We start from the raw sequence: 144,179 nt of genomic DNA, 5'->3' as shown, positions 1-144,179 counted from the left end.
CGGGTTACAAACTAAAACTGAGGGAAACGCATCAAATATAAGAGGAGAACAACGACACAACAAAAACACAACATTAAAATGTAACACACACAGAAACGAACTATAATATAACAATGGCCATTTTCCTGACTTGGTACAGGACATTTTAAGAAAAAAATGGTGGGTTGAACCTGGTTTTGTGGCATGCCAAACCTCCCGCTTTAATGGCAACGTCAAACACAACACCAAAACGACAACATCACATGACAGGACCACAATACAAATAAATGGGAGACGATATAGGACAAAGAAACACACGAATAATAGCTTACAAAAGGTACTAGGCTTAAAATTCAATACGCCAGACGTGCGTCTCGTCCACACAAGACCATCCAGTGACGCTAAGATGAAAAAAGCTTGAAAAACCAAAACAAGTACAAAGCCGAAGAGCACTGAGGATCAAAACTTCCAAAAAGTTGTGCCTAACACGGCCAGGGTTTTCTGCCTGGGACAAGAACATCCTTAATATTTAGAATAATTTTTAATTTTGCAAACAGTAAATTTTATAAAATGACTATATAATAGATATACATGATAAAACCGAAGTGGGGACTAACTACAGAATAAAAACGGATACATTACATAAAACAACTTAATCCAACATATAAAAATACACAGCCGAGTTAGCCAAAGCATCAACGCACAAAGTGACGTCACATTTGAAATTCTAAAAAAACACACAAAGTGACGTCACATTTGAATTTGTAAAAATATTTGAAAGAGGTTATACAAGTTTGAAAACACGGCAAATCCTTTGTTTTTCTTGAAAGAGGGGATATTAGTGTTTTAATCAAATAGTTGATCAAGAAATAAATTAAGTAGTATCTAAAAGTCAATTTATGCAATTTATTTTAATAATATTTTGGTTTGAATAAGGAAAAAGTGAAATAACAAAAATACCGAACTCCAAGGAAAAAGTGAAATAACAAAAATACCGAACTCCAAGGAAAATTCAAAACAGAAAGTGCACAATCAAAAGCTCAAACACATAAAACGAATGGAAAACAACCGTCATATTCCTGACTTGGTAGAGGCATTTCTTTATGTAGAAAATTTAAACAGCAGCTTTTAGTAATTTTATGACTGTTTGAATCAGAATACTGTGCGTTTTAGGTAAGATTTAAGGACTTTTGAAAATGTTCCTGGTGCAAAATAAATTCATGATAAATCAATCTGGATACTTTTTGAAAATTGTTTTAGAAGATAAGTAATAACAAAGTTTATTTCAAATGGACATAGATATTTATTAAACTCATGATCCTTTATTATAAGAATTGAAAAATGTTTTTGTCTCAAAACAATTGGCCCTCGCCAACGAACAACATCCATGAAGGGTGAATGGGCGGTTCATTACAGATGGGACAAAAATGTGTTTGATAAATACGATTTGGAATTGTTGTTTTCGAAAGTAAATATTTTAATAACATATTCCATCTTTAACTGGATGATTAGAGTATTAAACAATTTGCCATTGAAGACTGCACCTGTGATTGACAATTTGCTTACTATATGAAAAAATACTAGTGCATAAACTCGACATATTATACTTTATATTTATCTCCCCCAGACATACGTTGTCCCACATCTTTTGGATTCTATAAATTCTGTCCTATTGGCATTTTTTGCACTTATGTTGTAATATATTTCATATTTCCTCCTTAGCCCTTTCTTCTCTCCTGATAAGTTCATGCGAATAGCCAAACATATAACAATTTGAGAGAATTATTTTCTTAGTTAAGTGAAGACTTCTGTAATTTTATACATACGACTTAAGAATTGTACTTTACTAAGAAAACTCTTTTAGAAATCTTCGTTTAAAAAACAATACATGTGTTTTATGAATACGAATTCTGGAGTATAGTTAATCAATAATTCACATTTCTATTTCGTAAAGATGTACGCATACACCAACATCACCAGGTCGTTTTCTTTGACTTATGTGATGTAATGGCATTGAAAAAATCAACAGAAAAAATTAGAATGTGGCAAATTTATTAAGTGATTAGGTTCATATTTGATGACATTATACAGTGGACTAGTAATGAAAACGTTCATATTAGCCTTCGTTTTCGTTTATTTATCTACAGCTGCAGGTAAAATATTCAGAACTAATTCATTTAATTTTATTTATGATTAAGGCAATATAAAGAAAAAATGCATATCACTGCTGAGTTGAAAGCTTTGTTTTTTTGTTTTTTGTTTTTTATTTTGCAACATTGTTATAAATATTATAATGTGTCTAGGATCATCCATAATTGAAATGATAACTTTTTAAAAACTGTTTTGAGGGCATAGTAGGGTTGTAAAGGTATTAATAGAGCGTCTTCCTTAGCAAAAGGTATTTTGGACAATTTTTGGCTATATGTAATGGTTTCCCTCCTAACAAATGTCAACGAAAGCTACCACACCCTACAGTTGTTGTCTTCTTCAAATTTTGACACTTTAGTAATCATCAAAATATTTTTGCATGGCAGTTCACGTGCAGGAATATAACACTTTCATACTTTCAAGTTAAATTATTTCACTCTGACTGTGAACGATAGTAACGTTATGTGTAGTAGTGTTTAGTATAGCGTTTTCGTTATGATTTGACTCAGTTTGTCATACCCGAACGATTGCCTTAGTTCTTTACAAATACGTATATATATGAAGTAAATAAGATGGCAGATTAAATGTTAAATATCAAACATTCACTTTCGACTTTGTTGTTATTTGAAATTAACACACGCAAAACATAATATTAAGAATTCACATGGTTCGGTTAAGTAGTTCAAATTTTGTCATGATTTTTAACACATTTGTTATGGTTTGGTTTGGAATTGATACACATTAGTCTCACAAAAGTATTATTAGTTTGTTCGGATGCGTCGGTAAACTATTTCACAATGTAATAATGACTAACAAGAGAAGTAGGTTTTTTAACCAATTTAATTGGTGTATAATCGATGAACCGTACATGAGAAAATCTTATTAAAAACTGGTATCCAATGACATCATAGATGTCAACTATATAATTGGTATAGGCCAAACTCGTTTGTGCTGCAATTTAATCTTTTTTTGGCCTAAAATTATCTTCGTATGTTGGTTACGAATTATGTTAGGTATGTAAAGATGAGCGACTTATAGCATTTTAAGTAACAACAGGCTAACATTTACCTTCAAATCCACAATTGACATGTCTTGGGTCTTTTTGGATTGTTGGAATTCACAAATGTTAGATTAATACATCATAATCGAAAATGAAATATAACCTACCTAACCACCGCCGTTTCAACGAGACTTTTATCCAAATCTGATCGTAAAAGTAAACAAATAACCTTCGGTTTGAAAGTCTTTATTTGTATGAAGTTATGTTTTGCCTTGATATTTATGAGCCAAAATTATTTAGGAAGTTTCACGAAATTCTATCTTATCATAAATTTCTACGTTTTTTCCAGCTCTAATGTACAATTTCTTTTTGTAAAGCATCCTCCGGGTACGGGATTTTCTCGATGCGTTGAAGACCCATTTGTGGCCTTGGACTGTTTTCTAGTCTTTGATCGGATTGTTGTCTCTTTGACACATTCCCAGTTTTCATTCTCAATTCTGTTATAGCAATAACAGTAGTGTCATCGCGAGTTATCGCCAATTGACAGCGACAACTACTGTACCTTAATTCCTTAAAATCATGTAAGCTTTCATCGGAATAGTACTTTACCAGTGAGTTTATAAACCACCAACTCCTATGCAAATATAAAGATTTGCCATATTTGATCCTCTTTGACGTTTTTACACAATACCAAACAATGTGCGCCTGGACGAATCATTGTTGGTAAATGTCACGGTGAGCTGTACGTAGCCATCGTCATTGCCGTTTCATTTTTTGTCAGTTCCGCCATATCTTTTTTTTTTCTTTTTGTTGTGTTGATTTATTTTCTTTTTTTTAAATTTTTGCGAGGGAGGGCTGGCGTCAATCGAAAAATATCCAAACAATCATCATATCAACCAGCTAACCAGGAAAAAGTCAACTCACAATATTAATAAACAGACCAATAAACTATATATTAGGTTGCACTTCTATAAATATAGACAATGCAATTTCCCAAAGGAACTCCCTTGGCGGCTTAAACTGTGCCACTATTACTATGAAGTTTCGTAAAAATTTATATCCTAGAACGGAAAGTTTATATGCACTACATTTTAATTCATAGGTCAAAACATATGGCTGTGCGGCATTTCAACATTTATATGCCCCGAACTTCTACGAGTTTAAACTTATACTAAAATTCTGTACTATCCCTACCTTCACTGTGGGTCTTCCTCTGGTTTCAATTTTCACCGCTACCACGTGTTTTTATACTGGTAACATTCCCAAGTTATGTCTCTATGAGATGAAACATAGAGATCATTTCAGGGAACCAGTACGTAAACAAAACAAAATATCTATGAATATTATATATCTCCCCAAAAGAGGCGTATCTTGAGAAACAGCTTTATTTACAAAGTGCAACCTATTAACACGCGAAACAGTTTAATGCAATTACAACACTTTTTTTTTGCATATTATACGTAAGCTATTCTTATTTCAAACCAGAAAACGGTAAAGAACACAATTCCACGTAGAAATTACATTTTGATGAATTTCTGTTGATTTTCTGAATAGTATGAATATTTCTTACAACAATGTAGATAAAGAGTACCGTTCTGGGCGAAAAGTTGAATACTGTATTGTTCATACCAAAAATTTTAGTGAGCGACGTCATTCGATGATTTTTTTTTTACAAAAACATGAAACAACTTCGATTTTGTACCAATATTCCTAGAACAGCATCTAGAACTTAATAGCATTTTGAAGAAAAAAACAATTATGGAAATATGTAAAGTTGTAAAACATGTCTCATACTATTTTGAAATTATAGAATACAAAAATTGCATTAATATATATAAAAGCTAATTATAGGTTAGACAATAATTGGTCATGTTTAATGAATATTTTAAGCCTTAATAAGTTCCCTTTAAGTTTGAATGCATATCAAGGGATCTAAATCATATATAACGGTCATTCCAACAGATGGAATGAAATAGCAATGAAATAGTTTTTTAGGACAAACAGGATAAATTGTTGAAAAATAGATTTTTTTTTCTGCTCCAGGTAAAATTCAATATTTATAATCTCAAATTCCTTTACTTCAAAAAGCACACAGTGTTATATAAATCAGAGTTTTCAAAAGTGTATAATAAAATGAAATACAAATAAAACTCAATCAATAAATATTAAAATTACGATCGTTCCAACATACATTTTTTTAATGATAAGGGTGTTGTTTTTTCCTCTCTCAAAAATTCCTTTGCTTTATATATCAACAGTCATTGTTTCTGAGAAGAAATGATTGAATATTATTTCACCTACACCTTTGCCCCCTCCCCATGTCAGTTTTTTTGTTTGTTTTGTAAGCATGATAAAGGTACTATTAAATAAATAAGAAAAAAACAGTACTCATGATTGTTTTTCTTATTATGGAAGTTGTGTTAGGGGATTGTACACTTCGTTAGTGCAGTTTCCGTGATTAATTTACAATGACAATTCATTCATGGATAGCATTTTATAGGAAATGAAAACCCATGTACTATGAAAAATAGAAGTGAAAATACGGATATAATATGGGACCAAAGAATTGTTTACATCTTATGATAAAAAAACAAACAAACCAAATTTCGTGAAAACAGAAATTCGAAAAATAAGAATTTGCTCATGAATCGTGCAAAATCCGTCGTGCCTTTTTGAGAATCCCCGGATATTTTCAAAAGCAGTATTGTAACAACGTTAACATTTTGACACAATATAAACTAATACTGTAAGTTTGTAAAATGTAGGCAGTTTTTTTTTAGATGCACGGTTTTTTTTTATAAACGACAATGTAATCTAAAAACAACGGGCCATAATTTATGGCCTCAAAATTCGAAATATTGTTTAAATTATTCAGTCGTGGAAATTGTATAACAAACCAAGATTTGCATCTTTGTTTGTGTTTTTAAAAAGACCAACATTAAACCAACTCTGCCGTTTTTTACAAAAATTGATTAATCTATATCCATAGCTATTTTGATGACCTTTATATTCATTACATCCAGACAGTGTTATATGAAACATTCACAGTTTATTAGTTACATGTTAACAATTTTGTAAATAGGAGTCATTTGTATTTGATATTGCTGATAATTATCATCTGATATGCCAATGGGTTTGATTCTACAAACTATGATTTTTAATTCATAATTTTTCGTAAACACTGTAACTTTGAGCGAAGTGTATGGTGATATAACAGATTTTTGTGGTAGAAATTGGCAATAATTGACCTACGCTCCTCATCTTCATTCGATTGTTGTCAATAAAGCAAGTGAATACCGATGTTGTCGTCAATTTTATCACTTCTTTAACAAAACGTTTATGCTGGTGGACTATCAGTCCCCGAGGGTATCATCAGCCAAGTAGTCAGTACTTCGATACAGACATGATTTATAACAAACCTTTCTAAAATTGTCCGTTAAAATATTTTGAAATTGCATATCTATACATGCTATGGATATCCCTGAGTTCAACTCATCGACAATAAATTTCTTAACATTAAAACCCTTATTTCACAGCAAACCCTAAACGTCCATTCATAGGGTATATGCCTGTTCCTATGATGATAAAAAAAACAGAGCATGGGCATTTCAAAAACGAATATTAATTCCTGGAATACGAAGGAAAATTGGCATAGCATATATTAGGTTATCAATTAATCTATCATTCAAATGTCATAAAAATATTGATTTGATATAGAGCAGTAATCTAGATTTTAATAAAATTGGATGATACATAAAAATTGTATCTGTAGCTAAAACAATATAAAGAAATTCTTGTATACAAAGGGAATAAACTGTTATTGTTCAAAATTGACGATCATGCATTTGTTTTTTCTGTCGGTTATTCAATCATTTCAATAATTGTTTTTTAAGTTGCAGCTGATATTCTGCAATTCATTTTGATTTGCTTTTTTCCGTTAAATGTTATATATTTCAAACAAGTTTAAGTTATATTCAAGTTTTGACGATGACTAATATTACTCAAAAACATCACGAACAATGGCCAAAAAGGGACATTTTTTTTTATTTCACAGGTGTGTAAAAAAGAGAGTTCATTAACTAAGTATTTTCTATGTTCATTTACTTCTAGTATCATCGCTATACCATATGTGTTCAATATATGACAGTTATTACCTAGATCTCTTAAGTTTACACATAAAGCGAACACGAATTGGAAACTCGATCGGTTTATATATCAGCCTAACAAAATGTAGTCTGCATTATGATCCGGGTTTACAATGACCTCACACAGGTCAATATTTTATGCCTCGAAGTTCTTTGCATTGAAACTTGGTATCGTCCGAGTTGTTTCTTCAAAAGAATTACCTATAGTTCCGAAAGGAAATAGCTCAATATAGGTATATAGATATTTAAAAAAAAATTTATTTCAAAATACAGCTAAAGGTATGTTAATTTATCAAAATATTATTATAGTTGGCGTATGTCCTTCAGACATTATCACAGTGCTTCAATTTGTAGTGAAGGAATCAAGTTTCTCAAGAACGTTTAAAAATGTAATCGCAATAATTTTATATGATACTTATTTTTTTTCTCAATAAAGAAATAAGGAGATGTGGCATGAATACTAATGAGACAACTATCTACCTAAGTTCATATGGATCCAAGTATATACTTGAATTTCCCTTCACAAAATTGTATAGTTCATACTTTTTTTTTGTAACTACATGGATGGCCACAATTATATTAGATTGTGTTGAAGTGTGATCAAGTTATACCTGTCCAATATTTTTTTTTTTTTAATTTTACAAGGCAGTATTTTGTCATTATAATTTTTTTTAAAGCAAATATTTGAATTGTAAGATATAGAAAACGATAATTGTGAAAACCAATTGCATACACTCGTTAAATTTGGGACACAAACTTTTAATCCAAAATAGTCGGTGGTGCTTATTGTTCTTTCAATATCTTGATTACATTATAATCAAATGAAAATCAACACCTATATTGAAATTTGGATAAACTAACAAACATTTAACTTTACTGTGCTAATCTAATAATAATTCTATTGATAGTTGACTTTTGAATGCTTATGACACTAGGCTATCTTTCGAATACACATAATAAGTTATGTTGATAAATCCATTAACATAGCTTCAATTTTACTGCCTTTTTTAAATACGGAATTTTCCTGTTTGATTGACATATAAATCGTCAAGATCTTATTCGTGTTTGCTGAATTTGTAAACTCAAGATTTGGTGAAATTAAGTTTCATATCGCTGTCACAAATTGAATAAATTTTAAAGCTATGATACTAATGAGTAGTTTTTACATAGTTCAAAATTTAGCTAATGGAATTTTTTAATGACGCCTCTTTACATACACCGGTGAAACAAGTAGTGAGCCAAAATAAACTATTTATAATATATAAATTATAAGATTACTCGAGCTGTGAATATGTGCAAAATTGGACATTCAACCGACAGGAATATACATTGAAAGTAGGTGCTCGGGGGAAAGAAAGCCCTCGCACTAAATTACATAGTAACTGTTACTTGTGCCCATGTAGCATATCCCAAATTTGTATCAGTTTGTCGGTTTAAGGTACAATACAGGGTAATCTTATATGACATTTACACGTTATATTTCTTAATACGCAAATAATATTATGCTACTTACTTTTGTTAAGTATCTTTACAAATATCTGTTTTCTTTTTTTTTTTTTTTTTATTTTGGACTAAGTATATCTACATTTTTCAGGTAGAAGAGTTCAATATTATATCAGAACTTTGGACTCCAGTCCTTTAGGTTTCTTTGATTTTAACGTCATAACTGATTATGTTACGGACCTGGCAAAGTATGGAAGGAACAAAACCGATGCATTGGTCTTTGAAGTAAAAATATGTTTACAAGCAAAGTTGTTCATGGCTAATTCAAAAATCATGGCCGATTCGAATTTAAGGTACGAGATACTAATTGGGGGATGGGGAAATGCAATAACTGCTATCCGACGATCGGATGGTAATACTACCAATAACATAAGCGAGAAGTTCAATACCAATGGACTTTTAGACTGCAACCAATACAGACTATTGTGGGCAAGCTGGGAAAACGGAATCATAGAATTAGGTACAGGAGGAATAATTGGTGAAAATGTGCAATGTAGTTGGACCGACCTGAACCCCTTTGAAGTTAAAACTGCAGGGATCTATTCGAGAAATAATGATGGAGAGTGGAAAATAGAGATCGATGGTAAGTAAACCAATTCACTCAACTTATAGTTGTAAGAAAATCTGGACAAAATATTAGTTTCATATCCTCCTCACCAAAAAAAGATATGTCACGGTGTTATCAATATACAGATATTTGAAAAGATAAACCAACACTTCGTTTAAATCACCAAAAGCACATTAAAAAGAGGAAAATAAATTGTATAAGAAAGACATATCAATACACAACAGTCATCTCCCAAAGCTCAATCCAAAAGACAATTCTACATTACACAAATTATGCACAATTAACGCAAATCGAACCAAGGTCAAGAAAAAAGCAAGTTTATTACACAGGTACAATTTTAAGGCGACACATATATATATAAATACTGAATACGTTAGTGTATTCATTATATATACATATATTTAAAACAATCTCGTCTTGTTCCTGTGGGGTATTATTTCCCACCAATCATATCTAGAGGTAGGTTATAACTCTACTCTATCTTTTTTTATTATATAGCTACTTGCGTTTGTCGATTTGGATTTTTTCCAAGGTTTTATTCAACACTATACCGTGTCAAGTATATCGAATTGTATTTAGTTTGTTATAATATATATATAGAGGGGCATTGGTTTATTGTAAACTGAGTGATATTGAAAAAAGCCATATAATATTCTCTACATATCGTATCGTTGGTTTGTTTTAGTACTAATACATCTGAGACCAAAGATGTCATGTGATAATCGGATTACATCAAATCTGTGGTACTGAGAAGACTTCATTGAAAAATAATATTATAGATAAAGAAATGAAGTCATTGGTTGGATTATATATACGAATATGTGTTTTTCTACTAAAGATCGTACTTCGTTTATTTTCTTTCAACAAAAATTTTAGACAAAATTTAAAAAAAGGATCATTACTTATTATTTTTTTTTAAATTCCATCCTAAATACATAAGAAGTTACGGTTACACTTATTTCAAATAGAAATGAAATGCCTTAATATGTTCTTGAATTAAATAGTTGCAGATGATTCAACTGGATTTTTTAGTAACTGCCATAAAAATGACACTAAAGCAAATTTGAAGAATCTCGATGTAGGCTTTATGGGGAAAATCCAATGTAGCGCTATTTGTGCGAAGATGAAAGATTGCGTAGGAATTAATTACAGCATTGAAATGTACAGGTAGTATAAAAATAGGACAATTCTAAACGTGAAATATAATTCGATTCGTTTGTCATTGAAGTGAGTGTATGAAATTCCTAAAATACTATATCATATATATATATATATATATATATTATATGTATTACAAAATAGCTGAAGTCGCCTTATTGAAACAATTTATCAATTTTAAATGAAGCCCGTTGAACGAAATTAACGACACCTTAATCTTTATTTCCTCGTTACCACGCAAACATCTTCTTCAGCAAATAATGTTTTTGATTATGTTAAACATTTGGTTGAAATCAGAATATTCCCAGGCGTGTATCAACTATAATATTACTCATACATAATTTAAAAAAAATGAAACTGGGCCTTCAAACAGGTGCGAGTAAAAGTTTACAATAATTTTGATACAAGTCTGAAAAGAAAAGTTTTTCCAATGAAAATCTATAAAAGCATATTTAAACCTTTAAATATTTACACTTTATATATGAATGACAATGCGACAACTATCTACTTAAGACCAAGGTTCCTCCAAACAACATCGCATGCATGAATTGTTCTAATTGGTTGATGAATTGCATATATGGAGCTGAACACGGTTTCATATACATTGTAAAACGGTTAAAGAGTAAAAAGGCTACGAAGGCTAATTGATTGCACTACACGTAAAACTCAAACGTATTAGTGTTGGTTAGCTATTTCGCATAAGTTATTTAGGTGGAACTCATATTTCATATTTTTTCTTCGACTGCTTCATGAAGTATGCGATATTTATGAGAACGAGAGCGTATGATTTAAAGTTGACTACCAATCAGGACATGATTGTTAAAACTAATGATTTGATTGAATCCGTGTAGCAAAAAGATAATGAAACCCTTATTAGCTCACCCGACCGAAATGCCAAGTGAGCTTTTCTCATAACTTGGCGTCCGTCGTCCGTTGTCCGTCGTCGTCGTCTGTCGTGCGTCGACGTCCTTCGTCGTTAACTTTTACAAAACATCTTCTCCTCTGAAACACGAAGCCCGTTGAACGAAATTATCGACACCTTAATCTTTATTTCCTCGCTACGACACCGACTGGTTCTGCAGCACAGAAGGTTTTTGATTATGTTAAACATTTGGTTGAGATCAGAATATTCCAAGACGTGTATCCACTATAATGTTATTACTCATACATAAATAAAAACATGAAATTTGGCCTTCAAACAGGTGCAAGTAAACGTTTACAATAATGTTTGATACAAGTCTCAAAAGAAAAGTTTTTTCCATAAACATCTATAAAAGCATATTTACACCTTATATATAAAAGACAATGCTACTTAAGACCTTATGACAAGTGGTCTGTTTACGATGTACATTAATGAGCATTACATATACTCATAAACTTTCAAATGGCCCGACAAGATCTAGAGAAATGAGAAAAAAAAATGATTGCTAGACGTATGCTTGACCCCCCCCCCCCCCCCCCCCCCAAAAAAAAAAAAACAAAAAGGAACATTGGTATCATTAACGATGCAACATCGGGTAAATTGTTAATAAACGTAGCTGTGGGTTATACGCCAGTAAAAAAAAGCAACGTTACAATAGAAACAACAAAATTTAAAGACATCTCAAGGTAAACCTAATATTTTTTTTTAATTTTCATTGACTTACAATGTACCTAAAACTCTATTTATACTATTTTTTTATTATTGTTTTCGTACGTGTTTTCTATGTTTCATCTATTATAAAAGCATTTTAAATGAACACAACTGAACTATAAGAGGTACATCTTAATACAATTTCTTTGCAGATGTGAACTGTTGTCGTTTGACCCTGGTCTTGTTACTGCAATCCCTCAGTCTTTAACACCTGGATGGTCTTACTACACTAAATGTTTTAGGCATAGGGAAGTATGCATTGGATGTTTCTTCTGAGACTTGATTCTTGAAAGATAGTGATAATAGGCAGACATTAAGGACTGATTGGAAAACATTTTCTTGTTGTTTATTGATAAAACGTAGAATTTTAAATATAAGGACTTCATGGAATGGCACATACAGTATTATTATTTAAAACAATGTGATGTTATCAAGGCTATCTTAAAAACGTGTGTGCGATAAGAATCACATACAGCGTACGTTTGTTCCTCAGTCCGTCTGTCCATCTGTTCATCCATGCGTCTGTCCCTCCATATGTTTGTCCGCACGGCATTGCCTAGCACACTGACGTATTTCAAAAAAGAACTACACTAAAAGCATGCCAGTATATAATTATTCAAAGGAAGAAATAAGAGGTAAGGTGGGAGAAAGTAAGTGAAAAAAAATGCTAGTCGAATTCAGGGAATAAACCTTATTTGACTTATAAGATTTATAAATTGTTCTAATTGGTTGATGGATTGCATATATGGAGCTGAACACGGTTTCATATACATTGTAAAACGGTTAAAGAGTAAAAAGGCTACGAAGGCTAATTGATTGCACTACACGTAAACTCAAAAGTGTTAGTGTTGGTTAGCTATTACGCATAAGTTGTTTAGGTAAAACTCATATTTCATATTTTTTCTTCGACTGCTTCATGAAGTATGCGATATTTATGAGAACGAGAGCGTATGATTTAAAGTTGTCTACCAAACAGAACATGATTGTTAAATTAATGATTTGATTGAATCCGTGTAGCAAAAAGAATATGTAACTTATTTTTAAAATCAAGTCGTCTCGACTATTTTCGATCTTCTCGACTATATTCGATTTTTTTTAAGTGATCCCCAAAAATCATCCAACGGAACAAGGCTGGTTTGTTTTTTCCTAGTAACTTGAGTTAAACGAATTATTCTTTGATGCATATCAATCGATTTCCTTGATATTTTTTCCTGAATTTCTCATTTCTTAGATTTTAAGTAGTAGTTATTGTTATAGTAGTAGTTGAATTAGTAGTAGTAATTGCTGTTTAACTACAGATTCAACTACAACAACAACAACAACAACAACAACAACTATTACTACTACTACAACTTCTTCTACTCCTACGTACTACTACTACTACTGAAAATCAATGGCACTAGTACAGAAGATAGAAGGGGATGAAGGACCAAATCAGTCGACTTCATAAGCAAAGATTTCTTTCAAAAAAGATTTAAAGAGCAGACTAATGAAACTTTTCAAGAGTTCCAAGTGGTGAAGTTTAAATCATCCCTTCGTAAGTTTTACGGACGCCATCACGAGTTGGTTGGCCGTTATGGAATATCCGTTTCACTGATGATAGCGGATATGTTCCTAATGTCGTATCTACAATCCCGTCCCCGCTTTTCCCGAATGTGACCTACCGAATTAGACTTATTAATGGGTTTGTACTTACATGAGCAACACAACGGGTGCCATATGTGGAGCAGAATCTGCTTACCCTTCCGGAGATCACCCCCAGTTTTTTGGTGGGGTTCGTGTTGCTCAGTCTTTAGTTTTCTATGTTGTGTTTTGTGTACTATTGTTTGTCTGTTGGTCTTTTTTTTTTTAGCCATGGCGTTGTCAGTTTATTTTTTAGACTTATGAGTTCGAATGTCCCTCTGGTATCTTTCGCCTCTCTTTTAATGAAGGACATGTCTAGTAGAGTAAGCAATAAGATAATGCACGTGGATGATAGTGGCTGATAATTTCGGCAAGAGAAAGATTCTTACAACGAAGGATCGACAAGGAAAACAATCTATAGTCTAATACTGTACCGAACTAAGAGACAAATTGAAGTAGTTTTTCGATACACCTGTAATTCAGAATCTGCTTCATTCATTTTGTACAGGAAACAGGGATATGCCTAAGAAAGCAATATTCTTGACATGCCTGTTAAGACCGAGAATACACAAAGTTCAAAGCGTTCCCATGAGTAAAAAATAATCTACCTGGTGTGACATATAGACCTTTACCGCAAATCCTCACAAACCGAACACTAGAGGTACGTCTTGTCCAAATACAAAAGCATTGTCAATGACTGCACTTCTTAATAAACTCAATTCTCTAACGCCCAAATCAGAAAGTATATCTGCTGACAACATGAGAAACGCAAAAACGCACTTTCGTTTTGCATGTTCTGCTTCATCTGTGTCATACTCTTTTGTTCCACTCTTTAGCAGATGGTCGATCTTTGTATACATCGCTGGGTACGTTGAGAACCCCGTGCACCTGAGATCACCCCCAGTTTTTGTAGGGGTTCGTGTTGCTCAGTCTTTGGTTTTCTTTGTTGTGGTTAGTGTACTGTTGTTTGTCTGTTTGCCTTTTTCTTTTTTAGTCATGGCGTTGTCAGTTTATTTTCGACTTATGAGTTTGAACATCCCTTTGGTATCCTTCGCCTCTCTTGTATATTTCTCGACAAACAAATGCTGATCGGACAACCGTTGTATTGCGTGTCGTAATTTGTGTATTTAACCTTTGAAAGTAAATTGATTTTATTTCGCGAAGTTAAATCCTAAGTTAAGGCCTAACCCTGAGTTCAATAAAATTTCCGTCTGAATCAGTCAGACAAGTGCACAATCGACCCAAAGTTACCAAAGTCACCTGTAAATATACAAATATGTCTTTAGGTTCTAAATGATCTTCATGCCCGATGAGAAGTTAGAGAAAAACTGAGAATGGTGGATCGTTGCGACCTGTTCACATAAATTACATTATTATGTCATATCAACATCATGCTGGTGATACTGATGACGTTCACAGTATTCTCGCCCTCTGTTTGTCTTGATGTGCCAGTATGTTCAAACCAAAGCGTTGATACTGTTGTTATTTTTTCACGTCAAATTCCATTTTATATTTAATGGCTAAGATAAGTGTTGCCCTCAGCGATTTGCACCGATGATATGATTTTAACATATTCTATTCATTTTGATATGAAAAGTTTTGAGCAACAAGCACAGCTATTAAAATCTCCACATAACACGACAAACAAATCTTTACTACTAAAATAGCGAGGTCCAATGTGTTAGCCGGCATGACGTAAGAACGACGAATCAAAGAATTCAACTTCAGATATAACTAATATAGGACAATGGTGGTGTTTAAAAAATAACAATATTCCAGGCCCTCTTGTTTTCCACATAATTAATAATACCAATAATTAACAAGTTCCAGGTCGAATCCGATGACGATAGTATATGTCACATGAAGTTTCCGGTTGTAATATGTTACCTTCTGTAAATCCCTCCAATATCAGGAGAAAACCAGGAATTCTTCCAATGGTTGTTTTATATCTATGTTACACTATGTAACACTATTTAACAAGTCTGTTTTCTTCCACATCAATACCACTGTTATTTTTGGTTAATTAGTTCACGTTAAAAAAACAAATTTGGGGATTATTTTATACTTATAGGGGAGGGGATGAAACTACTATAATTGATGCTAGTTCTAGCAAGTGGAGGTGAAAAGCATTATATTCTTTTTCTCAAATCATAAGGGGTTTGTCTGGGAAAATATGACTAGACTAACTCATATAAGTTTTCAGGTATTATCCCATTGATATTTTATACATTAATATAAGCTTATGTTAATTTCGTCTATAACCAAAAGTTTCTGAACCTTATTCAATGGAAATCGATGTTGCTATTGCTATAGTAGTTATTCCATTTTGTCGTTACGTTTTTTGAAACTGTAAGAAATCAGTTTTCAATGTAACGTTAAACCAATTCGCTTGAAAATCAGAAGCCGTTATTTCCGTACTGAATGTTCGAGAAAGAGTAAGTAGTATTTCAAAGATCACAAGAGCCGCCTCGTAGCTCTAGTCATATCATCAGTGAAGGGTTAACCGAGTCTCAATCCTGCTGTCATTTTCAGACACAATGTCGATAACCCGTTGTTTAGGGTTTGTATCGAAAGCATTTCTAGAAACAACTGTCATATAAGGAGGAGGTTTAGCTAGCTATAAAACCAGGCGTAACCCGCCATTTTTTTTGACCTTATATACTCAGTTTTTTTTTTTTAATTTTGTTTCGGCATAGGATTAAAAAAAATAGTTTACCTAGCAACATGATTTATATGTCTGTCTTGCGCAAATGGCATATAGTTCTATTCACCCCTGTTGTATATTTTACGTAAGCAAACTTTATATCAATGTCCTTGAAGCTAGTATCATTACATCCAACGTTCAGAACGACATTACAAATGGTTCAATGGTGTTCTTCAATATTTATACTAATATTTGAAAGACCATTCGCAGCTAAAAACATTGTTATATTATAGTTCGTTTCTGTGTGTTTTACATTTTAATGTTGTGTTTTTGTTGTGTCGTTGTTCTCCTCTTATATTTGATGCGTTTCCCTCAGTTTTAGTTTATAACCCGGATTTGTTTTTATCTCTATCGATTTATGAGTTTTCGAACAGCGGTATACTACTGTTGCCTTTATTTGGAACACACAGGGTCAAATACGATGACTCAATTCACATAGTGAGTCATTGTTAGGGAATCATAAATCCTGAGATCGCACTCCGTTTATCGTCTCGATAAAACGTTGAGACACTGAACAAAAATGTGTCCCTCAGACGTGAAATCGCGAAGAAGGGTATACCACTTTGAAGTTAACCTCGTAACCGTACAGTGACCTATAGTTGCTTAAATCCGTTTCATCTCGACTCTGTTGTTAGTCGTCTCATTGGCAATCATACCACATCTCCATATTTTATATATACCGTATCTCCGAGTTTAAAAGACAAACTTCAGGAAGTCAGATGTTGGGCTGATAACTAAGAAAGATGTATCAAGTTCAATCCTTGGACCGTTATTATTAATTATTTCTACATATGAACTACAGTTTTATTCTATAGAACATTGAATATAGAACTCCATATAACTATGCTGACGATACTAACGTATCATACACTGGTGATGATTTCGAAAATGTAAAATATACATGAAAAAGAAAGTTCAGTTTTACATTGATCTTGCAAAATAAGGTACATTAAACTATCTCACACATTTATTTTATCTGATACAATATTTTGTCCGTTGGTGTGGCATTTCTGTGCGAAAGTTCCATCACTTAGAATTGAACGTATTCGACAAGGCTACTGAATGTTTTAAAAATTTATATAAATTGTCACCCATTTGTCTACATGACTTGTTTCTTTTAAAGACTATAAGTAACATAATTATAGATATTCAAACTTTGTAGATACTGTTCGAACACAAATTTGGGATAAAAACTATTTTAAATGTTTACCAATTTAGATAATAGTCTTTTATTCTATGCTTTTTTATACCAGCTTTTAAATCATACATAACTTTATATTAAAAGTATCTTATATGTAATTACCTATATCGGCTTTTAGTTGCTTTTGATTTTATCACGTAGCTTATCGTGCTTATTAATTTTGCTTATGATTATCATGCAGAATTATAGTGCTTCATATGCGTTGTAACTTATTGCATGTTTGTTTTGTAAAATTATGTCTTATGAAAATGAGGAGATGTGGTGAGATTTATGATAAGACAACTATCGAATAAAAAAAAAGTTTTTTATGATATGTGCGTTTGTTTCATTAACCGTGTCGACTCTAAATAAATCTTTTTTCAGAATTTTACATGATAGCAAAACAAAATTGAAATCTCATGAACTACAACCAATCAATAGTGTTATCTCTGTTTTCTTGATATACATAAACATTCAAAAATAATATCAAAATAAGTTAGCCATCATAAAACCTATAATAGATTTTCAGTGAGTAAGTCTGTGTGTGTTGAGTTCCAATTGTTTTCGCGTTTGTTTTGCTTTTTAAAACAAATATTGCCAAAGAGCGCACCTCTAAATATAATTATACCGAAAAACACTCTGTTTTATTTGGCATAAAAGTGAACTTCAAAAGACATGTTCTTCCTCTTGTGTATCTAAAAGCTTTCCTTTCTGCACGTCCTAGTACTCATTCATTTTAGGAAACAATATCAGTCAATAATACTTAAATCAGCATCATTGCGATGTTTTATTATTTTGATAGAATTAAGAGTATGCCAGGCAGAAAATCAATGACTTAAACACTTAAATGATGTCTAAATTGGATAATAATGGTGATCGCTTGAGAGTGATAGACGTGAATGATAAAATACGTGAAAATTGGGAATTGCTTTGTCATTTATGTCAGGAAATGAAACCGAAATTGAATTTACTTAACCACAAAGATGGAATGTGATATGGGATCAGGGTAATGATTGCATCCCTAAATATAAAGGTTTGTGTTATAGTATAAAGTGATCATAGTTATTGCAACAGTAGTTTTGATTTCCGGAGAAAGATACAAGAAAGTAAAAGAAGTCATTTGAAATATACGTCAAATGTAAGCAAACGTCTATCACGTTGGATCTTAAAATATTTATCAAATAACGTGTTAAGTACCATTACCATGTACAGCAACGGCGGAAAATTAAAACAAAACGATGTATTTAATCGTTTAGTGTTTACCCAGATCCGTGACAATTACAATGATAATTAGACCTGGAAAATGGCAATGAAACTGAAGCGATTAACGTCGTCTAAAATGTCCTGATACTACAGAAATCGGATCATTAGTATTGTTTTTTTTTTATTGATTTAACTTCCTGACTAAAATTTCCATTTATATACAATTGTAAAAAAAAACATAAAAATCAGATTCAAAGATTTCGGATAAAATGGAAATTAATGATTTAAAAAGAAGTTTCTTGAAGTAGCAGGCTTAGCAATATCACGTGGTTTCTAAGAACACTGAAGTTTTTTTTTTGAGATTCCAGTTAGTGAATCCTTCGTTAAAATCCTTATGTAGTATAAGACAGACCTAAGTCAATATGTTCCCTTGAGTAATGGTGTTGGTAGTATGTGAGGTGCTTCCACATGAATTGACTATACCTAATTATCTTAATAAACAGGTTGTATAATGTGATTTACAAATAAAAACAAAATCATTTTGGGCTTTTTCTGCAAGTTAAACAACACATATCGTCATGGAGGTAAGAGAGGTGTTTAGCAACATTTGGATTTTAAAGAATTATTTTTGCATGAGTGTTCATAGATACATTATTGTTGTTTTACCTAATTTTGTATCAACGACCTCACAGTCAGAAAGAGTATACACGTCTTCCTTTAAACGTTTTGTCCATTGTATGGGAGATCTTCGACTGGACCCATTAGTATAGTTACATTACATGTATGTTTCATAAAATTCCACACTTTTTATTGGCTGACAAAAATCGCGGGGCATTCCGAAACTATATTTCATTTCTTAATAAAATGCAACATTTAAGATTTGTGAATGCACGTGCTTCCCCTGACAACGTCACAACATAAGAAAACATACGAAAAGTTAGATAGAACTCGTAATTTCATAGTTGTAGAATATAAATGTAATATAATTTTTAAATGCATTTGTTTGTAATTTTATAGGGTTCCACGCTTCATGCAAAATGTGCTTATTATACCATTATAAAATTACATAAAGTGGCATTCAATTCTAAATTGAAAGTTATGTTTTAATTTTGTCGATTAGGCTGTCGGTATATTTTGCCACTTCAGTTTTACGATATCCAGTACTAAGGTAGCGACTCGATAATATAGATCTTTTATAGTAACAATTATGGTGACTACAGTTTAATATTGAAGTTGAATTTTTTTTCGTAAGTGGTGCGGTATATGAATAAGCTATGATAGGAACATATTGGTATTTAAGATTTGACTGGTTTATAAAGAAAGATGTTTTTTCCTAAAAATAAAAACTGATGGCACAAATCCTTTGCTGGAAAAGGACAGTTTTAGAAAAAAAATCGCTACTCCGTTTCATCTTTTCAAATGTTAACCGGTTTGAGTTTTCGTCATTTATTTAGACACCAGGAAGAGTTGCATCGTTGTCAATATAATGGAATTTGATGCGACTTTTATACAAGTGAGAGGTTTAGCTAGCTATAAAACCAGGTTCAGTCCACTATTTTCTACATACGAAAATGCCTGTACTAAGTCAGGAATACGACAGTTGTTATCCATTCGTTTGATGTGTTTGGTTTTTTTTTATTTTGCCATTTGATTGGGGACTTTCCTTTTTGAATTTTCCTCGGAGTTCAGTATTTTTGTGATTTTACTTTTTATAGGACGTTAAACATGTCTGTACAATAGAGGCGAAAGATACCAAAGGGAGAGTCAAACAGCTTCAAACATGTCTAATCCGCCACATTCTTTAAGTGTCTGTCCTAAGTTAGGAACCTGTAGTTCAGTGGTTGTCGTTGGTTCATGTCTGTCATATTTGTTTTTCGTAAATTGTTTTGTTATAAATCAGACTGTTAGTTTTCTCAATTGTATTTTTTCATATTTTCATGTCGGGGCTTTTAATAGTATATACGGTATGGGTTTTTCTCATTGTTGAAGGACGTACGATTGCTTACATATGATTGCTTACATCCACTTCATTTTAACTTTGATGGATAGTTGTCTCATTGGCTATCATACCACATCGCCTTATTTATAATCATAATCATAAGTCGAAAACGAGCTGGTATTGCCATTGGAAAAAAAAGAAAAACGACCAAACAACAAACTACAGTAACCAAAACACAACATAGAAAAATTAAAGACTGAGCAACACGAACCCGGGCAAAAGCCATCGATTATCTCATGTGTCTGTATCTGCGCATAGTTGAATCTATTCATCACATTCAGCATGCTGTATGAGGTTTTAGATACAATAACAAATATACTTTTACTATCAATTTCGTTATTTCAACCATACGGTGTTGTAGATCCTAGTTTCCGAATCTACTTTTGTTTGTCTTCGGAGAGGTAACGTGATGATTGTCCTGTAGTATACTTTTCAAATGATGCAAACTTGTATAGACAGAAATTAAATGATCAGACTGATGTAAATGTTGATAAATAGTGTCAACTGCATTGTTGTTTATGTCTGCACACATTCGTTTGTTTAGCCCACCTTTCGTTTCAACGACATACAAAAACCAGCAAATGGTCCACACTTTACATAAGTAGTCAAGTAGATATTCTGCTATCAAAATTTTACAGATTTGGCAGTTTTGTTTAAACATTTCGAAACAATACAGTGCCGTTCAATCGTTAAATTCCAAAATAGTTTGAGCTGATTTGTACGAGGATCGCATGCAAATATAAATACAACACAGTATATATATAAAATATTGAATCATTTTTATACTTAGCAGCATTGTCCGCGGTGAATCATTTTTATACTTAGTAGCATTGTCCGCGGGATAATTATTAAAATGTGGAATATCTAAATTGTTTGTCGCATCTAGATTGTTGTCTTTAGACGGTTTTAGCTAATCTTTTTAGGGACTTGATATTTTCCAGTAAGTATTTGGAGACTTGTTCGTATTATCGACTTTTTTTTTGCCATGGTATTTCCTGTTTTTGCTCGATTTTATAGTTTTTTCCAGGTGCGCTTAGAACTAGTGTGGGAGAAAAAAATATTGTAAGAGTGTTGTATTTACACTATATTTCCGATATTTTTTTCTTTCAGTTCGTAGCAAGAGATGTGGGGAATATTAACTAAACACGAATAAATATTTCAAAGCATCCCTTAGAAGATATTTAAAGGAAAAGACAAAAATGAGTATAATGAATGACGTACCGTAAATTCTAGCATATATCTAGAAACAGTCGACATCAGCAGCTCACTAACCTGAAGCATACAGTTTGTGTTGTCTAGGCATGGATATAAATATATGTAACATGAACAGTTGTTACCGTGACGCCTATAATATATCTTGTTTAGATATGGTTGGAAATATATACGACATTAGCAGCTAGTATTTTTATCAACAGTCAACATGAGACGATTGCAAGAAGTCGTGATGAATGGTCTAGCAAGAAGTCATTTGTTTAGGTTTTTTTTTTTTATTAATTTACTGTATATGATTTAAATCGTTTATGAAATACGTTCTTTCTTAGAATATTTCTGGGTTATGCAATCGGAATCAAATGTTGTACCTACATAGTTTTCCTTTTCGTGCTGAATTTTTTCAAAAGGAGCAAACATTACACTATGATAAAATAAATGGACGATTAAGTAAAAACATGCGTCACTTTAGGTCGGAAAGGCTACACATTTACTAAAAATAGTGAAATCTTACTATGCATGTACTATGTATTGTAATAACATCATGACGGAAAACAAATATATACCGAATTTGATCCTCTGTGGCGGATTCAGAGGGGCGTAAAAGGCGTCCCTCTCTCGTTCACTAAATCTCTCTCTCTCGGACGCTCAATCTCACTCGTTCACTCACTGTCTCGTTCACGCCATTCGCTGTCTCGTTCAGTCACTCTTTTTCGTTTACTCACTCATTCACCTTCAATCACTCACTCTCTCGTTCACCCACCCTCCTTTGTTAGCTCAATCGTTCTCGTTCTTTCAATTACTGTCTAGTTCAGTACTTCTTTCTTATTCATCCACTTCTCCCGCCCTCGTTTGCTCACTCTTTCGTTTGCGCTCTTTCTCCAGTTTAATCAATGTATGGTTCACTCACTGACGTTATTTCACTCATTTACTTTGAATCACACTTTCGTTCACTCACTGAATATATCTTTCTGTCGCTCGTTCACTCACCCACTCACTGTCTCTTTCATTTGATTTTATTCGCCCAATTTCTCTGGTTCATTCACTCACACTCTCGTTGGTTCGCTCTCTCGTCCACTGATTCACACACAGTAGAATCCTAAATCGTCAACTCTTTATTTTCATCTTTTCGTATGTGCGTAGTCATCCTTTCCAGTTTTCATGGGGAGTAGCCGTGTTGTAACTTCAAATGGATAAAATAGTTTCAGTTGCATGTTTTGGAATCCTTTACAATTCACTTCCCAGAAACGAATAATTTGCACAAAATGCACCGTTTTTCTGATTACCAAAATGAATAACTAGTTCTACGGACTTCGTCTTTCACACGTTACATGTACCTGTATTGTAGTACAAATGTATAACTGAAAAGGTGCATGTTACCAATTCACCAAGTTAGTTTCTGTGAGTTCAAGCCACACGTTTTCAAAAAAAGACAAGAAATACTTTCATTTCAGACAGACACGGTGAATTCAGTAAAAAGCTACATGTATTATAGCACAGAGTGAACATAACAGTTAAGAAAATTAATTTCTGAAATATATAAAATAGAATTCTTCTGTATGATAAATATGTGACTTTTAACATTAATAATGGTAACTCTTCTTTATCATTTTTTTTTCATATATCCAAAGGGAATTAACTGTCATTTTTTTCAAAATTGGCAATCATGCATTTCCTTTCTGCGTGTTCATTCATTTATCTCTATAAGAAAGCGTCGTATTTGAGCTGATATTTTACAACATTTCAATATATTCTTATATTTTTTTCTTATCCATCAATGTTATATATTGTAAAATTATATATTTTATTTTCCAGTTTTGATGATGACTATTTGCTAAAATACAACACAAGCTATAACCAAGAGAAATAAATTATACGCATCGGTCGGCCAATTTTTTCTTATTATTTGTTTTAATATATTATATATTGATGTACAGTTCTAAGGTTCATAAAGCTAAAGGCTGTGTGTGATAAATATCACTTTACTTACGCATGATTCATAAAACTAATGACTAACTACTACTGTTCTTTTCAATGTTTGCCATTTGTCGTTTTTATTTTAATTTGCATACAAAATATCCTTATTTGTAACACATTAACCGTGTATGTGTCCGGGGTTTGGATATATTAATACCTTCCTTAATGTCCTTTTACGTGGCCTATCAAAATTCCGATTTAGATAAGGAATCTGAACTGGTGTATTTTTCTTTCTCCTATTAATTTCCCTTAGAGGCATATTATTTATGACATTGTTGGGAGAACATCAGTCAAGTTTATCTACAGCTGTACCAGTATCATTTGGAATACACTTTGTACTTTTTGTGTAAACCCCCTGAGGGGTCACGCCTATATATTGGTGAGTTTTGGAAGCTTCTATGAGCCATTCAAATATCTTCGGAAACAAGATCGGAACCTCTCGAAAATTTTCGATCATTTATAGATAGGTGACATTGTATATTTCAACAATCAAAGTTCATTTCTAGATCGGAATTTCAGAGTAAAAAAATAAAGACAAGATTGCAGTCAAAAATTCATTTATTTGCCTTTTGACAAAACATATGTGTTTTTAATAATGCGAATGTTTATTAAATATCAAGTATATAGCAAGCCGTTTTACTATTTATTCTAACTTAAAGATATCTCATATAATATATAAAATATCTCATATAATATATAAAATATCTCATATAATATATAAAATATCTCAAATAATATATAAAATATCTCAAATAATATATACTTTATAAGATATCTTATATAGTTTTATAAGATATCTCATATAACTTATAAAATATCTCATAAGATTTATAAGATATCTTAAAAAGAAAATTATATAAGATATCTTATAAATTCTATGAGATATCTTATAATCTATATACATGTGAGATATCTTAATAAAAACTATATAAGATATCTTATAACCTATATAAGATATCTTATAACCTATATAATATATCTTATAAACTATATGAGATATCTTATAAAGTTTGTTAGATATCTTATAAAAACTAGATTATATAAGATATTTTAGTAAATTTTGAAAATTTGTTAAAATGTTACTAGGCTATTACGTTACAGTAGTTGTAAATCACATGCCCCTGTCCTTAGATTTGATGCTTTTGTCCGCTCAGAAAAAATATTAACAATATAGAAATAAGTAGATATAATATTCTGATTCAATGCATTTGTTACGACGATTTTGATTGGACAATTTTATATATTATGGGCTAAAATCAAAGGTTAACATGTCTGTGGGTGTAACATTACTTATCCAGGCCTGGTCAGAAAGAAATTACATAAAAGAAGTACATATTTAACACAAAAAAGTTCCTGTGCACATAAGAATAACTTTCAAAATCTGTAGAAAAGTTTTGGTAGTTTTGGTATCAAATGAGAGTTGAAAGACTGGTGATCATTGTAAAACACTTGATGGATAATTCTGAATAATAAATAAAAATGCAAGAAAATGAAGGGCATATTTTGCTTGTTTCTCAGATATGAAGTGCCTGTTTGGTTCTTCTAAAGTTCAAGGAACCAGTACATATCATATGCAATTAAATGTATGTTGATTTTTTTCAGATTGTGCTTTGAAATGAATTGACGTTCAATTTATTTGAACGTAAGACACAAAAGCTATATATGCTTGAAAATGAAGATTTTAACATAACAACTAATGGGGCCGAGAATCAGTGTCGTTCCTCCTATTTAAAAAAGCATTAGTAATTCAATTTCTAGAAGTTATTCCAATTCCAATTAATATTGATTTAAGTAATCATGTGAAAACAACTTTTTGAACAAATTTTGTTGGTGGCAAATTTCAGCATTCAAATTGCTATAATATGGTAATACAACATGCATATACATTTAAGACTTAACCCGAAGTTCCCGTTTTTGTATTATTTGAAATCAATGAAACTTGAACATTGTGACTTTTTTATATAGTAAAATGATAGCTTTTAGTCAGATAATCATGATTTTTTCAAGTTTTATTGGTTTCTAAGAATTGCAAAATCTTACTTTTGATTATTTAATTTTTAACCAATTTAACAAGCTGTTCATACTATATATATATTTATATATATATATAAGTGCCTATAAATAGCAGCACATGACATACAAATCTATGGGAGTGTGGATTAATCAGTACAGAGATTAATTCAATTACACAAATAAAATTATAGATTGCCTAACAATGTAATTTTAACACACTATTTAGTATGTAAATATAAGAATGTTTAAAATATCTACAAAATGATGAAAATAAACGCAATATTTCGCTAGACTAACTAGCTTTATCAAGCGTGCATCTATCCAGGTGAAATCGGATGTAGATGATAAGAAACTTTTGCAGCTCAATGTATATGTTGCACTTGAATTTAGCTGCCTTGAAAATAATACATAATTTGGATGAAGTTCAAGATTTTTACAAAATTGGTAGTTGAAGTTAGCAACGTCCATTGGCCAATATTACAGGATAAAAAGGACGATGCTGTGTACTAAATTATTCTTTATCTTTCCTGTATCTTTTCTCATCTTTTTCGTTAAGACCATCAGGTTCTAAAGTGTGGAGTTGGTGGATCCAAAAATTTTCTCTTCTCCTTCTCGCTGTGGTGTCCCACTCGGTGTTGACTTCTATGATTTGGAAAGTAACATTATCAAAAGAATGTTTCGTTGAACGAAGATGTCTTGTGAGAGGACAGTTTTTGTTGGTTTTGTACCATGAACGATGGTTATTGAGCCGAATATTAAATTTGTCAATTGTTTCTCCCACATACTGAATGCCACAAGTGTCACATGTTAATATATAAATTGAGTTCTCCGTTTTACAGTTGGAATTTGAGTAGATGGTATAATTTTGTTTAGTAACGGAGCTGATGAAAGAACTGCTTGTATTGGCAGCTTTACAACACAAGCAGTTCCTTCGACCACATTGTTTGTAGCAACCGGGAGATGGAGTAGGCTGCTTTGCTAATACAGATGTCACTAATTTGTCACGGATGTTTTTAGGTCTTCTGAAGGCCATGACTGGTGGTGAGGAAAATACTTTTTTAAGATTAGAATCATTTTCTATAATTTTCCAATGCTTCTGAACAATGGAAAACACATTTTTAAAATCAGGATGGTAATTAAGTGAGTACAAGGGGTATTCTGTTAGCTGCTTTATTCTTATCTTTGTACTCTAGAAGTTCTTGGCGACTAGTTTTGTTTGCTCTTTCGAAATCGCTATCAATGATGTTGTTATTGTATCCTCGAACAACTAGATGTTTACGTAGTTGTCCAAGTCTAGCATTTTGCGTATTTTCAGTAGAGCATATTCTCTTGATTCGCAATGCCTGGTTGAATGGGATGCCACGGGAGCAGTGTTTAGGATGGCAACTTTTAGGAGAAAGGAATTGATGTTTGTCCGTTTGTTTGGTATGAAGGTCCGTTATAATGGTTCTGTTCTTGATGTAACTCGTAGTGTCGAGGAAGTTTATTTTCTCCATAGATGATTCATATGTAAATTGTATTGAATGGTGGAAAGAGTTACAGTGTCCTAGAAATTCATTAAGATGTTCTTGTGAATCTGTCCATTTGAAATCAATATCGTCAATGAATCGGAACCATGATAAGGGCTGGTATGGAGCACTAGCCAAGAGCCAACTAGTCGCCAAGAACTTCTAGAGTACAAAGATAAGAATAAAGCAGCTAACAGAACACCCCTTGTACTCACTTCCCATCCTGATTTTAAAAATGTGTTTTCCATTGTTCAGAAGCATTGGAAAATTTTCCTCACCACCAGTCATGGCCTTCAGAAGACCTAAAAACATCCGTGACAAATTAGTGACATCTGTATTAGCAAAGCAGCCTACTCCATCTCCCGGTTGCTACAAACAATGTGGTCGAAGGAACTGCTTGTGTTGTAAAGCTGCCAATACAAGCAGTTCTTTCATCAGCTCCGTTACTAAACAAAATTATACTATCTACTCAAATTCCAACTGTAAAACGGAGAACTCAATTTATATATTAACATGTGACACTTGTGGCATTCAGTATGTGGGAGAAACAATGGACAAATTTAATATTCGGCTCAATAACCATCGTTCATGGTACAAAACCAACAAAAACTGTCCTCTCACAAGACTTCTTCGTTCAACGAAACATTCTTTTGATAATGTTACTTTCCAAATCATAGAAGTCAACACCGAGTGGGACACCACAGCGAGAAGGAGAAGAGAAAATTCTTGGATCCACCAACTCCACACTTTAGAACCTGATGGTCTTAATGAAAAAGATGAGAAAAGATACAGGAAAGATAAAGAATAATTTAGTACACAGCATCGTCCTTTTTATCCTGTAATATTGGCCAATGGACGTTGCTAACTTCAACTACCAATTTTGTAAAAATCTTGAACTTCATCCAAATTATGTATTATTTTCAAGGCAGCTAAATTCAAGTGCAACATATACATTGAGCTGCAAAAGTTTCTTATCATCTACATCCGATTTCACCTGGATAGATGCACGCTTGATAAAGCTAGTTAGTCTAGCGAAATATTGCGTTTATTTTCATCATTTTGTAGATATTGTAAACATTCTTATATTTACATACTAAATAGTGTGTTAAAATTACATTGTTAGGCAAGTTATATATATATATATATATATATATATATATAAGTTGTTTTTGTTTAATCCCTGTTAAACCTCAGAAGTATGGTTCATATGGTATATGTGAATAAAAAGTTGCTTTTCCAACTTGCAGAAGAAAGGGGGACACAATTCTCAATTATGTCTTAATTTTGGACTACTAAATTTGTATAAGCTTACCTGACCAAAAGGGACAATTGAGCTCAACACTTGGCGTCCGTCCTCCGTCGTCCGTCCATTGGGATATCTAGTTTGATAAATGTGTCCGATATTCCGACCCGCGAACCATCAAGGCCGACACGGCAACATTGGGGTAAAATGAAAGTTATATCTTTTATCTTGAAAAGATATAGAAAAATCTGACAGGATAAAAAAGCTCAGAATGTTGAGATCTGTCTACTGTCTATTTATATCAAAACTGTCAGACGACTTTTTTATGAGTTATTGTCCTTAAATGACGATTAATATGTGTTTTGCATTTTTGCTTAATATCTTGAAAACAATAATAGATAGAAAATTAAAAAAGCAAAAATGATGAACCAATAGGTCAAATGGCTGAAATTGTTAGTTGACTTTTTATAGAAGATATTGCCCTAAATTATGATTTTTACGCGTTTCTATGTTTAAGGTACAAAAAATTGAGGGCCACTGCAAGCATGTTTTTCTGATGGTAAGTAAATTACCAGGTAAAAGTAAAACTTATTGATCATCAGTGGTTTGTTGGCTAATTCTGATTTGGTTCTAAGTCAGTTCCACGCAACGCCATTTTTTATTTGACAATACCATGGTATGATTCTTCTGTATAATCTTACGGTTGTCTGTTGTTGGTTTGGTATTTATGGGGACAAAATCAATTGTTTTAATTCCTAGAGGAAGCCAATAATTTGGTTTAAGATGCGGATAGCTGTTTTGTCTCGCATTTGCGTTATACTATCAAATTTACAACAACAACAAAACGAGACTTATCTCTGTGTCAACAGTTTATTGTTTATCGATTATAATTTGATTGATTGGTCGGCCTACTTAATTTTTTCCATAATGGTAAATTCTTATAGTTTAATTCATTTATATTCATCCTATGCTTTAAATTTGGGTGAGAGGCAAGCTTTATCAGACCTGAGATTGGAGAATACCACAGAGATTTTCGTCATTGAGCAACTCAATAACGTAGTTGTAAAATCGTTTGCACCCGTGCAGTCGAAAATATTGACGAAATATTTTAATCATAAAGGCGTTGATTGCTTTTAGCAGATATAGTTTAATGGAAAAAAAAACCAACATTTCTGAATCTCTTCATTCAGATTAGTTTGAAATATGTAAGAACTGGTAGACTTATAAGATTGAATATTTTGTCATGATATTTTTAGGTCAATTGACCATTTTGGTGATGTTGACTTATTTGTAGATCTTACTTTGCTGAACATTATTGCTGTTTACAGTTTATCTCTATATATAATAGTATTCAAGATAATAACCAAAAACTGCAAAATTTCCTTAAAATTACCAATTCAGGGACAGCAACCCAATTACGGGTTGTCTGATTTGTCTGAAAATTTCAGAGCAGATAGATCTTAACCTGATAAACATTTGTAACCCTGTCAGATTTGCTCTAAATGCTTTAGTTTCAGAGATATAAGCCAAAATCTACATTTTACCCCTATGTTCTATTTATAGCCATGTCGGCCATTTTGGTTGGTAAGCGGGGTTATCGGACACATTTTTAAACTAGATACCCTAATGATGATTGTGGCCAAGTTTGATTAAATTTGGTCCAGTCGTTTCAGAGGAGAATATTTTTGTAAAAGATAACAAAAATTTACAAAAAATTGTTAAAAATTAACTATAAAGGGCAATAACTCCTTAAGAGGTCAATTGACCATCTTGGTGATGTTGACTTATTTGTAGATCTTGCTGTTTACAATTTATCTCTATCTATAATAATATTGAAAATAATAACCAAAAACTGCAAAATTTTCTTAAAATTATCAATTCAGGGCAGCAACCCAACAACGGTTTTTCTTAAAATTACCAATTTCAGGGCAAATAGATCTTGACCTGATGAACAATTTGACCCCGTCAGAATTGCTCTAAATGCTTTGGTTTCAGAGATATAAGCAAAATCTACATTTTTACCCTATGTTATATTTCTAGCCATGGCGGCCATCTTGGTTGGCGGGCCGGGTCATCGAACACATTTTTAAAACTAGATACCCCAATGATGATTGTGGCCAAGTTTGATTAAATTTGGTCCAGTCGTTTCAGAGGAGAATATTTTTGTAAAAGTTAACGGACGACGACGACGGACGACGGACGATGGACGCCAAGTAATGAGAAAAGCTCACTTGACCCATTGGGCCAGGTGAGCTAAAAATCTACCTATGATGCCATGGCTCGGTTTCAGTAGCAATGTATTGGATTTCTGACACAACATTTCTGTTGATCGGTTTCAATGAAATTCCGTTTGGAACTGACAAACCTATGAATACTCAACATTATAACGTCACAATTGTCCTCGTTATTACGATTATTATTGTGTAACTGGATTGGAAGGGCTGTTTACATTTGTTCCATAAATCTGTGAATCTTAGTCAGACAATGTCCTTTTAAGGACATAGTAGTTTGGGGGAAGGTAATGAACTGGTGGATAGTTGTCTCAATGACTATCATCTTCTTATTTTTATATTCTAAGTTTAAAATTTGAATTACGCTACTTTTACTAAAATGGCAATTCGTGGATTGTTAATGGCTGGAACCGGTGAACATGTACCTATTAACAATAATTGCTCAAATAACTTTTCAGACAACAACAAAAAAAAACACGATACAGAGTATAAAGCGGAAGGTAACACAGGGTGTTCATTTCCTATATCCCGCTTTTTTGTAATTTGTTCCATGTTCCCACTTTTTGCCCTTCTTTTTCCCAGATCCGACTTTTTTACCCCCTTTATCCCACATCCCCATTTTTTACCCCTGTATTCCACATTCCGCGTGTCATTTCCCTCGGATATAACCCCCTCCTCCTCTTCCAAACTTGAAGAAGAAGAAAAACCAGTAATGGTACCATATATAAAGAAAAATGAAATAAAAGAAATAGATCAATAAAAAAATATACTATAAACCCCCCCCCCTAAAATTCCAAAAACGGCATGGACTATATTAGAAACCTATGTTGCATTATGGGAACGGCATTGTTTCACTTGCTACTCATTTCTTGATGCGACAAGACGGAAGTTTCATAATTGCGCCAACTGGGACCAAATCTACTACAGAACGTTCATGTGAAAAATCTAAATACCCTTTTCTTCTTGTCTTTCTATAATTGTTTGTTTTTTGCTTCGCATCACGGTGCGGAGCTATTAGTTTCAGTGGCCATACACGCCATCTTGAAATAATTACTTATCACATATAGATTCTGATTGGTTGCTTTATGATGCGGCTGAGATACAGCAACAGCTATTGGCTTAAATGAGATAAAGAATTACAGACTTTTCTCGTCTCAGGATAAGACATCAAAAGCCGGAAAATTAACTATGTGTAGTCTTATTTTTGTTTTTCATTCATTTATTTTGTTATTTTTTTATATTTTGCGTAGACTTCTGCTTAGATTTAATCATTTGCAAGATATATATGCCTCGATAGTCATCACCATAATTCTTAATAAATCATTGAGCGAGTTGTTTATTTTACTTAATCATTATAGAATATACAGAACATTTCCTGATTGTTAAGTTCATACAATTCTCAATGGGGAAAAACTTGTGCTGATTGATACGGATAATTGAGTTATTTACTTCTTACAAAGCAACCGTTAAAGTCTGTTGATTAAGAGAAAGATTTTGTCGACACTAACAATGCTATACAAAAAGATTCTTTGAAATGAGGTAAATTACGAAGACTGAATTCACAAAAACGGATGTGGTTTTCTTAAGTAATGGATATTGAAGTGAATTGCTGGGTTCAGCTTAGATTCTCTATGCCAGCTAATAAAAGTAATTGAGGTTTTTACGACAAAACCGATCTGTTTAATCAAATCAATAGCTTTCATCATAGGAATTCAATTTTTACCAGACGAACATAATTTCATTTTTTATTTTAAGAAGACAAGTCAAAAATGTCCAATCGTTCTGTTTCCTGTGTTTTTTTATAAAAAAAAATATAATTGAATTTGATGCTATAATCTGTGATAATTATAACAGCTATATTAAGTTCAATCTGTACCAAGCAGCGTTTGTTATCTCAGTTATTACAAAAACAGTCTTCACGATATTTCCATATGGTATTACGTTGCTCTACGTTACCTGCAGGTAATCAGAAGCTCTCGTAATAATATGGACATGTGGTAATTGGCTTTGTCATTGGTCAGCCAATTAGGATCTATCTTTTAACCGCTCCATTTGTTTTATGCGCAAAACAATTTAAGAAAATGGATTATACAAATTTTATTATTGGAAGGAATTCATAACTTTTTTTTAACTCAGGTTTAAAGAAACAGTAAGGTAAGTTTTTTTTTGCAACTATAACTTCAATATTAGATATCTATAATGTATATATACTGAAAATATCCACCACAATTTGGAAGAATGAGTGTAGAGAGACAAACTTGTGCTTCGACAATGAGTAAATATAACTTGTTTATATATAACTGTATAATATTTCAAAACTATGATAATATCAAAATAACAGAAAATCCAAAGAATGTCATAATGTGTAAATTATAACAAGATTTATTATCGCTATCCAAGGAAAGGTGTTAAATAAATGCGTTTAGAATTGAAGAATCGGAGAAAATGTATCAAAAGATTTGATTAGAAATTTAGAAATAAGAAAAATATAAGTTTCATAACTTCAGATACGATCTGCCATAAAACACTTCAGCTGTTGTAGAGAATCAAATTTTAATAGCATACAACCTGCTGTTATGGAATCTTTTGTGACAAAACTTTCATATATTGTAAATGATAGAGTTAAAGATTATCAGACGATAAAATGTTTGTGGTAAATGCACAAAGTCTTCTAGTAGAAACATTCCGAATCATTTTCGTCTCTGATAATCATATAAACAAAGATTGTTGTCGCTTAGTAAATAACTTGATATATAGGTCACGAAAGTGAACTGAAATTGAACCTTTGAAATACCTGAATTGTTTTCGCATGACACATCTATATGCTGCATTGTGATAAAAAGTTAATTTTAGTAAGGAAAGAAGAAGTACATTTATCTTCGTGTTACTGTATTTCTTTTTTTTTTTATTTTGTTTGTTCTTTTTTATTTTTAAGGTGGATGTGACCTATCAATTTTAATTTTTATGTGTTTTTCCTAGACGTTTTGACTTTGGGTTCATCTGAAGATTTGTAGGTGTTTTCCTCAGAGTTTTGGCTTTGGGTTAACCTAAAGATTTGTATGTGTTTTTCCTCGGAGTTTTGGCTTTGGGATCACCTAAAGATTATTATGTTTTTGCGGCGTTTTCTGATCACCTGAAGATTTTTATTACTGGAGCACGTGTCGCCCAATTTGATGTCAATGTTTAAATATGCGTTCTAGTTTATGATATTGCAAGCAAATAGTCCATTTTCAAATTATCAACTTATTTTGAGTTTAAGAATTTTTATCGAGGAGAAACAGTTCTTTAGATACAATAAAGGGTATCCATGTCTATACTGGAAACAAGCATGCTGTATTGTGTGACATCTGACACGGTATGCATGTCTATACAGGAAACAAGCATGCTGTATTGTTTGACATCTGACACTAACTTTGACTTCGTAAATGCATTAAACTTTAATTTGCTTTTTAAATGGCAAGACATAACATGTGCATTGAAAACCGCCGATGAAATTACCAAATTTGTTAAATATTAGACAGTACCTTGATTTAAGAAGTGATTGTCAAATCTTATCATTATTGTCATGATGATGCGTAATTGTTTGTTTTCGCTAAGGACTCTATATGTGGTAAGCCGACGGATCCATGTTTCTTTAGTCGACGAATCCAAGTGGTTAAATATTTTATTGTTTTCTCTTGGCTTGTGATCTTTTAATGCGTCATTTTTCCAGGGGCAAATCGAGCCATTTTTAAAAGGGGTTCCAACCCAGGATAAAGGGAAGGAGGGGGGGGGGGGGTTCCAACCATATGTCCCTATTCAAATACATTGATCGTCAAAAAAATGGGGGGTTCCAACCCCTGGACCCCCCTTCCCTTGGATCCGCCACTGTTTTACACTCTTAGGTAAGGTTATCGTCTAAGACTGAAATATAATATTGATATAAAAAAAAAAGACCATAAAAATATACTCTAAGTGGATGTGGTCTTATATTGTCGGAATATATTCCTCATCCATATTTTTGCAAAAGATATGTGTATTCATTTTTTATAAAATGAGAAAGTATGTCTGTATATTTGTTTGTCATTATCTACATCATAGATCATAACATCAGTTGTTTTAAAATGAATATGTAGACACCTGTTGAAACAATTAATAATAGTTGTCATGCTTACTGGAAAAAAAAGATTGCACAATATCCCTAAACAGTCAAAAGGAGACTGGCCGTGCACAAAAATTTTAACTGACCTGTTATAGCAAGACTCTGTTGGTACGTTAACGGTATATCAAATCAGGTTTCATAGCGATCGATTTCATTGTCCGTTAATTCCAATCGGTATTTTTCAGTACCCGATGAATGCTACGGTCTTGAAAATAGTTTTGAATTAGAAAAGCTACTTAAACAACTGAATCGATTGCGATCAAAATTTATTTTCCCAAATTTTGAGATTGTGCATGCGTTTATAGAGGCATTTGATTTTAAAATTAAATCGATCCTGATTCTCATCAACCAAAATTGATTTTAAATTGAAAAAAAAATCGAATCTTTCGAAGTGGATGTTTAAAATAGATTTTTGAAAATGAACCATAAAATTAAGATTGAGTCGGTTGGTTTGTTATGTGAACGCCAATTGTCTTGCATCTCATACTAATCGATCTCAATTGATCTTAATGAGAGCAATTCCTCATATAAGGGTACCACTAAGTAAAAATATAGATAATAATCATTCATTTAAAAACAGTTCTGAGTTAAAGTTGAAAGATACATCAACGCTTTTGTGTAAAATATCCCATGTTGGCAGTTTTCTGTTGCTCATATCTAAATATAGTCTACAAATTTTAATTTTGGCAACACTTTTTCCTTGACTGATAAAACAAAGCCACAAATAATTGACAAACATTGTGCCTAGATTCATGGGTATCCTTAAATCAGGAATTGTGGTCTTACAAACTAAAACTGGAAGTTAAAACAGTTCGACGTGCTACTTTATAGTCATCTATTTTTATCCACAAAAGTAGCTGCTTTCATCGACAACAAGGCGCTAAACGGTATAAAAGAAATAGCAATTATTTTAATACGGCGTACGTCTGTAACAGTTATAGTATTACATTTACAAGGATGAATGAAGAATTTGACAAGTAATTATTTTCTTGTTAACCTTTTAATAGATTCTACTTAAGGTTTTCAAGAGGAATTTGAGAGAGAACAAGACGTTTTAAGACGTTTCTGAAAAGACCAGATAATCAATTTTATCACAATGACTGAACGGACAAAGTGCTTTATTGTTTTTGTATTCAGAAGACAGAAAATCGTTCTTTGCATATTAATATTATACGCTACGACGGAACTTAAAGATAGATACGCAATGGCTAGGAAAAGAAGCTTTTCAAATTACCAAAGATTGGTGAGCATTTTCTCTTAATTTAAAAACATCACTGAAAGTTCATCGTCTAATTTTAATTCACCGATCACATCATTAAATCACTGATCACATCATTAAATCAACGATCACATCATTAAATACCCGATCACATCATTAAATCAACGATCACATCATCAAATCAACGATCACATCATTAAATCACCGATCACATTATTCAATTTTCTTCACCACTTTCTAATGTCTGTATTTCATTACATTATTGCTTTATAGTAGAACATCTGTACACTTTCTTACGCACAATTGGTTCTTTATGGTCACAGATAGATTGAAGGTGATTACTCACGCACAACTGGTTTTGTCTCGTCATAGGAAGATGCACGGTGATTACTAACGGCGTTTGGTTCTACTTATTACAGGAAAATACAGGGTGATTACTTACGGAAATTGGTTATTTCTTGTCACAGGCAGATTCACGGTGATTACTTACGGTAATTTGTTCTTTCTAGTCGCAGGGAGATTCGTGGTGATTACTTACGGTACAATTGGCTTTGTCTCGTCACATGTAGATTCACGGTGATAACTCGCGGAAAAATTGGTTCTTTTTCGTCACAGGCAGTTTCACGGTGATCTATAATCAGATGATGAACCGTCAATAATTTACTGATTGAACTCAAATTACCTGTAACTATTTCAAGAAACAACAATAACAAATATTCATTTGTCTCTGTATATCAAATATCAAGTTTACAGTTTTTATGTTTTAACGCATTTCCTTGGTTAATAGTCATATCATGAGTTTGATGTTGTGGTTGGTTTTTTTTGTAAGAGGTATACCACATTTGCGTTGTCCCTTTCTTTAACACAAGTCAGAATAACGTATAGTTTTGACATGAAATGACTGTCACTTTATTTAAACTTAAGACAAACCATCAGTGAATGCTTCATATTGTAGATTTAAACATATATAACGCAATGGGGCTAACTTTGAAACATTTATTTCCACTATGTAAATGTGATGCGAACGTTTGTATTATAACGAGTGGTATATTTTTTCTGTACTTTCCTACACGTTTGTTTGAAAGAAGCATGTAACAAACATGAAATTTTAAACTTGTTGAATGCAGAACATATTAAAGTTATAATCAATGTCGGATTAAAACAATGTCTATACTACTAAAGGAAGAGACCGATTTCATTGAGCCGCAACTCCCCTGAAACCATACAAAGTTTTATACATATACATATACATATACATACATATTTGTGATATGACGTATAGATGTAATGTTTTGCACTTCTTAAATTTGTCTTTGAAACAATCTTTTTTTCACAGAAAACGCCATTTTTTGAGAAAATATCCAAATTCGGAGACCGTTATCGATCTGTGTCTTATACGCTTTCGCGCATGCTCAGTCGACTACGCCATATCTCTCAGGTGCACCACCAAACGGTGTATTTGGGATTTGCTATATACACGGGTCATTATACAGGGTTGACACTACTAAATTCAATCATTGTCACATTGTTTCCTGTTGTAGTATTTTATTCAGCATAACTTTATAAGATGACGACACGAGTACTAAAAATCCCGACTTAAAATAAGGCGTAGGTACAGTTTCCAATTTGTTAGCCGGCATGAGGTAATCAAAGTACTAAAGTACCGAACATTGGATGACCGCAAGTTCTTGTGGATAGTCAAAAGCACTTGTCTCTAAAAAAATCACATCTCTATACCTGAAACGGAGGTTAATGTACAGAGATATATTTTTTTCTGAGACAAGTTCGTGCGTAGATGATGAATAAATCACAGGAAATTCAACCTCACCGTAATAACTATTATATTGTAGTGATACAAATCTAATCTCCCATGCAGAGTTATCGGTCCATGCTTTGAGAGAGCGCAAAGACCGATAACTCTGAATGGGAGATTGCCGCAAAACGTTCTTGAGATATTCTTCCGCATGCGTTAACACATTTTTTCGGTACGTGTGCATAGATATTATCAATGATTTTTTACTTATATATATATTTCTAAAGACAAAACATTTTCATAATATTAATTTATGTTCTTAACAAAAATATTTTTATCAGTATTCATTGAAGAAATGAATTTATAACAAGCGATAAGGAATGTTATTTTGCACTCGATAATGTCCGCGTATGTATCTGTTTATAGATCGGTTACCAGTCAAACACGAAAGTTACGTAATTAGAAATCTCGTCGGCAACAAAACATCGGAATGCCCTCACGGTCATCGCGATGTAAAAACGGCGAATCAAAGGACAATGGAATTGATTGAAAATGACACAATTCCAGGCCACTTTGTTTTCCAAATAATTAATATTATCAATAATTATTAAGTTCCAGGTCAACTGGTTCAAGCAGAAAGATTTTGAAAGCAGAGAAAACTGTGCATCTTATAATCAGCATGACTTTATCAGATGATAATAGCAATACTAAAAATCCAGGCTAAAAATAAGGCTTATACATGATTAAATACTTTAATTCAGTCACGGACCCGCGATGTCGCGGGTGTGTTCTAGTAATATTAATATCACCGGCTAAAATATTTTGACGTCAAAAAGTCGTTATGTAGGATATTCTGAAAGGCTGAAAAGAATTCTATATATAGACGAATCGAAATATAAAAAGATAAAAAAAAGGTTTCATTTGACAGCAACCCAACGACACAACAATCTAAAACACATCTAAATGGCCACAAATTGTCTGAATCATTGACAGGTGTCCATGCAATATGTCAAGCTCTAAATCAGTGGGACTATCAAAGATCTGCTTTCAACACAATAGTCTTCATATAAACAAAAAACAGTAAACAAAAAAATGGCGAGATTCTTGAATTGGGAGAGTACATCCTTATGTGGCGGGTTTAAACTAGTTTTTTTTTATTATCGAATTACAACTTTTAATCTCTATCGTTGTCTTTTTTTACAACAGCGCCATTGAAAGGATAAATTTGACTGATTTTGCAATTTTATTTTATATATGGTTACGTCCGTCGTGTCGTCCTTATGTCATTCCGTCCGTCGTCCGTCCTTATGTCATTCCGTCCGTCGTCCCTCCCTTATGTCATTCCGTCCGTCCGTACACAGAGACCGATTGACGTAAAGCTTGCAAGGATTATTTATCGCCATATTGTCTTGGTCGTTCTATATCGTCAGTTTTATTTGAAATTTTTAGGGAAATTATAGGACTTAGACCATTTATTTGTATTATTGTGACAATAACACCTTGTGGACGCAACTCCCAATAGACCATTCGACAGAAAACTCTAATACTTAGTTTTCTTGTTTGTCAACATTTGTAGTTTTCCATATTGTACGTCCATTTTGATTTGACAAATTTGGGAGTTATTAGACTTTGACCATTTGTTGGAGTATTATAACAACAAGACCTCGTGAAAACAATTCACCTTAGACCATTTAGTAGAAAGCTCTCATACTTAGAAGAACTTCTTTCCATCATATTATACAGAAATTTTTATTTGATCATATTTATGGGAGGTGAGGAACATTCCTACGGCAATGACACAAAGTGACACACATTTTAGTACCTGATTTAGACAGCACGGGGATATTTAGCTACGGCGAAACAATCTTTTTGTTCATATTGCTTTCAAATATTTCCCCTCTCTACCACTCTAAAAACCTACTGAAAACCTATCACATAGAATGGTTTCTACTCCTGAATACTCATTAAAAAATTGCCACTTGGCATATAATCATTCAATAATGAAAATGTAACACAATCAATGATCCAACAGACAAGGAAGAATATCCTGTTATTTACTTATAAACTTTAAGCGATAATCGAAACATGCTTGCATTGTATCATCATGATACATTATATTTGATATACATGTTGTATAAAGTCTTATAACTATGACCATGTCTGGTAAGGAACAAATAGCCGACATTCCCTGAAAATGAATCTGGTATTCTAATCATCTAAGAAATGTCACCCAAGACGTTTGTTTGTAGATCTCTTACAAATAATACCGGACAAAAATGTTATTAAACAATGAGTAATTCCATTATTGAAAGCACCCCTACAACGAAAATATAATCTGTAATCTTATCCAGAACTATAGAGCTACATGATGCGGTTAATAAAGACATATTAAAATCTTGGATGAATGACGGAGAAAAACCAACTTGTTTTGAATGATTTTCTGGGCTGACCTTTTGTCCGACTTGAATAATATTACTGCGTTAAACGAGTAGACATCAGATACTGAGAATATTGTGATGGGATTTTCTTAAATTTATTTATGTATTTTGTCTATATCAAATCTTATTATTATCATGTAAAATATTTATTTTATTACTTTAATTTAAAGACAAAAACGTCATCAGACATCCTTATTAGAATAACTACAAACCAAATGTAAAGAGTTTGAGTTGATTGATCAATAACATATAAAGTCTATGTCCCTTGTATTTGATTCACATAAAAGGTCAACATTTGAAAGTGTATAATAACCATATAATTTTTTTTAAAAAGTCGTAATTGTAATATATGAAAATCAACAAGTTTACATTTATCCATAATTTCGAAAGTCTTTTCATTACCTATCGTTGCTTTTGAAGACAATTTGATATGTTGTTGCAAATTACGCACGTTTTTGAGAATCATCTTTGAATATCTCTTTTTAATAATGCTCAAATATTCCATAATCTATCAGTATTTCTATTTTGAGCGATCTTGATTATTTTGCTAATTTTGAAATATACGACATAACATTGTTAGAAACCCAAAGTACACGAAACTATGAACCCCTTAGACAAAGTAGACCTTAGAAGGTGTTTTACTGGCTAGACTCTTTTGAATTTTTAGTTCTGTATCTTTTCTTTTTTTGGACGAGAACATGTTAATGTAATATGAATATTACCCCTGCTTTGTACTTTACCGACATGCTGAGCCGGATTTTTAACGTGCTATTTTACAAGGTGACAGTCCGCAGGAAGACATGTCACCTTACCAGGACACTTTATTCTGACTCTGGGCCGACAAGTCTCTGCTTTTACTCCTTAATGAATAACTCTTTGAACAATTATTTATAATTTCTAAAATAGAAGTAAACAAACACCTTCTAATTTCTAGACGAAACACAAAAAAAAAAGATGCGGGTTAAATATCAATGAGGTTGTTGCTTGCAAATTGTTTGTTAATCGTCCAGTGGCAAATATTTCATGTATTATAACACGAGGATGAAATGATAATTATTTCAATAAGTTGGTTCTGCACTGGTAAATGATGGTAACGTAAGGCCAGAAATAGCCTTGCAACAGATCACATAAGGACCATTCAAAGAGTTGTTGCAAGGGTTCTTAAACGTTCCGAGAGCGTTGTGGCATCGAAGTTAGTCAATAACTCCGTACAGCCAAACGGATGCCAAATGTTTGCAAAGAGTTTATACTGACAGACGGGAGTAGTTAAGGGATGTCAATTTTCTATACCACAGTCAACCCTTGGCATTGATAAGTAATCCACTGACACAACTTCTTAAAAAAACCACGCCCAAATACGTTCTTGAATGATGACGATGGAAAAGCGTCAACGCCGAATAACAAGCTTAGGTCTGCAAGATATGAGGTTATGAACGCTCGTTTTTCTGTTGTTTATGAAACCATGCTTTCTCGCTCTAATAACAACCTCTGTACATCTGAAAAAAATTTTGTTATAGTAAAGTCATAAAAAGTGTTAGTTGAACATAGGTGGAAGTATTTTGTTTATTTATTTATTAGCGAATAAAAAGAGCGAAGGCCACTTACCACTAAATTTGTTTCAATAAGTTGGTCAAAATCTGAAAATTGTTGAAACGTACGAGAGTTGTAATATAAAAGAGTCTGAATTGTACACGTAAAAGATCTTTTTAGAATAAAAAAGAAACAATTTTGTAAAATTTTGCACCTTAGGACATCGCAAAACAATCTGACAACGCTCTGGTCTACTCTCTGTTTTAAAGTTCTTTCGGAATCCTCTGCTTTGTCGTAATGATACACCCCTTCGAAAATTTATCAAAATGTTTGGTGGTATAAAATCTGGTGACATGTTCAGAAACACGCCATTGAAAAATCGAGGTGAAGAGAATTTTAATAATTAAAAACAAATAACATGATGACGATTTTCTCAATAAAGTATATCATTTTGTTAAATTTAATGATCAATCCTTCCTTTCTGTATTTTAGCAAAAACGGAAGGTAATGTAAATTACAGGCTATGAGGTCAAACACGCCAAAAATGTCTTCATTCATTATAGTAATTCGCAAATAACATGATAATTAAGCATTTACCTAATTAACAACAGATTAGAAACCATCAACCTCTTAACCAAACATCAATGGTAATGAGCTGTCTTCATTATTCAATGTCGTCACATACAATGTGTATATTTATGTAGCTGGTATCATTCTCCTAATTAATGTAAATGCATTAACAACTAACCCATCGAACAAATGTACATCGAACAAACAAAACGCTTAATACCCGAGTTCCTTCCGATTACCCATCTTCCGGAAATCGGCCCAGAGGCAAACTCACATATCATGTTCTTAAATGTAGGTATGAAGTAAAAAGGCGAGTGATTCGGATTGAGTATTAACAAAAATAATTACTTCTTTTGTTTAAGTTCTATCAAAGATCGAATCCGATCAAAGTACATGTGCTTGCTCTTCAAGTTATCAAAGAGATTGATGGTCAATGTAATGCTTGTGTAATATTTTGATACCTTATAAACATTGTTTTGTTAATTGTGTAGTACCTTGGTGTACTAAATAGTGTTGTGTTTGTACGTGCGATAGATTGTTAGTTTGTTGGTTTTTTGTCCATTCGAAAACTGTAAATCCTCAATTCGTCCTTAACTAGAGATTAGTTTTTATACGACCGCAAAACAATTTTGGGGTCGTATATTTCTATCACGTCGTCGTCGTTGTAGTCCGAAGACATTTGGTTTCCGGACAATTACTTGAGTTTAAGTGTATGGATCTCTATGAAATTTAAGCAAAAGGTTTAAAACCACAAAAGGAAGGTTGGGATTGTTTTTGGGGGTGATGGTCACAACCGTTTAGGAACTAGGGGCCAAAAAGTTGCCCAAAACAAGCATTTTTCTAGTTTCAGGACAATAACTTGTGTATAAGTATTTTGATCGCTCTGAAATTGTACCACAAGGTTCAATACCACAAGTAAAAGTTTGGGATTCATTTTGGGGGTAATTGCCAAAACCGTTCAGGAATTAGGGACCAAAAAGGGTCTAAAACAAGCATTTTTCTAGTTTTCAAACAATAACTTGTGTTTAAGTGTATTGGTGTCTCTCTCAAATTGTACCACATTTTACAAAAAGAAAATTTCTTCAAATATTATTGTTTGGAAAAGGGGGGGGGGGGGGGGGGGGGGGTCAATATTTTTTCCTCAAGATGAAAGAAATTGTCAATTTTCCAAAGAAAAATTGAGGGTCACAATTTATTTTGCCAGTCTGAAAACAGATTTACTAAGTATTGCGCAACAGCACAGTGTATTGCACAAAAGCAAGAAATCTTCAACTGAATATAAATTCAAATCATATAACCAATTTCAAGTTCTTTGACTACATTTAATCTGAGTCAGAAACCTATAATGTGTCAAATATTTAATTACAATCCAAATTCAGACCTGTATCAAGCTTGAATACTGTCTCCATTTTTGTCCCAACTGTTCAGGGTTGGACCTCTGCGGTCGTATTCAGCTGCGCTCGGCGAAGCAGTTTATTAATTAATAAAATGTATTTTGCCCCTACTTTGCACCATCGTCTATTTCATAAAATCTATCATAGTAACAGTAACGATGGTTGTTTGAATCAGGAGAATATTTCATATACTGGCATATTCAATTTATCTGAACGTAAGAAGATGTAAAGGACGACTCTGCTGTATCCGCAGCAAAACATTGCATTTGTCATATGTATACAACGAGAGATGTGTAGGCCTGTCAACATTAAGGTTTTTGGTTCGAGACCCGCACGTGGCAGGTGCGTTCGATCTTACTTGACTAGCATTGTCAGTTTTCCTGATGTCGGCGGTTCTCTCCGGGCACACCAGCTTCCTCCACCATTAAAAACTGGCTGCCACGAAATAGCCAACAGTGCTGAAAGTGGCATTAAACGCCAATCATTCAATCAATATATGTGTATGCGTATGCTCTCCTCACATTTTAAGCGTTATTTAAGATGAACATAAACTACAAGTTCGCTTGAAACTAATAAAAAAAGTTTTGAAATCTAAATGCATAAAACGGTCGTAAGGATCAAAGTAGAAGGTCGAAATATAAAAGCCATTACCGTCTGGGGTATACTTTGCTTAAATGATTTGCAACCTTCGTTTATATTCCATGACCCATGATAAATAGTTCTAAAATATATATCTAAGGTTTGTCAAAGACATGTGATACTTTTTCTCCTTCCATAACAATCGATGATGATGTCCATTCAAAATTAAGGTTGCAAACGAATTCCAGTAAAATCTTGAGTTCATACACAGCTCTTTTTCGTGCATCATTCTGTTGACATTTCATAGAACAAATTTCTCTTCCATGCGAAGTATTAAGCAAATAATTGGCAAACTAATTCAGGGTAGATGTAGATGTGAAATTATTATATCGAAAGATATAGCTTTATTCATTTAGTTGAAGTATAATTATGGGTTTACCAGTAAAGATTTATCTGGTGGATAGTTGTCTCATTGGCAATCACACCACATCTCTTTATTTTTATAATGAGGGGTTTACCAGTTCGAGAAAAATATGGCGTCCATCCATAGCGGTTACTAGAAACTCAGCTCCAGAGGGGTACAAATATTCACGCTCGTGTGGGAATTCGGAGTATTTAGCAATATCACGTGGTTGCCAAGCACATAGATGCGTATTGTTTATAACAAGCACACTTCCGTATGACCCTGCAAAGCTTTCAGCAATTTGCTTATTGTCTGTGGTCGAAACAAAATCTAGGTACACAAACGTCATGTTCACTTCATAATGAATTGAAATATTCACGGAAACGCCCCTATATGTATTTTCATTATATGGTATAAGTTCATTCCAAAATGTCAGAACTGAGTCAAGCATGAGTGCATACGGTCCAAAATGGAGTGCGCTACTTCGAGGCCTGTAGGTACTATAATCAAACAAAGCTTCACGCTTCAGCGCTTTGTTTATTGCCATATACACATAATTTCCTGTATATAGCTTTATTATCTTTCCATAGAAGAGCACTGTTGAATTAACTTGAAGCACTTTGGCACTATTGGCGTCGAATCCATAAAGTGAATTAATGACTTCATTCTCGACATTTTTCAGACGAACTGTTGAGCTTTGAAATGTATAATTAAGAAGAGCTTGAAACTGACCAGATGGAGATAAAGACGTGTTTCCAAAGAATGCTTTCTTGTATGAACTCATTGTAAGCAACATTAATGGAAGTCCTAATGCATTGTATTTCTCACCTTTTGCTTGAGTTGTAAAGAAAACGGGTGTGTTACCGAAACGTTCCTGCATACGCTTTTCTGTAAAAGTATGAAGATATACTTTGATGACATTATTCTTAGCGAGTTGTTCTGGTGTTTTGTCTCCTGCGTTTTTCCTTGTTACAATTGGTGCACTCTTTACCAGAACGTCGCATGATGTATAGTTTGAAAGTTTATACACGGCATCGGTATTGTTTAGTAGTGTCGCAAAGTGAAGCAACGAGTAAGATTCATTTTCCGGTATTACATTTATGAGGTATGGTTTCTCGTCTAAAATCGTCCATATTCGTTGAAATCTGTTCCTTTTAGCTTCATTTACCATGTACTGTATGTCCCGATTGTCTTTCATGATGTTGTATTGCGGAAAACTAAAATGTAATGATGAATATTGGATGTATATGGAGAAGTAACTACTAGTTATAGTTTTTGAACCAATGCATGCATATATTCTAAGGTTTCTAAGTCCTCTGTGCACGTGTTTACCTTTTATTAGGAAGTCATATCGTATAATCGACTAAATAATAATTCGTTCAGTGAGTTGGTAGAAAAAAGGTGGCTAATTGACTTTTGGTTTGAGGCTGAAATATAACGATGTGCCCTAATAAACAAAAAGGTAAGCTTGTGTATTATAAGTAATATTTACTTTCGATGATAGAGCGATGTGTATATAATTAATGTTGTGTTTTTTTTTATTTTTCTTTGCGTTCCTTTTTGTTGACTAAACTTTGTCAGGTGTAAGTAACTAACAGTTGTTAAATGATTTAATGTATTAAACGTTTTCTTTCAGAATCGGTTAATACGTCTTCCTTCTTTCCACGTTTGTTTACTTTTTTCTCTCTTTGCACTTGCGCTGTGCTATGGCAGAATTTCACCTGAGGGTTTATGTTAAGGTCAGTGCATACGGAAAAACTGACTGTAAATTAGAGAACAGGAAGCCAGTAGGCATATAGGATACGAGAAAATTTCCTCGCGGTTTAAACAATATAAGAGATTTACTTTAAAAACAGTGTATGTATTATGATACTGTTACAGTACAAATTGGAATTTAGTATGATCCAGAATCCTCCTAGTACACATCGGAATTCCAATATCTACCAGTAGAAATTGGAATATCCAGATTTGTGGTAGGAGGATCCTGGATTGTACTAGATGATTACTAAAAAAAACACATAATAAAAGAAATACACTGTTTTTCTTTATAATGAAATAAACTAATATAATCAAACGTGTCTGAATCAAAAATAAAAAGGATAGGGCCAATTTATTCGACAGCAAAGCCCTTTTCTAAAAATCCTTCCATTACCAGAATTCGCAGTATCGTACATGTATGAAGTTTAAGAATATATGTCTCAAAATAATTATTCAGAAGACAATATAGTTAAAATACGCAAACTCTGTTTTCCTCACTCAGAAACTCTCAGACTGTGTAAAAAAATCAAAATTGTTTGTTTATCAAACTAATATTAACAAAATATTAGCAATATTATTATAAATAAAAGAATTTCACGAAAGTGTATGTATTTTACCATATTTTGTTTGTAATAATGTATTAAAAAGGGACCCGTGTTTCCATTCACAGAGAACAAGTTGGAAAGCTGTTTGAACTTATTGGAATTTGATAACTAATAGTCTAAATAAATACTTTCCAGCCTTCAAACAGTCAAACTGTATTCCTGTTCACATTACTGTTGAAATTTCGTTCTTTCTTTTTTTTGGTTTAAAATTTTGCAATGAAAGACTTCCTAATCAGTAAGTATTGGAACGACAACACATATCAAGACCGTTTTAGAAGTTTGGTTTCGGTTTGGAATGTCCCTCCTCTTCATTTTTCAACAGCTTTATGGCATCTCTATATATTAATAATTTGATTGAATGATACGAAACAGATACAAGGCTTCAAGTAGGATGTAATCTGCATCAAGAATACATTCATAATTCATCCTTGTACATGTTATTTTTAATTCTTATTTGAAGAAGAGTTTAAGAGGGTGCTTTTCATTATTTGTTTACAGTTTTGACTATCAAGAACTTTTCAATGTTTCTACGGATAATTATGGTCCGACTAATGGAGGCATTTCATTACTCGAACTGACCTTCCTACCAGTGATTATTAAAGCTGATATACCCTTTTCGTCTTTATGTTATTCTGTAAGTGAGTGTTTTATTATTAGGTATTGTTATATGTGACATTTTATCTTTAAAAGAAGTAGAGCAGAATTCCACTCAATTTATTCCACACTAGAGCCATTTTCAATTTCTTTTTCAATCATTACAGAATTCCACCAACATTAACTTAAACCAAAAATCAAGTGGACGTCAACTTTTGTTTTGTCTTTGAGATACGCATCAATTCCTATCTTAAATCTCTAATGGTGAAAAGTTTACAAAAGCATGTAAATTTTTCAAAATTGCTGAATATATTCTTTTCACTATACTATGCCTGAAATTATTGATAACATTCAAAGAACTCTTAAATATTCAAAATTCCCCATGTATGATCAATGTTTGTCCACGTGCATGAGGTTTGTTTTTTTTCAATTGTAAACATTTATTCGCCTTTTTTCTACCGTTTTACATCATATGAACCATTTATTTTGAAGTCATTCGTAAAACATGTTTTTTTTTTTAATTTTCAATGCAATACATTTCGTCAAATGAAATTAAAATGTTTTCCAATTCTGTTATCTGTGTAAAATGTGTATATATTAACAAATCTCAGTCGTCATACTTAAACAAATTATATCAAATAATTCAGCACTACTAAAATAACGAGGACCAATTTGGTTGCATGCATGACGTAAAAACGACGAATCAAAGAATTCAACTTTATATATAGCTAATACAGGACAATGGTGTTGATTAAAAATTACACCATTCCAGGCCCTTTTGTTTTCCGCATAATTGATATTCCGGATCGAAACCGATACCGATACCAATAGTATATGTCACATGTTACCTGTTACTTAAATTGTACGTTCCGCCTGTGTCAGGCGCTCCACCAAACGATGTATTTGGGATTTGCTATATCACACCCGCACTTCTTCATTATACAGGGATTGACACTAATAAATTCAATCATTGACAAAAAAAATATATCTACAAGTAGTTTCCAGTTGTAGTAAGAAAACCAGGACGGATTCAAACAGAAAGATTTTGAAAGCAGAGAAAACTGTGCACCTTATAATCAGCATGACTTTATCAAATGACAATTACGAATACTAAAAATCTAGGGGCTCTTTTCACAAAAATTCTTACGATAAAAATTGATCGTAAGTTATACTGAATTGTTCATGACTTACGAGAATTTTTTCTCGTAAGTTTTTCTGTGAAATGAGTCGCAGACTGAAAATAAAGCGTAGGCATTTAATTCAGTCACGGAACCGTGATGTCGCGGGTGTGTTCTAGTTCATATATAAAGGCAACCGTTGCAAATTGAGATAACACGCAAATTAGGAATATTTCGTTGGAATATACCTATATGAAAAACTAAATGAAATTTTATTTAAAGTACAAAAATAAATTATAATCGAATTAAAATTTACATGCTTTTGTAATATAACTTTAAACAGTAAGTTTGTGACAAGTACAAAATAAGTACATAATATAAATGAAAATTCACACACACACATAATATACATAGTCCAGAGTCCCCCTTTCTCAGTGTTATTGACTTATCATGCAAGACCTCAATTTATTTACTTGTGATGGTATTAATGGATTGGGTATAATGATCGTCTTTTCTTTAGCAGACAAATCTTGAACCATAATGTTTCTTTTCAAATTACTAAGTAGTTGTATGATATTTAACATGATATACGCGGAGTATATAGGAGTAGAGCGAGAAACCCCTCTAAACGGCCCTGTATTAAATTTTTTTTTTAACTTGAATTATTTTAGTAATGCTTATTTGAATTTGTTGCTAAATGTATCATATTTGAAAGTATAATAAGAAAAATAGTATATCTGCTTCATATTTATAAATAATATTAGTCTGAAATAGGAATTTTCGTCTATTTTTCTAGAAATTTGTCCATTTTTTCGACCTTTTTTCATAATTTTTTATGTGGCGCTAATCTTCGCCCATTGAAAATTTAGTTGAAAAATAAAGAATATGGTATATAAAGAATATATCAGCAAAAATATTTGTGGGCGAAGGGTGGCGCCACTGTTATTTGTTCAGAAAAATCACGAAATTCTCCCACATTTAAGTCGTCACAAATACATCACTTATGACGCAATTGGTAAAAATCTGTTTTAGCTGACCATATCAATGTCAACACATTGTAAATAAGGGAGATGCAAAAGTTTCCATTCCGTACGTATTTATTTTGCAGATGTGTCCTTATTACTATATACTAGTAGTTCCACAAATCTGATTTTGAATCCATTCTGAATCATAGAAAAATGAGTTTGAAACAACCTCCAAACGATCCACGATTCTGTAATGGGGAGTATCTAAATTGCACCCATGTTTAACTACACATCTTTTATTAATGTTTTGTTTTAATCTCTACATTTTAAAATCAATTTGACAATGGTCCATGCTTGTTATGTATTTTGTATAACATATATTAATTTTTCATTTTTAAAAGTCGACTTTTTGTTGGCATGATACGGGTTATGTTCTTCTCGTATATTTCATGATGGTATGATACTAAACCCCTAACGGGAGGGATTGTGCTTGATTTTCATATGATGAAGACATAATCTTACAATCAGTTTAATTAAGGTCTGGAGCTGGCATGTCAGTAACTGCTAGTAGTCCTTTGTTAATTAATGTATCATTGTCCTTTTGCTTACTTTCTTCTGTTAACTATTCTAACTCGGAGTACTTCTTTTAAACTGAGTTTTACTGTGCGTATTGCTGTGTGTTTGGCTAGAGGTATAGGGGAGGGTTGAGATATCACAAAACATGTTTAATTTCGCCGCATTTTTGCACCTGTCCAAAGTCAGGAGCCTCTGGCCTTTGTTAGTCTTGTATGTTTTTAAAATTTTGGTTCATTTATATGTTTCGGAGTTTATTGTGACGTCCATTTTCGATGAAGAAGTACACATTTTTGTTTAGGGGCCAACTGAAGCCCGCCTCCGGGTGCGGGATTTTCACGCTGTGTTGAAGACCTATTGGTGGCCTTGGGCTATTTTCTGCTCGTTCTTCGTTATCCTGCAGTTTATATTTGTGAGATAGAATAGTAACAAAACAATGTGAAGTAGACGATTTCAAAACGATCAACTAAGGATCTTGAAATGTTAGATCGGTTTTATTTCAAAATAATTTACTAACTGGTGTATTTTGAGATGAAATGATATGATAGCATCGGAATAAGATTGAAAAATGCAATTTTCTCTAAAGACATCAACAAGTTTTACCTTGCGTTTGTTGAAATAATTTCTTGAAAAAAAAACCCATTGTCTTTTACATTTCACTAGATTCTAAAGACTAAAGAAGTAGATATTCAAAAATAGCTTTAACAATTTTTTGAAACGGTATATACCTATCTTATCTTCTATCAAACAAGTACAGTGTCCTATTTTTGATGGTAGTGGAAAGAAATAAGAGGGTGGGGTAGGGTGTTTGTGTAAAAAAGGATTTTTGAAGTTAAAGATAGGACGGTATAGCAGGTAAATGTGCTAATCGGGGAGCACTAATTGTTGTTTAAATAATATTTTACTGAAATATTTCAAAGCACGAATTCTCCTTTACATAAAAAAAGGAAAAAAAAAACTTGCATTCAAACATGTTGTTTGAATTTATACTTTTGAAAATGTTTAAATACAAGATAAGTTTATATGACGGCCGTCGTTAGCGGTCACAACAAACTCGGCACCAGATGGATACAGATATTTCCGGTCGTTTGGGTAGTAGGAATATCTTGTTATGTCACGTGGCTGTAACTGGCAATGACGGTTGTTACTGATAACAAAAATACTACCATGTACCCCAGCATATTCTACAGCGCGTGTTTCATTATTTGTTGTTACCATAAAATTCAAATACACAAACGTCGTTTTCACGTGATACGGATGCGTTATATTGACTTTAAATCCCCGATAAGTCATTCCATCGTATGGCTTTAAGTCCGTCCAGTACATTAGGACTGCTTGAAGCATGAGTGCATATGGACCAAAACGAAGTGCATTGCTTCGAGGTCTGTAAGTTTTATAATCGAACAGGGCTTCGCGTTTAAGTGCTCTATTTACATTTACGTATAGCGTTCGACTTGTATATAATTTCACTATATTTGCAAAGAAACCTGTCTTTGACGTCACATTCAGTAAGTCTGCAGTACCGTTATCCAAATCATAGAGATTGACCAGTATTATATTGGACACATTATTTAAGTTATAAGATGTACTTTGGAAAGTGGAATTGAGAAGACTTGTAAATGTAGGACTAATATTTTCCTCTCCTAAAAACGTTCTCTTGAAGGTACTCAGTGTTAATAGTAATAAAGGAGGTCCATATTTGGTAAATTTCTCTCCCTTTGATTTTGTTGTAAAGAAAACTGGTTTTGATCCGAATCGTTTTTGCATCATTTTTTCAGTGAAATTATGCAGAAACTTTTTTATATTCTTATTTAGTGCCAACTGTTCTGGTATTTGTCCTCCTTGGTGTTTGTTCTTAGCATTCGGAACACTCTTTACCTTTACATCACATGACGTATAGTTGACGAGTTTGTGGACAGCCATAGAATTATTTTGTAGTGTGGCGTAGTGAAGAAGCGCGAACGATTCATGTATGGGAATAACGTTGATTAGGTACGGCTTTTTATCTAAAACTGTCCATATCTTTTTGTAGTGTCTTTTTCTCGCTCCACTAAACATTGATATTATATCTGAATGATCTTTCTGTAGGTCATAACTAGGAAGTCTATAAAATATTAAATAAACATGTTGATGATTCCTCAAATGAATTCAGTATGTCTATACAATATGTCAAATTTTGTATCGCATACAAACTGTCTTAGTATATAAAAGGATATGAGGAAAAGTGCTTCGGAATCCTTTCTTTATTCTTTTATCTTAATGTTTAGACATTTGTGTTTGCTGGCTAAATAGCACTTCTTTGTGGAATGTCTGTCATATTGGAACCTTGTTAATCTAAAGCTCACCAACTACATTTATCTTCTTGAAACCAAATGCAATATGATCATATATACTAAGTGATGAATTTTAAATGTATCTTTATAACATAAGGGTGGACTGGTTAAAGTTATAGTTAGTAAGACCTCACTCCCGCGGCAGTAAGACCCTTGAAAAGTCCGTTTGCCGCGTCCATTCGGAAATAGGGATGTTAAATCCGATACTTCGTGATGGGAGACTTTCACACTTGGTATGCTTTAAAGAACCCTTAATTTGACACTTCGAAGGGTCCTAATGTGACATATTGCAAGACGAATGCCTACCCAACACACTCTCTATTTCCAGAGGCGGTTAACATTTTCCACCTTTCCGGTCAACGCACTCTGCAGAACTTACGTTATTGATTTACCAGAATATGCATGCAATGTTTACCACTAGACAATGGACAGATAACTGATGAATCCTTTACAGGTTTTTGGTACTGTTTGCAGATGTTTAGGCACCAACCCTTCATCTTATGTTTGAGTATGGGCCTTTTGTCTCAAGAAAAACATTTTTTTATCATTTTCTCAGATAAAACAGACTATGTTTTTTAAATAACATACAGGAACAAGTTTGTTTTGATTCAATAACGTATTATCCTCCTCTCCTTATAATCACCACTGGAAATAAACTATTTTTTTATCTTCCCTTCTGAAAAATATTATTCTTTTCAAGAAATATGAAATTAAACAATTCTTTAAAAAACAACTGTCCCTTACGAAAGACGAATGATTGTTGGTATAGTAGTAGCCGTTGAACATATTTCTGTGGTCTAGACTGAGGGCAAATCATCAGCTTGTGATATATACTAACTATTTCTGGGGTCTAGACTGAGGGCAAATCATCAGCTTGTCATATATACTAACTATTTCTCGGGTCTAGATGTATCTGTTTTATTGTGTTGAGGGTTGGTGTCTCATTAACGTATTCTCCACATATCTTTTTATACATATTGTTTTAATTTTCTCTAGCTTGCATGCTGTTGATCTTAATGAAAACATTTCCCCTAGATAACTTATCCAAACGTTGGCACAAAATCATCAACCATATTTAAATGTAGATGTAAAATAAACTAATGATACCGATTTCAGAAGGCAATTCATGTGTTGCCGGAATAGCCATCGTCAGGTACACTAGAGCCCAAAAGTTTGGAAAGCCAAATATATAGAACGTTTTAAAGCATTAAACTAAAACGGGGTCCTACACACAACAACCAAATCCGTTATGGTCCACTTTCAAAAGAGCGTTAAAGGAATACGATTCATAAATGTGTTAATAAAGCATAATTGAATCAATTTTCCAGTTAAACATGTTGCTATTTTACGAATATATGTCAATACATCCAATGAAACAGATAAAATCGCCAGAAGCATCATAAAAGTAATGTTTTAATAGACCTTTTCAACAATTGTCTACACCTACAGTTGAGAACGACTACGACAGGTGAGATATGAAGGGTCGTCTCAAAAATGAAATTAAAAAAAGATATTTACTACAGATCGCATATGATTATTTTGATTGCCAATGAGAACTATCCAACAAAACGTGTATAAAAGCATCTATTGTATACCGCACCTTATTTTGTTTATTAAGTATTTGCTAACCAAAATTAAACTTATTTGTGACTTGACTATGAAGACAAGAAGGACTTCATTGTTTCATTTCTGTTAGACGTCGAGTCGGAAAACGAAAAAAAAACAACAAACAAACAAAAAACAGACCTGTATTTTGTAGTAGATTGTTTAATTAATCATTGTTTTATGTCTGTCGACTAGGGCGGTACAAAGTAACACGATTTTACAATGTCTGTTCATCTTGGCATCGGATGCCTCAATGATACTAATGACTTTATATTTCTTTTTAATTCACAAATTTAATGTTCAACGTGAAATCGATATGAGCGACAATGCAATTTTAATTTCTTCTCTTTCTTTTTAAATTATTCGGCTTTCTGTGCCGTTGCTAGACCTGGTCCCCGGCAACCAGATGCCGTAACTGACCAGAGAGAGGGGAGGAAGCTGATGAATTGCCTCGCCCTAAAGAACTTCACGTGGTAATCAGCTGCAGTACAACAAATTCATAACAGAATAGATACCAAGATTTTGAAAGGCCCTTCGTGTCTCTTCTGATTCAGTATCAGATTCAAATCGTTATATTTTGTTTCCGTTTTCTTGCTATTCTTATGACTTCCGCAGAAGGGAATAAAATCACACAGTGCAACATATAAAACAGACAATACTGGTATAATTGGATATAGACCTCCCCTATGTATGGTCAGAAATGAAATTTATAAACCACTATGCGGGGGAAAAAAGGATAAAAGAGTAGAAAAACCAAAGCTATGTCCTGAAAAGGGGCAGGATGAGCAGTTTTCGCTTCTTGCGAAACACACGAAGGTCATTTTTCAGGAACATGCAGGGAAAGGAATCTACGACAAAAGCACACGTTATGTTGCCTTTCGGGACACGGGCAACCTATAACGGCCAATCAGTTAAAAAAACAGTGCAATGACAACAAGCTCTGTTGAGATATAAATATCTTACGCATCACTGAAGACACAATACTTGTGAAAATGCGCATGTGGCGCGGACTTGAAAAAATGGTGCCGTAGCTGATTCCAATTCATTAAGGAAACACATCATCTTTAGCATGGTATCTTGAAGCGGAGTAGTCCTACGTTTCTAAATTATCGATATACCCATTTCCGTTTATCTTTACCCCAATAGGCGTTTACCCCTCCCACAACTGAATGTGTACAACAAGTGACGTGAAGTCCTGTTACAATATAAAAATCAGGAAATGTGATATGATTGCCAATGAGACAACTATCCACCAAAGTTGTAATGATGTGAATCTAAGCAATTATAGGCAACTGTAAGGCCTTCAACAATGAGAAAAACCCATACCGTATAGTCGGCTACAAAAGTATGAAACAATTCAATTGAGAAAACTAAAAGCCTAATCAATATCAAAACAATTTAAGAAAAAACAAATATGACAGACACGAACCAACGACAACCACTGAGCTATAGGCTCCTGACATTGGACAAGCAAATAAAGAATGTGGCAGAGTTGAATATTTTTGTGAGCGCTCAACCCTCCCCTAACCTGGGACAATGGTGAAACAACACAACATGTTCCTCCTTCAAATTTGATAAATAGCATTACAAAAACGAATTTATCGCTATTGGAACAATCTGCGTTGACAGACACGCTTATTTAAAGGAACGACCATTTTTTAACTTACAAAATATTCTGATCCCTAATTTGATGAGAAAAAAAATACTGTGGTCAACCAGATGAAAAAAAATCCTGAATCCAGCATTTCCTCCTACCATATAGTGTTAAATTTTGAAAAAAGTAATTTGATAGATAGCGTCTAAAAACTAAATAAAAACATAACATCCCCCTTTAAAGTTAAATGGCTGATCCCTAAATACTCACATGAAATTTAACAAGAAACAAACTTAAAAAGGCAGATAACAATGTGAAGTAATTATAAACTATTTCCTTTATTTAGTTTAATAATTTCAACATAAAATGTTGTATAAATACAATATTAAGAAAAGAGAAAGGAATAATTCATATTTGTTTGGAATATGTTCTTTCGTCAAAATATTGCAAAATCGATAAATCGAAGTTGTGAACGTAAAACATTTCATGAATAATTTTTTAATTTTGAGACGACCCCTCCATTTTACCTGTAAACTGTAGGTGTCATTAGTCGGTGTCGAGAGTTGTTGAAAAGGTCTAATATCCCATAAATTACATAAAATGGTCGATGGTAATCAAATAAAAACAAATAATGATTTTTTCTTATGGCTAAAAAATCAACAACTCAAACAAATTAGAAAAAAGGGAAACCCGAAACAGAATTCGAACTATGTCTATAAGACATTAGTGTTATTCTCAACGTTTACTCTTCAACTCATCCTTTTTTTTTACTCTTCAACTCATCCTACCTAACCTTGCGGCTATCAACTTGCACTATACAAAAGTTGTTCTTTCAGATATGAATGCGCAGGCCCTATATGTATATATTGTACAGTATTATATTGATCCATGAAAAATCGACGTTTGAATATCATCCGATTAATAGCCGAGAAATTTCGTCAATATGTTGCTGAACAGTGACACATAATTTACTTCAAAGCGGGAGATCGAACCCCAGTCACGGCAACTAAATTTTGCAAAAGTCATAAGTAAGTTTTGAACTAATTCCAGTTGTGAACAGAAAGGGGTAAATTAGACACATCAAACTGAATGAAATTTAGTACACAAAGGGAACAATTGCGTATAATTTGATGACTCTATTCAGTTACGGTTAAGGAAGCGTTGCTTCTAGAAAAAAAAAACACGCATTGAATAGACTGACGTCATAACAGTGAGTAGACTGTTAGTCAATTACGGACTATAGAAAATACGACGTACTTTAATTTGTACCTGAAAATGAACGAGTTTACAAGCTTGATACATGTATGTTAAGTTTTAATCAATATAAATTGTCAATGATATATTCAAAGCGAATGCAATTAAACATTACCGTGGACGTGGCCGAGGAGTTGGGTCAACTGTTTTATCATTTCTTGTTCCAAAATAAACTGCTACAACTGTGAAAGTTACAATCAAAATCACACACGAGATGGCTGCCACAATTTGTTTTGATTGAAACTTGCGTCTTCTGATTTCCTGTAAAAAAAGTACAATTACAATACACCTTGCAATAGTGTTCTTTTTATGGGCTGCAGTACATGTATAATACAAATGTAATCATAGTAATACACTATAGTGTAAGATACCAAGTTATCTAAAAAGGCGGTGGTGAAAATCATCTGACATCAGTTATAGTGACATGAAATATAAGTCCCCTCATTATATAAGTTCCAAGTAACAGAACTATTGTGTAATATTATTTCCACTCGAAATGACCAGTATTTCAAATTGCTCCTTACGGAATAAAGGGTATAGTGTATTTGTTCTAAAAGGAACAGACAATGTGGTATTGTTTATATATATATGTTCCAGGGGAACTTCTCTCAGGCGGAACAAATATATGTTGACAAGAGTTGCTTGATCTGAACACGATCTAGAAAGGATGTAAAAACATTATTTTGTTGATTTTTTTTGTGATTTTTGTGGCGTTTTTGTACAAGACTGATTTGATTCACTTAATCTCACTGGTAGACAGACAATCATACCAAATCTCTCTGGTAGATAAACAATCATACCACATCTCATTGGTAGATAGACAATCATACCACATCTCTCTGGTAGATAGACAATCATAGCACAACTCATTGGTCAATAGACAAACATACCACATCTCTCTGGTAGATAGACAATCAAAACACATCTCATTGGTAGATAGACAATTATATCACATCTCTCTGGTAGATAGACACTCATACCACATCTCTCTGGTAGATAGACAATCATACCACATCTCATTGGTAGATAGACAATCATATCACATCTCATTGGTAGATAGACAATCATATCACATCTCACTGGTAGATAGATCCAGACAATCATACCACATCTCACTGGTAGATAGACAATCATACCACATCTCAATGTTAGAGAGACAATCATACCACATCTCATTGCAAGATAGACAATCATATCACATCTCATTGGTAGATAGACATCATACCACATCTCATTGGTAGATAGACAATCATATCACATCTCACTGGTAGATAGATCCAGACAATCATACCACATCTCAATGTTAGTGAGACAATCATATAACATCTCACTGGTAGATAGATCCAAACAATCATACCACATCTCACTGGTAGATAGACAATCATACCACATCTCTCCGGTAAATAGACACTAATCATAGACTCTGAACTTTACTATAAACTCTGGTAATTGCCACACTGATCATAGACTCAACCGATCTGAACTTTACTATAGACTCTGGTAATTAACTCACTAATCATTGACTCTACCGACAAAACAAAGTAAAACATCACAACTTACAAAAAGACGAAAGTCACAAAGTACCTATTTAAAAAACTGGGAGTCATTGCAGTTAAAGATAAACCATGTTTCCCAGATTTCAATCAGTTCACTTCCAACTGTAAACACATCCTTAATAGAGTGAGAAAAGTATCACATTGTGCATTTAAGCGTCAACATTGCCGGAGAGGTCGCTGAACTTAGATTATGAAAAATCTGACTGCTCTCCTTTTAAAAAACACATGATCAAAGATGTATTTCTACTTTATCACGCCAAACACAACAAAAATGACAGATATTTTAATTAAATTAGCTTTTTAGATATTTTGATTGTAAAAATTATCCACCAAAGTTCAAATGAAGTGGATGTAATGATTAATTTGATTATTTAACTTGTAGCTGCTATCCAGGGTATATGAACAAAATATGTTATGTGGATAATAAACGTGTAAATAAATTATTATTTGGCAATTATCAATACGTAAACTTACATGACGAAGGATGGGATTAGTCTCGCTAAACCAAGAATATCCAGTAAACTTACCTGACCAAGGAGGGGATTAGTCTCACTAAACCAAGAATATCCAGTAAACTTACCTGACTAAGGAGGGGATTAGTCTCACTAAACCAAGAATATCCAGACATTTGACCTCTTTGTTATCTCTTCTTACAGCAAGAGTTTGTAATGATTGTGTTATCACGAAATGAATTCAACATAAAATTATTAGTTATTTAAAATTGTCCTTGCGGAAGTTTATATTTCCGTTTTTATATTTTTTGTTAATATTTCCCTGATTTCGTGTTGGTTTTACACAGTGTAATTGTATAATATATACGGAAATATTTAGAAAATTTAGGGTAAAGGTTATATCAATCCATTTATGAGATTTTTTTTCTTTTGTATATTGTTTCATGTTCAATCATTTTGAAGTGAGTGGAGTCTATACAGAGGGGGTGTAGGACCTTTATGGGGACTCCGGGATCAGGTGTTTTTAAGCTCGGGATTTCGGGATTGATCCTTTCAGGATCCGGGAATGTCGGGATTTAAATTTTTTTAAATTCGGGACCTCGGGATTCCATGTTTTTAAGCCCGGGATTTCGGGATCAGGACCCCTCCTATCCCCCCCCCCCCCTCCCCCTATACATTATTTGTATCCACGTTAACTTCAACCTTGCTTTGTTTTGTTTGTTTAAAAATTATTTTTAAAAAACATTAATAGATTCAAATTTGCTATTCTGTCAAGTTAATACATTGTGATTCAGGACAGTTGTTACTCATTTATAGACATTATTTTGAACTGTGACTGAACAATAGGATAATTTCTTACTAAAACATGTTTTACATGCGTTCTTCACAATAGACAACTTTTGTGTTATGTCCTTCACCGGAAAAGTTCGTCAACTATGCGCGCCTTTGTGACGTCATTTGCCAGATAGAGGAGACCGCCCGTATCCCTGCACTATTAAAATTCATCAAGCGTCTTCATGATCGTCATTATGCAGGATAAACTAGAAATAATGTTTGTTCCGTAGGTACTTAATCACAATTCCTCAATGACAGCAGTGCTGATTATCAGTTATAAAAATTTAATTTGCCGAATAATTCGTGCAATTTAGCATCATATTTTTTTCAACCGCTCGCTGAACATGGGAAAGAAGTGACGATACCCCTAAAAGCACGAATGATGTTCACTAAAATCAAAGTTTATGACGGAAATGCAACTCGAAAGTGGTCTATTAAGAAACACGAAATCCCACAATTTCATTGATCTATAATACTGACTATTACTAGTATCTAATTCATATATCGATCTTCTTAGACCTCAATGGCCGAGTGGTATAAGTAATTCATTTACTGTATCACGTTTAGCTTGTCAACACTGAGTTTGTGAGTTATAACTCCGCTCTTGGCAAGTGCATTTGACTCCAATTTTAATTGACTATGGATGCCAGTTTTCCTGCTGAAGGTCGGTGGTTCTCTCTGGGCACTTCACCAATAATAACTGGCCGCCACAAATTAGCAAATAGGGCTTAAAGTGGCGTTAAACAAAAAAAATCAATCACATATCGATTTTAAATCGTATATCGATTCTTAATCGTGCCGATTTAAACCAAGTTGTGAATTATGGTTTTCGAGATATCATCATAGATATCATCATAGGTAACAGGATTAAACATTTGAACGCCAGACGCGCGTTAATTCTACAGAAGAATCATCAGTGACGCGCGAATAAAAAAAAAGTAAAAAAAATGCCAAATAAAGTACGGAAATAGAAGAACATTGGGGACCCGAAATTCCGAAATGTTTTACCAAATACAGCTAAGATAATCTATTCTATGGGTAGAAATCCTAAGTATTTCGAAAATTCGAAGTTTTTTAAGTTTAAATTTAGTAAAAAGTAATTTGTTAAACTATCACATTATACAATTTTAAACGATTGTAAAAGTTTTTTAAACGGCAATTGTCTTCAAAATTATTACGTGTTAGTGCGGAAGTATGAAAATGAACTGCCGATCACAATGGACAAACTATAGATTAGTAAAGTGTGTTACACATCATGGGAAAATGTTCGTAGAGCATAACATGGTTTATAATCACAAGTCATCAATAATATTACGCAGTGTAGTCTAGCATACAGCTGTCAATAGAATTCAGCTATGTATAAAAATAATCGCAAAGAGATTCAACGTTTAATATTTTGTATTTTTTTTCATCTTCTATATTGATTAACAAATTATACATTTATTAAAATTGAGAATGGAAATGGGGAATGTGTCAAAGAGACAACAACCCGACCATAGAGCAGACAACAGCCGAAGGCCACCAATGGGTCTTCAATGCAGCGAGAAACTCCCGCACCCGGAGGCGTCCTTCAGCTGGCCCCTAAACAAATATGTATACTAGTTCAGTGATAATGGACGTCATACTAAACTCCAAATTATACACAGGAAACTAAAATTAAAAATGATACAAGACTAACAAAGGCTAGAGGCTCCTGACTTGGGACAGGCGCAAAAATGCGGCGGGGTTAAACATTTTTTTTGAGATCTCAACCCTCCCCCCTATACCTCTAGCCAATGTAGAAAAAACAAACAGTACGCACAGTAAAACTCACTATAAGAGAAGTCCGAGTCCGATGTCAGAATGGGAAACAAAAGAAAATAAACAAACTGACAATAATACATAAATAACAACAGACTTCTAGCAGTTACTGACATGCCAGCTCCAGACCTCAATTAAACTGATTGAAAGATTATGTCTTCATCATATGAATATCAGGCATAATCCCTCCTGTTAGGGGTTTAGTATTATACTGTCATAAAATATATGAGAAGAACATAACTCGTGTCATGCCAACAACTGGTTTTGAAATAAATGTATTAAATTCCAACGCAAAGACCCTATAAGTGAATCAATATTAAAGCCAAAATATGCAATCTTTAATGGCCTGACAACAGTATCGTAACTATATCCCTTCTTAATAAGTCTGTTTAAAGGTTAATTTGTTAGCTTTTGAGGTGAATACTGACATGTTTGTGCTCTGTAAAGAATATTACCATAAAAGATTGGATGTGAAATACCCGAACGTATAAGATGTCTGCATGTTGAGTTATATTTACGAATGATGTCCTTATACCGATGATAAAATTTGGTAAATGTTTTGACTAGTTTATGATATCGAAAACCCTGGTGTAATAATTTTTCAGTAATACATAAATTTCTATCGCTAAAATCTAATACGTTGTTACATACACGAGTGAATCGTACAAGTTGAGATATATAAACACCATAAGATGGTGACAAGGGAACGTCACCATCTAAAAATGGATAATTAACGATAGGAAATGAAAAATCATCTCTTTTATCATAAATTTTTGTATTAAGCTTCCCGTTAATGATATAGATATCAAGATCGAGGAAAGGACAGTGGTCATTGTTAGTATTAGCTTTATTTAAAGTAAGTTCAACAGGATAAATTTCTTTAGTATACATACTGAAGTCGTCATTATTGAGAGCCAATATATCATCCAAATATCTAAAAGTATTGTTAAATTTTTTTATTAGATGTTGTTTCGATGGGTCTTTGCTGATTTTAGTCATAAATTGTAACTCATAACAATACAAAAACAGGTCCGCAATAAGTGGTGCACAGTTAGTCCCCATTGGAATTCCGATAACTTGACGATATACGGAATCTCCAAAGCGAACAAAAATGTTATCAAGTAAAAATTCAAGGGCAGATATCGTATCAAAGCATGTCCAATTGACATAGCTCTTTTGTTTGTTGCTACTAAAAAATGACCTCAAAGAGTTTGAACATATGTATTCGCATTCCGACTTTTTAAATGCCCATTTAATTAGGTGTGTGAATTTTTTCTTAATAAGAATATGAGGCAAAGTGGTATATAGGGTAGAAAAATCAAAACTTTGAACAGATTCAAAATCACCAATATATGCATGCAATTTATCAAGTACTTCCAACGAGTTTTTGACACTCCAAAAGTAATTAATTCCACTATTTTCAAAGGTTATTTGAACAATTTATTATCAGGTTTTTGATTGAACCAAGTGTACTAGTAAGTAGAATAGACAATTTAGTAGTGGAACAATGGCTTGAAGACGAAATAAATCTATATTTGTAAGGTGTGATTTGTGTAGCTTCGGAAGCCAGTACATAGTTGGGACTTTAATTGTATTTGGTTCTGCTTGTAAAGAAGTAGCTAATAGTTTATGTTTGTTACAGATATCGGTTTCTGAAAATGAAGTCAGTTGGAATGTTGGTGAACTGATGATTTCCTTTTGCAGAACCTCAATGTAAAATTTACGTCAAACTATAATGATATTATTAGCAGCTTTATCAGCCGGGACAAAAACAAATTCCTTGGCTAGTTCTTTTAGTTTATGTTTGATACGAGAAATAGGATTTTTATGGTTGTTGCTAAGAGTAAAATGTTCTTTAAAATGTTGTATACGTATATCAACTATCTTCATTACTGAATTAAAAAAAGAGTCCAAAGATTTTTTGTCAGCTTTTTCCCGTTTTATCCATTTCAAACAGTAAGCACGAAGTGAGTCGTGGATGATATTACGACACTCATTCCAATTAATAATTGACGGGGGACGATATTTAGGTCCTTTACTGAGGAATGTTTTTAACTCTCGGTCGCGAACGATGTTAAGGTCTCCTGTTATAACATGGAAAATGGGGCCATAAGTGTATTTGGAATTACTACAATTACATGACGTAGGTGTATTTTCACTGATATTTACATCTTTACAGACTTGGCTATAATTAAACACAAATTTCCGGGTAGATTTCTTGTAAATATAACAAATAGGAGGGAATTCAGTATTATCAAAATATCCAGGAATTTGTTCTTTAACAGAATGGTCGTTAAAAATACCGGCAATATTTACAAAATCAAAACCTTCATTGACATACTGTATTTTGATAAAATGTTTTTTATGATCTTCAGGGTGATCAATTTTGGGAAACAGTTTAGAATAACAATATGCCATTATAATTTGAACGATTTCATACTTAGGACTGCAGTATGAAATTGTGTTGCAATCCTCTAAAATTTTATTTAATTTATTTATAGGTAAAGAACAGAGCTTGGTTAATAGATAATGTCTGCCGTTGTTTTTTGAAATAGAAATTTGGTCCAAAATATTGTTTGTTTGTTTATTCATTATTTTTTATACAAGTAATTTCTGCACGACAGCTGCTGTATAATGTCTTGTCATACCTGATAATTATAGATTATCGTTGGTCATCTCAACGAGATTGATTTTTTCGCTTGAGCCGGTACGGCGAAAGTGAGAAAAGCAATCGAGTTGAGATGACCAATGATAATCTGTTTATCGCTATTTTACCTATGACGACGTTGTTAATTTCATTGACAACGGCACGTGCGCCCTTAGTTTCTAGCGATTATTTTTCATATCACTCTACTGTGCTGAGAAAGGAAATTATTAGTCAGTAAGATCAAAGGAAAATTTCGTAAAATAGCGATAAAGGTTCATTCCAGAAACACGTGAAGTGCACACTGAAATGTACGCGTCATCGGTGTAACAAACCAATCAAAATGTCCAAAAATAGGTGTGACTAGTGACCAATCAAAACGTTCAAAACCGGTATAATACACGTCACTGCTGTAACTAATGACCATCCAGAACGTCAAAAACAAATATCATACACGTATTCGGTGTAACCAATGACCAATAATCAAACCATCCAAAACAGTGAAAAAATATGCATCCTCGGTGTAATTAAGTTCCTACCTATCAAAACGTCCAAGACAGACATCATATGCGTCCTTGATGTAATTAATGACCAAATCAAAACGTCTAAAATAGGTATCATATGCGTCATCGGTGTAGCTAATGCCTATTCAAAACGTCCAAAACAGATAGAACATCATTTCTGTCAATTATTATAAGAAAGTTGGATTGCTGGACTAATGTGGTAAATTTCATAACTCTACAAAGGTGTGAGTGTAAAAGTAATGATTTTCATTAATAATAAATCATCGACAAAGAACTAATGAATACAGTAATGTATATTAACCTAATCTTAAACACGAATTATTAGCGTCGCTATGAGTCAACATAATTAGATATCGCTTGCTATGCTTCGTTTATTGTCTATCAAAGGGTGAATATAATTGAATGTCTAATTACTTTGTCAATTAGTATAACAGCTAATATGTGCCTTTAGCCCGGAATATTTTCAAAATAACATCCAAAATATGTCTACGAACTTGCTTTATGATAAACTGTAGACAGCTTTGTGTCTATCTTTATGTTCACATGTATATATTTACTGAAATCGGTGTCACACGTTTTTAGAAAGGTTGGAACTTTCAATTCAACAGCCTGATTTTTGTACAAAAAAAAAACACAAATGGGACAGACAGCAACCAACAACAACAAATGAACTACAGGCTCATGACTTAAGACCAGGCACTTAACACATGTGCAGAGGTTAAACATGTTTGCGGGCGGTCAACTCTCTTCCGTACTTGGAACAGTGATGTCACAACTTAACATAAGAACACGCAATAAAAATCAGTTGGAAATTATCGAGCGTTATTCAATTGACACGTATTGAGGGTTCCACATAAAGATTGTTTAAGAGACACGAATTGGGTGTTCCAGATGGAAATTATTTAAGAGACACGTATCGAGCGATCCTGATGCGTACTATTCAGGAGACATTATTGTGCGGTCCCATGCAGATTTATCAAATCGACCGCTTCTGATGCAAATTATTCAAAACACACGTATCGAGCGTGCCTAATGCAGATTGTTCAAGAGACACGTATTGACTGTTCCTGATGCAGATTACTGGATTGACAATTTAATGTATCCAAGTGAACATTTAACGTAATGTATCTTAAATGAAAATTTAACTTAGTGTATCTTAAATGAACATCTAATCTAATGTATCTCAAGTGAACATTCAACTAAGCGTTTCTTAAATGAACATCTAATTTAATGCGCCTCAAGTGAATATTCAACTAAATGTATCTAAGGCCGTGTTCACATTGAGCTAAACTCGGTGTGGTGTAAGTGACCTCAACACGTAAGCTAAACTCAGTGTGGTGTAAGTGTCCTCAACACGTTAGCTAAACTCGGTGTGGTGTATGTGTCCTCAACACGTAAGCTAAACTCGGTGCGGTGTAAGTGTCCTCAACACGTAAGCTAAACACTACTGCATTCCGTTGTTTAAATCAGGTTTTGATCACATTCTGTCGATATCAATGTAGGCCTAGTGTAGATTAGTGTACTTGAAACTAGTTATCCAGAAAGGGAGTTTTATTTTGAATATTTAAGGAATAAACATTTTTTTAATAAACATGATATTAATAATATCATGAATTCATAGATTTACTAATTCATTTGTCCAAAACTCAAAATATTCCTCAGTTATTTAAAAAACGACCTAATAGCTTTACTAACTTCATTTAAGACTCAACGCATTCATCACACACATCATTCACTTGAAATTGCCTTCCCTAATTGGATGGACTCATCCAGAAACATAAATACATACATAAATACATTTCAATTTTTCAAATTGATTGATTATTGTTTGCGTCCAGTGGCAAATACTTCATTCAGGTTTAGTACGAGTATAAATTAACAATTAAAATAAAAGTTAGATCGTGCATTAGGGAGTTGATGTAACTAAAGTAAACACTCAACTAAGTGTACCGTATCTTAAATGAACATTCGACTTCTACTGCGATAAATTACTACTTCTCATTGATAAAAATCAATGTTTACATGATGTTAAAATCAGGTTTTGATTACATGCAGTCGATAGTTAATGTAGGCACACTTAACATGTGTACACAAATCTAGATATTCTGACAGTGAATTTTATTATGAATATTTAAGGAAAAACATCTATTGAATAAACTATTTTTAATAAATAATATTTTGAATTAAGTTATATATCAATTTTTGTTTTTATCAAAAATTCAAAATATTGCTCAGTTATTAAAAAAAAAAAACGATTAAATAGCGCAATCATTATACACACCATTCACTTGAAATTGTCTTCCCGAATTGAGTGGACTCCTCCAGCAACTGGGGCATTAATACATTGATGGTTGTTTGGTTGGTCGATTGATGTTTGCTTTACACCCAGTGGCAAATATTCTATGCATATTCAGGTCGACGACGAATAAACAATTAGTACATAAGGTATGTCATGTAACAGGAATATTACCGGGATTGAATAGGGATTTAGAATGCCATTGTAATATAAAGGTATATTGAATAGGAAGAGATATTAAGCCTTGCAACAGGCTACTTACGAATCCATCAATTAAAGAGTTATTGCAAGGGTCCTTTACTGCGGAGAGTGTGGCACTCTCTCTACAAATGTATATGTCTTTGAATTAACAGAATTAACTCTCATTCGTGACTGTGAATTTAAACATCCCGCATAGCCAAACGAACGCAAAACTTGGACAAGGGCTTTACTGTCGGTCTAAAGAAGACCTAGGGATGACCATATTCCTATATTCCAGTCAAACTTTGGGGTTAATAAATTGATGGCAGCAGATTCATGTGCAGAATCATGTGCAGAATCAAATCAATAGGCAGGAAAAGGCAAATATATAAAAGTTTAGCTTGAGTTTCTTTGTTCTGCATGCTTTTCTTTGTTCTGTAACATTTTGGCGGGAATGTCAAATCCACAATAAAACTTAGAATTATTTATACGGAAAAGACTATCTATCAAAATTTATGTAGAAAAAATCCTTTGTCTATGCTGGGATTCGAACTCAAGACCATTAGCATATAGACCCACGATTCATACCCCTACGCCAGGACGACTGGATGCAAACTACCTGTTAATTTAACATATTTAAACATTGTGTCCGGGCTCATAAAGGATATATACTATATAGTAATATATAAAGTATATTATAATGATTGTATGGCGTTCTAAACTAAATTTTAAGAAGCGTAAAAGTTTTTTTTTATCTAATCTAGAACAGCTGGGATATAAAATAGTTATCCCATTCGGACTTGGTGTGTCAGTGTTAGATCACCCTCTGGCCTCCGGCCATCGGGGTGATCTTACACTGACACATCGCGTACTCATGGGGTAACTATTACTGAACACCCAATTTAGTTGATCTCAAGTGAGCATTGACTTTAATGTATCTCAAGTGAACATTAAACTTAATATATCTCAAGTGAACTTTCAGATGAATGTAGTTTTAACGAACATCGATAACATAATTTATATATTACAAAAAAATGAAAGTTAGAGATTCTATAAAGAATAATTTTCGTGAATTCCTAATATGAGATCATAATGATGATTAGGCTCTACGAAGACAATATGTTCCTAATGTTTACGCATTCGATGAAGATTTACACATTCTCGCTCCCGAAGAAGAATTTCCGGTCTCTTTTATTCAAAATGACACATTATATCTAAACAATGAGTGTGGAATGTTTAACCCGGTGCTTTAACTCTCATTACCACCATAGAGGAGACGAACTGATAAAAATATTACATGCATGACGACATTTTCAATCATTTTACATTAGTAGGTGATGGAAGAAGTATCTTCATTTTTTTTTGTTTCATGATACGTAAAACATGAATTAGAGCAATTAGAGTATTCCTCACACCGACTAATACTCTATACAACGGTGCATATTAAGAGTATAAGCTATGTTGTATTCTTGGATTTGTTTTTCCCCCTTCAAAACCGCAATATAAATACTCATGTAAGTACATATCATTCTTTTGAAATAAATGTACGACACCAGTTTAAGGAATGTAAGTTATCATTTAAATGTCTATTAAGTATGTAATGTTTTTATTGATGTAATTCAATTCACTGTCGATTTTTGATTGGTCTAATTGGTCTCCCGCTGAGCCATGGGATAGAGTGAATTATCTCCCTCGTATTCAGGTGTACACAATGGTGATTACTGTTGATTTTGGACAAGTAAAGGATAAATCAATTATGGGAAACAGTAGTGATTAGATTTAATATAATGAAACTTGTAAGTTTATGTGGTGATTTCAATGGAAACAAGTAAAAAGGGGAATCGAAGTGACACAAGTACCCCGTCTCCAGCTACGAGACCTACAAAATGGCGGCAACCGCAAATGCAATGACAACACAACTCACAACTCCTCAAAATGACTAAAATACGATTTGTGGAGCATATAGTGCTGCTCATCAGGCATTATCTGGTCAAGGCATTCATAATTCTCCATATAGTCCGTCTACAGTACCTATTCAAATGCAGGCCCCTCATCCGACACCAGCAAATGTACAGACACCTTTTCAACCGGCACTCCTCCAACAACAACTATCATTCTCGCAGTCTCCACCTATGCCATTCTATGAACGTCTAGACAGATTCATGGTTGAAGTCAACGAAAAACTGTCCAAATTAAATATTCTAGATGACTTATGTAACCGAATGTTGAGTATTGAAAGTCACTGTAAGTCACTTGACAAAGACATTGGAGATATTAAGAGTCAATTTACATCTATTAACTCAAGTATGGAAAATTACGGGAAACAGACAATTGAATTTCGAGATAGACTTGCTCATGTCGAATATGAAAACCAGCAAATAAGTCAGGAGAACAATGCATTGAGGGAGAGAGTGGTCGAATCTCAAACAAGATCAATGAGGGACAATTTAATTTTCAAAGGCATAGCTGACGTTGAAAATTATAACGAACTAGAGAACACTGAAGCTAAAGTCAAATAATTCATGAGTGAAGTGCTACAAATTAAAGATAACATCAACTTCCATGTAGTCCATAGGCTTAAGTCAAAAACAGATGGTACTCCCAGAAGTATTGTTGCTAAATTCGAGAGGCGCAAGGACAGGGACAGAGTACTTGCAATCGCCAGAGACAAATTACGAGAAAATCCTAGATATTCTGTCTATGAGCAATTTCCCTTCGAAGTAGCCGACAGACGAAGACAACTGATACCAATTCTGAAAGACGCAAGAAGTAAGAACCACCATGCTGTCTTACGGGACGATAAACTTTACATCGACCATAAGCGGTACTACCCCCATCCCCCTAGATCGGAAAACCGTGATGGGACAAGAAGTTAGGGGTACAGTACAGGAGGACAACCATGCAATGTGAATGACTTGAAATGTTGTTTATCAAACATTTGTGGTATAAAATCTAAGTTGTTATTTTCCAGAGTTTGTTGATCTTATAAACAAAAATGATATTCTTTTATTTGTAGAAACTAAACTAACTGAATTTGATATTCTTGATCTGCCTTGTTATTATGTTTGTAAAACTAAAAACAGAAAAAAAATCCAAGAAGCATCAGGTGGTATAGCAATTGTTTACAAAAAGATATTTGAAATGTATATTATATTTCATGAAACTGGCTGTCAATTTGTTTATTGAATGCAGATTTCAAAATTGCTTTTTAATCTAAAGACAGATATTTTATTGGGTTGCATATACATACCACCTGAAAATACTAAGTACTCAAATGTTGAAGCGTTTGACGAAATTGAAAATGAACTGATGTTATTTTTGAAAAAAGAAAAACTAGAATATGGTTTGATTGGTGATTTTAATTTCAAAACTAGTGTGTTACCTGATTACATTATTCCAGATGACAATATCATAGATATTTTAAATCTTGATTAAGATAATGAAATTTTGGAATATTTATTTGATTATCAAAATCTACTGAGAAATAATATTCCATTGCATCGAGTGAGTGGATGTTATTGTAAACCAAACAATTATGGTCACAGACTCTTGAATCTATGCAAAAAATTAAATATCTATATTGTTAATTCGAGGGTCGGTGAGGATAAAGGTGTAGGAGCAAGAACATGCAAAGATATCAGTGTTGTTGACTATTTAATTTTATCTTCTCAGTTATTTGCCTTGTTGACAAAATTTGCTATAGCTGAATTTGAACCGTTATTTTCTGATTGCCACAGTGCGCTTTGTTTTGAATTTCAAGCTTCACTGCTCACACATACTCGAGGCAAATTAGACGATTTACAGTCGTTCTACAGTAAGTGTGACAAGTCTTGCTAGTAGTCGCATAGAAAGACTACAAACTTAACCACTGGACTGATAATTGACTATAATTTACTTTTGTTAGTCAATCTATTCTTTACAAGTTCTTTTAGTAACGCTTCGTGTACCACAAGATTACCTTGTTTGGTTTAATTGCTCAATCAACACCTGATTGTAGTATAGAAATAAGACTAACAAGATAAGATACCTGATAACCGTATAATGAAATGACAAACAATACATCTGATAACCGTATAGTAAAATGACAAACAAAATAGACTTGATAACCGTATAGTAATATCACAAACAATAAACTTGATAACCGTATAGTAAAACCACAAACAATAAACCTGGAAGAAAATAATGCATATGTCTCGCATTCAGCCACACACACGGGAAAATTCACAGCATCTGAAAAAAAATAACAAAAGGTTACTTATTTTCTAATATTTTTAATTTACAAATAGCTACACTCACGAAACATTGACAGTGTTTTTGAAGGAGTTATAGTATTTAGACCATCGCATATAGCTATTTCTGTTAAATCTGATGCAAACCTGGTGTGGCGACGTAAAAAATCCTTCATTACTTTAAAACAGTTTTCGCATGGGTTCAGGTCTGGATGGTATGGTGGTTGAAACAAAAGTTCGACATTATGCTGGTTACACAAAGTTCTCATATGACCCTCAACAAACCGGCCATGGTGAAAACGACAATTGTCCATGATAACGGTGTCCCCGGCTTGTAGAACTGCATTTCCATATATATCTGCTGCTTGGAATGCATTACCAAAAAAGTCTAGCATAACAAGTCCGTTTGATGCTCCATCAACTATATCAAAATATTCAATTCCAAAAGGTCCCTGAAGTAAATTAACCGTATACGTTGCATTGGATGCATACCTATGGACTTCAATAGCCTTTTCACCTATAAGTGAATGTCCATATAGTCTATTTCCAGTAGTTTTGACCACAGATGATTCATAAAAAAAATGAAGTGTATATGGATTTTTTGTACTTATATTGTCAATATATTCATCAAATTTAACTTGAACACCAGCATCTAGGGACTCTCTTGCATACGTTTTCAGCTTCTTAAATGACATCTTTAAGTCGTTGTTTAAAATTTTTGATATTGTTGATACACTTGGTACGTTTTCTCGTGTTGTTATACCATCAACTAACAATCGCTTATGGATTTCGGAGAGAAAATAGACGGCTTCCTTGATTTATAATATTGTACCGCTTGTACAATCTCGTTTGAACTCTTGATTCTATCAGGTCCAGAACGGGTTTTTACAGGTGACAACGTCCCGTCAATTCGTAATTTCTGAACTATTTTTTCTACAGTATTGTGCGATATTTCACAATGTCGTCCTATTTGCGAATTAGAAAATCTCCCTGTTTTGTAAAGTCTTATCACTTTTTCCTTTAACTCTATATTAGTGGAAATTCCTGGTTTGTATTTTCTTCCATACTTATTTTCCTTAGAATATTGCAAAGTACTCTCGACCAATGAAATTGTAGGATTGGATGCCTCTTATTTGTGAAGAATGAATGTAAATCATGTTCTTAGTAAGGGATTATCCTATTATTTGGGTCTATTTACAGTTCAAAACAAAGAGTTTCTATAAATGAGTTACAACTGCCCCAAAGCACATTTATCAGATTGAAAGGATTTATCACACAGTGATTGAAACTGACTAAAAGTTGAATTGTGAAACAAACAAAAATCTCAAAATAAGTTGAAGTTTACTGGTGCAGTAAAATTGGTACCATGAATGTTATTATGAAAATATTTATAACTTCAAATTACTATAAAATTAAACAATACAAAAGCAATGCAAAAAAATAGAAAGAAAAAAAAACTTTCAGATAAAAAATAACCTAAATCTTTAGCTTTCCAAAACTTTAATTACTTGATCAGCGGTTGTGGAAAATAGTTATTTCCAATACATGTATTCCGATAAAAAAAAAACAGAGGAGTTTAATTTTGAACATATTAAAAACTTTTAAGGGCACTATTTTTGAACATTTCCCTGACATAATGAAACTGTATTTGATGTAAAAAGCCGGACCAAAATATTGGCTGTGAAATAAAATTTAGTTGTAACTCAAATGTATTTATTGGTTTAAACTGTAAATAAAAAAAGGATAATTCCTCACTAAAATATTACATGATTTACATTCATACTCACAATCAGGAAACATACAATTCCTACCTTTTCTTTCTACTGTTGTGTCACCTAATATCTATAACACATTTTTTTTTTAAATATTTCCCAAATGATAAGAAAGTCCTCACTTCACTAAAACTAATCTATAAATGACATGCCGAAAAAAAAAGTCATGCATTAATTATAAACATTGCACTGACAATGAAACTAATTCTTGAATAGATCATTTGAGCCTTGAGCACTTTACAATATTCTAAGTTTGTAAGAGAATGATAATCCCTTACTTCATGATAAGTACTCGCTAACGCTCGTACTTAATCATGAAGAAAGGGATTATCATTCTCTTACATATACTTGTCTGTCATTTTAATTTCTTTCACCTGATACCGTACAGTAACAGTAAACGTGTACATATCTAATCAAATGTCAACATGAAAAAAACTCACTAAATAAATCTACTCACGTGTTTTACTTGTCCTTACTTACAACTTTGTTCTGTGTTACTTGATAAAAATGGATGATATGACAGTCAGAAAATTTCTATATCAAATTGGTCCCGAATTTGCAAGATTTGCTGAACATTCTATAAGACATAAATTCACAAATGTAGCTTCTCTACGGTGTTTAAAAACTCCAGATGACATTCATTTTATATTTGGAAATGATCTATCGCTTGGAGAAATGAGACGGATGGAATTCGCATTAAATGAACTTGCAAGTGTAAACAAAAATGTACAAGAAAAAGTCGAAAACCCAGTTATCCGAAAAAATTGTTATTCAACCGAAGAGAAAATCCGCCAAAAGAAACAAGAGTTAGCCGACGATGAACAAAAGTTGGCTGAACTTGAGATGCCTATTTGTGAGCCTGCTCCACAAGGAAGCTTGCATTACAGGTAAATTTAAAAAGATAGTATCTCCATTCTTGATCTGGACCTAAATTTGCCCTTTCTAGATGTGGGCCGAAGTACGGGGAAAAGGGGGGGGGGGCGAAAGTAAAGTCACGGACAACATAAAATAGAACAGGTATGCTGTTTCAGGCGTCGTTGGCGTCGGCGTCATCAATGTAACGTTTATATTAAAATTGTACACAAACTGCATTATACAGTACAGTAAACAGGTGTTATGTTTTCAAATTGAATACGAACCAATTAAATCAATATGACTATAGATAGAAAATGAAAGGATATGGAGTAAATGTATATGAGACAAAATCGCATACAATACATAGAAAACATAGAAAATTATCAATGTACAGGGCTTTTATTCCTGTTCTTCATCTTGACAGTTGAAGAAGGGTCTTCAACAATGAACGAATCATTCATACCCTACAACAAGGTCAAGACGGCCCCTAGCGTCGACTTAAGCGGTACTATTGATAAAAAAATCCATAGTTCACCTTCTTGCTCCCCACCCGCCTCGGAGTGTATGAGCTGTTGGACATTTGATATTTATTTGAAAATTCCGATCTTAAAATTCAATGCACATAAAACAAAGAATTTACATAACTTTGAACATAATTGCTTTTTGTATAGAAGATAATACAACACATGATCGTTAGTTCACACCTACATTTATTGTGTAATGTAAAATGTTTTCGAAACATTTCAAACAACAAATAATAGAAAACGCATTACGTGTGAACGCAGCATCATTTTTTTCACACGAATTTACCGAGTGTTTTCGCTTTTCAATTTTAACTTGCATTTAAAACATTGTACTTTTAGGTGCACAAATTGTCATGTTCGTGGCCATAAGGCAGATAATAACAAAGGAAATTCTGTTTGTCGAAATGAAAAGTGCAACGATTACCGATCATGTGGCCAAAAAGACAAAACACAAAGAGTATCGAGATGACAAAAAGAAAATACAAAATCGGCTCAAAAACATCAAAAATGAAATTGCTGATTTGGAGGATGAGCTTGTACGTGCTACTGCTTATGAGGCAAAATCTGGTAACTCATTCACGAAAGTAGTGAAGGATAGGCTTAGGAAGAGTAACCCAACCAAATACTCCCAATCCAGTGTTCTTTTGAGAGATGTTATGGCGCTTCAAACAGCATATGATAATAGAATTCCTACAGTTTCGCAAAACGATAAATTAGAATTTCCAAAGAAAATTATGGAGGTCAATACTAAAAAAAAAAGGGAATATGATTCCGATTCAAGCATTACTGACTCTCCGCCTTCTAAAAAAATGTGTACCGTCACTCCGCAGAAAGTCAGACAGACTGTAAGGCAACAAATGCACTGTTCCGAATATGTTAATAGTCCAAATCCATTTCCTATTAATTTTCCGACTTATTATCCTGGCAATGTAGTTTGTGGTTTTCCGTTTGTGAACCAACAGATGCCAACTGGATTTAACCCAGAATTTCACCATATACAACAAGTAGGGCAAAACATGTACAACTGTTTCCCTCCAAGCCATGCAAATGCTTTTCAAATACAACAACCTGTACCGTTTTATGCCAACACTATCCGATCTTCAAATGTTTTACCTGCTAGTTCTGATGATGAAGAAGTTGAAACACAGAAACCAAAGATTTGGTCACCAGCTTTTATGTGTCAGTCATTCACTTACTTCTTATAACTGATAAATAATGTATTTTTTAACTCATTAGATTTGTTACACTGGTCTGCTGGTTTTTGTGATATATACTAAAATAGACCTTACAGTCGTTCTATAGTTAGTGTGACAAATCTTGCTAGTATTCGTATAGAAAGACTACAAACATAACCACTGGACTGATGATTGACTATAATTTATAAAAAGGTTTTCATAAAGCACGCAAGAGGTATAGTTTTGTAAAGAATGCCGAAAATAGAAGATTGATGATTGAATCTAGCAAAAAATATAAAAGCACATTAAACATTGCTTACAAGAAATATCAGCAAAAGATTGCAGACGATCTTCGGAACCTTTCCAAAAGTGATAGCAAATCTTTTTGGAAGATTTTAAATAATTTTCGCAAATCAAAAACAGATAATATAAATGATATTTCTATTGAATCTTTGTATGAACATTTTAGGGAGTTAAACAAAAACGATGAGGCAGATGAAAATCCTGGAGATTTTGTTTTTGAACATGATATTATACCAGAAAATATTAATTTTATCCTTAATGGTATTATAAGCGAAGAAGAAATTAAACTCGCTATTAGTAATTTGAAGAATAATAAATCAAGTGGTGATGATGGTGTCTTGAGTGAATATATAAAGAGTACTGTTAACACTCTTATGCCTGTATGTGTAAAATTATTTAACTTGATTTTTGATACTGGAGTAATACCAGAAAAATGGGATGCTGGAATATTAGTGCCAATATTCAAAAACAAGGTTACAAGGTCGGACCCAAATTGTTACAGGGGTATTACCTTAAATTCTTGTTTCAGCAAATTATTTTCGTCTATCCTAAATAATAAACTTGGTAAACTATCAGATTGTATCTCCCTTATTTCAAGCTCACAGGCTGGTTTTCGTAAAGGACACTCAACTATTGATAACATATTTGTCTTGTACGCCTTAGTCATTATTTACTTTTCATTTGGCGGGAAACTTTATTGTACATTCGTTGATTTTAAGTCTGCTTTTGACACCATTTGGAGACTAGGGCTGTGGAATAAATTGCAAAAATCTGGTATCAGGGGTAAAATTCTAACTGTTATTTATAATATGTACCAAAATTTAAAGACACGAGTCAAACTTGGTAAAGAGTACTCGGACATATTCAACTGTGAGATTGGTGGGGTCATGTTTAATTACAATGGAACTTTTCCAACTGCTACAAAGAAATTACATGATAAAGCTCAGAAGGCACTTTATGCCTTATTCTATAAAATACAAAATATCAGTATACTTATCGATTTACAATTTAAACTTTTTGATTGTCTTGTTGTTCCAGTTTTGTTATATTCAGCTGAAGTGTGGGGTTTTGAAAATAAAAACTGTATAGAAAAAAATGCATCTTCAATTTTGCAAAAAAATACTGAAACTTAGAAACACCACACCTAACTACATGGTTTATGGTGAAAATGGGAGATATCCTTTAGAAATTGTAATAAAACAAAAAATGTTGTCTTTCTGGAATAATTTATTGATAAATGATCATGAATTATCAACAATTATGTATGAATTAATGTTTGAATTACATAAAACTAGTCCTAAAAAGTTCAAATGGATTTCGTACATTAAATCTACTTTGGACGATTGTGGATTGAGTTTTGTTTGGAGTAACCAGGTACATATGGATAAAAACCAGCTTAAATCAAATATAAGACAAAGACTAACCGATCAATTCATTCAGCATTGGGTATTGCAGATTCAAAATTCTTCAAGGGGAGAATTCTATTCTCTATTCAAAAATAAGTTTGAATTGGAAAAATATTTGATGAATCTCGAGGAACATGAAAGGGTATTCATTACTTAATTGAGATGTGCAAATATTAGATTTCCTATAGAAACTGAAAGATGGGCCGGGATACTTAAAGAGAATAGAACTTGTAACCTTTGCAAAAACGGAATCGGGAATGAATTTTATTATTGATTCCAATGTGTATTTCCACCATTTGTAAAACTTAGAAAAACATATGTACCTAGTTACTATAGTACAAATCCAAGTAAGATAAAAATGAAAAATATGTTATCTTTATGTCATGTTCGACTATACAAATACCTGTCATTGTTCCTGAAAAAAATCTCGAAGTATTTTTTAGAAAAAAAAACATGTATCAGATTGAATTTCAATATTGTTTTGAAGCATGATATCATATGTTCGATTTTACTATATTTTCTCTATATTTTGTCAGTCTTGCCTGCCATCATTTATGTATACAATGTTAGTTTATTGTCCTCTTGTACACTTAATGTGTCTGAGGTTAAATAAAGAATTTGAATTTGAATTGAATATTAGCCAATAAAATTCTGGTATTTTAACTTGAAGTATAATAACTTGTATTGATAGTCTGTATGGTATCCAATATCATGTTGGCAAACATTGATATTATTTGACTAATTCATTTGTCGTTTCTGAGCAGCTAATCACATTGTAAAGTCCTAAAAAAGCTACTTGTGAACTACAATTTTAATATATTTAAAGAAAAAAAAATGCCATGGTTTAGCTTATTATTGCAAATACTAGCGGTAACCTATAGTGGCTTACACCCATGCATTTGCAGTCTTGTGGCTAGGTGTCTCTTGTGTAATCATACCACATGTCCCTATATTTTCATATAAATATACAATAATGTATAAAATCGTCTAATTCTACAGCATTAGGTTAAGGTGAAAAAAACGCATCTTTAAATTATGAATATATGCGTAAGGTGTAATACCACCAAATCATAGTGCGTCACATCCGAAAGGTCGAAAAAATATTCCCTTGAGTTTGACAGTTGTAGAAAATTATCCATGCATTTTTCATTGCAGAAAAAAAATGTGAGCCGTAACATATATCGTGAGTGTCAGAGAGCACCATTCTTTTTTTTATTTGGTGTTTCTATTAAATATTTTTGGAAACTTGAGGTGACATGGTTACTAAAGCTTGTAAACAGGAAAAATAGGGGTTAAAATTTGATTGGTTAACTTCCGGTGATGGTTATTATCTTATAAGCAATAAAATGTTTTGTGAAATGATTACTGCAGTACTGGACAGGATAAAAATTTACACATGCCAAGTATTTTTTATTTGAAACAAAGATGAATTCTGCACATTTTTTTTTGAAAAGTCACAATTTAACAAAGATTAACAGGGGAAAACAATGGTGGTATTACTCCTAGATTGTTGGAAAATCTTTTAACTACTAGTGTGTTATATCGATTTTTGAAGATTGAAATTCAATTAAGTTTCAAGAACTATCAGAACCTGAAAACTGTTTACAACTGAATGACATGTATATCTGAAAAACATATCTGAATGAGAGCTAATGGAAATAAAATGATCTGCAATGGAATGCCATTCTCCAGTGCCATACGAACTGAAAACCAATGTCTAAATGAGAAACAGAAAAGATTAAAGTCATTTACTAAAACACTGATAGGAAATCTCTGCTAAGATTGATTATCAGTAGAGGAATGCATTGTAAGTGGGAAACGATTAGTCACACCATACCTATCAATCAAACAATGCTTCAAACATATTGGAAATGATTATCAACTTGTATTCAGAAAGGTTATATTGAGGAAGTATATCGCAAACTTGTCAACCCTTTAATTAATTTATAATATCTTATAGGACAATAATACAATTCTTACGATTAAAGTAGTCAAAGACCTGATAACAACATTTTGAAAGGACTTCGGTGAAACAACAAATTGATGCAAATTTATATTAGCTTTATTTCATGAAACTCTGTTTGCATTGAAAAAGATTTTAAGTAAAAGGTCAACAGCAACCCAACGATAAAAACATTTCATCTAGAGTTAAAAAGACTGTCATAGGCAAACTATAAACCGGCTAGAGTCTAGTGAAAAAAATATCATCAAAAGATCTGTAATCGTAAGCAAAATTAAAGATGTTTAACCCCGCCATATTCTTTATGTGCCTGTCCCAAGTCAGGAGCCTGTAGTTCAGTGGTTGTCGTTGGTTCATGTCTGTCATATTTGATTTTCGTAAATTGTTTTGTTATAAATTAGGCTGTTAATTTTCTCAATTTAATTGTTTCATATTTTTCATGTCGGGGCCTTTTATAGCCGACCATACGGTATGGGTTTTTCTCATTGTTGAAGGCCGTACGGTTGCCTATAATTGTTTACATCCACTTCATTTGAACTTTGGTGGATAGTTGTCTTATTGGCAATCATACCACATCTCCTTATTTTTATATTAAAGAACGTTAACTGGTATACTAAGTAACTAAGGAAACCACAGAGGTTCTTGACTTTGGCCTGGTACTGATACACATAAAACACGTTAATGATATACCTTTGTAAATTATATAAATACACACTACTTATAACTTAGAAAAAGAGAATGTTCAGCTTTTGGTAGAAAAAACGATCGTTGACACCTAATTGTTTTCAAAAAGAACGCAGGTGGAACTTGACATTCTGAGCATATCGTTCTGTCAGATTTGCTGCATCTGTTATTTTTTATAATCATTTATGGAAAAATGATTTCTGAGAGCTTAAATTTCAGGGCTGACATGAAAAAATTAAATTACTGGTTAAAGGGCAGCACAAAGATAAACTAATTAAGAACTGTAATTAACGTTTAAAAGAATAACAGATTTTCAGAATTAGAATAAGAACAGTATATACAAATACAACCAAACAACACATTTATTTCTCTACGCACAAAGCACATTACACATTAGTGAATTGCCTGAAGTCACAAGTGATTAACTGTCATAGTATGGTTAGGCTAAATAACTGATTTCCTTTATTATATAACTATGTTTTAGGTGAGCATTGAAATGGATGTAAATGGTAAAGGGAAATATTACATTCCAGAAGATGGTGCAGCACAGGTTAAATTTTCCAGGTATGTAAATATTTTCTTTTGTTTTCATCAGAGCTTTACAAAGATATGCCTGTCTGTCTTACTTGTATTCAGAGAATTGAGAACGCATTATCTAATAATTAAATTACATGTATGTTTCATTATAATACGTTATTTTGATTGGCTAACAGCAATCTGGCGTCATTCTGAAATTAACCTTCATTTTAAAATGAAATGAAACAAACATCCATGATGACACGAACTTCCACAAAAAAGTGCACAGGTAAATAAAAGAAAAACTTGATAGAAATCGTGTTTTCATGATCCTAGCAAAAAAATGTAATTATAGGTATTGAATGCTTCTTTTAGTAATTTTATAGGGTTGTAAAAGCGTATACCGTGCGGACATTTTACACCCCAATAAATTTACAAAAAGAAGCATTCAGTTCTTAAATGTTTGGCCAGTTTGCACGAGGTATGGCTTGAAGTATGATGAATGTATAGCTGGGTTAGATGGCGTTTCGGTCCGTGTAACACTTTTCAATTCAAAATTTCAAAAAGTTTTCAAATTTTAGTTTTTTTGATTTTTGATCAAAGTTTTAAAATATTAAAATTCCATTTTTTTTAAAAAAATTTCGAATTTTGAAAATTCCGCCAAATAATTAAAATTTCAAAATTATAAACTTCGTTTTAAATTTTAATAGTTTAGATATTTCAGCAAACTTTAAAAATTCTAAACTGAACGTACAGTTTTGATCATTTTGCTTTTTAAAAGTTTGAATTTTTTTATTTTTTGATTAAAATATAGGAAAGGGGAAAAAACTAAAAAGTGGATACCTGTTACAAGTACGAAACGGAATAAGAATGGAAGGAAACGAAATGAAATTTACCAAAAACAAATCAAAACGAAAACAGTATTTTCTGAAAAACTAAATATAATAAAAATTATAAAACAAGAGGCTAAATTGTAACCAATCGAATTGCTTATTACTGGGTTGGTAATAACATGAGCAACACGACGGGTGTCACATGTGGATCAGAATCTGCTTACCCTTCCGGATCACCTGAGATCACCCCCAATTTTTGGTGGGGGTTCGTGTTGCTCAGTCTTTAGTTTTCTATGTTGTGTGTTGTGTACTATTGTTTGTCTATTGGTCTTTTTCTTTTTTAGCCATGGCGTTGTCTGTTTATTTTCAACATATGAGTTTTAATGTCCCTCTGTTATCTTTCGCCCCTCTTCTGTTTGATCTACAGGGTGAAAAAGAGAAATATGTTTCTTTTAGGTCTAAAAAATAATTAGTAAGACCAGATTTCGACATACTTTGATTCTCTAACTAAATGAACAATATACAGAAATTACTTGTCGACTTTATAATTACTGCTATTTTTAAATTGCGAATAAAAGGAAACGGAATATTCGATTTTTGAAATAAGGGATAGTTCCGAATTTGTTATTTGCACTTTTGTAAATTATTGTGCGACAATCAACTTTGAGCAAAATATAAGTACGCAGCATGAAGAGAACCACCGACCTTCGGTAGGAAAACTGACAATCCTAGTCAATTAAGATTGAAGTCGAGTGCACCTGCCCTTTGAGGGATTCGAACTCACAACATCAGTGTTGACGGGCTAGTGTTAAGTAGTTCGACTACTTATACAACTCGCCCACCGAGTCCCCATAAAATAAAGAGATGTATGATTGCCAATAAGACAACTATTTACCAGAGACCAAATGAGGTAGATTACTGATCGACAGGTGACCGTTTGGCCTGAACAATGAACAAAACCCATACTACATAGCAAGCTATAAAAGAATTTGAAATAAAACAAATGTATAAAATTCACCGAGTTCACCAACGGCCTGATTTATGTACAAAACAACAAACGAAAAACAAATATGATATACAGCTACAAACGATAACCACTGAACTACATGCTCCTGATTTCGGACAGACACAGGGGCCGTCTTCAATTTGCAGTGAGGTGAGAGCTGTTTTGCTCCGTGTTGAAGGCCTCAGATTTGACTCTGACTTTGAGATGCAAGACAAAAAATAAAGCGCCGTTCCTTTGGTTTTTGTGTGTACTGGTTTTGTGTCATGAATTTATTTTTTCTAACTCTGTATCATGTGACAAACTTCCTCAACAATACACTACTTAATATTTTTTCTCTAATATCATTCATTTTTGTTTTGTTAACTTTAATTAACTCATTTGCACAAGATATGGATAGAAATATAAATTACTGCTGTTTACTTTGTGGAAATAATTTGAAAATCAATATTCAAAAATGTCTTTTTTTTCTTTTTTTTTTCTTTCTATTTTTTCACGACATAATTCTTAATTGGACTAACTCCACTCAGATATGAGAAGACTTCATCTAATACATACACCATCACGAGTAACGCCACTCAGATATGAGAAGACAATATCTAATACATACAGCATTACGAGTGACGTCACTCAGATATGAGAAGATTTCATCTAATACATACACCATCACGAGTAACGCAACTCAGATATGAGAAGACAACATCTAATACATACACAATCACATGTAACGCCACTCAGATACGAGAAGACAACATCTAATACATAATACTTGTATTGATATAAACAATTTAGTAGAATACCACGATTACTTTCAATCAAAAGGACATTTAGATCAATACAAGTCTAGTTGCATTAAAAAGTATACTTAACCTCACAAATAATTTATTAGTTATACAAACATTTCTTTTGCGTGTCATACCGCAATTCTCCAACGAAAGTGTCAGTAATTGTGTTGTTAGTACTACATGTTATTTTTATTGTCTGCGAACAAATGTCACAATAAACACTTTGAAGCGTTTCAGCTAGCATCCAAGTGTTACCAACAATTACTGTAACAGCCCTCACAAGCAGCTTTTAAACATGTATAATTACAATGGCATATGTATTTATCTTCAAATACTTGCTTTATCTACGGATAATCGGTCTTATATAGGAATACAATTTGTCAAAGAGTCTGATTATTATTTTTGATAACGTAGAGGTTTTCGGTCACGTAGATTATAAATTGTTTTCTTGTGAGGTACTTTGTGTTGATTGATGCTTTCAAGATATTTTAAAAATGGATGATTTGTATCGTACTTACTGTGAAATATTTTATTTATGTAAAAAAAGTGAATCTCGGATTTGAATTCATTGACCTTGTATGTTACATTTCAATGTATATGCGGTATGATGAGTAATGAACTTACTGGTTTAATTAAGCGTGAATTCCATGAAAGTTGGTATTCCATGAACGATAAATCTTAATGTTTTTTTAAGGATTTGTGGGAAGATAGTAAGAACAAGTAAATCAAATATAGAAAAAAAAATCGTTATGGGTTCCGCGGAACCCTGTGTCTCGCCTACGATTGCTGCTGTCAGTTTAAAAGTATAATGTTGACTTAAAAAGTGAGTCCATTTATCAGTAAAATATAGAATTTAAAAGAAAATTCAAACTTTTTCTTTAGATGCTATTTCTTGGTCTTGAAGATTAGCTTCTGTCCAAGTTTCATAACAATCCATGAAGGTGTACAATCTTATCATGTCAAAAAAAAAATGAATCCCAGACTTCTGTAAATGTTAACTTTAAAAAACTAAGTCCATCTATCAGAAAAATACTGAAAATGGAAATGTATTTTCAAAAGTTTGCTTCAGACATTATCTCTTAATCATAAAATTCTATGAAGGTTTGACTAAGTATTTGATGTGTAACAAACTTTAACCCCAGACTGAATCTGAATGTAAACTGTAAAAAAACTAAGTCCATTTATCAGTAAAATACGGAAAAATCAAAATATTTTTTTTTCAAAATTTTGCCCTGAATACTGTATTTTGGTCGTAAACAAGCTTCTGTTCAAATTTCATAACATTCGATGAAGGTTTGATAAAGTTGTTGATGTCTTGAAAAACTTTTACCACAGACTGAACCTGAATGTTGACGCCGCCGACATCGACGCCGGAATATAGGATCGCTTTGTTTCGCTTTTGCGACATAAATGTCGCAGGCTCGACCAAAATGATGTAATCGTTCAACACAGAAAAAAATAATCATAAAGGTCACATTTGTTCTTGAGCGATTAACCGGCAATTTCTTGAATTTCCTTTGAAAGTAGAAGCCATGCATTTATTCTACCATGAGAGGCTGTCATGTTCACATCTGATGTCAACATATAATTCAAATAATTGGAAAAAAATACAAAACTTTATAAGTTAACTTCGTGTAAGTTTGACTGACAGTTGTTTCAGTTGCGGATGTTTGATTCATATAGTATACACAGTGTTGCTATAGTTTTCATTATTTACAAATGTATGAAGTAAAATTAATCCGGTCAAACTCCAAATCAAAAGTAAAGGAAATTGAAATAAATCTGTCTGAAGTGGAACATTATGTTAAATCATGTCAGTTTTTCAATACCTGTATAGAACTGGGTCAAAACTGCTGCTGTTGAACTATTACTCTCCGAGGCTTACATCAGCTTAGTAGTTGAAAAACTTTGGTACTACATGATTTATAACATACCTTTCTTAAATTGTCTGTTTATAAATTTATGAACTATTTTGAAGCTAAGGTTCCAACTCCCTTAGACAAAGTTGACTGTAGATCGTTGGCTACTATTTTCATGCCTCTTTTGGTCATATAGATCTTCACGTGTTTCATTACAGATACATCCTTAGCTTCCAAATATATTTCTGGACGTTAAGCAACCAACAATCAATAAATCCAAATATTTGTATTTGATCGTTCCTAATATAAGTATATACAGAAAATGCTTCGAACGCATAACATTTATAAAGTTTTAAAGTACTGCTTGGGTCGATACCATTGCTTGTTGACTATCAGTACCCGAGGGTATCATCATGTGACAGTAGTCAGTGACACCACTGCTAGTTGACTATCAGTACCCGAGGGTATCATTAGCTGACAGTAATCAGTGATACCAGTGCTGGTGGACTATCAGTACCTAAGGGTATCATCAGGTGACATGTGCAGTAGTCAGTGATACCAGTGCTGGTTGACTATCAGTACTCGAGGGTATCATCAGCTGACAGTAGTCAATGTTTCGGTGCTGGCATAATTTATAATATACTTTTCTTTAATTAATTGTCCGGTTATGAATTTAAAAGTTATCAAGAAACTAAGGTTCCAACTCCCTCGGGCACAGTTGACCTTAGGTTTTTCCCTTTTGGTCAATAGCTCCTCACGTGTTTCGGTAATTATTCGTCCTTTGCTTTCAGAGATCTAACTTTGCGCGTTCATGATGAAGATAAATCCAGGAAAGAGCTTCGGATTCATCTACTAGTAATTCAAAAGGGTTTTTTTCATATTTTTTGTTATCCTCTCAGAACTGTTTAAATACTTTGCTTGGGTAAATTGATACCTGTTAAGTTTACTGGAGTTAATTTTTTGTATGATACTTGCATAAAACCTATGAGTTACCATTCATGTACCTGAATATACTACAAATGTGTGAGCATATACAAACGTGTACAATCTATCACTTTACATTTCAAGTTATGTTTAACTTTTTGACGTTTTTACCTATAGCATTTATGTCTGTTTGTTTTGCTCACACATTTTTGTCAATATAAGGGGATTATATGCGACTGTAATACAAGTGAGAGGATTAGCTAGCATTAAAACCAGGTTTAATCCACCATTTTCTACATACGGAAATGCCTGTACCAAGTCAGTAATATAGAAATTGTTTTCCTTTGGTTTGGTGTGTTTAAGCTTTTCATTTTGCCATTTGATAAGGGACTTTTCGTTTTGAATTTTCCTTGGAGTTCGGTACTTTTGTTATTTTACTTTTTAATAGGTCCCATTTTATTTGTTACAAATCGGTTGCTTTGCACCTGAGCTCTCCTCATGAATATGCAATGAACGCATCCAAAAACGTAACGCTCTACTCGAAAATAAACAAAAAATCCAGGCTTTATTATGAAATTATTGTTTTTAACGTATTTTAAATATACAATACCAAACTATATGTCAAAGAGAAAATTGAAGGAAAAAAAAAACGAATAACGAATGCGAAAAATAAAATAAGGGTGTTGTTGAATTATCAACGAACTACTGAAAAAATAAACAATTTGTAAAATATCATACAGATTTCAACATTTTGAGTCTTGATAATGCAAAAATTTTCCCTCGTGAACCCCATTGAAATATTTTGAAGGATGTTAGATAACTCATATGCATTTGGGGTCACCAGCATTTTTTTTTTTGTAAAGAGTAAAATATTGCAAAACATTTCCCCAATATGATTTTATAGCTTCACTTCTTTTCGGCTCCTCAAAATACCGCATGCATGCACAAACAAAATATTTTGTGAGCCACTAGCAGCGCTTTTTATTTATTTTGCCATCATATTAAGGTTTTTTTTAACAATAAGCGTAAGACATTACTTCTTATAAATTTGTTATCCATTATGTTTTATGTCATTTAAATTAATGTTTGAATATTATGCTAGGTTAACTGACATTGAAGTTAGTAACGACAAGAAAATTGATCTGTTACGATCTGCTTTTATAGAAGATGAAAAATTGTATTCGCAGAGACGATCTTGCTGGCCGCAATCATTATATAAACCAAAAAAGTTACTTAATTTGGATTCACTTCAAGTATCATATACTCCGTGAGGATTCACTAAAAAACTTTTAAAAATGCCAGATATCAAATCAACTTGGGCATATTAAACCTAATGACACAGGTAAACTCAGATTTTATTGTAAAATTTTCTCACCATTCGACTTAAAAGCTTACATTTACCAAAATATGAAAATCATTCCTCACAAAATTTTAAATTAGTGCACATTCACTTGCCATTGAAACTGAGAGATACAGTAAACCAAAAACTTTAACAACGGATAGTGTCTGCAAATCTTGCGGAGATAAAGCAGAAGATGAAGTGCAGTTCCTTTATATTGTCCCTTATATAAAAACCTTCGAGAGAAGTTTAGTATTTTCCAAAATTTGATTAAAGATGAAGATATCAAATCAGTTATTATATTTACTTATCCAAATAATTTGGCAAATGCCAAATGAATATGTTAAATTTGAGACAAGCTTTTCTGGGATGTGTTTTAGTTGATTTTAGTCTCTGATGCATGATTTTTTTTATTATTAATTGTTTTTGGCTTTTATCTAGCTTTCAGTAAGTGCGAGTACTCTCAAATCGTACTTTCGTGTTAATTTGACCTGTTGATACAATTTGTAATGTATTTTTGTTATTTAATGTTTACTTATTCGGTCGTATATCTAGTCTCACTATTTTTAGTATATACATGTACCACCTTTGATAAGTGTTTAGTATGATGATAATTATAATAAAGCTTAGTGTCAGTTGGTTTTCCATAAGTTATATGATAACCTTGCAATTTATGTATCGATCACATCATAATTATATACATTCAAAAACATTTTTGACCGTGAATTTCGTCGAGTACGATAAAGTCGACACATGTGATTATCACAATCTTTATATTTTGTGTGATTTGCTTTCTTGGATAAGGCATGGAGGCATGACAAGACTTGAGTATCAATAGATTATTTTTATTACCTAAACACCCTCAATACCATGTAACCCTTCAGTCTGAGCACATGTAGTTAGCAGTATGTTAACTTTTTATCAGGTTCAGTGTGTGATTTTGAGAAATAGTAAATGATGTGGTAAATGGATTCTTTTGTTGTATTTTTAACATGTTAACGTAGAGTTGTGTACTCATTCAGGATGAAAAATACTGTGTCGCCTTAAACTTGTCACGATGTTTGACCTTTTATTGAGTTTGGTATAGTGTAGGAATTAATACTCTATATCCTTCCTATCCCATTAAACATGTATAATTTTCGTTATTTCTCCTCTTTTGACTTAATACGGGGATGAAAAAAAAAAAAAAAAAAAAAATAATAATAATAATAATAATAATAATAATAATAATAATAAAATAAAGATATCATGCCAGACTTAATTTTATTATTGCAACGATATTACAAACAAAAAAGCAAAAACTATATTACAAACAAAAAAAACAAAAACTATAATATTACAAACACAAAACAAAAACTATATTACAAACACAAAACAAAAACTATACTGCAAACAAAAAGCGGCGACAAGATAACATGGGCTAATGAGAAACCATCAACAAAAAATAACAAATAAAAAAAAGACTGATAAAGTTAAAACTACACTTCATGTATAGTCTTACACAGAAAACCCGATATTGAGCAACCCCATCTCCCCTCTAGAAAAAAGGCACATGTACTGTCCAAGAATTAAACACAAAAAGGACACTCTAATTTGGTTCATGATCTATGTGTGTTAAGTTATTTGCATTGTAGGATATAGGATAGAAATTAGCGACGTACATAAAATTCCTGCACTTTTGAGAAATTATAATCCAACAAAAGTCTAAGTCTCAGGACACTGACACAATTTATTCATGTGATATTTATGATGTTTTGATTGATTTAACAGAATAATTGACTTTATGTAAAATATTACAAACGGCAGTGTACTAGACGCTTTAGACAGCTTGACTTACACTGGATTCCCAGTGGTATTCTTAAAAAACACATCAAAAACCTTGATCGAGGCACTGTAACAAACTATCATTTCCCTTGAGTAAACATGAAAAAATCAAAAGCCGTATAAGAAAAACATTTAATTAGAAGAAATAAGCTTAGACAATGACACAAATAATCTAATTTGATTTTCTTATCTTCTGTTAAACCCATTACAGCAAAACTGATGTCATGTTTTTATTACAGATGTCCGCAGGATTGAGACTGTAGCTATTAAGTACATTTTTAAATATTTACTTGTGTCTTTCCAAATTGATTCTGCGTACAATTTATGTTCAATTGTGTCTGAAAACAGATTTCGTTTACGACAAATCAGTTGTTATTAATCTGATTAAAATACAGATCCTGTGTCTAAGCTTTGTTATTCTGGTAATTATTACATCAGAAAACCAAATTTCAGCCTTTAATTTTTTGAAGGTGTATATTTATTAGACAAAACCAGAGGATCCCAAAAGGTCTTTAAAACCGAAAAAGTAGAATGGATCGTGTTCAGATTCTTGTAAGCTAAGCTTTGACACAAGATCTGCATTTAAATCAGATTGGTTATTAAAAAACTCATCATAGATACCAGGATTAAAAAATTTTGACGCGCGCTTTTCGTCTACAAAAGACTCATCAGTGACGCTAGAATAAGAAAATGTTAAAGAAGCCAAATAAAGTACGAAGTTGAAAAGCATTGAGGACCCAAAATTCCGAAAGGTTTTACCAAATACAACTAAGGTAATTTATCCCTGGGTCTGGGATAGAACATCTTTAGTATTTCGAAAAATTCCAAGTTTTATAAAAAGTTAATTTCATAATTATGAGTTCATATCAATTATGATTCATATCAACCTTTTAGAGGCATTCAAAACATTTTCACGTGAATGGAATGAAATGACGTTTGCATGGCATACGATACAGTTACAGGGAAGGTAATGACGTTACTAACGTAAAATGTTATTTTTCGCGACGTCAAACTGTGACATATCGGGAAAAGCTGCATTTTTCGACTGATTTTTTTTATCATTCTGACTGTTTTAACTTGAAAACGAGTTCATGGACCTCTCTTTTTTAAAATGACATTAGATTTGATCACGTATGAACATTATTTGTACCATTTTATGAAAAAGTCACCGACGAAATTTTTTAAAATTGGATAAATATACAGCAAGAAAATGCCGTTTTTTTCTAAAATCATGACACTTTAATAAAAATTAATTATTTCCAAAGAATTGTTACACAAATTTAGAGCATACTTGTGTAAAGAATATTCTCCAACTGTTTTTACAAAAATCAGCTTGTGTTTTTCTTTTGAAACAAAAAAGTTAGGTATGTCTATCCAAAGGATAGAAATGTAAAAAAAAAAAACGAAATTTTGAGTAAATGTCTAATATTTCGACCCCCATTTATCTCTTAAAGTAGCACATGAAGGTATATTTTTTATTACATATTTGAATTGACTAGGTGAAAAATAGCTTGTATGCAAATTTTCGTAAACAAATCACCGTCGGATCAAAACTGTATCGTATGCCCTTAACAACGTCAGAAAAAAAAGAATTTTGTATTATGTAGGCAAAACGCACGTTCGATGTACTAAAGTATAACTAGTTTTTAATACCACTGGGCTTATGCAGCTGACGGTAGACAGTTCTTCTTTTTTCGCAAATTGGAGGTTTATAATGATTTTATACCTATTTAGAAAGCTTTTCAAGTCGTTTTTGAACGTCATAACCTTTGGACTTGGGCATAGTTGATGCAAAATGATTTTTTGGCACGACAAACGCGTTTCGTCTTCATTTTTAATATATCATGAACAGGTTGAATGCCTAATCAAGTACAAAGATCATTAGAAACAGAAAATTAAGAAATTAATAAACACGTGATGTTTGGAATCATATGAGCTATGTTATATGATGTTAAGGAGCGGGTACTAAGCCGGGAACAGAAACTGCTTTCCTGTCTTTGTCACCAGATTTCATTTTTGAATCGAGAAAACAATGTACGAACGAGTCAATGGACGAACGATTAGTTATAAATTTTATTATTTTAATTTACCTTAAAGTCCATGAAAGTATGTAATCCATGAACGATAAATCTTAATGTTTATAAGGATTTGTGGAAAGATCAGTCATTATTCAGACTTGAGCGTTTGACCTTGAATTTCTTTTGAAAAAAAACAGCCATGAATTTTAAAATTCTACAACGAGAGCCTTTATTAAGAACATCAGTAAAGACTATAAAGCAATCTCAACTTTTCTCATATTTACTAACTCGTTTTTTTCTTTTTCTAGATATTGCATTTAATATTTTTGCCTAGCAACCGCTTTTTTTCTACATTTTTCTTCTAAAATAATGACACTTTTGTATATGATAATGATGTTATTAGCAAGAATATTGGATAAAAAGGAAATTACACAAAGTAGGTTCAGCATTTAAAACCCCAGATGTTCGGCTGTATGCCTGATATCACGTGCAAATCATTATTATGGAGCGTCATTGCCTAGTATTTTCGTGATCTATACAAATAATAGGTAGTCTTATGAAAGGGAAAATGTATAAACTGCCGATAAATAAAAAAAAAAAAAAAAAACCAACCTGCATTTCAGAGACATATTTGACACAAACAAATACCCCTATGTTGCTTACCGTCAATTATGTTGCACCTGCAGACAAGGCCCCACATAATATCTTTTTCTGTGTGTAAATCATATTACATTTACTTCTAGATAAGAGAGTTCGGAATTCTTTTGGGAACGAACTTATAATTATACTCCCTCTAAATGAGAATTTTAAACAATCATAGGTCTGTTTTATGGAATTTTGGGCTCTAACTGCTCATCAGCTTCGTAATTGATTTGGCCTTTCACCTTTGTTTTATTCGAGCGTCACTGATTTATCTTTTGTAGACGAAACTCGCGTCTGGCGTACATTAGTATTGTATGTTCCTTTGGAACTCAAAGCAAACACTTTATATTGTTTAGTCTGTATTATCCTTTACCCTTTCTTTACGAAAAATTAACAACATCTATTTTATCAGAAATCAAAACCGGGATTCAGGGTAACTATGAAACACACTGAAGGGGAGGTGTGAATCAGATGTGGATTCTATAAAAAAATATGTTAGAATACCTACAATCTTCTCGTGCGATTGAATATAAACCTATTAACTTCTTTATCGTTAACACATGCATTCCTCATTCTAAGCTTAGGATAGTTTAAAAAATAGTTCAAATTTGTTTCATAATAAACAAATGACCAATGTACACATTTCTTGTATTAGGAATGAACAAATGATACTTTAAGTAACCAACTCTCATTCAAACACGGAGTTCACTGAAACCGATTTCATCAAGATGCTAGATTGTTTTCATTGACAACATATTTGTTAAGAATGATTGATGTGTTTTTTTTTAACTCACAGTCGGCATTGGCCAATTAACTCACACACTGATCAAATGTCAAAGAGGACTTTTATGTTAAGTTTGTGAGACAGCGGTAACGTTCATACATTAAAACACTCAGAAAATGTGTGTAATCCCTATAATTCTCAACCAATTCATTTACTACTTTAACTTCAACTTGCTTTGAACCTCAGGGTTCCATTTATATTTATCGTGCATGGATATATCATAGTGAAATCGAAAAAGTGTTCACATAGGCCACGAAAATAGTTTCGAAAACTCGGTATATCGAAGTGTTAACCAATTAGATTTAAGAACTTAACTTTGCGACAACAGATATGATTTATTTTTTCCAATTGTGATCGTATGTAGCAACATTCGAGTAGTACCTTTATTGTGTTATTGTTATCTTTGTATTCTTGTCTTTCATTTTTGCTTATGTACTTTGTCTATAGAGTGTCTATATGCAATTTTGTTTTTCTTTGTTGAAAGAGTTATTTGTTTTTATAGTGATTAAGATGATAACACAATGTTGACTGCTGTACCCCCATTTTTGACATTTTTACCTATAATGTCTGCTTGTTTTCCTCACTCATTGTTGTCAATATTATGGAATTCTATGCGACTGCCATACAAGTGAGAGGTTTGGCTAGCTATAAAACGAGGTTTAATCCACCATTTTCTACATAAGGAAATGCCTGTAACAAGTCAGTAATATGACAGTTGTTTCCATTAGTTTGATGTGTTTGAGCTTGTGATTTTGCCATTTTATAAAGGACTTTCCGTTTTGAATTTTCCTTGGAGTTTGGTATTTTTGTTATTTTACTTTTTACCTACACACGTAATTTAAATCTCAGAGTTGATACGATATTCCAGGGCTGATATTTCGGTTATGCTTTTTAATGACGGTAGGTAGGTAGTAGCGTACACGGAAGATACTGAACAAACGTAATGATAAAACTTAAGTTATCTTTCAATTAATAATGAAATGACCATTATGGAATATATGAGTCACAGATAACCATAAGTATGTTTCACTTGTCTCGTCCTATAATACTCTAGTTATGATATCACCAAATGGGACTTTCTCCTCCTCCTCCTCCTCCTCCTCCTCCTCCTCCTCCTCCTCCTCCTCCTCATCATCATCATCATCATCATCATCATCATCATCATCATCATCATCATCATCATCATCATCATCATCATCATCATCATCATCATCATCATCATCATCATCAGTAATGTATTTACAAAGCGTCAGTGTTATAAACAACTAGTAAGTTCACAATAAAAAGATCACCAAACCAAAGCAGCATTATCATTATTGATAATCGGTAAGCTTATTTGTTTCAATCAACGCGTTTACAGTCCCACGCACTCTTTAATTTATTAAAAGTAACTGTTGTTTATGACTAGCTTTTTTAACTATGGAAAAACTAACTTGCAGGTGTCTGTCATTTCAGGTCAAAACGAGAAGCAAGTAAACTTTGGTGTAAAGAGCGAACTGTATTAGAGAGGATATTATTTTGTGTAGTATTACTGTGTATAGGAATTATTGGTATATTATTAGTTTTACATGCCATTACATTACAGGAAAGACGGGGTAAGCTCTTTTTTCATTAGCTAGATTATTTGTTTTTAATTGTTTTTTAAAACAAGTTTCAGGACATCTAACTGGCTATGCAAATCAAAGCAAGTTAACTTCTTTATAACCTTGATTCTCCTGCCCACTGTTGTAGCGATGTTATATCGGCTGTTGTTGATTAAGAAATGTTCTTCCCGCTGTTCTTGATTCAGAGATGTTATACCCACTGTTCTTAATAAATAACATTCTACCCGTTGGTATTGATTAAGAAAAAGTTTACCTGCTGATGTTGATAAAAGAGGGGCGAACGAAAGCAAAGGGATTGTCAAACTTCGAAGTCGAATACAAATTGGCAATGCCATAGCAAAAAACTTTAAAAAGACAAAAAGACAAACAACAGTCTACAAAACACAACATAGAAAACTAAAGACTTTTTACCGTTCTAGAGTTATGCCTTTTTACAAATGGAAAAAATGCTGAATGTTTCGTTTCCGTTCTCTTACTTTAGTTTGCCTCAACCAAATGGTATGAAACTTATACACAATGCTAATTACAACAAAACACAGATCAAGTTTGAATTTTAGTGGCGTCACTTTTACCGTTCTAGAGTTATACCCCTTTACAAATGGAAAAATTGCTGAATTTTTCGTTTCCGTTCTCTAACTTTAGTTTGCCTCAACCAAATGTTATGAAACTTATACACAATGCTTATTACCACAAAACACAGGGCAAGTTTGAATTTTAGTGGCGTCACTTTTACCGTTCTAGAGTTATGCCCCTTTACAAATGGAAAAATTCCTGAATTTTTCGTTTCCGTTCTCTCACTTTAATTTGCTTCAACTAAAAGTTATGAAACTTATACACAATACTTATTACCTCAAAACACAGATCAAGTTTTAATTTTGGTGGCTTCACTTTTACCGTTCTAGAGTTATGCCCCTTTACAAATGGAAAAATTCCTGAAATATTCGTTTCCATTCTCTAACTTTAGTTTGCCTCAACCAAATGTTATGAAACTTATTCACAATGCTTATTACCACAAAACTCAGATAAAGTACAAATTTGGCTAGCGTCACTTTTACAGTTCTTGAGTTATATCCCTTTATAACGTAATATGCAAGCGGGGGCATCATCTGTGTCCCAAGGACACATTCCCCATTTATTTAGAGATGATTTTGAAAATTTCATTGTTTGTCGTTCCCGAATAAGTTGGGATATGTATATCCCATATGCAGGTGAAGTTGGAATATTTCTGGTAAGGTGGGGAAATTTATAATGTCAAAATTAAAATCGTCTTGTTTGTCAAAGTACCAAGTTGAAGAGCATTAACCCAAAATTCCGAAAGGTTTTGCCAAATAAAGATTTAGAGATGTTCTGTTAAGTGATGTTTTGCCTTCTTTCCTTGAATAAGAGATGTTCTATCCGCCGTTGTTGATTTAGAGATGTTTTCCCACCGTTGTTGTTTTAGATATGTGTTAGGCATCGTTGTTTATTCAGAGATGTTTTACCCATCGTTGTTGATTTAGAGATGTTCTACTCATCGTTGTTGATTCAGAGATGTTTTACCCATCGTTGTTGATTTAGAGATGTTTTACCCTTCGTTGTTGATTCAGAGATGTTTTACCCATCGTTGTTGATTCAGAGATGTTTTATATATATATATATAGAGATGTTTTACTCGCTGTGTTGGTTCAGCGATATAGGATAATATACCCGCTGTTGTTCATTTAGATATGTTTTATTCTGCTTTGTTGATAAAGAGATATTTTACCTGCTGTGCTTTATTCATTTAAAAATGCTCAACCTGATGTTGTAGCAAGATTAAGTGTTCAGTGGCTTCATAAAACTTTTGTTAAAACATGACATATAATGAAACTATCTCAACACTTGTAGTTTTGATCTGTTGATTAATATCAACGTGTTCTACACGCTGTTGTTGATTTAAAGACGTTTTAACTGCTATTTTTGACTTAGCAATATTGAGATGTTCTACTCGCTGTGTTGATTCAGCGATATAGAGATGTTCTACCCGCTTTGTTAGATTTAGCGATCTACAGATGTTCTACCCGCTGTTGTTCATTTAGATATGTTCTATTCTGCTTTGTTGATAAAGAGATATTTTACCTGCTGTTTTTTATTCATTTAAAAATGTTCAACCTGATGTTGTAGCAAAATGAAGTTTTTAGTTACTTCATAAAACTTTTGTCAAAACATGACAGATACTGAAACTATCTCAGAACTTGTAGTTTTGTGTTGGTGATATTTATTTGAACAATAAACTTTATCGGTCCATTTCTTTGCAAATTATCATATTTGACCAGTTACGTTTTACTATCTTGTATAAATGTTACTTTTAAATGAACATCATTGAACAGCGGTAAACTACTGTTGCCTTTATTCATGCCAAATTATTACAAAGTTTGTTATTGATTTTAATGACACGTTAATGTTAAAATTGTTTCAGAACATTTGTATGTTCCTTAAAAAGTACTTTGTGAGACTATAATTTTGTTTTTTTTTATCCTGAGAAATGGGTTTTTTATGTTTGGAATTTGTATGTATACAACTGAAATCTGTGTTTTTTGTTTTTTGTTTTTGAATTTGTCTTTCCTTTGCAGTTGACCAAAATCAGTTTTATATGAACTTATCTAGTCAGGACAAAAGTGAAAAAGGTAAGTGAGAATAATTGTAAGTTCGTAATGAAATTTCTATATAAAAACAAGCCTTTAAAATATAATTTATTTTCGGTAGTCCTGCATTTTCTATAATCTATGTTATGTATTGTCCGCAAAATATGATATATGGCTTTATTAAAAACTTCAAGATAGTTTATCATTTTGAAGCATATGCCATGATTGAGGAAGACGAAACCAACATAAACCGGGCGAGTTCTTGAAGGATAAGCAGCTCTTGACTCTGCTAGCGGGATCGCCGTTTTTTCCATGAAAAGTAAAAGGTCATTGATAAGTCGGGGCTAGTCATAAACCAAAAATCGTGCATATTTCAAGTTACATTGTGAACTAACATTTTTCAAATGAATAAAATTTGCGATTTTTAAAAAAGCATTATCAATTGCACGAACAATGCTAAGATATAGTGTTGATTAGTTTGCTAAGTAGGCGGATCTAGTAATTCTTCAAGTTTAACCTTTCCATAAAGGTACGGAGTTCTTCGAAATTTCATAAATCATTGTCAGTTTCTGTGTGATTTTAGATAAACCGATAGCTTTTTTAGGGGGTTTCAGAAGTATTTATAATAAAATTGAGAATGGAAATGGGGAATGTGTCAAAGAGACAACAACCCGACCAAATAGCATAAAGCAGCCAAGTATGTTTCTGATTATATTTTCATTGTTAATAGTAATTTACTCAACAACGCACCTCGTATATTGATTTCTTTAGAGTAAAATTGCTATTGCACATATTAAAAGTGATTGACATGAGTCAAAATTGTGTCAAAAAGTTTCTGAAACATAAACACCAAATGTTTTAAAATATTTTTTGTTTTAATTTTCGACATCTTACAAAACACTTTTTTAACCAAATAATTAAAAAAAAATGTCAAATTTGTGAAAACTAAAGTCGTGTTTATGTCTGACCTAAAATAACATTAACGGAACAAATATTACTGCACCAGATGCGCATTTCGATAATTGTGCTCAAGGCCAAAATATTTGAATATCCAGAACTCATTTAAAATTAAAGAGCTGATAAAACCAAAAAGGACAAAAAGTATTTGGCAAGTAATCAGAGCTTTGCATGAGGGAGATAAATTCCTTAATTCAAAATAATTTTATTGAATTTGTAATTGTAAATTTTCATAACACAGTAGCCGTATTTTCATGCCAGTACCGAGTACCGGCTACTGGGCTGGTAATACCCTCGAAGACTAACAGTCCACTGACAGAGCTATCGACCCAGTGGTAGGAATCACATTAACGGTACCTATTTTACTACTGAAAAAGACTGATCGACAGTTTCTTGAGCGGATTCTTTTTCTTTTGACCAATATGAAATTGACTTATCTAAGATATTTGATTTTTGACATGTATGGTTAAAATCTTCATTGTCGTCGATAACATGAAAAATTCTCTGTAAAAGTGATCAGGAAATAGGCTCCGTTCTGAGGATCACGAATGAGGGATTGTGATTGGAAAATGCTACATTGAATAGATAAACTAACAATTTTTTCATTAGACGAAACAGGTTATATTCGGATCTCACTGATTAAACTGACACCCGATACCATTAATTCTGACTGAATATTTTCAATTCTCTCATACAGTTAATTATTTTTGGCAGGTACAAGTAAATTAGACCTTATCATCCCCTTAAGTACACAGCGAGAGTGACCCATAAATTGATGCTTCAAATTTACCATGATGGTTTACGTACAATGTTGACGTTATATAAAAAGTAAAATCACAAAAATACTGAACTCCGAGGAAAATTCAATCGGAAAGTCCCTAATCACTTGGCAAAATCAAATGACAAAAACACATCAAACGAATGGACAACAACTGTCATATTCCTGACTTGGTACAGGCATTTTCAAATGTAGAAAATGGTGGATTGAACCTGGTTTTATAGCGCTAAACCTTTCACTTGTACGACAGTCGCATCAAATTCCGTTATATTTACAACGATGCGTATATATTTGTGTTGTTTTGTTGTACTGTTTAAGTGACGTTTTAGAAGACCCTACTTTCTAAATTGTATAATGATATAGTTTAACAAATAACTTTAATAAAAAATGTCCCATTCAGTTTGACAACCTTCCGCTCTTACATTCATCATTTTTTCTCACATAATACACACTCTAACCTAATGAAGTGCAAGACTGAACAAGCGAGAGAGAGAAATGAATGAGTGATAGAGCGTGTCAGGGCTATGAATGTCACAGTCCTTTGGGGAAAACACCACTGTCTATCATTCCTGGAGAGAGACTAGTACCTTCAGTTTTCCTTCAATAGGTTAGAGTGCATTGTAATGTTAAAAAGAAAATAGACATTTCAAAATTACATTACATAATTTACAGTATTTCAACATTTATTTTTTTATTTAGCAATACTATTTGTAATGTAGAATCAACTCTTTTTATATTCATTTGTATTTCACTTGTCTAATACTCTATTACTTTTCTATTTCAGTTAGCCATTAAATTACTTCTATTTCATTGTAATTTTACAAAATAATAAATGTATGGCTCTTGGCACATTATCAGTAGAATATATAAATTAACATTGAAATTTATATAGTAAAACTGTTTCTACTGGACTCAATTTTTTAAAGGAGACAATTCCAAGAAAAAAACAAATCTTTTTAAATCTTCTCCTAGATCTGTTGCAAATCGTGAACTTACATAAGAAGGAGACCAAATGGGAATGAATTAATTTTCTATCTTTCTTTTCATTTAAACCCAAAATAAAATAACTAAAAATATTGAATACACATAAAGAAAAGTTCCATCATCTAACTCGTCCAATAAAAATCAAACAACAGAAATACTACAATTGACGTTAAGCAACAAACAACAATAAAGAACATTTCTGTCTGTTTTATATTTTACAGTTAAAGGGTTTATTCGGAATTGTCTTTCCATTATGTTTGTTGTTATACAGTTTTCAATTGTTTGGTCTAGTGTGTCGTCATCCTTTGTTTAGAGTAATGCTATAATACACCTGCGACATCGTATTGTCATCTGATGAATTACCTAGTGAATTATATAACACACCTGCGACATCGTATTGTCATCTGATGAATTACCTAGTGAACAGTGTTTTACTACCTTGAGCAGCTGTACGATGTCAATGCAAAGCAGAATTCTCTCATCCTTTTGGAGAACGTAATTTTTTTTCTGTAGCTTTTTTAGGGTGCATGTTTGCTACTTTTCATCCCGCAAAATTCAAAAAGAGCACGGAGATATTATAATGGGTATGATTGGCCATAATCGATAATTCCTTGTTCATTTTATTGCATTAATAGTGGTGTTACAAATATTATCTTCAACTTCACCAAAGCTTTGAAAAATTCTTCCCGTCAACAACTTTAATAGTCGCACCCTTTTTTACACGCGCTCGACAAACAATGCCTTGAATTTATGTAGGCTATAACGTTAATTGTTTAATTGCTTTGAATTGACAGTCCTGTTTAGCTTTATAAATTATAAATGCAGGGTTGTTTATGAAAATGCTTATCAACCTCAAAGAAGTAATTGTGTGTGCTTATGCATGGAGAAAGCGATATACTGCGAGAATAGTATTAAAAGAGAGGCAAAATATACCAAAGGGACATTCTAACTCAAAAGTAGAAAACAAACTGACAATGGCCATGGCAAAAACGAAAAACGAACAAAAGACAAAAAAGGTTCCCAAGTACAATAAGGAAAACTAACGACTGAGCATCACAAACGCCGCTAAAAACCGGGGTGATCTTACATGTATATGCTCCGGGAGGGTAAGCAGATCCTGCTCCACATGTGGTACCCCTCCTGTTGCTAATGAAAGTTTTAACCCGGTGAAACTTAGAATTCGGTATATCACATTTTAGGAAAAGAGGACGAGACTGTGGTTATGACAACATATCCGTCGTGTTCTGTGAAACAGTAACCAACTCGTGATTGCGTCCATGAAATTTTAAAAAGAACGACTTCAACTACATCAACTGGAACTCTTGGTTTAGTAACTTTCTTGTTAGAAGCAATCCTCTATTTAGTATACGAAATGCAAGCTCTGGAATATCGTACATCTAGGAGATATATACTCCATATGCAGGCGCTTCTGAAATATTGCTACATAGGAATGTAAATTTCACAAATGGGAAGCTGAAATCATCTGTTTTCTGTCGTTTTTTTCTCAACCCTTATTATCAATTTCTACATGCTAGTCAAAATGTGAGGCAGATTTAACTGTATCGGTTGTATCCTTAATTTCAAGTTCGATAGGATAGATGCGTTGAATATTGTCACCAAACTTTGAATTATTTCATCTATATAGCGGAATATGAAGTGAAGGGTTATTCTAGCTTCTTTTTATTCTTTATAAGAAGCCCCTGTATGTTGAAAGCCTCATATGAATAAAGGAACAAGTCGGCAAGACAAATGAACACAGTTGGTTACAATGTTAATTCCGATTGTTTGTTGAAAACGTGTTCTCCAAACATAACAAATATGTCGTCAATCAAGATATCAAGCATCATTTTTCTGTTTGAAGCAGAATGATTGTTTTTACAAAGTACGATTTATTCCCCTCTAAGACAATTACTTGTATCTACGTTAGCAATAATTTTTTTTGCAACAAAGCGTGATAAATTCTTTCAAATTAGTGTTTAGTTTTGAGAGAATACATGTGTAAATGGTAGAAAAGTCAAATTTGTTTAATACTATTGCAAGAGGAAAGAGACTAAGATTGTATATAATCTAACAGATCTTTTGAATATTTTAGTATGCACATCTGATTCCCGTCGCCCCTAGAGTATGTATGTTCACAATTACATAAATAGCCGACTTTGATTACTGCTGAAATTGATGTTAATAATTCAGAAAGAGTAACATGGAGAACTAGGGATACCCAACGTTAAACGTTGTTTATAATGACATGTATGTCATTTAGGTATCAAATACAGTTCATCATCTTTGGTTGAAATTCGAAATAAATATAGAACAGACTTACGATTATTCAGGATTTCTCTCCATGGTATTTGTCGTAAAGGTATATGTTGAGATTTATTTTCCAAATGAATTGGTAATACCTAATTCCTTTATCAAACAGTTTATGTCATGTAATTTGTACGCAAAAACGATGTTTTTGGGGTCTTATCTGAGGGCATAACAACATATTTGTCATGGAAGTAGAGCAAGTGCTTTGCAACATTTATTCTATAAAGATCGATGTAGCATGTGTATTCATAGACCCGTTCAACTTTTTACAGTCGTTCTATAGTTAGTGTGACAAGTCTTGCTAGTAGTCGCATAGAAAGACTACAAACTTAACCACTGGACTGATAATTGACTATAATTTACTTTTGTTAGTCAATCTATCCTTTACAGGTTCTTTTAGTAACGCTTCGTGTACCACAAGATTACCTTGTTTGGTTTAATTGCTCAATCAACACCTGATTGTAGTATAGAAATAAGACTAACAAGATAAGATACATCTGATAACCGTATAATGAAATGACAAACAAAATATAGACTTGATAACCGTATAGTAATATCACAAACAATAAACTTGATAACCGTATAGTAAAACCACAAACAATAAACCTGGAAGAAAATAATTCATATGTCTCGAATTCAGCCATACACACAGGAAAATTCACAGCATCTGAAAAAAAATAATAAAAGCTTACTTATTTTCTAATATTTTTTATTTACAAATAGCCACACCCACGAAACATTGACAGTGTTTTTGAAGGAGTTATAGTATTTAGACCATCGCATATAGCTATTTCTGTTAAATCTGATGCAAACCTGGTGTGGCGACGTAAAAAATCCTTCATTACTTTAAAACAGTTTTCGCACGGGTTCAGGTCTGGATGGTATGGTGGTTGAAACAAAAGTTCGACATTATGCTGGTTACCAAAAGTTCTCATATGACCTCAACAAACCGGCCATGGTGAAAACCACAATTGTCCATGATAACGGTGTACACATTTACTGTTATTGTACAGTATCGGTTGAAATCAATTAAAACAACAAAGTAAATAAGTATGGAAGAAAATACAAACCAGGAATTCCCACTATTATCGAGTTAAACGAAAAAGTGATGAAACTTAACAAAATATGTAAGTTCTCTTATTTACAAACAGGACAATATTGTAGAAAAAGTTATTCAGAAGTTCCGAATTGACAGGACATTGTTGCCTGTGAAAATCCATTCTGAACCTGAGAGAATAAAGAGTTCCAACGAGATAGTACAAGCGGTACATTATTACAAATCAAGGAAGCCGTCTATTTTTGCTTTCCGAAATACATAATTAGCTATTGTTTTTTTTTATGGTATTACAACACGAGAAAACGAACCAAGTGCAAATAAAATATCAAATATTTTGAATCACGACTTTAAAATGTCATTTAAAAAGCCGAAAAGTGTGCTAGAGAGATGGTGTTTAGGTTAAGTTTGATAAATACATTGATAATATAAGTAGGAAAAAAACATATACAATTTAGTTTATTTTGAATCATATGTGGTCAAAACTATTGAAAATAGACTAAGTTTATTTGTTCAGTGTATGTTCACTGGTGTTAATATGTCTTTTGATTGAGTTAAGCCATTTCAATTGATATTTCATAGTGTGTCTTTCTATGTTGTGATGTTACACTATTGTTTCAGATAAGGGTGAAGGTTTGGTACCGTTAAAACGTTAAAACCCGCTGCAAATGTTTGCACCTGTCCTAATTCAGAAATCTGATGTTCAGTATTTGTCGTTTGTTGATGTGGTTCATAAGTGTTTCTCGTTTCTCGTTTTTTATATAGATTAGACCGTTGGTTTACCCGTTTGAATGGTTTTACACTAGTAATTTTTGGGGCCCTTTATAGCTTGCTATTCGGTGTGAACCAAGGCTCCGTGTTGAAGACCGTACTTTGACCTATAATGGTTTACTTTTATAAATTTTGACTTGGATGGAGAGTTGTCTCATTGGCACTCATACCACATCTTGTTATATCTAAGTATATTGACACTAATTTATTGCCACTAGACGTTAAGCAACCAATAATCAATTAATCAATAATCACGATATTTTTGTTTGTTTGTCATTTTTTCTGTACGGCAATCAGGTGTTGATTGAATAATTAAACCAAACAAGGTACATGGAGCGTTACTAAACGAACTTGTAAAGAATAGATAAACTAACAAAAGTAAATTATAGTCAATCAACAGTCCAGTGGTTATGTTTGTAGTCTTTCTATACGAATACTAGCAAGATTTGTCACACTAACTATAGAACGACTGTAAGTTAAAACTCAATTGTTGAAGGCCGTACAGTTGCCTATAATTATTACATCTGGGACTATTATACTAACGTCTCGTTCTAACGACCGTGATGTTGAGTATTATTACACTGATTGGTGGTAACGGTTTCCAGTCCCGTTAGTATAATAGTCCCAGCTTACATCCTCTTCATTTGGAACTCTGGTGAATATTTTTTCAATCTTTTTTTTATATAGATACTGTAAGATGTTCAGGTTTATTGTTTGTCATTTTACTATACGGTTATCAGGTTTTGTCATTTTTCTTGACTGCAATCAGGTGTATTGTTTGTCACTTTTCTTTGCCGCAATCAGGTGTATTATTTGTCATACTGGTGTTGATTGGGCAATTGAACCAAACAAGGTAATCTTGTGGTACATGAAGCGTTACTAAAAGAACTTGTAAAGAATAAATTGACTAACAAAAGTAAATTATTTTCAATTATCAGTCCAGTGGTTAAGTTTGTAGTCTTTCTATACGACTACTAGCAAGACTTGTCACACTTACTATAGAACGACTGTAAATTCTAATTTATATCAAAGATCTTACAACATTAACCCATTTGCAAAGAGTATCTACTACTTCTTCTTTGCGTTTAGCCCATGTCCTGGCATATTTCTCGACTGAATCCTTCAGTATTTCGAAGTTGTGTTTCTGATTGATGGATTTACGCACACGATATTTCTGTCATTTGCAGATGAATAACACATTTTGCAGAGAAGTGTTAGAGACAATGTTCATGTCACCATTAATAACGTAGCCAGCCGGGTTATATCTGAATGGGGAACTAACGCAAGTGTAATCAGGAAGTTTAAACTTTAAGTCGTCAATATTGAGATCCTGCAACATGTGTTTGTAATTGAAAATATTAGTTGCAATTTTCTTTGTATAAGTATCAGAGATGATAGGTACAGACTGATCTTTAAATTAGAGAGGTATTTTCGAGTGGTCTTTCTGAAGCTGTAGTGAAAAATCTAAAGAAGAAGAAGGACGTAGTGGGCATGAACTCCAAAACAGATGTTAATGACAGAAAGAATATCTGTTATCGAATGATTCCCACTCAAAATAAATAAGTATTAGGGAGCAGAAAAAACTACAGTTTGCATATCTCTTAAAGGTAGAGAGAGAGTCATATTGATTGATTTGATCTGGACGACAAATAAGCGACACAAAAAGCGCAAGTCTCCTCATTTAGTAATACAGATTCATCAACCGGGTCTCGAATATCCATACTGTCAGAGCATACGTATAAACTTTCTTCCTCCCTTCCTGCCGTGAACAATGTTATAACTTATTTAAGCCAATATAATCTTAGCCACATAAGTAAGCAACATATCAGAACTAACCGGTGTTAAGTAATAATTTCAAGATGGCGTGTTCATCGACTGAAATTAATAGTTTTGCACCCTGATGCAAAGCAATAATCTTGAGCTGCATTCATACGACATGGGTTGCTTTCAAATATGACGGAATCAAATGATTCCTCTTTCAACCAATAACAGATCAGATTTCATATGAATTGAACACCTGTTGTAAATATGAAGTGATGAATTATACTTAACCATTAAGAACCATTGGTTCGGTAGCATTATTTTGAGCACCAACCCTGTATCAAGGAATTCCGATGGTAAATATCATATCAGCCTGATGATGTATACGACATATTCAGATCTTGTGCAGTGTTGCTACAAAAATATTGAAATTTTGCATTTGGAAAATTGAAGTCGACTCATTTATTTTCAATCAACCGAGCGTAAGTCAAACACACCTTGTTGTTCTTCTATTGTTTTTCCACGTAGATAATAACACAAGAGGATCAAAAGTTATAAACTACTGTTAAAGTATTACAGAATACTTACTAAAAAAATAATAACACATACAAAAAAGATAGAAAAGGGGGCCATTCCCCAAGCGCCTGTGAATTCTTCTACCCGATTTTACCAAAGTGTTCCCATGCTCAGAACAAACGTCAGATCAAATCACCGTAAAACGTAGTCTTTATTATTATCTATCTTAGGCATCGTTTTTCAATCTATCGAAAAAAAAAAAAATCAAATTGAAAGGAAGCAAAAAAAAAAAAAAATACAAATGCAATATCTGATCTTTCATCTGCAATGATTTACTATTTACTCACCGTATTATTTCATACAAAAATGGCTTGCTTGATGTATTTTTTATAAACATAATGATTATGGTAATTGCGTGATAAAATTCTAGATTCTATCAAGTCAAATGTCTGCCTTTGAACTCTCTCTCTCTCTCTCTCTCTCTCTCTCTCTCTCTCTCTCTCTCTCTCTCTCCGTCATATGTTTATGTCAGGGATTCATTTTTCTGAGATTTAATTTTATTTTTCAGAACGAGAAAAAGCCGCGAAGATATGCATGACAAGAGATTGTGTGAAAGCAGGTAAAATCATAATCCAGATGTAATATATTATAGACTATTGAAGGGTACATATACATGTACATACCATGTAGACATACACGGCATTCACAGTTACATGTACAATGACACCGATCATAGGTTGTGTGAACAAATAAAATAATACAAGGCATGACATGCTGCAAAATACCGATGCAGATTAAAAGTAACATTTGCTACGCAAACATACAATGGATAAGTGAAAAACATGTAATTATAACCATGATAACACACAGGAAGATGTTCACAAACGAAAGACTCATCATCGCTAGTACGAGAAATGTGTTTATAAAGAAAACCAAAAGATCTGTGATGAAATAGCATTATTATGATTTGTTCTTTGTCTTGGATAAAATAAATCGTATCTATTTAATAATGCTGCAATATGTCGTCAGAAAATCTTTTTATGATTTTTTAAGGTTTAATTTGTCAAAAACCTACTAAGAAACTAGGCTGAAAATTATGTATGTAATTGCGATCTTTCAGAATGAATGCCATTATAAATATATTTGGAAATATTCAACAGGTGCCATGTGTGTTTTTTCGCACCAGCTGAAACAAAGTACATAAAGTTAACCATAACTTTAATTCTTATTGTTAATACTATTTTTTTTTTTTTTTTTCTCGACCGTACATAGAATAATGAGGAAAATTCATTTTCCAGATTTCATTTGACAATAAAGTATACATTTTCATAAGACAATAAAGTAAACATTTTCATAAGACAATAAAGTATACATTTTCATAAGACAATAAAGTACACATTTTCATAAGACAATAAAGTAAACATTTTCATAAAATAATAAAGTATACATTTTCATAAGACAATAAAGTAAACATTTTCATAAGACAATAAAGTATACATTTTCATAAGACAATAAAGTAAATATTTTCATAAGACATATAAAGTAATAATTTTCATAAGACAATAAAGTATAGATTTACATAAGACAATGGCGTATACATTTTCATAAGACAATAAAGTAAACATTTTCATAAGACAATAAAGTATTCATTTCCATAAGACAATAAAGTATACATTTCTATAAGACAATAAAGTATACATTTTCTTTGTGCTATAATATCATATTATGTTCCTACTTGGTTATTGTTATGCTATTTTGCTTCCAGCTGCAAGAATATTGCAAGGAATGAACCCGTCATCGAATCCTTGCGATGACTTTTATGAATATGCATGTGGTAACTGGAACAAAGTAAACATCATTCCCGATGACAGGTCAAGCTATAATACATTTGCTAAACTCTTAGATGACCTACAAGTCATAGTGAAAGGTAAACTCGAATAGATTGCTAGTGACTGTATTAACCAGATTTTAATAGCATGAATATTATAGTTTTATCTTTGTCAGTTTGTCTGTATATGTCTGTCTTCTGTCCGTCCGTCAACAATTTTCTGTGAACGGAAAAACTTCACAAAGTACGGATGCATAATAATTATGTAGATGTGCATTTGAGCAATTTTTATACTTTTTGTGTGCGTAAAACCTAAAAGTATGCAAAACAGAAAATCTTCAAAAGTATGGAGAGGATGGAGCACAATTTTTCACAGTTGTACAGTATTAGTAACCTAATTTTTTATCAAAAATCACAATATATATATATATATATGTTTACGTCTAGATATCGTAAAATATAAGCCGCTTGACACAAAGTGAAACATTGGGGCTGGCGGGTGATATTTTACGACATCAGTGTGTAGAAATCCCGATGATCTATACATATATATATATATCAAATTTCGTGGAAATCCCCTTTTATGCTAGGAATTCAACAAAATTTAATATATTGAAGTTCATATTAATGCAATTCAAAATTGATTCTCGTTGTTATAAATTATGAGCGTTTTATTTTTTTGTGAATATAAAATAATTTATTTTGGTAAAAAATTAATTCTTAAAAAGAGAAGTACATGTACACAATTGTATATAGTTGTTTTGCTTCATTTGTAGGAGTGCATATTAAGTTTTGCAATGACTTATACATCCTTGGGTTTCATGTTTGCTTTGAGCGTCCCTAATGAATGTAAATTAAGAAAAGCAGTTCAGACGCAACTAATTTACAAAGATAGTTTGTTATTTTTATTAATTTTCTTGTGATAAATTGGATAAAACATGGGAACAAGAGAAATCACATATTTAAGACCATCTGTTTGTCTTTTGATTTCAACAAAAATGATACATAGGTGGGTTAAATTATTCCAAATTGATTCCTGATATCACACATTATCTATCTGTCGCCTTTTTCAAAATGACCTTCAAAGTACGTTATACATTCAAAGTGCTCAGATTTCAAAGAAATTCGATAACTACATAAAATATTATACCATGAGTTGATTTCTTATGTCAAAAATTATCCGTCGGCTCCCATTTTCAAAAATATCTATTGGCCGCTATTTTCATAATATTTAAACATTAAAACTAGTTGGATATATGTATTTTGTAGGGCACTAATACACATCATGTTTCACTTTAAACACAAAAGCAACGCAAGATGATACCTAAGGAACTTACAACGGCATTAATTATGTGTTTTCTTTGACTCACACAAGATATAAGCAAGTGAAACCTTCCTTTCATGTCAATGTCTGTTTTTATACCCCCGCCGTAGCAGAGAGGTCATTAGGTTTACCCTTGTACGTCTGTACGTCCGTACGTCCCGAACTTGGTTTCCGTTCTCTAACTTTAGTTTGCCTCAACCAACTTTAATGAAATTATACACATGCTTATTACCACAAAACACAGATCAAGTTTGAATTTGGGTGGCGTCACTTTTACCTTTCTAGAGTTATGCCCCTTTACAAATGAAAAAAATGCTGAATTTTTTGGTTCCGTTCTCTTACTTAAGTTTGTCTAAACCAAATGTTATGAAGCTTATACACAATGCTTATTACCAGAAAACTCAAATCAAGTTCTTGAGTTATGTCCCTTTATAACGTTAAATGCAAGCGGGGGCATCATCTATGTCCAATGGACACATTCCCCATTTATCTATTATTATTATTATTATAGCACCACTTTTTTTGTCCACCATATATCTCGGAATTGTATGGACCAATTCTAAAGGAACTATACAATAATGTTAACCGGCATGTGCATATGGCATTTTCAAGATGGCTACCGTTGCCATGGAAACTGCTAAAATGTGAAAAAAAAATTCAAAATTCAAAATCTTTTAATATCCAACTGGATGAAGCTTTATGGAAATTTTACCTGTTACATCTAGATGTGCAGATGGTATTTAGAAATTCTAAAATGGCTGCCATTGCCATGAAAACGGGGGAAATGTTTAACATTGACCTTATGGAAAAACACATTAAACCAGCATTTTCTTAAAGAATATATGATCAAACCCATTGATTCTTTAATCACGTGTAGCATGTTATGGGTCAATCTTGTATCTGTTGTTGGAATTTTGAAATTGTCTACCGTAACCATGGAAACATCAAATATATCCAAAATTTCAAATACACCAAACTTTCTGAAACTTTGCAGAAATGTTTAATGACATGTGAGGAGTTGATATTTGACTTTGGAATTTTCAAATGGCCACCATGGACACAGTAAAAATGTATGAAATGGAAAATGCTTAAAATCTTGTGCAAATTTACAGAAATATGCGTCGTCATGCATTTCTGTCCATTGACTGTTGAAAAGTTTAAAAATGGTTGCAGTTTAGAAACAATTGGTGGACGAGGGTGCCATCCGCTATCGCTCGCAATGTTGCGACATAATTTTATAGGAACCACTGACAGAGTTCGATATTATTTCTTTTTTCTCATTTCTATTCACCTCGGGAAAATTAATGAGAGGACAATATCAGATTTGTAACAGCTAACGTGTACTTTAATAGTTATTTTCAGATATGTAACGTCAATGACGTTGGTTTTTAAAGCGTTTTTTTATAAATATTTCAACTTATGAAAGTTAGCAGCTGCAGAAGCAATTAATATATAAAGCATACAAATAAGGAGCAGCTGGTTGGTACTATAATTTTTCAACCCATATATAAACCATTATATCAATCTCATTAAAAGTCAATAATTGTATAATGGCGAACACAATACCGATAAGGTGTATTGGTTTATTTAATACAGATATAATTCTATTTCAGGGCTTTTAGAGAGACCTGCATTATCATCTGAATGTGAAGCAGTGAAGAAGGCCAAATATTTATACCACTCGTGTATAAATGAGAGTAAGTTTACAGCGAATACAACACATAACATTAAACTTTCATTATACATTTGTACTAGTGTTTTCAAGATTAAGGGAACTCCAATATGATTAACACTAATGTCATCCTTTGATGTATTGATTATTTCGTTTATATTAGGAAAATAAGAAGATGTGATGTGATTGCCAATGAAACAACTCTCCGCCAGAGACCACAATGGACAGACGTTAACAACTGCAAGTCACCATACGGACTCAATAATGAACAAACCCCATAACGGATAGTCAATGAACATTATTGATTTCTTATGATATTTTTTAATAGTTCAAAGTCTACATGACAATTTTGGTTCTCTAAGAACTCTGAACGCTGGAATGTTTATATTGGGGATTTATTGATAAAATATATCAGATGCATCGATGGTTTACTAAGAGATTCACAATTTATTCGTTCTTTGTCGCATAAACAAATTGTCAACTGTTATCCGAAAAAAGGGGGTCAGCAATGAAATGAGATTCTTTAATTATAAGATTATCGCCGTTTTTCTGTTTACAATCACATGCCACTTAAAAGAAACTAGTTTCAACCTTATCATATCAATTCTCCTACGTTATACACTTAATTCTTCGCTACACTATAACGATTACTCATTACCAGTCATGAGTCTTCAATCACTAATGCACCATTCCCTGGTCCCCGTTACAAAATAAGCGTTTCATTGAGAAGTTTATATTTATCAAGGGCTGTACGTCTTAAATATTGGTATCTTGACTTTAGTATTCGTTTTTAGCACTAATTGACGAAAGGGGTATCGATCCAGCTTTTGATCTGCTACAAGAGTTAGGTGGATGGCCTGTAACGGAAAGAGAGTCAACTTGGTCAGAAGAAAATTTTAATTTAATTGATTTGATGGTGAAGCTCAGATTTTATAACAATAAAATTTTGGTAGACCAGTGGGTCAGTGCAGACGATAAAAACTCGGAAGTCAATGTGATTCAGGTAATGTTAGCACTTACATTGCCATACATAGGTACATATGATAAGAAGATATAAAGTTGGCAACAGCAAATCATAAGTCGTAGGAAAAAACAACAAAATGACAAAACAGAAAAAGACGGGGGAAAAATAGGGAAAAAGTACAAATATAGCAGACCAATATGCTAAATTATCCATTAAAATTATGTTAAAAGGATTACAGTATTTAGCAAAACTGTTTGACAGTAGAACAGTCCACACAGTTGCAACACCGACTATTCCGAAAAATAGAAAAGTAGCAACGTATGGAATTGATATAAATGACTCAGTACAGACACTAAATGTGGTGTGGTTAAACCGGTATATTTTCTCCTTTAAAGAATTGACGTTCGATACTGTTGAATCAGATGGCATTATATTGCAATCAAAACGTTAGCGAAACATCTATTAAATGAAATGCACAAATGATAAAAAAAGTGCCGAACTCCAAAGTATATTCTAAAAGGGGGGGGGGGTCTATAAACCCCGACATGATCAAACATTAGACTATACCTACCAACGGAATGAATGGAAAACACCTGTCATATTTCTGAATTGGTACATATATTTTCCGCGGAATATAGTTGGTTAAACCTAGTTTTATGGCTAGCTTATTATTAACCTCCCACATGTACATGGTCGTGACAGTTGTTTGTAGTTTCGTTGTATTCACAAAATTTGTAAGTGTCTCCGTGAAGTGTAAAACAGGTATAGGCGTATTGCAAATATGCATGAACAGTATACTCAATTATCAAAGTCATATCATGTGAAAAAAAAAAGCACGGACTCTTAGAGATGACTCGGTAGTACTAATATAAATAACGAAGAAGTTCACAAATCAATTTGATACATCATATGTTCAAATTATTTCTCGTCGGAAACGTTCGAAATCAATTTTTACCAAACAATGCTTTTAAAATCTAATATTTGACCTAATGTCGTATCTATCAATTTCAGATTGATCAACCTGATTTGGGAATGCCCGCCCGGGAATATTACTTGAAAGGCTTAGACGATCCAATTGTGCAAATGTATCACCGGTTTGCTGTAAATGTAGCTGTGATGTTAGGTGCAAACAAAACGGCGGCAGAAATGGAAATGAGAGATATGGTGCAACTTGAGGTCGAGTTAGCAAATGTATGTCATTTTCAAATGCGTCTTTTAGAATTTACTGAAGAAGATTATAATCATTTAATCATTTTCGATAAATTGTTTGAAAATTTAGACTAGTGTTTAGATTTTGTTTTAATAAATTTATTTTCAGATTAAAATTTGCTTCATTTGTTAATAGATAAAAAGTTGGTAGAAATACAATATTGTGTAACTTTTATCTCAAATTACAGTCAAATCTGTACCAAGAGACCACTCTAGGTAGACGACAAAAGTAGGCTCTTAATACAAGTGGTCTTTGGATACAGGTTCACACATTCGACCAGAAGGAAACTTTCACTTGCATAATTTTTCCTGTACTATAAATGAATTAATTGTATTCATAAGCATATCCAAAACATAAGGAATTATGAATTAAAATATTTTATCCCTTCTTGTCTTTATATGTTCCATCTTTTTCCCAGTGTATTGTACATCACAAGAATATGAATTTTTCGTTATTAAGTCCAGACTCATCCATGTAAAAAACATCCCAGGTATACATAATGCATATCTAAATAACTCAAAATTGTGAATTTAAAACTGTCAGTGTGTTTGGTTTTGTGTATAAAGATATCTTCATTCCCTGAAAGGGACTATGGTTAGCAAAGTAATTTATTAAAATGATTTTTTTTTATAATTTGTTATTTTCTTATTGGAATCCCGTAAATATTTGGCCTGACATTCCATGTCAAATAGTATTGTTGTTAAGAAAAGACGAAAAGTATCATTATTTTAGGAAACAAATACAAATTGTGTCAACTGAATTAGGGTTCGACAATTATAAAAAAGATTAATGTTAAAAAATGCTTTACAAGAAACTGTGAATGAACTTGATTTACGAAAAAAGAGATTAATTGTTACAGTAGTAGGATTGGTTGTTATTAAACGGTGTAATATTTTCAGGTTACAGTTTCACAAGACAAAAGGAGAGACAGTGAACTCTTATACAACAAAATGAACATAAGTACATTGCAAAGAACTGTACCTCGGGTAACATCATTTATCTTGTTTAAGACATCTAGTATGCTTATTGAAAAATCATGTTTCTTTGGAATGAAATTGTACTATTAAAAGATGACAAAAAGAAAGCATCGTTCCGTTCGATAACTTTTGTCGAAGTATGTTCTATCTTAACAGCTTTACACAAATGAAGATTAGGTTGCAAAACTCTTGTAAATTGGTTTTGTTCCACCTTTATGATTCTTTTCATTTCTCAATAATAAACATGCTATGATTTTAATCAGATGATTCATCTTAACTACACAATGGTTACTTTGTATTTGACTCCTGTTTTAGTATTTTGATATGATTAGAATCGTTTTAAACTGTTTGTTCTGATTCACCGTATCATGACATGACAAACAAGCAGCTTCCGTTATTGATGAAAGGTGGTTACGTTAATCTAAGGATATTAATCATGTTCTATATTTCTTGTCATCAATTTTATTTTACAAATTTATCAGTTCTATTTCTGGGAAATAGAAGTCTATAATATGAGCTAATGAAGCCTATGATATAGGCTAATAAGTTCTCAAGAAAAATATATTGTTTTATGCTCATCCTTAGTTTGATTGGTTAAGATACCTGCAAGAAGTGTTTAAGCCTGTCAACAAAACTATAACCTCAGCAGAAGAAGTTGTCGTTTATGCACCAACATACCTGTCAGATATGGTAGACATTGTCAACAGAGCCAGTAGCAGGTAACTAAATATAAGTAGTCAACCTCGGGGGTGCATACCCAACTACATCAGTCCTATTCAGGACCGATAACTCTGTCGATAAATATTGGCGGGTATATAATGTTGGTGAAATGTATACAATAACAAGTTTTTGTACACAAGTTAAAATTTCAATATCGATTTTTTCAGTGCCTGGATTTTGCTTAAAATATTGAATTGATAAAATAGATGACAAAAATTAAAGTCATATGCAATGAAATCTCGTTTAATTTTCTACGAAATAAAAAAAAAATCTATTTAATATAAAATTTGAATCAGAATATTTCTTTAAAACAATTATCGTGAAACATTAATATTTGAAATTTTTTTTAAACAAAAATCAACTTATCAAAGAATTTTTCATAATATTCATATTTTCATAAAGTTCTTTATGATATATATTTCTTCTGTTGTGTACACGGGGAAGAGAAAATATTTATCTGCACGTGTATGAAAACTTTTGTATATCACAAAATCTAAACTCTGGATATACATGTATACACAGGATGTTAATGTCACCTGGTTACTTTTGGTTTGACACGATTCTTTTACACTACCTGGCAATATATTGTTATGTAACATTATAACCTAAGTCAGAGTTCACCTGTTCGTCAAGGGACATTAGTTTTTAAAGGTACAGAAAATTTTTCTATAATAATTGTAGGGCATTATTTTTTTCTCTTGGAACGAAGATTTTTTTTTTCTAAAAGAAATGTATATATATATTTCTAAATATAGATCAGTTATACATAAAACAGGGAAAATACCTTAAAAAAAAGGAGCGAAAAATAATGTTATTATAAATTTCAGTGTTAATTATTTTCTGGGAACAGTATATCTTGGATGAATGTAGGACAGAAAGTCACAGGACAAAAAGTCACGGACGAAAAGTCACAGGACAAAAAGTCACAATTCAGTTTTGAGATTATTTTTCTCTGAACAAGAAAACACGAATTTTAAAAATAAATTTTTGATTTTTTCTTGAACTATAATATATGAAGCAACTTTGTAATTAAAATTTATTCAATAGATATCAATGATGATCAAATAATTGTTATGATAACAAAATGTCAAAGTGGTTTGGCACTTAAATGGCTTCATGGTGCCAAGATATATATCATTTGCATGATTAAAATTTAATAACTTTTCATTTATCAAGGCTTATGAACATTTTCCTAAACTTAAAAATGAATAAATGTAAAAAAAGAAATTATTTGAAGACTTTTCTCTTATATATTCAAAAAATTGTCAACAAATTATTTGTGACTTTTTGTCCTGTGACTTTTTGTCCTATCCAATTTGTGACTTTATGTCCTGTGACTTTTTGTCCTGTGACTTTCTGTCCGTTTACCTCTTGGATATCTGTCAATATAAATGTTCTCGTGTTATTTTTTACACTTCACACTTGAAATAATTTATTTTTCATCAATAAATTTTGAAATCAATCATATCGAAATATCATTAAAGAAAATAACAGAAACAGCACAGATTCTGCATGAAAATACACGATGATTAAAATAAATGCGACATTTCCAAACACATCCGCCATTTTGAAAAATCACGAAAAATCGATTTTTTAAATCGATGTGGGACGTAAATAAACTCATCATAGATACCAGGATTGAAATTTTATATTTACGCCAGACGCGCGTTTCGTCTACAAAAGACTCATCAGTGACGCTCGAATAAAAAAATGTTAAAAAAGCCAAAGAAAGTACGAAGTTGAAGAGCATTGAGGACCAAAAATTCTTAAATGTTTTGCCAATTACAGCTAAGGTAATCTATTCCTGAGGTAGAAAAGCCTTAGTATTTCAAAAATTCAAAGTTTTGTTAACAGTTAATTTATAATTATGAACATATCAATGATAACTCAAGTCAACACAGAAGTGTTGACTACTGGGCTGGTGATACCCTCGGGGAATTAAAACTCCACCAGCAGTGGCATCGACCCAGTGGTTGTAAATAAACTTATCATAGATACCAGGATTGAAATTTCATATTTACGCCAGACGCGCGTTTCGTCTACAAAAGACTCATCAGTCACGCTCGAATCAAAAAATGGTAAAAAAGCCAAAGAAAGTACGAAGTTGAAGAGCATTAAGGACCAAAAATTCTTAAAAGTTTTGCCAAATACAGCTAAGGTAATCTATTCCTGAGGTAGAAAAGCCTTAGTATTTAAAAAATTCAAAGTTTTGTTAACAGTTAATTTATAATTATGAAACTATCAATGATAACTCAAGTCAACACAGAAGTGTTGACTACTGGGCTGGTGATACCCTCGGGGAATTAAAACTCCACCAGCAGTGGCATCAACCCAGTGGTTGTAAATAAACTCATCATAGATACCAGGATTGAAATTTGATATTTACGCCAGACGCGCGTTTCGTCTACAATTTGCTCTAAAATTACACTGTTTTAAGTAGAATATTTCGCCAGATATATGTTTAAATATACGCAATCGATTTGCAAAGTTTGACTTTTAATTACGGAATTTCTTAATTTGATGTACAAGTAGACATGGGTATCGGTAGAATTAACATTGAGTCAACGGGGAAATGACGAGAAAAATTGCATTTTTTACGATTCTCCAGGGACGTAATTTAATCAAAAACTAAACTGTCAGGACCAACATTGTTTGGTAGAAATATGTTTGAATATCAAGGATTGATTTGCAAAAGTTAGAAAACGGGTCAGATTAATGAGAAAATTGAACTTTATTGAAGCAACTATGCAATTTAAATGGGACAAGCTAATTCAAAATGGCGGCTCACTATACGTCACCAAAGTCACGTGATGTCTTACTTAGTTGGATATGGGGGGGGGGGGGGGGGGGGAGGGGCACTTCAATACTTAATTGATAAGGGTGTCGCTGGGGTTCTGTTACATCACCATTTTCATATAATTTAGATCTTAAAATTGTATACCTTTTCATATATTGCGTAGGTAAAAATGTAACCTTTTCCCATATTGGTCGGGTTTCGTGTGACTTTATTGAACTTATCATATATTGCTGATAGTTTTCCCCACCTATTTACATATTTTCAAGCTAGAAAATGTGACCTATTCCAGTGGCACGTCCTATCACCTTGTATATAATATGTAATGACTGATGATATGATTGTTACACCATGCTCGTCATACATAGGATATAATGTGAATACAACTAATTGTGTTTTACAGAGTAAAACAAAGGAAATGCGTCAGAATAATGTTTCAGTTTTGAATATCGGTGTCCATTCACCTAAGGAAACATAGACTATCCGTATATATTTTTCTCACCTTCCTGACTTTTTTTCGATTTTATAACTCATTCAAGCCAAACAATTCTTAGTTACGCTAATAAGCAACTAGTCAGTACAAACTGTTAGTGATCGTTTCAAAATGGCGTTTTTTTATTGACTGAAACTAATAACTTCGAACCATGACGAGAGACAAAACTAGTTCAAAGATACTTACCGATAATGTTAAATCATCGAAATAAAATGTCAAGTGATTTATTCTCTGTATAAGCAATAATTCTTAAAATAACCACAGTAAGCTTAGCTCAGTGATATACTTTTTCATTTTTCATTTTAGCCTTTTTTTTGTGTATATTTAAATCACACTCCATTGCAATTTAAAAAAAAACTATTTTTTATTGGTAGGACATTAACAAATTATTTGATATGGAGGATAATGATGAATCGAATAACTAATCTCCCAGCAGTGTATAGAAATGTTCAAAAGGAATACCAAAAGGTAATATCACCGAACCAGCAAGTCTAAAAATGAATACCAAAAGGTAATATCACTGAACCATCAAGTCTAAAAATGAATACCAAAAGGTAATATCACTGAACCATCAAGTCTAAAAATGAATACCAAAAGGTTATATCACTGAACCACCAAGTTTCAAAAGGAATACCAAAAGGTAAACTCACTGAACTATCAAGTCTCAAAAAAGAATACTAAAAGGTAATTTTATTGAATCATCAATCTCAAAATTAATACCGAAAGGTAATATCACTGATCACCAAAGAGAGACGAAAGATACCAAAAAGAGTAACGTCATATATACGTCAGTTTGACCAAACGACATAAATAATCAACATACAGATTGTCAATCTTTAAATTGCCCCCTTTCTTAAAAACGTTGTGAATGAATTACACCGTCTCAACAAACGCACAAGATTATTTTGGTTTTTTTTTTATAACTGAAAATTAAGCCTCCGTTCATATATTGTCAGTAAAAAAACACAACCGGCTATATAGATATAAGAAGATGTGGTCTGAGTGCCAATGAGACAAATCTCCATCCAAATCACAATTTGTAAAAAGTAAACCATAGGTCAAAGTACGGCCTCCAACACGGAGCATTGGCTCACACCGAACAGCAAGCTATAAAGGTCCCCAAAATGACAAGTGTGAAAAGTAAAATAACAAAAACACCAAACTCCGAAGAAAATTCTAATCGGAAAGTGCCTAAGCAAATGGCAAAATCAAAAGCTCAAACACATCAAACGAATGGATAACAACTGTCATATTTCTGACTTGGTACAGGCATTTTCTTATGTAGAAAATGGTGGATTAAACCTGGTTTTATAGCTAGCTAAACATTTCACTTGTATGAAAGTCGCATAAACTTCCATTATATTGACAACGATGTGTGAACAAAACAAACAGACATAATAGGTAAAAATGTCAAAAATAGGGGTACAGCAGTCAGCATTGTGTTATAATCTTAATCACTATAAAAACATACAAATATGTCAACAAAGAAAACAAAAAGGCATATAGAGAAAGCACATAAGCAAGAAAAAAAAAGAAGACAAGAATACAAAACTTTACCATAGCACAATAACACAATGACGGGATGTATAAGTACCGAGCCACGTCAAATGGATATTACCAAATATAGACTAAACTGTAAAAGTAATAATTTACAAAGACAAATAAAAGAATACCATAACACGTTATTAAGATGATAAACACCGATACTATCTAGAATATATATTTCAAGACCATCGTGTATTATTTGTGAAGTTGATACGGACTATTTATAAACAAGGTCTTGGTTTCTTCCGATGAACTATTTTAGAAAAAGTTCGAGTCGTTCTTTGACATACCCCTGGTTCATCAACTTTCACCTCAGACACAGAAAGTCTGAGTAGCAGCTGCAAGCTCTTGATTACCGAATGAGTAGGGAAATGTATATCCCATATGCAGGTGAAGTTGGTATATTGCTACAAAGGTGGGGGAAATTGATAATTTCAAAATTAAAATCGTCTCGTTTGTCATAGATTCTGGAACTGAGATGACCGCTTATGTCAAATTTGAGATATAAGTTTAAAAATGAGGCAGAGGAAGCCGTGTCTGTTGTTTCTTTAATTTCTAGTTCTGGAAGATATATTAATGGAACCCAATCAGAAAAGTTTGGATTGTTAATGGAAAGAACATCATCAATATATCTGAATGTGAAATTAAATGATCTAGCTTCTTTGATCTTCTTCTTTTTTTCGACAAGTGTCTGAAGGAACCCTGACTCGTATGAAAATAAGAAGAGGTCGGCAAGGAGAGGCGCACAGTTCGTTCCCATAGGAATGCCGACAATTTGTTGAAAAAGTCTATCTCCAAATTAAATAAATATGTTGTCAATAAGTAACTCTTGCATACTGATAACTTGTTCCTCTGTATAACATGTTTTACTTTTTTGTTCACTATTAACAAAATATGCCGTATGGTATCCCAAAGTAATAAATTTATAGCATATGCTACCATTTTTATGTTGAAAAGCATTGTGGATTATTTCTTATAGACAATTTCACATGGGGAATGGTGATATACAGGGTTAACAAATCAAAAGTTTTGGTAGAACTAATTTCAGAGAAAGATCGAGATTTAAAATTATCAAGAAGTGTTTTAGAATCCACATTTGGTAAATACCACTACGCGAGTGCTATGAAAAAATAATACTAAACTTGTAATAATTTAACAAAGAAAAGAAGGATAATAATATCATACCGTATCAAAGAATGGTCGCAGTTACTGAAAGTAAGCTTAAATTTCTTAACCAACTAATATGATGCCGTCCTATACTATAATTGGGTTCCTGTACATCATTACATACACCATAAACAGAACCAGAACAGGCTTCTTTCAAAAGTTGCATCGAAAGACACCAGGAACCAATCTTATTTATGTTGTATCTTAAAGACACCACACATGTTGCCTTCGATAGAACGTTGATATCGGTTTGGAATTTAATTATTAAGTTTTTAGATAAGTATTTTACTTTGCAAACTCCATCTTTATTGTAGTTTTGTACAATTTTAAGCATTTCACATTTAGCTGAATGTATATATCTAAATCATAACACTGGGCTATCAAGCAAATACATGATTTATAGAAAACAAATCAGTAACTATTTCTAAATGACCCTGATGAGAAATTATTTATTTGTTAATCGCTTTATTCTTTTACTTAATAATATACGGAATCATTAAAATTAATCGATGTTTTTAAGACTATGTATGGTTCGGAACAAGAACTTTCAAGATGGAGGGACTGTGTTAGTTATGTCAACGACAATATTGGAAATGCGGTTGGAAGAATGTTTGTAGATGACTATTTTGATGAAGACGCTAAAGAAATCGTATGTATCTGATGGTGAAGACCATTATAAATCTTATAAAGACTCAATGGAAATCTTTTGTATTTTTTTCTCTTTTAATTACATGTACATATTGTGTTGTTTTAAAGCATTGCATTAAAAAAAAAAGATTGAATCTTTTATCGTTGAATTAACTGTTGTAACAAATCTGTGAAAGAACACTGCTGTTTCTTTGATAGAAATTGGCTATTTACAGCATTTTACATGATTTGTATCCGTTTTTTCTATTTTAATGATTTCGTCAAATGATAATTGAGGAAATGTAATCACAGGTAGATCGAATGAATGATAATGCATTAGACCACAACGTATCTCATTTGATGTAATTCTTCTTTCAGGCGTTAGATATGATTCATGGCATAAGAGCTGCTTTCGGTGAATTGCTGGAGGAAGCCGAGTGGATGGATGATCCGACAAGAAAAGTAGCAAAGGAAAAGGTTAGATTTACAGACTGCATACGATGTACCAAATTGCATACGGTATCGTATGGTTGAATAAAATCAAATGTTTGTTTTCTCTTTGACAATAAAGAGCTTGAAATGTTGTATTCTTACAGACGAAATTTCTAGATGTCTTATTGTCGTATACCCATCAAAATTGAACGTTCGAAATATTTTAGCTAAAATAAAATGCAAAAGATCAGGTATTAAAAGTACTTTATCTTGATATAAACGAAGCATACTGACCCATGATGTTATTATAATCATTAGGTACACTTAACAGCGGAACTCAACTAAGAATATATAATTTGTTTGTGATAGTTCAAAATTATTCTTTAGAAAAACTGGTCATGTAAGACACCGACCATTGATTTTTTGAGGGGGACATGCTTTTGTTTAAAATTGTTTGTTTACCAAACTTCCTGAAATAAACAAAGGGTTCAAAGCAGAAGTTAAGGTAAAGTTAAGAGTAAATGTTTTGCTCCTTGTTGAAAACCGTACGGCGACTAACAGTTGTTAACTGCTATGCCATTTGGTCTCTGGTGGAGATTTGTCTCATTGGCAATCATACCATATCTTCTTATTTATATATTAATAAGAAAACGTTTGTTTCTTGTGATAAAATGTAAAAAATTAAAGCCACCATAGTTTATGAAAATCTTTTCTTGTATTTGATTGGTTTTACATTGTCCTGAGACCAAATTTGTTTGACATTATATGGAACATACATCATATGTTTGTAAAAATTGAATGCAAATAAATTTCCTGCAACATCCAATATGTACATGTAGGTTTCCAACTTATAATGATATAAAAAAGGTAGTTATATGTGTAAATTGTGATTGTAGTCCGATGCTATTGCTGAAAAGATAGGATATCCATCTTACATCGTAAACGATACTGCATTGGACGATGCCTACAAAACAGTAAGTATTTATTGTAAACGATACTGAATTGTAAACGAAACTGAATAGGACGATGGCTACAACACAGTAAATATTTATTGTAAACGATACTACATTGAACGATGCCTACAAAACAGTAAGTATTAATCATAAACGATACTGCCCTGGACGATGGCTACAATACAGTAAATATTTATTGTAAACGATACTACATTGAACGATGCCTACAAAACAGTAAGTATTAATTTTAAACGATACTACATTGTTCGATAGCTACAATACAGTAAGTTTTTATTGTAAACGATACCGCCCTGGACGATGGTTACTTCTAAATTGATTGCTGTGGTACTTTGTGTAAGGGCAGATAACAAGTAATATTCTCAACAGTTGTTCATTTCAAGATGCGATAGAAATAGAAATTTAATTTGATGAAAACTGGTAAACTTTTAATTGATTTGAAGTTTAATGACACATTATATATGGTTAAACACTATGATTACATTGCATTAAAGTTATTAAAGATCATTGTAAAGTAGCACACATAAGAATGTTAAAATCGAAATAAATCAGGCTTTACCTAGTCAAAATTGAAATCACACACTTGGATTTGTGTTGACTATTTTTGTATTTTCAACGCAGCTCAAAATTATGAAATGTATCTCTATTCTGTTTTAGGTAACATTTCATCCAAATACCTATTTCGAAAATGTGTTGGCGAATCTGAAAAGTGTGGCTATAAACAATTTAGAAATCCTAAGGGAACCAGTCGATAGAACAAGGTAACAGTCTGACTGAATAACATACAAAGAGGGAAATATAAACAGTTTATACAGAATGCCAATAATTACTACTTGAGAGTACAAGTCATGCATGAGAATATGGTACAATATAAGCATCATCACTCTCATTATTTGGGTTTTTAGAATTTGAAGACTATCATTTGAAGTGAAATAACACCACAGAAACACAATAACCAAACGAATAATGAACAACATTTAAATTGTAGGAAAATTTGAAATAAGAATTAGAAAAACTTGACATGACTAAATGATTGTTAATATTGCGAAATATTTTTTTGGCAGATGGTCAACAACTCCAGTTGTAGTAAACGCATTTTACAGTTCAACCAAGAACCAGATAAGTAAGTTTCAATGCTATAGTATTTGTTTGTATGATATAGACAGGGAATTAAACAACTTGTTTAAACTTATTGTTGAATGTCAGTCCATGCAACTAATGGAATGAAAAAAAATGTACTGAAAAATGATAATTTGTCTTCATTCAAAGCAAAAACATTTGAAGTCTTAAAGGGCAGTTGAAAAGATATGGAAAGCCATAAAAAGGAGATATTATTATAAGTATAGTCTCATTTATCGCTATACCTGTCAATGTCTCTTTGATATAGATTATCTCGAAATAAGAATATGTAGCTACAACTTAAGTAAGGCGGTCTAATTTCTTGTAATGACAGAAAATATTAACAAACCACATGCAATAGAACGTGCAATCTTTAATTTAACGCTTAGACGTTCACTTATAATAATAGTGTCTTCAAATCAGATACTCTATCCCAATAAACTATAATGAAACCGTATGCTTGCGTAAATCAGACATTTTTTAAAACTCGTATTGTTTTCGGAGTAATTTTTTTTTTTTTGAATTCCTTATCTTTTCTAAACAGACTTAAATGTATAATGTTGATATTATGTTTCAGTGTTCCCAGCAGGAATATTGCAGCCACCATTTTATGGAAAAGGATATCCAAAGTGAGAATGATTTCATGGTTATTTTTTATTATAGTTTTGAATAATGACAACATTTTTCAAATTATTTCTTTGTAATCACTATTTCACAGGTTTTTATTGTACCTCTAGGACAATATGTGCTATTTTTGTTCAATGAAGCCCCGTGTTGAATTGTTCATAGATCGTTTCCAAAACTGCAAAATCAATTTTAACCAAACTCCAAATGATCGATCCTAAGGGTGTCGGGATGAACGTTTATGAATTACATTTTGGGATATCAACAACAATGGTCGCCATGACTAAAAAAAAAAGGATATTGGGTAAATTGCAAGTAATTGATTTATTATCTTGAAAACCATTAAACATATAATTTAAATATCTGATTGGGTAAAATATTCAAATCGAATAAATGTCGAAATCTTCCTAATTACAATACGTACCAAAATATTTTGACGAATCATTTTAATAGTTCTTTCCTCTAATAAACGATTTGAACCATTTTTAAGTACCGAATATCAGGTTGTTTGCATATCTATACTACTAAAATAACGAGGTCCAATTTTTTAGCCGGCATGAAGTTAAAACGACGAATCAAGGAATTCAACTTTATATATAACTAATATAGGACAATGGTACATGGTGTTGATAAAACATTACACCATTCCCTTTTCTTTTCCACATAATTACTATTACCAATAGTTAACAAGTTCCTGGTCGAATTCGATACCGATACCAATAGTACGTGTTACCTGTTACATAATGTGTACGTTCCGCATCTGTCGGTTGCACCAACAAACGGTGTATTTGGGATTTGCTATATCACACCTGGACTTCGTCATTATACAGAGATTGAGTGACACTACTTAATTAAATCATTGACCCAAAAAAATATATATCTACAAGTGGTTTCCGGTTGTAGTAAGAAATCCAGGACGGATTCAAACAAAGATTTTGAAAGCACAGAAAACTGTGCACCTTATAAGCAGCATGATGTTATCAAATGACAATACGAATACTAAAAATACAGGCTGAAAAGGTACATTAAATTCACGTAACCGCGATGTCACGGGTGTGTTCTAGTTAATATTATGAAATATCAGCTGCGAATCACAATATGAAGCTTTCTGTCGAGTGAGCGCAGCCAACGAGTTCAAAAAGTTTCCATTGTGTATTTTACAATATAAATATGATGAAAATCTGATAATTGATTTATTGGAATGTGTTTGTGTAGTTTGCATTATAGAAAATGGTGTTTTATTTGTTTCGCCAGTTAATTGTAAGATGACTAAATAAGTCAATTTATTTCATTATGACATCGGTGATATGTTTGGGTCAAAGTTATTTAGGCCGGGTTTACGTATTCAACGTCACAAATCCGTGATATGCAAGCAGAGTGATACAGACAATGGGAACACATATACATAATATATTTACAGAAACAAATAAGAGCAAAAACTTTCAGCAATACTTCTAATTAAACAGAAACGATAAAGTGATCCCTGCTTGGAATGACGATTTTTTTACGCATTTTAGCATTTTGCTTATTATCTTCAACACTGTTGTAAATAAACAGATACTGTTGTAAATAAACAGATACGGTAAACTACAAAACTGATGATAAATACAAACTCCCTAAAAAATGCGTGTATGCATAAAACCATATATAGTTAAGTCCTTATATGACTTATTTACTAATGTACCTCAATGAAGATTTTGGCCTTTTTTGTCTTATATCTTTTTAAATATTATTAATGGATATACGAAAACTGTGAAAACAGCAAAAGTGATCAACAATATATATCAACATAATTTTCAATATGACTCAACTATAAATTTACCTTATATAGGAGTATTGTCTTGAATGATTTTTGGAAAAATTCAAGCATATAGACTAAATAAGCTGTCAGCCGCAAAAATAACTGCTTGCAAGGATCTGACAACGCGCCATTCTACTTTTTGTTTAAAAGACCTTTTGGGAGCTTTTGGTTTTGTCATAAATTTGAAGGCAGACATTGCATTGGCTGATGTAACAATTACCAGAACAGAAAGTAGAACAGACTGTTGTCAAATCTTCGTAAGCAATGCATGGACTCAGGATCTGTATTTTAATAAGATTTATCAAAAACATCTACAAAAATTTCAATATGACTTAAACATGTTAAATCATTTATCGATTGATCACAATAGTTAATGCCCGAAAATAAAACTCATCAAAGATACCAAGCTTCTAATTTTGAACACCAGACGCGCGTTTCGTTTACAAAAGACTCTCTAACCATTCTTATTAAAGAGCATTCTTAAATAATTCCGAAGATCCGAAAGGTTTTGCCGAATGCCCGTAAGGTAATTTACTCCTGGGGGTACATTTATTTTACACATTTTTTTTTTCATTTTTGTCATTGATCACTGAAAACATTTGAAGATATAAGAAAACAGAAAAAATAGTTGCACTATAAGATCTATAAGTATGCCAATATGATGACAATATAATATGGAGTCATTAATTACCCTTTTAGCATTTTTGTCTAATATTTGAGAATCATCATCTGTAAACGGCAAAAAATTTTAGAAATAAAAGAATAACATAATAAAAATATGACTGAAAATATTTTCCTTGTGGGAGTAATTGTCCTAAACAACGATTTCTGTTCAATTTTAGCGTTATGTATATTTTCCTGAAAAATGCAATAGAAAATGTAAACAGCAAGAATGAAAAATATTTATAAATCCCAGCATTTCCCGAAACAATCTCGTATATATATTCAAGTTAACTTGACATTAAGGATACTACCGAAAATACAAGGACTACTTTATAATTAGATATTTTTCGTGAAATTGTCACAGATAGGCGACTACAAACTAAATTTTAAGACAAACATGAAAATTCCAGTTTTCCTATTGTTAACTTCCTATTTTCCAGTAATCACATACATTCTGTCCAAACGTACGGTGTTTAAATATCGTGATATATATATATTTCTAATGTATAAATTGATTTACTAGCTATGAAGTCCGTTATCTACTGTTGCCTATATTTTTCGTGAAAATGGATGCGGAGTACTATTTGCCAGATAAGAGTATTAGGGATTCTTCGGACCTATACTATATTTCTAAATTAGTATGGCGATGTTGCTTGTCTTGTACAGCAAATCCTTTGTCTATTTTTTGACTCAACCTTTAACATATTAGTAAATGATATTCATTATAAAGTATATATTAAAGTATGCTTATTTTAGCGAGCAAGGTACTGTAAAAAGTTTTTGTAAACCTAAATTAATGAACACAATATTATAATTTCTTCTTTTACTTGGCATCAACGTACAGCTGACTAAACGGTATAGGATTTTCGCATTGTTGAAGGCAATACGGGGACCTATAATTGCCTTTGTCTTCATCATATTCGCAATCATACCACCTTTTCTCATTTTTTATATTTCTTTGCATTTATATAAAAACGTTGTTGACAAATTAATTAAAATTAAATGAAGAATTCTTTTACTTTGAAACTTGATTTGTTAACTTAAAGATAATATGTGTCATGTTATTTCTATAACAGATCACTCAATTACGGCGGTATTGGAATGGTAATTGGCCATGAGATAACACATGGCTTTGATGACAGAGGTATCAGTATAAATGTAGTTTCTTACATTATATCTTTAAGAAGGGACTTATGTTAAACAAACAGTCTTCTGATAATGTTAAGAAAGATGGCTTTTAATAATGAAGGTAGTCACACATACATTCTTTTAAGTAACAATCAGTTTTTCTCAAATGTGCATGACAGGCAGTCTTGGACTGTTATTGCTTTTGATTTTAAACATAAACAAGATATCTTCTTTTGTGATTGATTTTGTAACTTCTTTTGCGTGAATCAATATATAGAGCATCAGGTGAACGACGCAGAACGTATGTAACATAAACCAGGAATTGATGAAAACAATTTTTTTATTGATTCTAAACTCTAGAGAAAAGTGCAGGTCGCTGTATTCGCTAACCGAATGAGTGTGTAGTTTTGTTTTCTAAGTGTCCATGGCTATACACCTGCAAATTATAACAGACTTAATATTTGCATGTAGGTATTAACTTAGAATATATGTTTATAGTAATTAAAGACAAACACACCAGAACAATCACTGTGAGCGAATATGTTAATCGTATGTAGCTGAACATCATCTCATAGAAGAAGGTCGTAAACTTCAAGTTTAATGAAGCTTACAAACCTTCTTATCTTGTACATGTATTAATGTTGTGTTTATTAGTTGATAGTATAACATTTCTAAATTTTTGCATCATTATTTTTCTTTGCAGGGAGACAATTTGATAAAAACGGCAATCTTCAGCAATGGTGGGACAATGAAGTTATCACAAGATTTAAACACCAAGCACAGTGTATTATTGATCAGTACAGTAATTTTACACTGAAAGACGTTGACATGAATGTAAGCTTAAAAAAATAAATAAAATCGGAAACTAATTGTGTAAACACATATCATAAAATAAAACCCTCATGAGATATCTGTAATAGGACAATTATTTCCTTTTCATCAAAGCTCTTAATTTAGATTAAGACAAATATTTGCTGTTCCGGTAATGTAAAACACTTCAAATGTTGACGTAAAAGACGAATAAACGGAATTGCTGTCAAGCATAAACAATGTGTCTATTAGAAACTGTATGGATGTTCGTTAGGTTTTTCATACTCGTAATTTCCCCTTTCGATTTCTACTATATGCAATTGAGCTGCCACTCAGTTGTACCGCCTACATCTTCGAACAAGAATTTTTTGTAAATGAATTATAAATGTACTATCTCAACTACTTAACATATTTACTGTGCTTATTCAGTAGGCTTTGGGGGTATCACAATAGCAATGGCTCAAACAGTTTACCAAATTGCAGTTGAATTCTCCTCCCACAAACTGATCAACTGGTAAAATATTTGAACTATTTGCTTCAGTGAAAAGTTGTTAGTTTGAAGTGAGTGCAGTGAAATAAAAAGTAAGGTGTTGTCTATGTCTAGAAAGTCAACCAAAATAATGACTAACTATAATATGAGTCACTGGTTTAAAAAGGTCTAACTTTGACATAAAAGCTTCTATCCAATCTAAATTTTATAAATAATTAGTTCAAAACATTGTTTTGTAGGTCAATACTTTATAGCTTTGTTTTCTAACAGCAAGTTAGTGCGTTATTGTAATCGTTTAAATTGCTTAAACATGAACTGTTATGCATTTGTAACTTATAACATAACAAACGTGAAAATTGTATGCTTTGCAGTAATTATCAATGCCGTTATTTTTTATTAAGCTGAATGGTTTACAGACGCAAGGAGAAAACATTGCTGATAATGGTGGACTAAAGCAAGCTTATAGAGTAATACACTATTTTTTAAATTTTGCAACGAAAGTTTTTAAAAGATATTTTTTATCTTTCAAAATGTGCAATTCAAATCTATATTGAGGTGCACTATTGTAGTTTACAAAAAGAATAGGTCAAAAGAGAAAAGCATTTTAAGATTTGAATTTGTTTGAAGTATTTCTACTTATTGAACAGCAATGCATTATTTATTTTTGGTGACATCCTATTTTGTTTAGAATGCATAATAAAATTAAATACGATTTAAATAGTGCGCGTGTGTTCGTTTTCCTGGAAAAACTGAGATTTGAATAACAATGTTTGATTATATGTCTAAAGGAGTCAAATAGATATCTCATCAATACATTACACTCATGCATCTGTGTACTAAAATATTTACAGGAATGTGCTCCTGACACAAAACTGCTCCAACAGAGTTATCAAGAAGAAGAAATGAAATAGACGCTATATACGTTTCATAGTCACTATCAAAGATTTGTTGTCCGTTACGATGTGACTAAGTCTCAACTTACAAGCGACGTGTTCACGTGAACATAGATTTTATAATACAGAATAGTCGAAATATCTGTAAATGTACAGATTTTGTCCTATTCCTGATTGTGTCATTTCCACAGAGAGTGTATTCTCATAGGGGTGATGCTTGCTTGGATAGCAGACGAGGCTTATACCGTCGACGAACCCGGTATCGCTCATTATGCGATTCTGTTGTTTTTTCTTACCTTGAGTGTATCCTCATAATGGATTAATGAGATATAGGTTGCACTTTGTAAATACAACTGTTTCGCAAACCACGCCTCCTTTGGGGAGATATATAATATTCATAGATATTTTGTTTTGTTTACCTACTGGTTCCCAGATATGATCTCTATGTTTCATATCGTAGAGACATAACTTGGGAATGTTACCAGTATAAATAGACATGATTAGCGGTGGAATTGAATTCTGAGGAAGACCCAAAGTGAAGGGAGGGGTAGTAAAGGATTTTAGTATAAGCTGTAACTCTTAAGAAATTCGGGCACATAAATGATGAAAATATGCCACACAGCCCTATAATTTGACCTTGGAAAAAATAGCAGAGCATATGAACTTTCCATTCTTGAATAAATTTTTACGAAACTTCATAGTAAAAGTGGTTCAGTTTTAGCCATTGTCTATATTAACAGAAGTGCAACCTATATGCTATTGTTGTGTCTATTAATTCCAGTGTATTCGTTTGAGATTGGGTATACAATGTGTCTATCGATTCGATGGATGTATTTTGAATCACCATATGACGTTACTCATCATCATGTCGACATTATGATCATGGTAATTTGTTTAATTTTGATAAATATTTTAATGATATTCCAGGCATATACAAACTGGTTAAAGACACAGTCAGAAGATGACCATCAACCTCGCCTTCCTGGGTTATCGGAATTAAGTGATCATCACTTGTTTTTCTTAAATTTTGCACAGGTTAGAAAAATATATGTTTCATTCTCCAAAAATCAAGCTAGTATCATCATCTATATTTAAAGATTGCACATATTAAAGATTCAGTCCATTGATTATAGTTCTAATTGAAGAAATACCGAACTCCAAGGAAAACTCAAAATGGAACGTCTCTAATCAAATGACAAAATCAAAAGCTTAAACACATCAAACGAAAGGAAAATAACTGTCATATTCCTAACTTGGAAGTAGAAGGAATCAGCACTCATTTCTGACATTAGAATATTGATATTGTTTATTTGAAATCTGTTGTTTTAAATATATGGAAATCATTTATAAATAGAGAATGAATTTCCATTCTGAATAATACATATTTCCGTATTGGCTTAACTTATGATCCTTTTCGGTTATATCAATAATTTAACGTTTGTTTATTGTTTTCGATTAAGAATAATCACTTAATGCACATTAAATGTCGAAATTGGAAGTGAAATTGTTACCGTTGAATGTTATTCAGATGAAAATCGTACTACTTAAATTATATCAGGACTGCAAATGAATTCGATTATCTGGAAAGGTTTAGTTTCGTAGAAGTTGACAAAGCAACCAGCAATACTCTTGTAAATTGGCATAATAACTTAAAGGAAATACTTAAAACTAAAATCAGAGATCCAAGAAGGTTTTATACTTATTTCTTTTGAAAACGTTTGAATATGAACGTGTTACAACATCGTCTTAACTGTCTTAACTTAACTACCCAAACCAAATACCCATTACATTGTAATAGAAATTGTTTTAAAAAATAAACAGTGAGTAATAAGATTATCCATTAAAGCGCTTAACCTGCCGAATCTATAAAGTGTAATTTTTATTTTCTAATTCCGAGACGAAACCGCCGCAGTTGAACTGTTAGTCCTTAATAGTATCATAAACTCACTAGTCAGTGCTTCGGTTTTGTATGACTTGATTTAAAACACACTTTTTGCTATTAAATTTACGTCCCTGTTGGTCATTTAGCCCCTAAAAGATTAAGTATTTGTATTTATGCATCCTAATAGCTTTCAAACTTTTAAGTTTGAGCGTTCCAAATATTTTTTTTTAAAGCGCTTACTTAATCATCTAGATATACAAATGAAATTTATCCATTCAACTAATCCTAAATTTATAAACGTTAATAGTTGCAATGCTCTTTTTATTAAAATAGCAGGTGTTGATCTCAAGATACTAACATTCAAAATGAACGGGAAGAATTTTTCTTCCAGTTGTTAATTTTTATTTTCTTGAAAGAAAGGTTCCCTTTGCTTCTTATCATGCTTATAGAGTCTATGTTTGGTTCGATCGTTTACGACTCTATTGAACGTATCATTGTCAGTAATAAAAAAATACTTTTCAGCAGGGATATATATATATGTATAGTTAAATGGTATAAAATGTTTGATTTGGTCTCTTTAGATTACTTAGTTTTAATTAACTCTATATAATGATTAGGAATATTTCTTTTCAAAAAGGACCTTATTTTTTTCAACTTGATTTTAATAGGTATGGTGTGGGACAATGAGACCTGAAGCATCAGTGAACCGGATTAGAACTGGATTACACAGTCCGGGCAGATTCAGGTTTGTTGCCGTGAAAGAGTAAACTTTATCATGCTGGTTACTAAATTAACTGTTTATTAATTTCACGATTCCTTTCATGTACAAACTTTACAACGTTTATCACAATCCCAGAAGTCAACACTTCTGTGTCTATGTACTGTATCATTGATACGGTCATAATTATAAATCAACTCTTTTCTAAACTTTTAATTTTTCGAATTGCTAAGAATTTTCTATCCCAGGAATATATTACCTGAGCTGTATTTGGCAAACCTTTTGGAACTTTTGGTCCTCAATGCTGGTCAACTTTTGCCTTTTTAACTTTTGTGATTCGAGCGTCACAGATATAGACGAAACGCACGTCTGGCATATAAAATTTTACTCCTGGTATCTATGATGATTTGATTATAGTTCGAAAGATATCTGAATAATATATGTGCAGAAAATCTCACAAAGTTTTATGTAGTAGAGAATTGATAAGAAGTAGTGGATTCGTAAACGATAATCAACGAGCGACTTTAGTCGCAAGTTGATTATCGTTTACGAATCCACTACTTCTTATCAATTCTCTAGCTTAACCTATTTCTAGTAAACGGACTGTCTGTTTTACGCTTTGACAATGAATCAACGATATTTCATAAAAATAGTTTCGTATTTTGTCTTTTTTATTCTATAATAGCTGGAAATGATTATATCCACACGGTTCGCATCTATATTTAGACATTTGACAAGTTAACATAAGTTTAAGATAACTTAAATGGGGTGTTAGCTCCCCTTTTTAACACCAGATTCTATTTTTTGTATATACATATATCATTTAATGTTTAATCATTACAAATTATTCAAATTGAATAGATTTTGGTTTATTTAATTTATTCAAAAGGTGATATATTAATATACTGAATTTATTTATCTTGTTTTGAAAAGTTAAAAAAATTTAAATACCAAAATTTAGAACCTTCAAAATTTATATATATAATATTTAGCAATATGATTTGGTATATTACCGACCGTGCAAGGGCTGTATAGCCAGTCAAGGTCGTTAAAAACTTCCATATATATTGGTATATTGAAGACTAAACACCGTTAAGCCGTTCTTAATCAAATAAATATTATTAGCGTAGATGCCATAAATCTGCCATTTCATAATGCTCAAATTCATGTTGCTTTCCTAAAGTATCAAAATTATGTGCTTACGAATTAAATTAAACGAGTTGCGGAGGGTATACTGTTTTTGACCCGTCCGTCCGTCTGTCCGTCCGTCCGTCTGTCCGTCCGTCAGTCCGTCAGTCCTGTTTCTTTTCATCGCAACTCCTCTCAAACCACACAACAGAATTTCACGAAATCTTTTTAGATAATAAGGACATACTATGTAGTTGTGCATTTCGACAGGAAATTACGATTCAATTCTTTTTCTAGGAGTTACGCCCCTTTGAACTTATTTACTTTAATGTACTACTGCAACAGTTTGTCATCGCAACTCCTCTCAAACCACACAACAAAATTTCATGAAACCTTTTCAGATAATAAGGACATACTACGTAGATATGCATATCGACAGGAAATTACGATTCAATTTTTTTCCAGGAGTTACGCCCCTTTGAACTTATTTGTCCAATATACTACTGCAACCTTTTGTCATCTCAACTCCTCTCAAACCACACAACAGAATTTCATGAAACCTTTTCAGATAATAAGGACATACTACGTAGATGTGCATATCGACAGGAAATTACGATTCAATTTTTTTTCCCAGGAGTTACGCCCCTTTGAACTTATTTGCCCAATATACTACTGCAACCTTTTGTCATCGCAACTCCTCTCAAACCACACAACAGAATTTCATGAAACCTTTTCACATAATAAGGACATACTACGTAGATGTGCATATCGACAGGAAATTACGATTAAATTTTTTTTCAAGGAGTTGCGCCCCTTTGAACCTATTTGCCCAATATACTACTGCAACCTTTAGTCATCGCAACTCCTCTCAAACCACACAACAGAATTTCATGAAACTGTGTAGATAATAAGGACATACTATGTAGATGTGCATATTGACAGGAAATTATGATTCAATTTTTTTTTCTGATACAATATTTTTTTCTTACACTTATTTTATTCCTCCAATGACAATGTGGGGACGTGGGGTATGTGAGCGCGCTCACTAAGGTTCTTACATATTTAAATTTTGTTTAAACTGTTTCCGTTTCATCAAGTTAAGATTATTTTAACGTTATCACATTTGGCATAAATCGTTCACCGGTCAATAAACTAGTTTTATCTGTGGTACGCATTCTGAATCCCCATCATAATTGCTCTTGCTACGGATGTACAATGAATAATTATGTTGATTTCATAAACTTACCATCAAGCTGTTCATACCCGTGATCGTCGAGTCGTTGGTAACAAATGTTATAACGGTGATATTTACAGTGCAAAGTTCGAACCTTATACCCGGAATGAAATTTTTTCATTGTAACTTTTTTCTGGACAAAAATATTGTTTTAATCCTAGAACATGTAGAAGTATTATATATTTCATTTTCATATAATGGCGATGATTTTGTTTCTGTTTTTACTGTCAAAGAAGTAGTTTTAACCCCTTTCTTTAAAAAAAAATAACACCCAAAATAAAACAAATTCAATAAACATGAACAAACCAAGATATATATATGTCATTAGATTACAAAGGCGAATTATCAATGAGACAGAAATACAGTTAAATGACATGTATTGACAATTAAGAGCTTTAAGAGTACTATTCATTTACTGATTGATGTCAGCCATCGTGGTCTAGTGGTATCATGCATAGACTGAAGACTCTATTGATTATGAAGAAAATACGCGCGGGTTCGATTCCTACACATACCACTCGTTTTTGAGAGGATAAAAGATCGTAAGTTAAAAGTTTAGAGTTATAATATAAGTTCTCTTAAGTTAATACTATGGTCAGTGGATTCTTGAAAAGTAATCTACAGTAAGAACAATAGCCTGACGTCAGAGAAATGGGTTAATGTTTTGTTAATTGAAAAAATCATCTATTTTTTAATAAATACAGCTTAAAACATCCTTAGAAATAGATGAAAGGCTTCTTTAATATGTCAGAAAACTCACAAGGATGCTTAATAACACCTAATATATATATATATATATAAATAACGTGTGGAACTTGCAAGTTGCAATATGTTGGTGAAACAGAAATACCATTCAACATCCGACTGAATAACCATACAAAAGAAAGAAACTGCCCAATCCAAGACATCTTTTAAGAGAAGGGCATGATTTTGAAAACGTCACATTTCAAATCACTGAGAAAAACCAATATTGGGACACGCAAGGAAGACAAGAGAGAGAGAGATTTTGGATGCACCAGGTACGGACTCTTGAACCTGATTTAGTCAATTAGAGAGACGAGAAAAGATTGAAAAACAAATCAAAATAATAATCTTGAAATCATACAATTCATAGAATATCAATAATTATGCTAAACTTTTTTTCCAACTTTGTGTAGTTTAAGCTACAAAAACATTTTTTAGTCATGCATCCGATTTCACCTTGATAGATGCACACGCCTGATGTAGCTAGTTTGTCTAGCGAAATATTGCGTATATCTATTTAAAATCTAATAGAACTTTTTAATGTATCAATTAGCGTGTTTAAGTTATATTCTTAGACATTTATATAATTTTTATTCAGTAACTGTATCAGTTTATTTTCACAAGCTGATGGACGCCTACATAGATTGGATGTTGATTGTTGCTATTTTTAGAAATTATATATATATAGATATATATGCAGTTTCATTTGACTCTTCCATTTCTCTGAGTCCAACAGATACAGTAACAATTTTACTTGTTTGATTAATTTATCCATGTCACGACGAGTTTAAGTTTTAATTGTCTATAAAGTAATCATAGATGCCAAGATTAAAATTTTGTACGCCAGCCGCGCGTTTGATCTACAAAAGACTCTTTGAAGTTCGAATCAAAAAGTTAAAAGGCCAAATATAGTACGAGTGTGTCCTATTCTTGATTGTGACATTTTGACTTAGTTTGGGTTCACATGGCGGGTGATGCATGTTAAGCAAGATACGGCTTTTATGTCGACACACCTGTCATCGGTCCATTTGGAGTTGATGTCATTCCCTCTTTGTTTTTGGTTGCTGTCTTTATTTGTCTCTTCGGTACAGATTTTAGAAATGTACACATCAGTGAACTAATGTCTCTCTAATTAACACAATTAGTACAATGGTAATCTGATATACAGATATTATATGAAATATTGCAATTCATGGTATTCTAAGGGATTAAAAATGTAAAATATTTCGATTGTTTGTTTCAGGGTCATTGGAACACTACAGAACTCAAAGGAATTTTCAGAGATTTTCAGCTGTCCCAATAATTCATATATGAATCCAGCAAAGAAATGTCATATTTGGTAATTGGGAAAATAAAGAAGCATGCATAATTAAGAAGCTCTGTGTTTCAAATTTTGAATATGTGATGAACCAATATAAGCGATGAGAAAAATGAGATTAAGAAGAGTTCATATTGGAATTTGCAGTTTGAGCAGTAAAGGAAATGACACAAGGGTCATGTGATATTCATACAGAGGAGTTATTTGTGCCTAAGTGGACACTTTGTGTAAATATTCAGATAATACAAGATTTTATATGTTGTTACATTTTATCATTTTTATATTTGTTCTTATACCAGATTGACATACTAATATGCCATTTGGTGGATCGTAATTACATGTGATTCACTGAATAATACATGTCATACATTATTTTAAAGATTACTTTTCCAATTAGAAGTGTACATCAAAACTTAAAATATAGATAATGGGCAATGTAAGATGTTATACTTACAAGATGTCAATACTATGTTGTATTGCTTAATTAAATGTCTTATTTCAATATAATTTTAAATATAAATTATTGTACTGTCATACTGATAGCACACAAGTTTTGCATAACTTTTGTTTTTTATGTCTGTATTGCATAAATTGCTGTTCTATGACCAATTTCAGTCATATCATTATTTACCTTTTCACTTCGCTGTACATTTATCTGATGGTTCAGAAATTGTTTCTGTTATCATATTTCATCAATACCGGTAGATATATCTCAGGTTTTTCAATGAGTGTTATACACTTTATTATATACTGTAGACACGAGAATGGCAAAATTATGATTGTGAAAGTTGTTTTATAAATAACTGCCTAACAAACTTATTTGAGGAAGATTGAATCAATTAACTCTGATTTTGTTTACTTCCTCGTTTAACAAATAAATCTAGTTGCATCGTGTTAACACAGAATTGATAATTAATTGTAAATGACGGAAACTATTTAAATCGTGAGCGCACAAAAAGTATTGTTGTTGATCACCGTTTTGTGAACCAAAGTAATTGTTCTCTCGTATATTAACCCAGATCCTAGAAATAGAATTAAAAGTTTCCATTTATATGTCAAGTGTGCCTTTGACAAATTTAAAGTGAGGAATAAATCTTGTTGGACAGCAGTGAATCAAATATATTTACAATGAATATTTATTTTGTGGCAAAGACCTTCTTTACTCTTTATATGGACTTCAAAAATTATTTGCATATATGCGTATTTGTATAATATAACACATAGTACTTTGACCATTGTGGGTAAGATATAATTTCAATATTTTTCATCATTTTTGTACATTGAGTAAATCATCTCTCGCCCAAACAAAGCGCTGAAACTACATATGACATGTGTATTTTAAATAAACCTCATTGTTAAAAACATGCTCATATTTGAACCCATTTATAGATATCCAAATGAGGACGGGAGCGATGTACCACGCACTAAATATTTACGACTAGAAGTGTTATTTATAGCTAACAAAAAACTGAGAGAAATATTCATAAATATCTATAAATCAAAATGTTTCATGTATACCCATAAAATGCCCCTTTAAATCTGTACTTAAGGATTAATTCGGTCTTTCCACTTTGCCGACTTATAACAAGCAATTTGTGGAAAACAATTGTCATAATCAAAAGCGTATTAATTGTTCGATAGCATATACCAAATAATCAAATATCCTGTCGACATATTGAGAAACAAAAATGCCCGATAAGAATTAAAAGTGGCGGAAGAAACAAAAATCCAAATTCAAACAAAATCAAACCTTTTTCCACTTTTCCGTTATTTGGTACATGATATCGAACAGTTAATACGCTTTTGAACCTGACAAATTTTTATCCGAACACTTTTCTATATAAGAGTTATCTCCCAAAATTATCTTGTGTTTACTTCTCCTTCGCCACTGTAAAAGATTATGACAATTGTTTCCCCCAAATTACTTGTTATATCCTCAGGAAGTCGGGAATAATTTTGACGGAAGCGATTTAGAGACTTCTCATGAGAGTTATTTATGTATTTCATATAAGTGATATGCATTTGTAACTGATAAACTATGATTTGTAGAAATCTAGGGCTTTTGATTTGAGGTCCTTGGTCCACCAAAAAAGTAAAAAAGAGGTCAAGAGAGGTCATATCCCTTTTTTATTTTGTCTTATTATCGATTCTCCTCAAAACACTTTGGGATATCTACAAAATATTTAAAAAAATATTAGTTTCCACATGTCGAAACACATACATTTTGGTTGAGAGGTAAGTTAAAATTTAATTGAGAGTTTCCACACTTTTTAAATTTAAAATTAGCTGTATGGTGATATACATTTTTAGCCATAAATAGTAGAGACCGATTGACTTTTGATTTGAGGTCTTTGCTTTATGGTTTAGAAATTGATGTCAAGTTTAAATTTTAATTTGGCGTTCTCGATATTGACCTATGCTGTAACTTTTTATTGGTAAATACTAAAGCCTTAGGGTATTTTATTTTGGCTGTTTTGAAAACCCGAAGCTCCCATTTTTGTCTTATTTTCTTGAAAAATTACAAAAAACAGTGTGAAGAAAGGTTCAAATGAAACTGGAAATGAAACTTTGTAAACAGAAGAACCTACTTATCTCCCTTATTTGTAGCAAAAACATACAGAAACCAGATATTATTGCAATAAGCGAAAATTCAGCTATTATCTGACACCAAAATTGAAATTTGAGACCGGAAGTGAATATTTGTGCATTTAAGGTGGAAAGACCTTCAGTTGTTTTCTGAACAATTGGTTAGAGAACAATTGTTTTTTTTAATGGTTTCTTATTTCTTTTGTATACTGAAGTGCATTTTCATTATTGTGTATTGAATATCTTTTTCTAGATGCCCTTCCATAAATTGACACCAATAAAAAATTTCAACTATTTGTTGTTCTGTTTGAAAAAAAATTAAAACAACACGTTAAAAATTTCGTGCGTCCGAAGCGCTTTTCTGGATTTACCTTCATCAGGAACGGTCAAGGCCGATTAGTTGAAAGCCAAGGATGTATAAAAATCTAAACAATTGAAGAGCTATATTATCAAAAAGAGCATAAAAAAAAATAGCCAAATCCATCTAAGGTCAACTTTGCCGGAGGTAGTTGAAACCTTAGTTTCTAATAATTTCAAAATTTATTAACGTACAATTTTAAATACGTTTGTTGTAAACCATGCCAGTACTGATTACTGAGCTGATGATAACCACCAGCAGAGGTATCGACCCAGTGCTGTAAAAAATGAAAACAACACGTTTTAAATTTCATGCGTCCGAAGCGCTTTTCTGGATTTGAAAGTTATCAAAGCCGTAAGTGTCCAGATTGATGCAAATTTCTTTTTTATATACTGGCATTGAATGAACTTGGTATAATTCTCGACTCACAGACCAGTTTTTAATTTTCAAAGAAATGAAACTTGCGATCTCCTTGCATTGCATGTACGAGGAAAAGACTATGACAACAAGAAGGCGTCGTCGTCATGAGGAACAAAAAGGTATATGTATTTGTATACCAAAAAGTGGAACCAACTTTTCAACGAAAATTGTACGTTCTGAGAAGACATTTTAAAGATTTGTTTAAGTTTGCCGTGTTTATTAAAACAGACTGACCTTGAAATTCGAATACAGTTTATTATTTTTATTAATATATGTTAACACCAGACCTATGATATGAATTAAAAAATTACATTTGAAAAAGAGGAACAGAGGAGACATATATTTCTGAGTTTTATTTCACAAAGAACATTATTTACATATTCTGGACTTTTCAAATTATCTTTGTTTGTTACATTTTCTAATGAACAAATTTTAAAACTTGAACTTAAATAAATCCATTCTATATTCATTTGAATATTGATGAATTAAATTTTAATTTTGTTATGTCTCACGAAGCATTACAGATGTTCTAATGCACATTTGTGATTAGTTTGTAACTGTCGGCATTTTGAATACAACATCTGGCTTAGTTCAAGTTATCAAATTAACTAGACTGGAAGGTTCGCATGGAACTTCTTTTGGAAAACTAAAAAACAAAGTCTGCTAGGAAGATATTGCTATTTTAAACATGTTGTCCTTTAGGGATTGTACGGATTGATATTGGTGTATCAACAATGATATCGCTCGACTAAAATGTCGAGAGAAACGTCCAACAATGAATGTGTTATATTCAAAGAATTCATATTTTAGAACACATTTTTGATTCGAATGCGAAGTAACTTTTACAAATGTGTTGTAGCATTAACATATTTATTTTCCGTTTTGTCAATATATTTTCATGATTTTTGGAAAGAGAGAATAATAATGTGTAATTAGGTAGAATATCATGTCCGTTAAAAAAAGGAGTGGCTGAAATCTTTCAAATAAAGCGGAAATATGCATCTTTCCAAAACGTCATCCAAGCATAAAAAACAGTGATCGTGCAGAATCAAATAAATGTTTGAAAATAAGAATAAAGGGAAATATTGGGACGTAAATGAATATTACACTTAATGAATGTGTTTCATAGAGGGACTTCAATGGATTAGCGTTCATCACTGAATGCTCAAAACCCGAAACGTAAAAGCTGAGAGGGAACAAATGTCTGTACTCATAGATCCAATTTTCATAATTATGGCAGTCATTTTGAAAATTCAAAAGTCAAATAGCAACTCTACACAACCATTGAACATTTGTGTAAAGTTTCATTAAGTTCGGAGCATTTTGAAATTTTTGGATTTTTTAGCTGTTTTCATGGACCATTTCCAAATTTCCGAAGACAAGATATCACAATGGCACATGACAATTAACATGCCATAAAAGTTTCACTAATCTACCATGTTAAGTGAAAAATGCTGCTTTCAGGTTTTTCTCAGAGGTTTTGATGGTGAACTTTTCCCTCGTTTCCATGGCAATGACGGCCATGCTGGAAAATTTAGATAGTCTGTACATCTATGTATAACAGGCAACATTTCCAAAAATTTTTATTCGGTTGGTTCTAAAAAAAAAGACATGGAATTTAATTTTTTTTAACATTTGTTTGCAGTTTCAATGGTAACTGCGTCCATTTAAAAAATCCAAAAGTCTTACTGCACATCAACATATGGGGATCCTTTTTTTGCTGATGTAAGATCAATAACGGTCCAGTAGTCTCCTAGGAAAGACTTGGACAAAATGAGGTGTAATAAAATTTTATAATAAGAATAGAGAAAAGATACTGAGAAAAAGCAAGAAGTCACCCGGCATTCATTCGGGGTGACTAACAAGGTAAATGGAAAAAGGAAGTCCATATAACCTGACAAAACCAATCGCTCGACTATATCGATCAACGGAACGATAGGAAAACAACTGTCATATTCCTAGTACGGGCATTTTCCGAAGAAAATGGTGAATCGAACCTGATTCTATAGATTATCAGTTGAATAGTAATTGGTATTTGTAATTTCAAAATCAAAGAAGAATTTCAATTACTAGCGAACAAATAAGTTACTGACATGAATTAAAAAAAAGTTTATGATTCCTTTTTGGACATTTGAGATACCAACATTGGTGCAGTCTTCCGTATGCACGGAATAAAGCAAATTGTAACGATTTTCATTCATTTCCCAATCATATTGTCAATGTGGACAACATGTGTGGCAATTGCATTCGTTGATGTTTCCAGATTCATGGTTGATTTCACAGCATTGATTTGTTTTATAGTTGCGGCTAGAATCGAAGTAGTCGTTGGAAAAGTAGTTGAAGTTGGAATAACCGTTGTAGTTGTAATAGTAGTTGTTGTTGGAATAGCAGCTGTAGTTGGAATAGTGGTTGTGGTTGGAATAGCAGTTGTAGGAATACCAGTTGTGGTTTGAATCACAGTCGTTGGAAACTGTCTGGAAATAAAAAGATCATGTACAGTGTTCATTTAGGTTCAATCTTCGATAAAACACAATATTATAATGGAGGAAAAGGGGAGAACCAAGATCTATAAAGGTCAATTATACATATAAGTCTAAATATGTGTGCAACGATACTGATAAAAGATTAAAAAATGTATACAAACAATTTGAAATGATATCGAAATAAACTTATATGTCGACCTAACAAATGGCCTTCACTAATAGACCGAATTTGATCTGAAACGGTCATGTTGATCTGAACAGTGTTTAAAAGATTGAACAATGAATCATTACGTTATTTTCAGTTTTTCAGTCTATTTTTAGACTTATCAATTGAGGTAAATGTAAAACTGTTCAAATATTTCTCTTGTAGTCTGTGGCTGCTATTTACCTGTAGCCATACAAAACATCACACTGAATTGTCTGAAATGGTACTGAAAAGTACTGACTTGAATGTTAGAGAACTGTCTAAACAGTACTGACTTTACCGCAGTGGATAAGACTGAACATTGACTGAACAGCTGAACATGACTGAATAATTTTTTGTTCATAC

The 144,179-nt window shown here is 32.5% G+C and overlaps 2 protein-coding genes and 1 long non-coding RNA gene across 5 annotated transcripts; 2 read left to right on the top strand and 1 right to left on the bottom strand.

Moving 5' to 3' along the window:
- Nucleotides 1-9,314: 9,314 nt before the first annotated feature.
- Nucleotides 9,315-12,529, top strand: LOC127720572 (uncharacterized). Its single transcript, XR_007990868.1, has 3 exons — nt 9,315-9,358; nt 10,348-10,510; nt 12,287-12,529. It is a non-coding gene; the product is annotated as an uncharacterized LOC127720572 (long non-coding RNA).
- A 20,222-nt stretch (nt 12,530-32,751) lies between these two features.
- LOC127720567 (neprilysin-4-like) lies at nt 32,752-140,662 on the top strand. Its single transcript, XM_052227178.1, has 24 exons — nt 32,752-33,178; nt 81,129-81,208; nt 94,627-94,766; nt 97,367-97,420; nt 107,075-107,125; nt 108,272-108,433; nt 111,272-111,355; nt 112,125-112,333; nt 113,306-113,485; nt 114,404-114,490; nt 115,067-115,200; nt 118,863-118,956; nt 121,721-121,849; nt 122,206-122,304; nt 123,156-123,233; nt 123,888-123,991; nt 124,295-124,353; nt 124,927-124,978; nt 128,514-128,581; nt 129,269-129,399; nt 130,267-130,332; nt 131,686-131,793; nt 133,309-133,385; nt 137,708-140,662. Exons 2-24 carry the CDS (start codon nt 81,141-81,143, stop codon nt 137,805-137,807), a joined length of 2,334 nt encoding a protein of 777 aa, XP_052083138.1. The 5' UTR covers nt 32,752-33,178; nt 81,129-81,140; the 3' UTR covers nt 137,808-140,662.
- On the bottom strand, nt 43,866-59,762 carry LOC127720569 (uncharacterized). 3 transcript variants are annotated; one of them, XM_052227183.1, is made up of 4 exons: nt 59,587-59,762; nt 57,566-57,711; nt 52,543-52,768; nt 43,866-46,268 (listed from the first exon to the last, which is right to left on the bottom strand). In XM_052227183.1, the coding sequence occupies exon 4, from the start codon at nt 46,247-46,249 to the stop codon at nt 45,149-45,151; it is 1,101 nt and encodes a 366-aa protein (XP_052083143.1). In that variant the 5' UTR covers nt 46,250-46,268; nt 52,543-52,768; nt 57,566-57,711; nt 59,587-59,762; the 3' UTR covers nt 43,866-45,148. The 3 variants fall into 3 exon arrangements, with proteins under 3 accessions (XP_052083143.1, XP_052083141.1, XP_052083142.1); XM_052227181.1 differs by lacking the exon at nt 52,543-52,768; XM_052227182.1 differs by lacking the exon at nt 43,866-46,268 and having other exon boundaries at nt 49,380-52,768.
- Nucleotides 140,663-144,179: the final 3,517 nt, after the last annotated feature.

This window comes from Mytilus californianus, unplaced genomic scaffold (genome assembly GCF_021869535.1).
Source record: "Mytilus californianus isolate M0D057914Y unplaced genomic scaffold, xbMytCali1.0.p SCAF_11, whole genome shotgun sequence".
Classification (NCBI taxonomy): Eukaryota; Metazoa; Mollusca; class Bivalvia; order Mytilida; family Mytilidae; genus Mytilus; species Mytilus californianus.
This window is presented reverse-complemented; position numbering and strand designations above follow the sequence as displayed.

Coding starts and splice junctions, on each gene's coding strand:
- LOC127720569 (XM_052227181.1), bottom strand. CDS start 59,634: ATGTCTGGATATTCTTGGTTTAGTGAGACTAATCCCCTCCTTAGTCAG. Junction 57,712..59,586: donor CTAATCCCCTCCTTAGTCAG/GTAAGTTTACTG, acceptor CTTTTTTTACAG/GAAATCAGAAGACGCAAGTT. Junction 46,269..57,565: donor ACTCCTCGGCCACGTCCACG/GTAATGTTTAAT, acceptor ATTACATTTTAG/TTTTCCGCAATACAACATCA.
- LOC127720567 (XM_052227178.1), top strand. CDS start 81,141: ATGGATGTAAATGGTAAAGGGAAATATTACATTCCAGAAGATGGTGCA. Junction 97,421..107,074: donor TCAGGACAAAAGTGAAAAAG/GTAAGTGAGAAT, acceptor TTTATTTTTCAG/AACGAGAAAAAGCCGCGAAG. Junction 133,386..137,707: donor CACAGTCCGGGCAGATTCAG/GTTTGTTGCCGT, acceptor TGTTTGTTTCAG/GGTCATTGGAACACTACAGA.